The sequence below is a fragment of the Anser anser genome (assembly GCF_964211835.1).
Source record: "Anser anser genome assembly, chromosome: Z".
Lineage (NCBI taxonomy): Eukaryota > Metazoa > Chordata > Aves > Anseriformes > Anatidae > Anser > Anser anser.
This window is the reverse complement of record NC_139723.1, coordinates 36,274,733-36,393,762: the sequence shown is the minus strand read 5'-3', so window position 1 is coordinate 36,393,762 and position 119,030 is coordinate 36,274,733. Positions and strand designations below refer to the sequence as shown.

At 40.8% G+C, this 119,030-nt stretch overlaps 2 protein-coding genes across 4 annotated transcripts; one reads left to right on the top strand and one right to left on the bottom strand.

Moving 5' to 3' along the window:
• Positions 1 to 46,326: 46,326 nt before the first annotated feature.
• MARCHF3 (membrane associated ring-CH-type finger 3) lies at positions 46,327 to 66,388 on the top strand. Of its 3 annotated transcripts, XM_083816529.1 has the most exons (5): positions 46,327 to 47,046; positions 47,741 to 47,948; positions 60,975 to 61,184; positions 64,488 to 64,551; positions 65,932 to 66,388. In XM_083816529.1, the coding sequence occupies exons 1-4, from the start codon at positions 46,892 to 46,894 to the stop codon at positions 64,503 to 64,505; spliced, it is 591 nt and encodes a 196-aa protein (XP_083672655.1). In that variant the 5' UTR covers positions 46,327 to 46,891; the 3' UTR covers positions 64,506 to 64,551; positions 65,932 to 66,388. The 3 variants fall into 3 exon arrangements, with proteins under 3 accessions (XP_083672655.1, XP_083672654.1, XP_083672653.1); XM_083816528.1 differs by lacking the exon at positions 64,488 to 64,551 and having other exon boundaries at positions 47,744 to 47,948; XM_083816527.1 differs by lacking the exon at positions 64,488 to 64,551.
• An 11,108-nt stretch (positions 66,389 to 77,496) lies between these two features.
• Positions 77,497 to 104,840, bottom strand: LMNB1 (lamin B1). The gene is made up of 11 exons (XM_083816525.1): positions 104,391 to 104,840; positions 93,888 to 94,044; positions 92,576 to 92,701; positions 91,373 to 91,543; positions 89,881 to 90,006; positions 86,409 to 86,629; positions 85,251 to 85,476; positions 80,136 to 80,240; positions 79,565 to 79,684; positions 78,745 to 78,855; positions 77,497 to 78,429 (listed from the first exon to the last, which is right to left on the bottom strand). The coding sequence occupies exons 1-11, from the start codon at positions 104,741 to 104,743 to the stop codon at positions 78,388 to 78,390; spliced, it is 1,758 nt and encodes a 585-aa protein (XP_083672651.1). The 5' UTR covers positions 104,744 to 104,840; the 3' UTR covers positions 77,497 to 78,387.
• Between the last annotated feature and the right edge of the window lie 14,190 nt (positions 104,841 to 119,030).

Below are 119,030 nucleotides of genomic sequence, written 5' to 3'. Positions count from 1 at the left end.
AGACATCCCAAATTAAACAGGAAGGATGAGGGGGATACCTAGAAAATACTTTATAGCCAAACATTTTGTAGGCAGTATGGGCTGACAAAGAAAGCAAGGCATACTTGAAAAAAAGGTGATGGCAAAAGTGTCTACAATTTGTTAGACCTTATATTCATTATCTCCATATGTAGATGTTATGAATAAACCTGGTCCTGATAGCTGCCACGTGGTAATGTATGTGAATACTGGTAAGTCTTTTGACTCATTTGTAATCTTCTGCAGTTTTTTAGTAAAATCATATTCAGGCCTTAACACTGAAGCTATCAGCATAACAAGGTATCTGTAATAATTTTAATAATATCTCCATTCATTTTAACAAGGTAAAACTGTTTTTGTTTTTATTTTGAGAATGGAAATTATTCCTTTGGAAACATTGTTCTTCCAGGCACACAAACTTAGTTTTTTACCCATTTGTTCCATGATAACTAGCAGACCGAGTCCAGATTTTGAGCCTGAGAATAGCCACACATTTTTCTACATCTTGACGAGTATTTTTACTTCTCCCCAGGTTCTTGAGTGTGTTGCCAACAATGACTGTGTGCGTTTCTTATCATGTCTGTCGGAGTAGTTTAGGTAACATCCTCTTCTTCATTAAAATCATAATTCTGGGAACACTGAACATGAGAGGAAAACTTACACTTGATTATCTTAACTACACATACTTTGTGTTCTGCATAAGGAAAACTTCTAGCTTTTCATGATTTATGTTATATCCAACTATCATATCAAAAACAGTTTAACCAAGGGTATTAGAAATTGGTTTAATTTGTATAGCCATCATTAAATATATGTTATGTAAGCAGCTTTAAAATGTGTTTTCCTATTGAGAAAAGACAGACAGTGGAACACAGCTAAGAAAAAAATAAAAAAACTGAAGATAACTTCAGCCTCCACACGCAAGTCTGCATTTTCATATCTGGTAAGTTGTCCCTGTAAAGTTTAATGGGAAATTGTTTTCACTCCACAGGCTGCGTGGGTGGGAAGCAGCATGGGATTATAGAAAATGTGTAGCAGAAGCAGTTGCAATTAGAAAGACTCCATAATGGTTACACATACATATGTGAAATGCTTCTGAGTATCAGTGACTCTCTGCTAAATCCAGAGCTGGGCATGTGTTTTCCTGTGTGTGAGCTCTGTGCTTTGAAAGCTCTTCTATGATTCACCAGAGCAGCTGCTTTATGGCTGAAGTTACCATAGGGTTTTTGAAATACTGTTAAATAGGTAAATTGCAAGCTGCTTCCATCTGTTTTGAAGATTTCAGAGCGTGGAGTTTTGGGAATGCATTTGTTCACGAATAGCAATGACTTGCAAAGCATGGTATTGTTGTTCATTCATAGTGAAGTAGCCTTTTTTTCAACTGTCTTAAGGTCTGAGGATGAAAGCTAGCAACAAACCAAACTTCTGAGTAAGCTTTGGCAGATAAATAATCCATCTAATTTAACGAGTCTTCAGAAAGGTAACTTATATTCACCCAGGTATTTAAAACAAGGGAATGGAGATTTCTAAACTACAGTTCTTCAAATATATCTGATTAAAAGTATTAGCATTTAATGGAGTCTTTTAATCTAGGTGATTAATTAAAATTAGTTTTTAATCTTTTCATCTTGTTTTTCAGGATTGCATCTAGTCCTTTTCTTTGTAACTATATCCCTTTGGATTGAATTTTGTTGTCTATATTTCCATTGTCTTTGTGAGGAAATTTGCTTTTGTGCAGCCTTGGCTAATGTAAACCCAAGGAGCAATTTCAGTACAGTTTTGAACATTGTGCCCATAATGCTTTTTAATCAAAAACACATGAAAATTGCAATTCTGCTATCTCCGTGAGGATAATATTAGTAGAGTTTCATCTTCTTCACACTGTGCTTACTTGAGACATAGCTTTGTGTTAAAAGCTCTTGTGGAGGCATTCTATAAAATTGAATGGAGATTAAAGCTAATTGGTTTCTATATAAATCATGCAAGAAATATGAATAATAAGTTGAAGTAAATGTCTTTTTGGTAAGTTTTTTTTTTTTTTCCTGCTATTGAAAAACTTTGTCAAAGAGGTGTTTTCCTCTCATAAGACTTAAAGCCAAAGATCAGGCATTGTGTGTTTAAAAAGAAAGCTCTGAAAACAGCCGAAATAAAAAGTGATGTAATTATTAAGAATTATTTATATCTCCAAAGTTTCAATAATTCAGAAGCAACATTCAAGAGCACTTCAATTATCTCAGATGAAAATTTTGTGGACATTAGTTATACTATGTTTCTGGCCAAGAAGTAGAGAGATGTAAAATACAGTTTTCAAATTTCAGATCTGAGCTTTAAGCTTTGAAAATCCCATGTAAAAATCGAACAAGGAGGTTACTAAGTAGTGTAACATGAGACAGGAAATGTCACAGCTCTTATAAGCCAAACCAGTGCATCTTGCCACTCTGTGCTATTGTCCGTTGTGCATATCTGAAAGGCTGCATGAGCTAAGTTTCTCAACGTAACAGCTTTATGAAGAACTTCTATTTTGTCATTCCCCATTGCCTACAGACTACACAGTTCCATAGTGAGAAAAGGTGTCTAGACTTGTTCACTGCAGACCAACTCCCTACTGCAGCAGTATTGGGTATATGCATTAAGCATAGGTGTGAAAAAACAATACTGTAAAAAAAATTATTAAAAATATATCCCTGAATGAAGGAATGGCAGGCCTAAGAAAAAGCAGAGGACTTCATCACTCAAAATTTTAGTTTCTGCTCTGGTGTTGGGTAGTTCCTTTCATCTCTGCCTCTGCTTACTTGTGAAATAGCTGAGCGTTAGTATTCCTATCTGAGAACACATTCAGGAAGGATTAGTTAATGCATGGAAGTCAACACATTATTGAAATGCACAGCATTGCCTGACATAATTCTCTGCCCCTGCTTAAATTTAATCTATCGATTAATATTGATTAAATAAGTAAGGAATATGCTATCAAGAGAAAAAATACTTGCATCTTTTATGTAAATCCCAGGTTGCTTGGCATACTGTGTTACTTAGCTGTTAGTCTTCTATTGCCCATTCCAAATACATAGCTCATGTATTTAATTTGAACGTGTTAGCTACAAATAATTTGTCAGCATTTTATTTGCTCAGTGTTTAATCAGAGAATCCCATGACTGTTCAGCCTTAAGATGTATGAATCTCTTGAATAAAAAGCTTGCTAAAAAAATACTTTCTGTGTGGAATTTCCATAATGTATTGCAAATTGACCTGTGAGCCAGAACAAAAAGAGGCAAAAGACACATTTTTACAAATTCATGTAATCCTCAAGCCTGTATAGGTAGGGACAAAAATTAAAAACAAACAAACAAACAAACAAACAAACAAAAACAGTTTATATTTGAAAACTTTAATTCTTACAAACTTATAAATAAAAATAAATGAGCTTAATATTAACTTAAGCAACATCTTAGAGCAGAACAGAAAGCTTTTCTACATCCAGTTTGCTTAAGAGCTACTATATTTGCTGGTGCCAGACTGAATCCTAGATTTGGGTACTGACAAAAACCATCCCCTCATGCTAGATTAAGTGGTTGAATACATGCCCAAAAAGCCTGGGGTTATTTGGATGAGTAGATAGAGTCGTGCAGTGATGATTGAATTTGAATCTGTTATGAGAGCAAGTATTCATTCACTCACAGAAAGTCCAGAACGGAAATAACCTAAGCTTATAAATACAGGGTACACTGCACAGATGGTTGCTGCAACAATTTGCAGAAACTTCTAGGCTCATATTTTGAGGGGCAGTTCTATTGATTAAACTCTTCTAACTCTAGAAAACAGGATTCAAATTAGTCTCTCACATCCTTTTGAAAGAAACATTCAGGGGACATTTCAGGGAAGCTTACCAGGGAAAGTGACCCTTCAGTTAATCCATAATCTTTGTCATGTCTATAGGTGTGACCTGGAATTCCCTCCCTCCCCAAGCAATGTAATTGTTTTAGGACTGTTAAATGGTTTTGGTAGTCACTGTACAGCAGTGGGATTTTGCTATGTATTTGCATTAATCTGGCATTACCTGTATTTGTATTAATCTGGAATTACCTTTCTTCATAGTAGCCCATATGATGCTTTCTTATGCATGTGTTTTGGGATTGTGGCTGAAACAGCCTGGCTATTACTGAACAGTGCCCACACAGTCTTGAGGCTTTCTCTCTTTTTTCTTTTTTCCCCCCCATTCTGACCCCTCAGTGAGGAGGCTGTTGGGGGGATGGCTGACCTGAGCTGGTCAAGGGTTTTTTCCATGGCATATACCATCATGCCCAGCAATAAAACTGGGGTAGAGGATGGGGTGAGGGTGTATTCTTCTAAGGTGGCCACTGCTGGGCATCGGTCTGCCTGTGGGAAGTGGTGAATGATAGCTGCCTTTGCACTGGTTCTGGTTTTCCCCTTTTCTTAATTTGTTAAACTATCTTTATCTTGATCCAGATGCTTTCTTGCTTTTGTTCTTCCTGGTCTCTTTGCTGTCCTGCTGTTTATAGTTGGGTTGGGGATCAAGCGAGCCGTATGCCCCAGTGCCTGGCTGCTGGCCAAGGTGATTCCACTGCAGCGTTGTACAGAGGAACTGGAGAATGGCAGCCTTGGTTTGGTCACCCAGAAAGACGCCACTCTCTCTGATTGCATTTTTTCCTAACAGGAGAGAAGGTGGTGTGGGTGATCATTTAGTCTGGGTAAGGTAGAAGGCTCTTCATTCTTCCTTTGAGTGCAGAGATGTAAGTCATTAGTTTGGGGGGATAGGAAGTGCATTGGGTTTCTTTGAGCCCTGTGCTGCGATCCAGTGCAACCTTGGATCTTGCTAGACTCAGCATCACCTGGGTGTGAAACAAACTTTGTTGTCCTTTAGTCAAAGTGCTGCCAGAAAACACAAGCTACTTCTGTCCTGTTTCTGTTCTGTAAAGTGATGTAAATGGATGACAAATAATGTATGTGTTAATTTGAATGGTATTCTACATAGTGTACGTATGTGTTTCCTAATGAAGAATAACTAAGTTATCCCTTTGGTGTGTACCACAGTGACACTTATTATTTACAAAGAATGCAGCAATTTGGAGTAACTGTGGTTATATAATCAATTCATGTTTTGATTCCCGTCAAACAAACACCAGAGCCTTAACTCATGTACTTAATAAGAGGCTGCAATGAAAGAGTGACTAATGTGATCTGTCTTACTGAGAAATCTATCTGACCAGGGAGATGTCCAACTGACATCTCTTTAATCTACATCAATGGCTTCATTTTTTTCCCACTTTTTCAGTGGGAAATTTGACTGAGTGTCTTCTGGCCAGTTCTGTTTTCTTTTGTGCTCCCGTATGGAACAGTCTTCATGGCATTGTTCTCAGGAGGTTCTTGTTTTCCCTGTCCCAGACCCTTCTGGAAGACAAACACCACAATGTCTGTAAGAAAACTTACTGGCTGTTAATGACACAGGAAGGAAAATTGAAAGTAGTTTATATATTCCACTTGGAAGAGCTATCCTTGACCATTTGTGCAGTAGTTCTCAACATCAACTGTATATCTTTAGAGCTGGCACTCCACTGTAATTAAGCAACAGGTCTCTGCCATAAATAATCACTGCAGCAATATAAGAGGTGAATTAACTAGATGTGAGCACCTTTTACATAAGTAAATTTTCTTGTTCTCCTCCAGCTAGTCTCTTGTTTTTTTGTATGTGGATTATAAATGCTTTAGGACAAGGAGTTCACCTATTTTTACTGTTTCAAAAGTACTTCATACATTAGCACAACCAATAACAAATAAAAAGCAAATCATCTTTGATTGTAATGCCACTGTTAATACAGAAAAAGTAGATGTGGCATTCTACAGGAGTTCTGTTGTAATTTTGCATGTGATGTACTTGTTATCTCAAGCTGCCAGGTTCTGGAAAGTCAAAACAAAACCAGAGCTAATCAAGGCTGAAAGTTTGCACATGCACTGTTACTCATTACACTGTCAGTTAATAAACTCCTTCAAACCAACTGAGTATTTTGAGACCTTGACTTCATATGTTACCAGGAGGAATGTCAAAGCTAACAAAGGAAGATGGGCAGTTCTGCAAATGGTAGTTTCCTCTTTCTGTCTAGAAATTTGAAAAGTTGCTGAGGAAAAGGTGAAGTAAAGCAGGATGTGGTTTGGCAAGAGGGAGCTCATATTAATGCTTACCTCCTACCCTAGGTGCCTAATGTTTTGGATAGTATACTGTGCTATCATTTAACCTGGAAAAGGGATGACTGAATTCCCTCTGGACTGCCGATTGTTGCCTTTAATATTCAGAACGTTTAAGCAGCAACATGTAACTACAGAAACATTGCATTTCTGAGAAATACAACTTCCAAGGCTGTTCTCTTAGCTTCCCTGCAGCCTGTGTTTAGTGGTTGCACTGGAAAAGGCTAAGAGTAGCTAAAGTTTCACTGAGGGAGTTTATAGCCTGATGTTGTCTATAGTGGATTGGTTGTAATATGTATGTTCTCTGTTATATACATATTCTGTAGAATAAATTTATATAGTGATCTGTAACCAAGTGAATGTAGTTTTTCTTTTCCCTTTCCCCTTTCTCTTTTTTTCCCTTTCCCCTTTTCTCTTTTGCCCTTTCCCCTTTCCATTCCCCTTTTCCCTTTTCTCTTTTTCCTTTTTCCTTCTCTTCTCCCTTCTCCCTTCCCTGTTCTCCCTCTTCCCTTCTTTTCTCTTTTATTCCTTGCTCACTATAATGAAAAAATGAAATGATTATCCATTTCCCTTCCTTTCTATAGTTACTGGTAGACCTAAAAATAGCTTTGGCCTGATGCTGTTTGTCACTAGGTTAGTTTTAGAAAGGAAATCCTTTGGGACAAAACGTTAGTACTGGTCTTAGGATTCAATGTATTTCTCAGTGGCAGACGTAATGGTAAAGAATACTTGCAAGATTCTTTGACTTGAACCATCAATCCTGGGCAATTTTAGAGCTGGGCCTTTAAAGAGAATGTTATCAAAGTGTCATCAAAGAGGGACCAGGGGTCTTCTGGGCATTTGTAAATAAGACAGTTCTATTTCAGCCACACAGTTGACAGTTTAGCAACAATTAAAAAATCTATGAGAACCTCAGCAACAAGCCCTCAACCTCAGCGTTCTTGCACCTGTGCAAAAAAAATGGTTTGTGGCCAGAGAGGCAGATACATAGGATTTACTGTCATAGCAGCTGCAAATTACAATACAAATGGTCCAATATGTTCTGCCTCATTAAATGAGCAGTTTGGTAAGTTATGTGATCCAGATGGTCTATTAAGCAACAACTGTAACTCCTCCCCTTTCATGTCTGTTCATTTTTGTGCTTCCTGCTGGAGCAGCCATCAGAGAGCCTAGCACTAGAGGCAGTGCGGGCTTTTGAAAGGGGATAGGAAATCATGATCAGAAAAGACTCTCAGAAAGCTGTTAATTAGTATAAGAAGAGATCCTGTGAACAAAAGCATACTGTTCTTTTAGGAGATATTAAATTCTGATTCTCTCTGATCTTACCATCAATTTATCATGGCTTTATAGATAAATGTGGGAAACAGCAGAAAGTAAGCATTTCTGCCCTGAACAGTGGCATATGAATATTGCCAGCCCCCTGTCCTTTCCTCTTCATGTGACAAAGAAAATTGCGGGGACCGAATGTGAGCCCTTGCAAATTTCTTTCCAATATGCAAAGCAAAATGCTGGGTATTGTTCCTTTCCTAGCCTCTTTCAGTTCTGAAACTAAAGCTTCCAGGTGAAAAAATAAGGCTTCAGATATCAGACACGTGGCTTCATCCCAAAACGAAGTGGAGGAAGCAGGTAAGAGCAGGATGGCATGGAGACTGGTGTTTAACCTTAGCAGCAGTGGACATGAACTCTGCACAGTGAAATTCCAAATGGAAAGGAAGGCCTTATCTAGAGATAGTTTGGATGTGATCTTGTAACACTTGTTTTACTGTGGATCTCTGTGCAAGTCAGATCCACTCTTTCCAAGAAGCACTTCATGCATTATTACATTTGGCAATGTAGAAGAGATGTGGATGAGCACTTAAACCTGCTGCTTGCTTTGATACTTGCTAGGAAAGAGACATTTGGAATTCTAGTAATTTGTCTACCTTCATGTTTCTTAATGCAGGTATATATTTAAGGTACCAGATACTTTCTCTTTTGACTTTTCTCCTCACGTGTCCTTCCTTCTCTCTTAAACTGATATTTTTGTAAATATTAACACTGTGTTCTCTGACTTAAACAAAGTTTATGCTTTCTCACTTGCTTCTTGATTCAGCAAAGACATGGAGATAAAGCTGCCTGAAATGCACTGGAAGTATTTGAGATTTCTGGGGCTTGATGACAAAATCTTAGTTCTGATTTTTTTGCATGCTGCTTTTAGGCACTTTTTGCTGTTTCCTCTCACTGCATGAAGCTTTTATTTGAGGTTCTCAGTGCCTTTCACTGTGTAGCACTGGTGTTTTACAGTCAATTCACTGAACAGTTTTTGATATCTTTTGTGACATCTTTGCCATATGGGCATAGATGATTGATCATCAGCAGTCAACCTCCCTGCTATTTTGCCAAGGAGAACAGCTGAGATTAAAATACAGCCTTGTCCTGAAGGGTACGTGATCGTGCAAGATTTGGGCAGTGCTGTGCTAGCACTGGGTTATGATGCTTGGACATATGTAGTGCAGGACACATGTATAGTAAGTACGTGGTGCTCTGAAGTGCAGCCAGCACAACTGGTGACAAATTGTCCTTGCAATTTGACAGAGCCCTGCAACTATGTAATCTGATTTATTTTTAAACTTCAGTTGTACCAAGTATTGCTGCTGTGGTAGCGTAGCCCATGGAGAGAGCAAGTGCAGTCCAGCAGTGAACACAGGAAACTTGGCAGCCAGGACTCCCTGTTCCTGCCCCTGCCATTCAGTCTTTGGGCACATAGGAGGAAGCTAGGCAGTATTTTTTTCCACCTGCTTTATTATTTGTAAAAGAAAAATGATTGCCTTGAAATGATTATTTGAGTAATATATTAGAAATTACATCCTTTCTTGTAAAGGAATGGTCAATTTTCATGCTATGTATAATATCAGTAAACTAAGCAATGTTGTTTCTGTCATGGGTGGGCTTGAGTGTCAGCATCCTTCTGAAGTCATACCAGGTATGCTAATTTCCTTCAGATAGCGTGCATGGCACATCTGGTTGCCAGTGATCACCAATCACTAGATTTTCCTTGATGACAGCCAAAGGAAATGATCATTCAACTTTCCTCTAGCTTTACATTTAGTTTCCTTTGCTGATACAGTTGTGCAGTTTGTTCCTCTACAACAGTGCTCTGCTGCATCAGTCTTCTTCCTAAAATTATTGTGATCAAAGCTTCATTTTAGAAACGAATTTGAAAGGATCATTATCAATGATAGCATAATAGTACTTGATTTTCTGAACTTCATCAGGTCTCAGTTTATTCTTATAGTCATATAAATGTATTCTTTTCTCTAGAAAAAATATGTTTTTACTTTTTCCCCAGATCTGGTTTGGTTTTGGTGTGTTATTGTTGGTTAACTACCTTTTTGTTGTCTTCCTTTTCATTTATCTGCCTTGCTTTGTGACCTGCTTCCTCTCCTGCTTTCCTTTATCTTCCTCTTCTCTCCTGTCCTTGCTGGTCTCCTCATTCCCATCCCTCAGGGCTTCTCAGCATCAGATGCTACCAGCATCTCTCACTTCTGACTCCAGTAATTCATGTTGGCTAGGCGAGCACTAGAGGGAAAGGCTGCCTGCAGAGACTTCACACTGCATTTTTCATGCTGACAAAGAGGTTCTTCAGATGAACATGGCACTCACCCATAAAATCAACTGCTTATACCATAAATAACAGGAGATAGCGATGTGGTCTTAATGTCTCAAACTTTCACAGGCAGAGCTCTTCAGCAATATATAAAGGCTGTTCCAATTACACCCAGAAAAATAAATAAAAGTAAATTGAAAGAGCTCACCATTTATCTCTCTTGTTTAGCTGAAAAGCAACAGAAGGTCTCTGCAAGTTGAGGCAAATCTGTCAATGATTATCCACGCAAGGTAGGTTTGGTCTGCTCCTTGAAGAACTAAAGATGCTTACAGAAGGTATTGATGTGTTTCTTGGGTTCAATGCACACACTCTGCAAGAACAGGCTGGCAAGATGGCAACCAGTTCTGGAACATCGCAAGACTGATGAGTAAACCTTTTCCTGTAGAATATGGAAGAACCTCATCCTGTTACAAACACCGCAGTAAAAAGAATTTATTTCATTACCCAGCTTAAAAAAAAAAATCTCTATAGCTGTCTGCTTCTGATAAAATCCAGTTGTGGATCTGTGTACCTTTCCAGAGTGAGGAGTAGAAACATGAACATGATGTCTTTTATGTTCCAGTGTGTTCGTGGATCCAGGCAGTCCTCTGTACAGAACTCACTACTATGTAGTGACATACTGCACAGTGGCACCAGGCGAAACTGTGCCATCACAGGACAGGGATTTGGTCAGCTAGAGGGGAAGCCCTCAAACAAACATAAGTTCTCTTGGCAGTCCTTCTTCTGTAAAGAGGGTTGTGCACCTGGGCAACTGCTTGACACGCTAGGTCTGCCCTGACCTCCTGGTAGACTCCAGAACTACAGTTAGATATGTGGGACTTTTTACTTGAAGGAAGGAACACTGCAGGTAAGAAGTAATAACACTCTTCTCTAAGGCTGTCATGAACAGACATTAAATCCTTATATGCAATAGTTAGGCTTTTGTTTCTAAATTGTAGGTTTGATTATTTCCTCTCAGCACATGTGTAAGGTGAGTTCAAGATGGACATGTTATTGAATTCATTATCCCATTGGAGCAAGTACAGGGAAAGATTGTGGCATAAAAGCAATATCTGACATGTTTTTGGGGCTCAGTATTTTCTTACTGCATTTTGAATATAAATAGATATAAAATGATTTTCAAGTAATTATCTGCTTACCAAATCTCATCTCCATATGTCTCTCCTCTTACCTTGTATTGACATCATGATGCATATATCGGTACAGAGGACACAAGCTCCAGAGGACAGCTACAGAGGACACAAGCTCTCCTGCTCCATCAGGTACAAGCCAAAGTATTTTGGGTACTACTGTACCCTGATCCAGCTTGGCCAATGGTCACTCAACACAAATTGCTGAAGCATATGACTGACTGCCTACAGGGAGATAGGAATTCTATTTGGAAGGGGCTTTGAGTTGTTTACAGAACAATAATAACATTCATAAATCCTAGGTTTTAGAATTGTAATTATAAGACATAAGCAATAGGATGTATGGGATGATGCTTGGTTACATCTGATTATGGACCTCTGACTGGACGTTTGTAGTAGATCTATAAAGAGCCAAAGGTGGATAAATTAGCCTTGCACCATATGTGGAAGTAAAAATAATTGCATGCTTGTATTGACTGTCCTGGCTTGGTAGCAGGAAAAAAACCATTTCCTTACATTGTAGGTGCTGGATGCAGAACCAGAATTCCTCTTTAATACTTAGCAAACATTTTTTCTAGAACTGTTCGTGTTTTCATGGGAAGTTAAATACACGGCTTCTCTGTATTCCACATAGCATGAATAAAACACCACTGGCAGAAGTTATAAATCAATTTGAGATGGTAGTTAGTACATGGAGAAACCTAAGGAGAGTTATGCTAGCTTAGCGTATTAAGCATGCACACTGCTAGACACATTTGTCACTCTGGGGAATGTACTTAACAAGGAATGTAAGACAGCACTAATGAATATGGGGGAAAGAAGCAATAATGGAAAAAGCTGTCAGCTGTTAATTTTTGTTATTTAAGGTAGACAATTTTATACCGTATTAAAGATTTTTAAAGTGTTATGCAGTAATATAGGGATATTTAAAATTGTATGTGAGGATCCTGTGCTGTTGATGTGAGCATTTTCTAGCCAAAATAATTTTCATCTTCCCTTGTGTGTTACATTTTATGGCTTGGTTCACTTTATTGGTGCTACTGGCAGCTCTCCAAACCCTGTGCTCCATCCAAAAGAAGCAGCCAAAATGAAGCTGTGCCAAACCACAACTATTGCAGTGTTGGTTTGTTCAGTTTTTTTGCAGGTATGATTTACAGTATTTAGCAGGCAGTCATTTCCTGATATTCACAGCAGCAGCAGATCTTCAGTATATATGCTGACATAAAAATGAAAGAAAAAGAAAATGGAAAGGTCCCAAAGCAAAGTCTTGAACCTTAATGTCACCTGTATCTTAGATAATGTCTGAACCTGGATCTACCCCATGACTGTGGGTGTTTTCTACTTTTGTGAAGGAAGTAAACAGATTTTTGAACTTCTGCTTGACTTGCTTTTTTCAGAAATCTCATTTTCTTTGTCTTTGGTAAGACGGTCTCACTTGTAACCTAGAAAAAAAAGATATCACTACCTTAAGCAATATCTTGTTCTTCCACATCTCCATCACACTGCTACTGTCAAAAAATCAGTGAGATAGGAATGTGGATCAATGGTGGCATATTGTAAATGTCTTTTTTAATATGTTTATTTTCAAAAATAGCTTTGAAGAAAATCATGACAGTTTTTGTCAGAGTTTGAGAAAATCACAATGTGTGTTTACATTTTAGCATTTAGCATTTGTGGATTATTTTATTTATATGATGTTTTCTGATCTAAGTTAAGAAAGGAAGTAAACGTGCTAAAAACAGATACATTAAATTGAGGAAAGTACCTCCAAATAGAGGTATGAGACTTAATTCACAGACTGCCTGCATCTTCACAATCATTCTGACAAGCGCTAAATGGCAGTATGTTACACCTACTTCTCACATAAGTAATTACGCAGAGAAGTATCACTGGTGGCTCTAGTCCAGTGTTTATATATAAAGTAGCAACAGGGATATGAATAATTTAACAAAACACCTTTAAGCAGTGTGATTTTTTTTTCTTTTTGAACACTACTCAAAATTGAAATTGTAAATGCTTTCTCTCGTGTTTTGAGATTAAATATCTAGGTATATTAATACCTCTTTTGTTTATTGTTCCCATTGTGCTTTTTATTTTTAGTTTAAGCATATAACCTTAGATAAAGAATGAAATCAGTAGTCAATATCAACAGTGGTCCATGCTTCATCTTTTTATGCCTTTTATTAAATAGTTTATCTTAAATCTGGAAGCAGTGTGATATGGCTACATCTTGGTACCAGACTGTAGGTGAAGTGAACCAGACTGTAGAATCAGCAGCTTGATTTCTGGCAAGTTTCTAGATCCCTACTAGCAGCTGTGGCCTGAGAAAGGACATTTTTTTCGTGTTTTACCAGACTTATCGTGGGTTATAACCAGCCCAAGCAAGCAGTGTGAGTGAGACAGCCCAGACCAGAATTTAGAGCTCTCCCTCTCCCTCTCCCTCTCCCTCTCCCTCTCCCTCTCCCTCTCCCTCTCCCTCTCCCTCTCCCTCTCCCTCTCCCTCTCCCTCTCCCTCTCCCTCTCCCTCTCCCTCTCCCTCTCCCTCTCCCTCTCATTTTTACTGAGGTGTCACTGAAATATTTATCAGCTGGAGTAAGAGTTTGGTAAGCCTCTGCTTACAAGGAAGAGAGTCTTTCACACAGTCCTCTGTGCACTTTATTTCCTTTTAGAAGCTATTTAGATTTAAGAAGTCCAAACTACTGTTTAACATCCTTTCCCCTCTTATTTGTTTGGGTTTGTTTACAAAAACATTATAGTCAAGGTAATTTTTTTAGTTCTGTGAGGATTCCTGATTCAGAAGCAGAGAAGTCAAATGTCTAATATTTCTAAAAGCAGTGATAAAAAACTGTAATGGTGATGAAGCTGTTTTTTTTTTCTACATGAAGAGAGACACTGAGGGCATCAACACATTGCCCTGTCATTTATGCATCTTTTTTATGGGCTCAAATCCATGCCATCAGCCTTGCATGTCAGCCCTAAGTCTGGGTAATTTCTGTCTTGCCTTTAGTCTGTTTTCTGTGGAAACACTAATGTTTTTCGTTAAAGTAGCAAGGGGCAGAATTTTTCAATTGTGTTAAAAGTCTCCTGACTTTCACATTTAGCTTCTGAAGAAGACAAGTGCTTGTGTGGGAGGGAGGGAGGGAGGGAGGGAGGGAGGGAGGGAGGGAGGGAGGGATGGAGGGAGATAACTAACTTTTTGACATAGATTTATCATAATTCTTCCTCAGTCTGCAAAGACTGCTTTTCCTGTGTGATGAGATCAAGGAATTACACCTTTCCAAGTCCAGCTCACACCTTCCCTGTGTCTATGTAAGGTACTAAAGCAATAAAGACTTTCTGGAGTTTTTAGAAACATGACGGCAGCTTCTAGCCTGAGGAGAGGTCAGTCATTCTCCTGCCTGTCCCTCCAGCTCATTGTGTCCTCCTCTAACACCACCAGTGTGAAGCTGCCATTAAGCTGAAGTTAAGTCAGAAGAAAATGCAAGTTTCTGGTTGTTTCTGGTCATTCACAAGGAATAATGGTTAAAAGCAGCCTAGGAGAAAGCATCATGGTGAAGATCTGTCCTCCCTCTGGCCGCCAGAAAATTAAAAAATTAAAATGAAAATTAAAAAAATAAAATAGCATGAAGGTTAACAAGCTGTTCGTATGGAAAAAAAATGTCTTTGGCCACGAGTAGTTACAACTTACTGCCCTGTAAGAGTGTTTGTTGTTAGGTGACAAGTGACTTAACAAATTGATTTCTTCTGGCCAAATTCCCATCATTCCCACCACCATACATCACCTCCTGAGTGTGTAAATTTATGAAAGTGATTAAAATCAGGCTGTTAACAGCTGAAGTTATCTGTACATCCTAGTGCTACACCATGGTCACAAGACATGAGACTCAGCACAGATTCATTCCTATGCTGGAAAATACACTTCTGAGGTTGGCCTCCAAGTCACAGAGCTGTCTGTGCTTTATATATATTGCCACCACATACGCTGGCTTAATGACTAGATTATATGGACAATAGAAAATGAGGCAGTAAATAAAGTCTTAATACATAAAGTAATTTTCTGCTGTTACTTATCTAGTACTGAAAGCTATGTTGACATTTATGTACAGTGGATAGGCTCTGTACAGTAGGGGACAAGTCTCTCCATTTGTTGGAATGCATCTTCTACGGCATTAGTTAAAAGAAGAAAGGTTTTGCAATCTTTTTGAAAAAAGAAATGTTACACAACTTTAAACATTGCACCTCTTTTAGAAGTCAGTAACTTTTAGCTGTCATGCAGCCATCTGTGTGTTATATTCACTGTGTTCAGCTCTGGGGCCCTCAGCACAAGAAGGACATGAATGTTTTAGAACGAGTCCAGAGGAGGCCACAGAGATGATGAATGGTCTGGAGCACCCTTCCTACAAAGACAGGCTGAGGGAGTTGGGGTTGTTCAGGCTGGAGAAGAGAAGGCTCCAGGCAGACCTTATAGCAGTCTTCCAGTGCCTAAAGGGGGCCTACAGAAAAGCTGGGGAGGGACTCTTTGTCAGGGGGTATAGGGATAGGACAAGGGGTAATGGCTTAAATCTAAAAGAGGAGAGATTTAGATTAGATAAGAGGAAGAAATTCTTTAAATTAAGGGTGGTGAGACACTGGCACAGGTCACCCAGAGAAGCTGTGGATACCCCATCCCTGGAGGTACTCAACACCAGGCTGGATGGGGCTTTGAGCAACCTGGTCTGGTGGCAGGTGTCCCTGCCCATGGCAGAGGGGGTTGGAATTAGACAGTCTTTCAGCTCCCTTTCAATCCAAACCATTCTGTGATTCTATGACACCGTGATATACATGGTCCTTCGCATGACGGATCACCTTGATTGTTATTGGCTACATGGTCAGCTGTAATAATGGGCTCCAAAATACACTGCGAAGCTTTGGGGTAAATTATGGACAGGGAAGAGATGTTGTGAAGAGGCCAAGAGCAAGTGGGGACAGCTTGTTCAAACTGGCTAACATGGCTCATTCTGTCAGGATGTTATAACATACATAGCTCTGCTGTAATACTAGGGTATGGTACAAATGTGTGAAGTATATGGCGGTGGGTGGGGGCCCTTTCTTCATTTTCCTGTTTCTCGGTAGGAAGGAAAATAACAAACCATTATAGGTGATACTGTAAGAGATCATAGAATCATTAAAGTTAGAAAAGACCTCCAAGATCATCTGGTTCAACCATCCCATAATGTACTTCCTCTCTAAGACAAAATACGTTGCTTTCATCTTTCTGCCTTTTCATAGTACTATCTCTGGCTATGCAGTTTTTTTAATGGACATAACACGTTAACCGTTTCAGCTAAAGAAACACTGTGGTATTGATGACTGACAAGGAGATGGGTCTTGGCACACACAAGAATCATAGAATCATAGAATGGCTTGGGTTGGAAGGGACCTTAAAGATCACCTAGTTCCACCCCCCGGCCATAGGCAGGGATGCCACCCACTAGATCAGGTTGGCCAAGGCCCCATCCAGCCTGGCCTTGAACACCTCCAGGGATGGGGCATCCACAGCTTCTCTGGGCAGCCTGTGCCAGTGCCTTGCTACCCTTACAGTGAAAAATTTCTTTACAGTGTCTAATCTAAATCTATCCTCTTTTAGTTTAAGACAATTCCCCTTGTCCTATCATTTTTAACCTGAGTAAAAAGTCCTTCCCCATCTTTTTTTATAAGACTCCTTTAGTACTGAAAGGCCACAATGAAGTCTTCCCCAAGCCTTTTCTTCTTCAGGCTGAACATCCCCAGCTTTCTCAGCCTTTCTTCATAGGAGAGTTGCTCCAGCCCTCTGTTCATCCTCATGGCCCTCCTCTGGACTTGCTCTATCAGATCCACATTTTTCTTTTGCTGGGGGCCCCAGACCTGAACACAGCACTCCAGGTGGAGCCTTACAACGGCAGAGCAGATGGGGACAATCACCTCCCTTGACGCGCTGGTCACACCTATTTTGATGTAGCCCAGGACGCAGTTGGCCTTCTGGGCTGCAAGCACACACTGCTGGCTCATGTCATCAGAACCCCCAAGTCCTTCTCTGCAGGGCTGCTCTCAGTGAGTTCTTCTCCCAGTCTGTACACCTGTCTGGGATTGCCATGATCCACATGCAGCACCTTGCACATGGCTGTGTTGAACCTCGTTAGGTTTAGGCTGGCCCATTTCTCCAGCCTGTCCAGGTCTCTTTGGATTGCATCTCTTCTTTCTTTGGTATCAACCGCACCTCTCAGCTTGGTGTCATTTGTAAACTTGCTGAGGGACAAGAAGAGCCTTAAGAACGTAGGGGTAGGCAGCTTTAAATGCTCAGGTGACTGTGGCTCTACTAAAAAGGTGAAAAGCCTGTAAAGATGGAAAAAGATAATACAAATTTTAAGTGTTTAATCAAATAGGACAAGGTTGCAGCTAACTTCTTTTCCCTTTACTATATATATGGGCACAGCACAGAGATCTTCAGTTAATCTTTTTTTTTTTTTTTTTTTTTTTAATACTAGCACAAGAAACATCTCCAAAGTAAAAAAAGTTCTCCCACCTGGAAGAAGGTACTTCTTGGTTTCATCAGTACTGTCTTTTCTGAGGCACCTTATAACCAAACTCACCAAGCTGTTAGTTAAAACATCTGTGAGCTAGAGGTGATAGAAAACTTTCTGAGTTATTCAGAAGGGTGATACAATTCACAGTGAATTCATTTTTCTCCATTTGAAAACTCTTATGGGAGTTTACATGCTTTACAGTCTGTAGGCACAATTAGTCATTGCAGATGATTCACAGGTACATATTCCTAAGATTTTAAGGTACTTAATTTATAAAGCACCATAGAGAATGTTCAAAAAAAAAAAAAAAAACAAAAGGACAGTTATCAGGGAAGCATATATTTGTTTTTGAACTGCTAACATCCAAAGATACCCAATGAGCAGTAGCACAGGAATTGTTAAGTTTGGTTTAGAGGAAAAGAAGGAAAATATATCCAGGCTGATGTCTGCTTGATTTTGTTTTGCATACATTGCTTTTCAGATACAAAGTATAGTACTGTGGTTTTGAGAACAACGTATTTCAATTTGCTGTATTTGTTCTTTTAAAAATTCAGTATGTGAAAGAAAATGCGTGATACACAGTCTACCAAGATATCTGGGAGAGAACAGGAGCTCATTCTGAGAGTGCTCTTTGTTTTCAGGCAAGCAAAACTTTGAAATCTCCAGGCACAGTTTTCATGCTAGGACTGTTGAAATTCTGTTGAAGTAAATGCAGTGCTTTTTTTTTTTTTTTTTTTCTTAAGACAGAAATCACAATTATCAATAACTGAAGTATTTGAAAAGTCAAAGTTGAAGATGAAACAGAGAAATAATAATGATGTATAAAACTAAGCAAATCTATGTATAAATCATCTAATTATTGTCTGTTTTACTAAAGGCTCCATTACAGAGCATCTGCTTATGCAGTATGTATAACTGTGAAATTAACATTTCTTAGATGCTCAAAATTTGGGAAGGTAGGTAGAGAAAGAAACTCATTATGCTTATCTATTTACTTCAGAGTCTCTGCAAAATTGTATGTGTTTTCCTTTTTATTCTGTTTAATAGGAGCGGGAACATTTTAACAGTATGTGTTAATGAAAGGCTTAAACTAACTTCACCAGATGAACCTCCAGTTTTGAGGTGTCCTTTGTCATCTGGTGCTTGGTAACCACCTCATCTGCCCTGAGTTACAAAGATCTCCTGCTCTGGTACCTTTCTTAAGTCAATGTGAAACAACTTGAGAAGGCATGAATCTGAAGTATCAGACAAATGAGAATATTAGATCCTCTCCCAGTAGGAAATAGTACCTGAAAGTAGGGGAGGATCTGTTTTATTTATATTTTTTTTACAGTGAGCATTCACCTGTGTGGGGGAACTCTCTATTTGACCCTATAATAACCTTGCAAAAACAATATTTTGGCACACACAAGAACAGAACTATGTGAAGGAGGCTTTGTGCAATGTTAGTACAGGCATATGGCTGTATACTCATGAGCAGATGCACAGACACAAATTCAGTGTTTGTTTGGGCTTGTTGGAAGGGTTTACTGGGCACACTGTCCTGTTTTTTCTTGAACAGGTAAATGTTGTACTACTGACCTGCTTACAGATTTGTGAAACTGTTTGTAATTCAGTAAGTGGAAGAAGAAGCACCCAAAATGCAGCCCTAGTCCAGATGTGCTTCTAAAGTAAAGCAACCATGTTTGGCTAAGAAGATCTCCCTGTAGGTTTGTGGAAGTGCTGAACAAATCTTCTTTTGACTTTACCACTGTGGCTTCAGAAAAGTCACTTATCATGGACGGGCTTAAGCAAATGGGTTACAAGTACTTGGTGCTTTCTTTTGTGTCACACAACTGAGTGCACTTCGGCAGAACTGACTTGGGATATCTCAGAAAAGCAGAATGCATTCATAAAGGGAGATGTTGATAAATTGGTCATCTCTGGCCTTTTCAACAAGCAATGGTTAAGAAACAAAACAGTTCATAGTTTGCCAATGCTAATCTGGAACTGCATCAGAATTTGTAAACAAAATCCAGTTGCCAGGGAAGAATGGGACTCAGTAGGTCAGGCTGATGGTTGGACTTGATGATCCTGAAGGCCTTGTCCAATCTAGATGATTCTGTGATTCTGATTCTAATTTGTATGCCACCTTTTCCTGTATTCAAATTTTAATAGAAAAAGAGTAGTGAGCTGATCAAAAAATCTGTCTCCACAGCTTCTTGTTTAGCTACTCACTTTAAGAGTGCTAGGGCAATGCATCACATAGAAATCTGTTCTTCCATCTGCTGATCTAATGATACGTTAAGACATAACAAAACATTCATTCCCAAAACCTTGAAATTTTATTCCCTGTATTACTGACATTATAATCCATTTCCTTCATACATTCAGAGTGCTCTGCAACTTTGTAAAATAACTGTAAGACTGTGATGTTTCTCTTTTTTTATTTTATTTTTTCCTCTTTCAGTGTCTTCCTTTCCTTTTCCTTTTTTTCCTTTTTTTCCTTTTTTTCCTTTTTTTTCCTTTTTTTCCTTTTTTTCCTTTTTTTCCTTTTTTTCCTTTTTTACCTTTTTTCCTTTTTTTCCTTTTCCTTTTCCTTTTCCTTTTCCTTTTCCTTTTCCTTTTCCTTTTCCTTTTCCTTTTCCTTTTCCTTTTCCTTTTCCTTTTCCTTTTCCTTTTCCTTTTCCTTTTCCTTTTCCTTTTCCTTTTCCTTTTCCTTTTCCTTCCTTCCAGCATTGTAGAGCAAAGGTTGTGGAATTGGTGCTCACAGAATGGAGGTTTACGTACATGCAAAAGGTTGCGTCATAAGGCCTTGCCATGGGGAAGAAATTATTTTTCCCCAGTTATGTACATGAATGCCAAAACTTTCTATTAATATTCTTTTGGATCCAAGCGATCCAGTCCTCATTTAAAAGTTTCAAGAAATGGAGGCAAATAAAATCCCATGATAATAACCCACTGGTAGTCAGTGTTCCTTCTTTGAAAGGCCTCTTATAAAGAGCTGCCAATACATCTTGCCATGTGCTTATTTGAACTGCTTAAGAGCCCTGAAATGCAAGTATATCTCTGTAAGCATTGCTGGTCCCTCCACATTTTAGCCTTTCTGCAGCAAACTTTCTTTTCCCCCAGCAAAGACTTAACCCAACCCAAGTAAGACCTAGGGTCAGAAGAGAGTCTCACTGCAGAGAAGTTCTTCACCTACTGCTGTAATAACACAATTCATCTTTTCCTCACCACTTTTGTTTTTTGAAAACATCTAGCCAAGCCCAATCAGAGGTACCTCAATGAGTAATCAGATCTTTGCCATATGTCCTCAGGGACATCATGCCTCTGTAAAGGTTGCTCTGACTCCATCGAGAGCTGGATCTGCTTATTCTGTCCCAAGCAGAGACAATGTCTGCTGAGAGGTTGAAGACGACTTTGCATAAAAAGTGGATGCTTTCATTTTAAGCTCACACAAATGCAAGGTGTTTTTTGGTGTTTAAGATCTTTTAAAAAGCAAGTGCACTGTCTTCTGAGGGCAGCATACTGCCAGAAACACTGAGGAACAATACTGGCTCACTGACATTTTTCTGTCTTGGGTTTAAGTGCCTAATCTTGAAATGGGAATTTTGGATACTTATGAATTGAACAGCTAAGACAATGTCATAGACATACTTTCTATGTAATAAATATCAGCTCTATCAGTCTTAGAAATATTATGATTAATTAACACCAACATTTTTAGAACATGTGCTGTTCTTTATTTTTGTGAGTGCACAACTCAAGCAGTGATACATTTCTTTTCACTAGCAAATGTAGAAATATCGGTATGGTAAATGCCAACTTGAAGGTTGAACCAGATTATCTTGGAAGTCTTTTCCAACCTTAATGATTCCATGATTCTTGACTGGCAGGTGACTGACTTTTGAACAACATTACATTCCTACCTTTCCAGGTGTTTTTTAATTACTTAATTAATCAGATGCATTTGCAGCCTCTGCTTCTAGCTCACCTTCCCCATTGTATGCAAATACTGTTGAAATGACTGCAGAGCAAAAGGAACAAAAAGCCGAATTTGACAATTTTTTCTGTAAGATTAGTAGCTAAATTGTTGTTGTTGCAAATCTCTGAACTGAGGAAGATCTGCAGCAACTAATCTGTACTTTGGATGTAGCGTAATATTAATTTTGGCATTCTTTAACCCCACTTAAACTGTGGAAAAAACTGTTCAATCTGACTTACAACTGACATAAGCCATTTCTGGCTGATTTGGAATTTCTAAAGCTTGAGGCAATTATAGTAAAGCTAAGCACCAAATATTTGTTGACACAAAATAACTGAATGCCAAGTGAAGAATCAGATATATCATGATATTAATTTTGCCAACTGACACAAAGGAACAACATTTAAATTTTGTACATTCTATTTTTTTAGTATTATCATGATTTCTAATGATCAATTTTGTAAAATGGGTTTCCAAGCCTGTTCTGCAAGTATCCAAAATAACTGATTTTGCTGATGTGGCCTTACTAGGAAACTGTAAGGTGATGGTGACCCATGTAATGGGACCTTGCTTAACAGCAAGGAAATCTTGTCCCTGTGGTGGTTCTTGGCTAACCTCTCCCTAAAGTCAGTAGATCCAGAGTTCAGTGTTAGGTTCCCAATCAGAGCTGGTGTTTTCTACATATTCCAAGAGAAGGGAACTTAATGGTATAAGATCATGAGATTATTAACTAATGAGAGTTTTAGGAAAAAGAGGTGTTGCGTAGGAAAAGCCACTGAAAATTAGGTACCATCTCAGTAGTCAGATAAAGAGGAAGGATGGGGGACTGATGACTTTCAATCGGGATACAGCTTCATTTCATATGCGACAGTGCCATGTGGTTATGTGAAAACTGAAATGGTGCAGCATAGTGAAACCTTTCTTCATTTATTGCTGGAGAACATAGAAGTTGTATATCAATGAGTGTCACATCAAAGATCCCTGAATACCACTCTGGGTCCCACGTTCTTAGTCTGAAGTGAAAGCAGAGTCCAGTCCATCACCTTAATTAGAGGGCTGCAAACAAACAGCAAACAGTGACAGCAAACATGTTTGCTAGGAGAGTTATCGTTTCAGAAGTGCATGATGGCAGACATGCCAAAGAATAATGGATGGGCCTAGTGTATTAGTGTATTAATGTATTAGTGTTCCTTAAATTAGGAAAGCGAATGGTCAGCAGCTTACTGTCTTGGTGTCTACACCACATCCCTGCAGGGAAGAACAAGCCCAAGTGTTACTGGAAGTAAATGGAAAGGTTCTGGTGAAATACCTAGACTTTATATGCTGGGTCAGTCACCAGGAAAGGAAGGGGTTTTTTTTTAGTTCCTTTCTTCTGCCTACATTGCCTCAATGGAATTGCGCCTGACTGACCTCTCCTGCTGAGCACGCCTCGCTGTCTGCAGCTATGGTTTGTTCCTGCCACATACTTTTTTTTTTTTTTTTTTTTTACCAGTCTGGAGTTCTAAAAAAGCTGGCATTGTTTTCAGGTGTTATTTGCCTCATGATGTTCTTGGGCCACTCCAACACTATGTCACAGGACCAAGATGCTGGGGGCTCCGCACAATTCCAATGAACTTTGGAAACAAACATAGCCATTGTTCTGCATTACTTTTTGTTGTATGGTGCCTAGGGATGCAATTATTTAAAAACTTAAAGTCTGAAATTAAAAATAGAATTCTTTTTGTTAACTTCATCTGTTGTGGAAAATAAGTAAATACTCACATATGCAATCAGGTCAAATACTGTTCTCAGAAAAATACATACATCTGTTTTTTAAAGAAGTAGATAAAATAAATAAAAGCCTTATGCTTAGCAAAAGGACAAAAACACTGGCTTACACTAGACACAGGTTTAACAATGAAGTTCTGTTTGATACAACACTAAGACTGGTCTACCACAAAATCATACCAAGCATTTAGGGTGAAAGAGATCAGTGATCGTGCACAACATGCAGCCAATGCCCAGAGCCAAAGCTCAGAGCCAAAGCTCAGATTACTTCCAGTACTCTCTAACAAACACAAAACTTCTCATGTGGAATACTGAAAGGTTCCCAAAATGTTCAGAGGAAGTAGATTGCTAAAAATATTAATATTGCTAAAAATATGTAATACTTCTTAACAAGTAAAGCACTAAGATACAACATAAGATACAACAAAGCTGTATGTGCTAAGTTATAGTCCAAGTTAAAGTAGCTATTTTATCTTCTTTTTACGTATGCAGAAATGTATCCAAACATCAAATGCTTTATGCTTTCATAAAACCTCAAATATAGAGATTCCAGGAAGGTCTTCTAAAATGGGAGTGAATTAGTAACTCGATACAGCACTCAACATCTCCAGCTCTCTAGATTAACCCGAGTTTTTCAGGAAAGCCTGTCTTCAAAAAAAGTAGCACGAATACAGGCATTACTTTAGCATGACAGAAGGTTCTAGTTTTGTGTCATGTTTTTGTTTGTTTGTTTGTTTATTTTTCAATCAAACTGGAAGTGTTTCTAAAAAGTACTGAAAATGAAGCATAAAACTCAGTTTGGCTTGAGAAAATTATCTTTCTTTCTATACTACTCTTTTAATTTAAATAAAATGTCAATTTCCACCAATCAGTACATTATGGAAACAAATGTTCCTGTGTTGTAAAAACAGATACAGATTGTCTGTGTGCAGATCCTGTTAGCTATACTGAAGTCCTGTCTGAAGGTCATTGCACACAACAGCAATGTAAGCATGGGATAATGTGCACAAGCAACTTGGACAAAGTGAAGTGATTCCCAAACTCACTCATTAAATGGGTAAAAGTCTATCAGATTAGACCCAAACATTAGGTTTTATGTAAGGCAGACAATCTTTTTCTCTGTAAATACTTCTCCAAGACTATGTGGCAGTGAAGCTACTTTACCGGTGTCTGAAATGCCCTCTCAGGCTTACTCAGAAGCAAGATCTTTCATAGCACCATCATTAGAAGAAATGCAATATAGAGAATAAGTTTCATGGATCTGGGATTCATTCTTTACAATAATTAAAAGCTCACTGAACTGAGGGATTGGTTATCAGTAATGTCTGTTCTTTGTGGAAGAATGTTGGTAATAAAATTTCTATTCAGTTTTCTTTAATAGAGTTGTGACTTTTTTTTTGTAAGTAGAACTCAGGAAATAAACAATCTTATTAACATAACCTGTGCTAATTTGTTGGTTGTCATTGCAACACTGCTCTGCCAAGGACAAAATAGTAGAAAATAACTTAGGATAGTACAGTCTGTAAATTACTTTTACCTGAAGAGTTAGTGTATTCCTATTCTGAACAGACCCTGGAAAAGTGAACATGAATTAGCTGACTGGGGGACATTTGTTTTAAAGAAAAACTTAACGAGAGAGAGAAAATAATGAGAACAGAAATATCATCTGGTTTTAATTATTGAACAGTATTTAGTAGTGATTAATCATTGCTGGTACTGCTGAAGCAGAAGCAAGAAGAAATTTTCAGTCCAACATTTTGTAAAAAAATCTCAAAACACTTAAGTCAGATCTTGGCTTCTTTTTACTCAATTTTTACTTATCAACATTGCTAGGGAACTTAGAAACTCAACGACTTGTGCACAAAAGAAATTAGCTGTGGTATTATCCTGTCATTACGTATTATCCTCATCCATAACTTTTCACTCTCATATTTGTTTTTCAGAATAATGCTCTGAATGATTTATGTAATGATCTTTCTGGTTATGGCATACTCACATGCTATTTCCCAGAGCTCATGCAACAAATACCGCTGTTGCTGTGGAATTGCCAGCTACTTAATGCTCTATTTATGTCTGCTGCAGACAGAATGACTGTTAAAACCTACAAACCACTTTCAGGATAATCATGTGAAGACTGTCTTATTTTTTTCTGGGTTCATGTACTTGGAGTAAGCTATGGAAGATAAGTAAGAACCTTCTTTAAAAAATACATATATCTTTTTTAAGATTGCATGAATCTGATTTGATTTGCTACACAAAATTGCTGAGTTTTAGGAAACCAATATCCTTGTCCGGCCAAGATGGCTACAGGTAGAAAGGCACAGAGCCTTGTATAGAGCTCTCAGGAGCTCTTTTACTTTTACTTAATTTTACCAAATACTTTTTTTTGTTGGCTGTTCTGTGGGAGATGTAGAGATATGTCATGGCCTGGGGCAGTCTGTATGAGACCGAAGATTGCCAGAAGGTACAAAAACAGTCAGAGACATGAAATAAATCTGTGGGTCATGCAGGTTGCCAGAGTACTTGAAAAAGATGTTGCATAAATGTTGAGTATATTTTTAGGAGGAATAGCTTAAAGTAGAAGCTGTACTTTCCTTTCTGGAGGGAGGTGGTAGTGGTGATGGCAGCTGGTGTCAATCTGCCCAGCTTTCAAGCTCATGACCTGAGAAAAAGCCATGCACAGATCCCCTTTGAGAGCAGGGGAAGAGCTCCATTAGATTCAGTTGATGATTGTTTTTTTCAGTGTTCTGTTATATTTTTATCAGTGTACCTGAGCCTAGCAGCAGCTGTGGTAAAACCACTTGGCACATATTAAGAAGTTAACACATAAAAATTGTAAATGTGGTGTCTGCATAGAAGTACCTATGGTGAAAAATTAAGCAAGAGTGACTGCTTTCTGGCTTAACTCTGACAATCATGATAAATACACAACCTCTGCAGAAGGTGAGCCAAAGGATACAGGTAACTGGCACAAAACCTTTATTGACTGCAATATTTATTAGGATATGACAGTAAACACAAATGAATCAACACTGTTATGAAGCTGTTACAGCCCAGGCAGTCTGAAGTATTTTAGTTTTGTTACTCTATAAAAAGCTAGTACAGAAAAAGGCATACCATATTCCAGCCCTGTAAGGGGATTTCATTCTACTTTTTAACCTCATCCAACAATCAGGATGTAGCACCACGTAGTGACAGATGGTTTTCATTGCGGATATCTTTATCATTCCTTTCACTTCCAACAGAAGTGCCTCTGGAGGAGAAACCAAAGAGCTAATTCTGTTGGTACTGGGGAACAAAACATCTCCTTGGACAGTGGGGTAGAAACTTCTGGGGAGAACAGCTCCTAGGGATAAAGTCTGAGGATAGTAAAGAGTGTTATGCAGCTACAGAGACGAAGGCAATTCTCCTTTCCATGCTTTTTGTTGTTGTTGTTGTTGTTTTTTAACTTAGATATCCAACCAGCATCTTACAGTGGAATTCTTACAGGCTAGTGTGTGATTCAGAGAGTTACCACCTAGTGAAGGGTTTTTAATTTTGCACTCAATAATGGTGACTGTTTCTTGAGACAGTCAGTGCGTGGTGCCTATCTGTGGCTTGGTGTTCCTCTTTGGAGATGAGGCAAACGTCTTTAATTCTTCCATTAAGCCACCACGAATGCAGTAAAGGGAAAGGAAATAATCCAAGATGCTTGGATTGCAGTTGAAGTGCAAGAGACCTTCCTCTTTTGTCATCAGACCTGAGCTGTGGTGTCCTAGTTCTCAGTACAGTTGACCAGTGCTTCATCTCAGGAAAGATAGCAGTGTGAGGTGAGTACAGAGCTGCACTAGTCTGCAGTCTCCACACAGTACTTCCTATCAGTGCAAGAGATACAGAGGAATGTTTTCATCACCTTGGCATTATTTTGAGGCTTTTTTAATTTTTGTTTTGTTTTGTTTTGTTTTCCTCTTTTTCTTATGCAAAGAAAATATGCCTTGGCTGAAGATGAGTAATCTTGATAACTTAAATCGAGGATCTGATCCACCGTTCACTAGCATTTGCAAAATTCTTTGAAAATGGAAACTGCAGTGCAAATACTCTTTGTTCCTGCTCTTCCGTCACACTCCAATAGCAACTCTGATCGAATGGTGGAGATTTAATTGGTGGAGTTTAGTAGTTAAGTTTTGCCAGGGTTGGAGTGAAGAAAGAACTCGGTATGTGGTTTTCACATCAGTGTACTCGAGAACAATCTTTTTCCTCACCAGCCAGATGCTTTATAAACCTCACTGGACTGAAGACTGAAAGATTTGTCTTGTCCTAAGTAGGTTACATTTTAGGCAATTGGTTTTCTGAGGGTTTAAAAAATGAAATCATAACACGGACACAAGGTCAGTGTTAGTTTTTTGCTTCTCTGCTCTAGGCTGTCCATGAGAAGCATCAAATGCTTTTATTTATAAAATGTTTAGAAATAAAGAGCTGCAGCAGTTCATGTTTGTAGCTAGAGTAAGTAAATATACAGGGCTTGCTTAAGCTTCTCAGTGTTGACACAGTCATAATCACATGGAGGACAACATTACAGCCTCATCCTTTGGGCTGCTTGAACCATTAAATTCATCTTTAAGGCCTGATTCTCTCTGAGCTCAGGTCTCTGTGAAACTGAGTAAAATAACTTCTGCAGATGTTGTTGGAGACCTTGCCAACTAGTACAGAAATCCTCAGACTTTACTCAAGTTGAGATAAGCAGGGGCTGAAGCAGCTGCTGGTGCCAATGCTCAGCTGATGGAGGCCATCCCGAGTGAGGCCTCCACTTGGGTGGTGGAGGTCATAGAAATTCAGGGAACAGATGCTGCTGAGCATGGCCATGGGCAGATGAAACGGGAAGCTTTCTGGGAGGATATCTCTCTGGATGCTTCATGAAGAGCCATGTTAGACCTTGATTTGAACCCAGACCTCTGCACAGGCTGCCGTCCTGAGCTGAGGAGTCAGCTCAGAGCCTGGCACAGTCAGAGAAATGTGCTCTAGGACAGACTAGTGCCCCTCACCTAGCGTATTTATGGTGTTCACTTTTTAAGCATGCATAAGGAATATCAGTTTTTATTATTACAGCTTAAATCACATCTGAGGGAGACTGGTGCAGCAAGGGGAGAAGAATTACTTAGTGTGAATGGGAGTATCACTAAGACAGATAATAAATTTTGTCTTCTAAACTCATGAAGATGATCAAATTTTAAGAAGTTGGAAACTGAATCCTATTTCTTCCTTCTGCCCCTCCAGCTAAATGGAAAGACACTTTTTCATGACTGCTGGAGTTGTAGTTTCTCTGACTTACTGCATGGGCCTCTTCCAAGGCAGACAGGAAGATGAATGCAGTAGCTAATCTTCCTATTCCTACTTTTGTCCTCCTTGTGCCTGCAACCTTGCAATTCATGCAGCTCAATTGCAGCATGAAAGGAGAGCTTCTCTTACAGAAGCTTATTGTAAATTTAGGCTGTGCTAAAACCTGAGAGATCAAAGTATTTTCAATAACATAGGAGGAACTGATCCATAATATAGCCCTTAAAGCTAACTTGGAAGTTATAAGCTGACTTCATTGCATGGGGAGCGGTCAGTCAGTCACTCATTGTGACTGTAGGGTTGTGTTGCAAAGGTATGATAATACTGCTTTTAAGGACACATTCTAGGCTGGAAGTAATTGTTAGCTGCAAGGTTAGCGTGGGCTTTCAGGCATGACCTACAATACAAACTTAATGCCTAACTGCTGTGTGGCTGCCTGATGTTTCAGTGCTACCCATGTGAACAGCCAGCATTTTATGTGAACCACAAAAAGTGCAGCAGGGGAGAAGAAATGGAAGTACTTCATTTAACATTACCATTGTAATCATGCTTTGCTACCACTGAGGTTTAGAAATCAACAGGCAACACTCACAATCCTTTGAGATATTTTGTGCATATGCATGTTTCCCACGCACACAGCATGGGAAACTAGCAGGAGGAGTTGGAAACCATGGTGCAATTAGACAAATATGACCTGATTGCTTTCCCAGAAACATGGTGGGACGGATCTCATAACTGGAACACAGAAATAGAAGGCTACAAGCTCTTCAGAAGAGATAGGCAGGGAAAGAGGGGTGGGGGTGTTGCTCTCTATGTTAGGGAAGGGATTGTTTGAGAAGAGAAGCCTCTGAGAAACAGGACAGGCTGAGAGCTTGTTGGTGAAAGTTAAGGACCACACCAATAAAGGATACCTTGTGGTCAGGGCTTATTACAGGACACCTGATGATGGGGAGCCTGTGGATGAGGCCTTCTTGCTTCAACTACAAGAAATGTCATGCTTGCACGCTCTCATCCTGATGGGGGACTTCAACCACCCGGATGTCTGCTGGGAAAACTACACAGCAGGCTGTGACAAATCCAGAATATTCCTGGAGTGCATTGAGGATAATTTGCTGGTCCACGTAATACCAGAGGACAAACATTACTGGATCTGCTGCTTACTAATGCAGACAAACTCGTTAAAGATATTAAGACTGGAGGCAGTCTGGGTTGCAGTGACCAAGCCCTGGCTGAGTTTCTGATCTTGAGGAATATGGGCCTGGCAAAGAGAAAAATCAGGACCCTGAAATTCTGAAGACCAAAATTCAAGCTATTTAAAGACCTAGTAGATGGATCCAGAGATCCCCTGGAACACTGTCCTTAGAGATAAAGGAGCTGAACAGAGCTGAAAGCTCATTAAGGATGTTTTTCTTGGAGCACAAGAACTCTCCACTCTCCTGTGTAAGAAAGCAAGCAGGGAGGGCAGAAAACTGGGATGGCTGAGCAAAGACCTGCTGGTCAAACTGAAGCACAAGAAGGAAATGCACAAACAGTGGAAGCAGGAACATGTGACCTGCGAAGAGCACAGGGATGCTGTCCAGATGTACAGGGATGAGATCAGGAAAGCCAAGGCACAGATGGAACTGAGTTTGGTAAGGGGTGCAAAGAGTAACAAGAAGAGATTCTATAGGTGCATTGAAGGAGAGTGTACCTCCTCTGATAAACAAGAAGGGAGAACTGGTAATGACAGACATGGAGAAGGCTGAGGTACTCAGCAACTTCTTTGCTTCAGTCTACACAGCCAGTCAGTCTTCCCACATCCCTCATTTCCCTGAAACTGTAGATGGGGACTGGGGGAGCAAAGTCTCTCCCACTGTAAGTGAAGAGCGAGTTTGAGACCACCTGATGGAATAGAACAGTACAAGTCTATGGGGCCTGATGACATGCATCCCAGGGTCCTGAGGGAGCTGGCTGATATAGTTGCCAAGCCTTTCTCCATCCTATTTGAAAAGTCTAGGCAGTGAGGCGAAGTCCCCAGTGACTGGAAAAAGAGAAACATCATTCCCATTTCAAAAAGGGTAGAAAGGAGGACCTGGGGAACTACAGAACGGTGAGCCTCACCTCTGCACCTGGGAATATTATGAAGCAGATCCTCCTGGAAGCAACATCAAGGCACATGCAGGACAAGGAGGTGATCCAAGACAGCAGCATGGCTTCATCAAGGGCAAATCATGCCTGACCAATTTGGTAGCCTGCTATGATGGAGTGACTGCATCAGTCAACAAAGGAAGACAAACTGATGACATCTACCTGGACTTCTGTAAGGTCTTCAACACGGTCCCACATGACATCCTGATGTCTGAATTGGAAAGATGTGGATTAGAAGGGTGGAGCATTCGGTGGATAAGGAATTGGCTTGAAGGTCACACCCAGAGAGAGGTGGTCAATGGCTTTATGTCCAGGTGGATGCTGGTGATGAGTGGTGTCCCTCGGGGGTCTGTCTTGAGCCTGGTGCTCTTTACTGTCTTTATCAACACCACAGACAATGGATCAATTACACCCTCAGCATGTTTGCAGACAATACCAAGCTGAGTGGTATGGTTGATATCAAAGAAGGAAGGGATGCCATCCAAAGGGACCTGGACAGGCTGGAGAAATGGGCCTACCTGAACCTCATGAGGTTCAACATGGGCATATGCAAGGTGCTGCACTTTGATCATGGCAATCCCAGACACGAGTATGGACTGGGAGAAGAACTCACTGAGATCAGCCCTGCAGAGAAGGACTTTGGGGTTCTGGTGGATAAAAGGCTCAACATGAGCCAGTAGTGTGTGCTTGCAGCCCAGAAGGCCAACTGCATCCTGGGCTGCATCAAAAGAGATGTGACCAGCAGGTGGAGGGATATGATTGTCCCCCTCTACTCTGCCCTTGTGAGGCCCCACCTAGAGTGGATGTCCAGGTCTGAGGCCCCCAGTAGCAGAAGGTTGTGGGTCTGTTAGAATGGGTCCAGAGGAGGGCCACAAAGTTGATCAGAGGGCTGCAGCACCTCTCCTATGAAGAAAGGCTGAGAGAGCTGGGGATGTGCAGACTAAAGAAGAGAAGTCTCGTGGGAGACCTCATTGCAGCTTTTCAGTCCTTAAAGGAATTCTATAAAAAAGATGGAGAACATCATTTATTATTATTTTTTTTCCTCAGGCAGACAGGACAAGAGAGAATGACAGGACTAGGGGGAATGGTTTTAAACTAAAAGAGGAGAGATTTGGATTAGAGTTTAGGAGGAAATTCTTCACTCAGAGGGTGGTGAGGCACTCAAACAGTTTGTCCAGAGAAGCTGTGGATGCCCCATCCCTGGAATTGTCCAATACCAGGTTGGATGAGGCCCTGGGCAACCTGATCTAGTGTGAGGTGTCCCTGCCCATTGCAGGGGGTTTGAAACCGGGTGAGCTTTAAGATCCCTTCCAACCCAAGCTGTTCTATGTTTCTATGGTTCCATGTTGCTCTTGCTTGCTTTCACTGTCTCGCTCACTTTTTCATAGTCTCACTCATTTATACAGGTTTCAGACAGTATTTGATCCACTTAGTTTCATTTGAAAGCTTCTCTTAAATAAATCAAAAAGGAATAATGAAAAATTACAAACCTGACTGACTATTGCACAAGTTTTGCCAGAGGGATTCATATTTTTTGTATGTCTTTGTTAAAAAGAGATGATGCAAAGACATCTTCATACAAGCTCCTATGAGTAGTGGCTGGCGGACTGCCACCATTTGCTTGTTCACAGTTGTTTAGGAACAGAGCGTGTTCAGAATCATAAGAAGGTACGTCTTCTCCCAGAAGTCTCAAATGGCAATGAGTCAGGTACTGCCTTGCACTAGCATAAAAAATTAAACAGGTGAAATTTGCCACCATCTGGGCTCCCTCACTTCTTCCTGCACTGGCCTGTTGCCATTACTTACCTTCTCTGGCCACTAGGCTCCCGTGGTTTGCCTTTGGATGATATACCTGAGCTCTGGTGGGTGCCGTGCTTGTTAAGTGTTAGGGGACTGAAAAAGGTAATTTTATTCCTCTGTTTTGCTTTTTTGGCTCTGCCTGACAGTTATGAGCTGATGGATATATGCAATGAGACAGATAATCTGTATTTAGGTTCCGGGAACACTTGTCACAAATACCTATCCATAATTAGTCCGTCCACTGACTGTATCGGCAGCCAGGAATGTAACGTGCGTGAAGCAGGTACTGGCTGTCAAAAAGGGCTGATCTCACAAACATTATATGCACATATGTTTAATTAATGTAAGGATGGGACTGTTTGACTTTGGAGAAGAGCTGCAATGAGGAGGGGTCTGAACAAGTCTTTGGCTTACTTTCAACTAATTTTTGTCACTCTTTTTAATCAGTTTTCTTTATTAGGGTTACAGATAAATTGTAAGCCTGGAGGGTATTACAGAGACAAGTATGTCAACAAGTGTGTCAGATCATTAAGATGAATTTTCTTGAACGATGTGATACCAGGAATTTATTCTGCCTCCACAGCTGTGGTAAGAGATAAACTGGGAGCTAGGAAGGAAGGAGAGTTGTTGGAGGATATAAGCTTTCTAACAAAAACACTGGGGATGCTTATGTTGGAAGATTGAACACATGTAATGATAAGTATGACTAACTGAGAACAATGCCCAGGTGGCATGGGAAATGTAATTAACCTTTGGCAATGCAACAGTCTCAGAAAGATGAGACAAAAATCCACCGAGATGCATTAGAATAGTAAGATGTTCATATATATACAGTGATCAGTTTCCCTATGTCAGTATCAGTGTTATTATAAAATATGTATGGAGACTATATCAAGACCCAGAAGCAATCACTTTAAAATGCAGTAGCCAAAGACAAGAGAGGTAAAAGTGATGGAGATAGCCAACAGATAACGATTTGGCTTACGGTTACCAAACTTGCAGTGTAAAAAATGATCCTTCTGGCAACAGAGAAAAACTAGGAGACATGGTACTTAACGAGGAAATTTGCTTCAGTGCTTCCCCCTAACAAGGTGTACTTTCTTCCTGACCTGACAGGCTGATAAACCTCAGGATGCCATTAAATTGATAATGAAGTACTAAGCTAAAAATAGTCTTTTTTTTTTTTCCTGCATGCCAGAACCAGCTGAATCGTCTGTGTAATCAATTTACTCATGAGTTTGAGACATCTCTGTATGGAAGCCTCCTGGGACAAGAAGTGTCATCTTCTTTCTGTAGCTCAGAGCAGATTTCAGTGTGCATCATCTACTAAATAAGCAGAAAGAATTGGAAACTAGTCACTTGATCCTGTTTGTTTGCTATGTGTTTGGATTATTATGAATGTGCTTTAAAAGCTTAAGCCTGAGCATAAGTTTAACCAAGGAAAATGCCCTTCTTGGAAAATGTTGTATGCTTGTTTATTTTTTTAAATGCTGTCCAGTTGTATACAGCCCGTCTGAGGCCAGATCTTCAAACTACACATTTCATGGGCTATGTAACTAGAAATGGGTTTCCATTAAGAGACGCAACAAGAGTACCTCAGAGGCTCACTAGGGCTATAATTTAGGACTTTTAAGGTTTCCATTTTTAGGTTTCATTGGTAATTGTCTCTAACTACACTCAACTTAACCGTTGTATGTAACCATGGGGACATAGGCATCACAGAAGAAGATACCACAGTTTTAATGTGGCAAGACTGGCTGAAAATAAGTTGTTGTCTAGAGAAAGTGGAGGGGACAAGGATACACAAAATCCTGCTTTGTGGAACATGGAAGTTAATTAACAGATTATGGAAATCCTGCATCCCAAACCTCCACCAGGGTGTTTCTCCTTACCTTCCTCAATGACAAGCAACAACAGGAGGGTAGTACTTTCCTGCTCAGGAGCTACACAGGAACATTTTTAATTACTTGTGGTTGATAGTTTTTTTGTTTGTTTGTTTTGTTTTGTTTTTAGAATGGATAATGCTTTGTGTATTGAAGTAGGTTAGCATAAAGCATTGCTGAAGTCAGATAATTTATTTTACTTCTAGCTGTTTATAACCTTTCCATAAACCCCAGGCAGTGAGGCAAAACTTCAAGCTCTTTAGTTATTTTGCCCTTTGGCAGTGATTAACTTTTCTTCATGCAGGCTGACCTGCAAAAGAACCAACATGCTTTGCCATGTTCCAGCCGTCTATGCTTCCATGCTTTCTGTGCCATCAGTGATGTTTACTATATGCAGAATGGTACATGTGCATACTTTTTGATGAGACATAAGTGAATCTGTATTAAGATAATGCTTTAAAAGTTTAGCTGAAGGAATTTCATAATGATCATATCCTCAGATCTAATGGGATTTGGCCTTTTAATGGGATTTGTCCTTTTAATGGAATTTGGCCAGAGTCCCTTCATTATACCTACACATGTAGAAGGAACTCCAAACCAGAGTATGTTGGAGAAGTATGGCCCACTTGTTTCTAATACTATTCTCTGTCCCCACATGTATTAGGCTTGACAGGCACACTTCAGGTTCAAGAAAAGGAAGCTTATCTTTCAAGTGATAAATAAACGTCTTCTCAGAAAGAGCAGTCAGGCACTGGAACAGGTTGCCCAGGGAAGCGGTGGAGTCACCGTCCCTGGGGGTGTTCAACGAAAGGTTGGACGTGGTGCTTAGGGACATGGTTTAGTCGGTAACATTGGTGGTAGGGTGATGGTTGGACAAGATGATCTTGAAGTCTTTTCAAACCCTAATGATTCTATGATTCTATGATTCTAAGATTCTATTCCTGTGAAATATGAACATACTTCTATTTTAAGAGCTATTGGACAGACATTCAGAATGGAGAACTAAATATTTCTTATTTTGTTTTTTAGAATTGCCTGTGATGAAAGTAAAGGTAGTCTTCTCAAGGGCTTGCTACTGTTGGATGCAGTTTCCTAGATTAGCAAGTCTTCTCTTCAAACTCCTGCATTTGTAACCATTAGATGAAGATCACAGCTTAAGTCATCTTAGTGATAGGGAGCCAGAATCTGACTTCAATGGCTATCTAGGAACTTAACCAGTTAAAAGAGCTATATAATGTTATAAATCAGGAAACCATAGTGCATATATAGTCTTCTAAAGAAATAGATGGCAATGGTGCAACTTAGACAGCAGTTATCAGACTGCCAAGAAGCTCTAGCAACACTAGTACAAGCTGAGGTGCAATCATCAAGCTGTTTCTCTGTCACAGTCCTGTACCAAGTTTATAATAGTCACACACGAAAATATGCATCTCAAGGTTGATTTCAATGTAGAAGTCAAAATCACACAGAGATCAAAATCCCAATTGACACCAGTACATGCCCCACACTTGTATTGTTTTTATTTCTCATAATACTAGGGCTAATATCTAACTTTTAAGTTCTGTTATTATTTTTGCATGTTGGTATTTCTCTTGGTTTTGGATAAGGAGAATAATGTTGCCCGGTTAAATTGTACCTGCTTTGTTTCAATTAAATTCTGTCCTGTGGTTTTCATGCACTACTGTGGTATCTTAGTAATTTGCTTGAAAGTTATTGAATAGAAATTGGATTTTATTTGCTTATTTACACCAATTATTTTTCATTCCCAGGTCTATATGTCAGGCCTGATTTATTTGAGCAATATCAAGTTAGTTTAACAGTCACTGAAAACGTTACTGGTGTGCTTGTTGCCGTAAAAGCAATGGGACTGGCCAGTCACTTCAGCATTTGGTTTTACTCAGCACTAAAACATATACTTGTAAAACTAGTTAGTGTAGGAAAGGATTACTTTTTAAATTTTCTTGCAGTATTCCTACATGCTTGTCGCATCTGAAATGATCTCTAGAGTGCAATTCACATAGTTTGATGAAAGACTTTACCCCCAGAATTCAAGTTCAGAGGGAAATCTTCATGTAAACATACTAGGAGACCACTGAGCCTACATTTTATTCCTGCTGAGAAGAATAAACTCTTCTTGTTCTCATATTAGTGTATCTTCCTCTGTGGATAAAAATGCAGTGGGAACATTTTTAGCTGCTTTTGTCTGGAGGGTAAGAATAGGAAAGGGAAAAGGAAAAGAGCTGAATTTTGAGTCACTTTTTAAAAAATGTGTTTTTTTAAAACAATATTTTTGGAAGACTAATTCCCTCCAGTAAGCATCAAAAGCTCGGCTACTGCCAATTAAAACACTACAAGATAAAATAATAAGTTTTTAGTGAAGGAGAAGGGCTTGTTAGATTGCATCTTGAGAAACACATGGGGTGATCACAGTCTTCGAATACGAGAAAGCATGAATTTTGCATATAAATATGATTGTCTGGAGTGTGCTTGGCAAGCACCACAAGCAAGATAAGTTTCATGGATTTACAAAGTGTCATCAGTTGGTTCATCACTGAATAAAATATTGGAAGTCTTGAATACACCCCAAGTAGTTTTCAGTCTCACTGTAGTACTGACAAACACAACATATAGGGCAGAAGAGGTGGAAGCTGTCTCTTCCTTCAGCTCAAGTATCCATGGTACTTAATGCACATAAGCTTCATTAGCAGTACCAGATGATGGTTTTACTAATGCAGGTATCTTGCATAGAACACTACTGAAAGGCTTTACATGATAAGATTTTTTTGGATGCATTGGATGGGCAAGAAAGAAGTGCTCAATACAGGAAATAAATGTTAAAATTAAACATTTATGTAGATGAAGTCTGGGGAAAAAAATGAATATATAGATAATTGAATGATTTCAAGTCAAATTACAGTGCAACAAAATAGTATTCAATGTAAGATCATCTTTATTTCAAAACTAAAGTCTTAAAGAGAAGTCATATTCATTGAGCTTCTAATGAAGTCTTTGTTAGCAAGTGGAAGACTGACACAGTATCACTGAAGTCTAGCATTAAAATGTAAAGCTATTAAAAAGAGAAATATTCTAATTTTCTAGATTTTTTTACTTGGAAGTATTTGCAAAACATGTTTTTTAATTTTCATATGTTCAAATTTTTCCATCAGTGGTCAGGACTCTAAAAGCAATATTTTTAATGAGTTCATATTTGAATACAATCATGATTGCAAGAGCTGGAGTTTGACAAATCAAATATGCTCAAAATGGGCACATAATTGAGTTAACAACAACAATGAACAAAAGAATTAACAGCTAAGCAATCTGTAGAAATTCTATGACGGCATTGCTCCAAGTATTCTCCTTTAATAATTAAAAACACTTTGCGTTTTGGTCTCCATTTCTGGCTGTAATATTCCTGAAGTTTTCAAATACCCAACTCCTTTGCTAACCAGTGCTGCCCATGTTCTCCATCCTGCACGCTATTGCATGGAGCATCAACAGCTCAGGAGTTATGCTGAATAGACCACTGTAAGCCATATGAAAAACAGGTTTCAGACTGCTCCAGTTTGCCAGAACATTCATTTACACAAGCTTCACACAAACAGAAATTTGTTACTAAAACCTGGGCATGAAGTTAAGCAATATGTACATCATTTGCAGCTTACACAAGTCATTTTTAGCACAATCTCACCCGGTCAGGGGAAATCAGTTGAGCTCAGCTGCTGTTTACCTGTGTGAGTGGAGAATGAAGTGTGGTTAGGAAGTTAATATGTGGGACAGGGCTGTAGGTGTATGATGTTAGCAGCCCTCCTTTCAGCCTTGTGGTGGAAATGGTGAGAGCTATTTTTGAAAGTTTCCTCGGGAAAAAACAGACTTGGTCACACATTAAGGTTTAATTTTGACCATTTTCCCTTAATATTCAGCTTGCAGATGATGAACAGGAGCTATGAGTCCAACGTAAAGCTCGGCGAGGTCAGCAGTAACTTTTTCATCAAGTGGAACCACATTTTGATGAGGTCTGATATGACTTGTTCTCTTCCAGACTGTGTATTTAACAAGGAGACTTTGGTCTCACAGTCTCACTGCAAGGCTGAAAAACAGCTAGCTTTAAATCTCTGGGCATAGTATGTGCAATCTGTGTACATTTTTCAACTGTCCCAAAGTGTGCAGATGTAGTATTTTTTCCACTTGACCTGAAAACATGAACATGATGTATGCTGTGTAGAGGGAGCACCCTGCACTCTTGGATTATCCTTTTTCCTGGTAAAAGGAGCACCAGAAAAGAAGTATCTGTAGAGGAGAATCCAGACAGAGTCTGGAGAATCTGGCTGATCCAATTAAAACTGCTGCTGTCGTAAGTTACAATAGATAAGCTTTCTGATGAAATGTTAGGTACTTGCAGAGAGAGGGATAATTGAACATTTCACAGTTCCTGTGTTAAAGGAAGTGCAGTGTTAGTAATATATATTGCACAAAAAAAGATTGCTGATCTTCATAACCAAGTATTTACTGAGTCATTTTTAAAGAGGAATTCTGACTTTAAAGGACTGACATGGGATGCTTTGTACTTTGGCCTTTGTTGTTGACAAATGAAATGTCCTGGTGCAGGCCTCACCTTGCAGGTTTTAGGCCAAGAGGTAAACATGCATTTCTGGTGTTAGGTTTCTAAATCTGCTTTTCACAGCTGTACGAAGTAACCTAATTTAGGAAAATGAAAGAGAATCTAGTATATACTTTGAAGTGGAAAAATGAACTTTCAGACCTCTAACTTGTGAGCTTTCGGTGTATAACTATGTACTAATTCTGTTGATGAATTTTGGTGCTTCTGTTTGCACTCTTGTCCTCCTTCCCAGACAAATTGGGCACGGTGCATAGGCATGCATATCACCCAGCTTTCAGGAGATGGTACATATCCCACTACAGGGAACCGAGCTCTTTGGAAAACCTTTGACCAAAAGAATGTGTGTTAGCAAATGGCGTCTGGGCTTGACCCCACATCCCCTGGCCATGTGGGCTGGGAAACCTGTAAGAGTGCTGCAGGGAGTGCCATGTAGGCAGAGGACAGCCTGCAGCAGGGCTCCTGCATGTGGCTGGTGCGTGCCGTTGGCAAGTGCCCATTAAGTGGGTGGTTTTGGAGTCTGGCTCGCAACAGCCACTTGTTGCCAGGAATTTACAAATGCAAAATGCATATACAGAAAGACTAGTTTATTTCCTGGATTGTGCTTAGTAAAAGTGCAATTAGGCACATTAGGTTGTTCCATTCATGCCTATGTTCTACCAGTCTCTGCAAACACAGGGAGCCCATTCAAGCAAAGAACAGCTGTAGAAACACGGGTTTTCTGCAACCCACGTTGCTTCGGGGAGCCTGGAAGCAGCTTGCTCAGCTTGGGAAGTGCAAGTCTGTGGCTGGAAAATCTTCTCGCAGCACCTAGCAGTTACACTGAATCACAGTTTCCTCTTGTTTGTCTAGTAATTCAAAATGTCTTCTAGGAAAAATAAGACAGGCAGGTCTTGCATTCCAACTGGTATAAGGAAAGACATCACTAGAAAAGGCTAGTGGAAAAGAAAATTTGCATCTTTCTCTATACTTTGAAAGAAGGTATCATTGTTATTTCCGAATCAGTTGTAAACTATGCTTTCCTTTTTTTTTTTTTTAATTGTTATTAATGTAAGATTAAAATGCCACTAAAATGATTACTTCTGTCGTATATTATCATGCTTTCTTAAACTCTTCAGCTAGCAAATTTTATGAGATTTCCTGCGCTTGCGACATCCTCCATTTTGACAGCTAGCGAGAAAAGAAAAATTGAAACAAAAGACTTCAGTTAGCAACTGTACAGACATATAAAACAATTCATTAAGTTCCACGGTGCCCAAAATGTAGTCCGTTGCTCTCATGAAAAGTGGTCCAATGTTCAGTACATAACAAAAAAAATAATTGATTTATGGGCGGGCAATGATTTTTACAGAAGACTCTTAAGGACTATTCATGCTGAATTGCTTTGTGCCACTGCCTGAGACTACCACGCAGTTCTTTGATGTGCATGTTTATAGAATTGCACTCTACATGCAGCCTACTGCATGGCTGTTTTTAAGAGGCCCCGGAGCCCTGTGCCATCAGACCAACTGAGCAGAAAATGTTATCTACGGCACAAAGAATTAGTAAACTGTGTGCAGAAACAGCCAACCTGAAATTTTCTAGTATCAGTGAAATTCAGTATTGCACTGCTTACTATTTGTTGGCATGCTTTAAAGTGAAATCTTGCAAGGAGCGTAGAGTTTACCATTCTCTTCGACTGGTAAACAAGTATTGCACCTTCCTCTTGCAACGCTCTCAGTTGTCTCTCATAGCTCATTGTATTTTTTTTTGTTATTGCAATTGTTACAAAATGAATGCCGTTGGGAGGCTGTAATTATTGTTCTTCAACATCATTTCACTGTCATTGTGTCCCAGAACTGCTGTGTGCAGTAATGCACTCCCAGCCATCCACAGTGATAGCTGGAGTCCAGCGAGTGTTTTGCACCACTGCAGTGAAAAGTTTAGATGAGTGTCCTCCCCTCCCCTAAGCAACATGACTGTCAGTTGTAGGAGTTGCTTCATCATCTCAAGCTGTAGAAATAACTTTTAACTCTTAGTTAAGAGTCTTGTATGCAACTTCTGTGTGACTCAGATGTTTTTGATGAAAATTCCTGTACTTTGTTTTGTTTTGATTATTATTTCATAACAAACATGGTAAAGTGTACCAGTTGTAATGATACTTGCATCTACTGAGGCTATAGGGCAGCAGGCCTTTCCCGTTACACATCCTGGTCTTGGTAGTGGTGTAGACTTAGTTACTTGGAAAAACAACCCTGGTACACACAGGATCACTCAGCAGGGCTGGAACCGAGTCCAGAAGCAAAAAGCAATAATAGCTGATGGGCTGGGATCTTGGGGAGGTGAAGAGAGAGGAGGCATGGCCAAAGGCACACCACAGAGGACGGGAGGGGCTGGTTGGGAGCCCGGGCTGTGTGAGCCCTTCTGGCATATCCCATGGCATGAGGTTCTCAAGTCTTCTGTTCCTAAACTGATGATTGCCTGCTGAAAGAATTACAGATATACCCATGTGTTGGATGACAGCATCTCGGGCTATGAGTGGTACTCAGTTTGTTTCTTTTCTCACTAAACCTCAGTGGGGTTGAAACCAGGAGGGGATCCATGCAACTCTATATGGTGGAGTTTGGAGGGAAGAGCCAAGGTACACATAAAACAATTCTAACCATGAATGCCTTGGAAATGGTGTACAATACTCCCTAATAAGACTGTCAGAGTTATTAAAGTCAGAGTTTCAGGCACCTCAGCATGTCCTGCAATTTTAGAATCTTTCTGGCCATGCCACCTTCATGGTACCCCGGTATTATTTCTTAATAGGTAAAAAAAAATAAGTATAAAATAATAAAATTAAAATTAAAACAATAAAATAAAAAAATAAGTTTCACAGTATTCTGAGGATGAGAATTCTGTTTCTTCTATGTTTTTTTCCAGTGGGAAGGTGAATCCGAGAAACAAATCAACACATCTGGGCTCTCAGAGCAAGTCAACTACTCACTACAAAGCCTAGTTTAATCTCTGGAGCATCTTAACATAGCTGCAGTGGGATGGAGCTTAATCACAACTAGCTTAACTTGTTGAAGTATTTAGCTTTTCAGAGATTTGCCAGCCAGTCTTGACTTCTATCTTGCTGTAGTTAAACCGTAACAGTAGTTTAATTAAAACAGAGGTTTTTTGTGCAGTGCTGGTTGATCTCTACAGGGATCATGCAAAATAAGGATAACTTGAAGAGGTATATGTCCTTTTCTGAGAAACTATATATGCACATATACACAAAAGAAAAGGGGGCGGGGGGGGGGGGGAATGGGGGAGAGAACTGTCTTAAGAAGCAGGATAGCATAAAAATTTTGCCTAAACTTCAGTGAGGGAAAGATGAGCCCTTATTCTTCATTTCAAAAGCAAAGTGATGTATATATTGTAATACTTGATTGATAAGTTTGAAGTCAGTGGAGAACAATATTGGCACACACCATCTAATAACTACATCACAATCAGCCTTTGAAACAATGCTTTATATCAGATTGCAACTATTTTCACTCCTAAGTAATTAATAGGACTGCTAGGAGAAATAAAGGCAGATGTTTCTCCAAAAACTGCAGCTTTTTTCCAGATTGCAATATGGTGCTGAATTGCATCTTTCGTTGAAGTCTGGTAACCTGTCCTGAAACCAGGATCTTCCTGTGAGCACAGGTCACTGTTCTCCCAGTACCAACCTCCTCTGGCACTCAGATCAGTGATCTGTGCAAAGTGCATAGGTTTGTGCCCGCAGAATTGGTCAGGCAAATAGAGGCGTGATCCTGTACCCGTGTAGGAGATATAGCCCCACCAAGTCACACAAAGTCAACATGTGCCTTGGTTTCACTCCTGGCCTTTAGCACAGTTAGTTTGCCATTTCCCCTTGATACTGGATTGTGATTTTAATAGTGAACACTGGGGTGCGGATAGAGTAGAAAGGGAAATGTTCCTCTGGCATGTGAAAGTGCATAGATAGGAAACAGAAATACATCCCCAAAAGCTATTTAAAAAAAAATAAAAATAAAAAATAAAGGCTGTGATTGTTTTAATAATGCAGTATTTCTTGGGAAAATTTCTCCAGATAAGAAAGCAGTGTTTTTTCACACTTGTTTTTAACTTTCAAAACTGATTGATGCACACTTAGGTTGCATGTCTTTAAACTAACCGGGTGACTCATGGGAACACAGAACAAGAAAGGTGAATGGATTTCCAAGTTTGGAGCTGTATGACTAGGAGAGATGCATTATGTGTTATTCTTAGTAAAGGTGCTGCAGAAAGGAAAAGCAAGCAATTCACTCAAGAGCTCTGTGTGAATATTTGTTTAACTTTTGCATCCTATTGCTTGAAGTGCAGTACCTTTTTGCCTCATGCAAATCAAAACCACTTATGGTTTCAGCAGAAAATCTCCACCGCCTAAAGAAATCTATTATGATAATTTAACTCATCAGCATGATAATGCTTAAAGAAATGAGGTCAGTTCGCTCACAGTAGGCTAAAGTGCAGCAAGGATTACAGTTGTAGGTGTTTATTGTAAGTGCAGATGTTTTCTTTTTTAAATTCCTTTCCAGAGTAGCAATGCTGGTTTTGAACATTTTGTATTTGAGCGTAATTCAAAAGCAGTAGCAGTGCCTCACTCACTGACATTTGTTGAGTCTCACAGTTTCTTGTGATACAGAAGTCATAAATCTCTTTAAAAGGATGTGAAAGAAGATGTGCTGGAAATACATTACAGCATATAAAGAAACAGTTGCTGAGCTCAGTGGGGGCGTACTAGTTGCAATAATCAGCAGGTGACAAAGCCCAGAAGTAGCTTGCCTGGGAAACAAAGACTGCAAGTGTTTGCTGGCATTTGCTAGTGGGGCTGAGCCTCTTCTCCAGCATATTTGCATTTCTTCACACAATGTCAAGAAGAAAAATAGGAAATGTCCCAGGTATCTCATAATAAGTACTGCAACCCTCGAGAGAAGGAGTTTGGAATGATTTTTATAAAAGCGGGGGGGGGGGGTGGGCGCAAGGGTGGGAAAGGCAGAATGGGGCAAGAGAGAAAGATGTTGACCTGTCTTTAGCACTGGGGCTGGCTCCCAGCAGATCAGGAGAGAAGAGACTCTAAGGAATCATGAACACCTGCTGGAATTGCATCCTATAAATTATTCCGTGGAGAGGGATGTAGGTTGCACTTGTGTCTTCTACCCAGCTCCACCATGACCTCAGGTAATTTGCTTGGGCATACTGCATCTCAGTTCCCTGCTTCACAGTGATGGTTAGGTTTAATTTACTGACTGTATGTATACTGCCTGCAGAGTCTGGGGGGGACGGGGGCAGGTTTTTTTTTTTTTGTGTGTGTGTGTGTGTTGTGGTTTTTTATTTTTTTTATTTTTTAATTTTTTTTAGGAAATAGCATAAACAACTGCAAACTACTGCAACCATTTGCATGTGTAACCATGTAAATTAAATAAGGGAGTGGACTTGTTATTTTGAGACTTGCACTTTTCACATCTGCAAACCAGAGCACTGAATATAAAAGTAGCAGGAACATATGTGAAACTTTCAGTGTTTGCTGATGTTTAGTCCATAAGCAGTGGACTTATGGAACAAAGTGGATGGAATAAATCACAGCTAGGATATTTCAGTCAGTGACTAGTAGAGTGCTTTTCCATTATGTCCTTCCATCAGGAAAACATCCACTGATTTTTTTCAGACCAGAAATTTGAAATTTCTGAGGACATAGAACAGCTTCAAGAATTAACAGCTTTTTTTTTTTTTTTTTTTCCTGCTAAACTTCACACTTATGGTACAAACAAAATGCATGCAGTATTTTTACTAACACATATATATAAATTTATGTATATATATAACACATTAAAAAAATAATTCAGTCTGAACTCAGCACTTCTCAATTTGTGATCATTAAGAAACCCTGAAAATGAGATTTTTGTATAGCTGATCAAAGTGATAGCACAATAAGATGAAGAGAAGAAGCACACTGTGAACTGTATGTACGTTTCTCAGTGATGGCTGGAAGAGAGTGCTGGAGTGGGAGGGCCATTCTAAAAGACAGCTAGACTTTGCCACCTCCCATCACAAGATCTCATGTCCTGGAGGTGAGAAGGGGAAATTAGAAACTGTCAGTGAAGGCAAAGCAGAAAAACTAGAACAGGGAAAAGATCTGGGCTAAATATTGCAGTCGTAAGGTAGTCTTAAAATAGATTTTGGATAGACAAGAGATGTGCAAGAGGAGTGGGTGCAGCAACACATTTCTTCAAACATGCATCCATCACGCTAGATCCAACCACTCTTCTCTGAATTTTCTGGCTTCTGAAATAACGTTTGATATTCTGGCTCCCACCATTTAACATTGCATTCTTCTGAAATGAGGAAAAAAATGTATAGACTCTAACTTTCTTGTAAAGAATGTTATCTGGAAAGGGGTCATATGTATTTGTTCTACCAAAGTGGGATATCAATGCAGTACTGTACCCAGAAATTTGAATTAACATCATTGCTGCAACATGGCGACATTACATGTGCTCCAAAGCTCTGCATTTAGCTGCATCATCTGATGCTTCAGCAAATGCCCTTGAACTCATCAAGGGGCTGATGCATGTGTTTGTAAAGGCTCGCATGGTCACTTTACACGCAATGGTAAACCCGCTGTTACACTTAATGAGGTCAGTGAAGCATCCAGAAAAGACATAGAAAGGTGTAGCATGGGTCTGTAAGCATGGTGATGCCTGAGCTTTTTAGGCTTAATGAAGCAGCTACTCAGCTGCTGAATATTCTTGTTGAACAGTCTCAGCAAGGATTTTAAAATGAAAACGTTGCTGATATTCATGTCCCTCTGTGCTCCTTGGAGAGTCCATGGCTCTTATGAAGTCTGCATCTTTTATGGTTTAATGGTTTTGAAATCAGCCATTTGCCTCATTTTCATTTTAAATGAGGGCCAGAGTCTGATTTCCTTCCTTCCCTGTTCTCTCAACATTACATGCACCGTAAGACGGCTCATCAGCCTCCAGTTTGCTCTCTGGGGTATTCATGGTCCGAAAACAGCCAGAGCAACGCCACAAAATGAACACATTCCCAGGCCTTTTCCTATTTTAGACACCTTTTAAGAATCCGAGTCCCCACGTGAAATCGTACAAGTGGTCCAGCGTCCCCATCACAGCCTCGCGGGGCTCCAAAGTCTCACCGACACCCACTCAGCATCCTCCAGGGCAGCGCCACTTGCTCGCATTGCGAGATTTCTATTAAACACCTCTGTTTAGAGAGGGCGCTCTGTTTAGGTTTTGAAGACGTTTCTTCCTATGGTGGTCTTCCTGGTGCTGTGGTCTCCCAGGCTTTCGGGGGAAGCGGGGGGGGGAGGGTGTGTTAAGCGCGGTGCAGACAGAAACACGCCTGCCGTGGGTACGTGAGCATCGCAGTGGCAGTGCACAGCACTCACGCGTGACCGCGGCCACGCGTTCCCCTCGGGCAGGGTTTATCCGTGCTGTGCGGGGGTTTGCGGGCTGGGAAGGGGGCCCGGGGGCACGCAGCCTGTTGCTCCCGGTGCCGCAGCTGGTGCCCCCGAAGAGCACCGCAGGCGAGCGGAGATTTCCACCTCAGCTCCCTCCCGGCACAAGTTGTGTCCGCACGCAGGCTGGTAGGAGGCGGCTCTGCGTGACACGAGCCTGCTCCGGGCTCCCTCCCGAGCCGAGCCCCCGCCGCCCGGCTCCGTCCGTGTGCGGGCAGCGCATGGGGGGTCCCGGAGCCCCCCGGCGGCGCTCGGGGAGGGGTCGGCGGGCGGGGGCAGCCCGGCCTCCCCGCTGCCTTCTGGCGCCGGGGGCCCTCGGGGCGAAGCGGAGCCGAGCCCCCGCCCGCTGCCCCCGCCCGCCGCCCCCCTCCGCGGGCGGGGGCCGCCATGACGAGCAGCAGCGGCAGCCGCCCGCCCGCCGCCCCCCCGCCGAGCCCCGCCGAGCCCCGCGGCGGCGGCCCCCCGCGGCATGTCATGCAGGTGTCGGCCAAGGACGGGCAGCTGCTGCTCTCCTCCGCCGTGCGGAGCCTCGCCGCGAACAGGTAAGGGGGGCGCAAAGCGGGGGGACGTGCGGGGGTCGGTAGCGGGTGCGCGGCCCCGGCCCCATGGGCGACGAGCGGGGTCGCTGATGGAGCCGGCAGCAACTTTTCGACCCCCCCCTCCCAACCTTCGTGCGCGCCCCCGGGGCGCGGCTCCGCGCCGCCCCCCTCTTTCCCCCCCGGCAGCCGTCGGGGGCTGTCCCGCAGAGGGGTGCGAGGCTGTCCCCGCGCTGCTCGGGGGGTCGCAGGGCGCCGTGCCGCCCGCCCCGGCCCCCCAGGCCCTCGGTGCTGGCCGCTTGTGGTGCCTGGGGTCGGCTGGCTCTGAGGAGGTGTTGCGGATCATCGCCAGCCCGTGGAACTTACCTGATGGGTTTGGGGATTTCCTGAAGCTCCTCTGCTGTTGCAAGGAGGTGAGAAATGCGGCGCTACAGAGGCACCCTGCACTCACCTGCCCTCTTCTGCATTTTTTTTTCCTTTTTTCCTCCTCCACGTTTTTAGCCCCACCGAGGAGGTGCTTTAAACGAGCTTATCAAAGTGCCTTCGGTCTCTAGCCTAGCAGCCTGCTGTGCTGGCTACAGAGCACAGCACACATGCCACAGAAGTTTCCTGCCTTGTGAGTTAGTGACGCACGCAGGAAGAGGGACACTCCAGATCACGGCCCTGCGTGCTGACCGGCGGCTTCTCCCTTCTCCTCCAGCAGCCCCTTCAATGACCGGCCAATGTGCAGGATCTGCCACGAGGGCAGCAGCCAGGAAGACCTGCTCTCCCCCTGCGAGTGCACGGGGACCCTGGGGACTATCCACCGCAGCTGCCTGGAGCACTGGCTGTCGTCCTCAAACACCAGCTACTGTGAGCTCTGCCACTTCAGGTTTGCAGTGGAGCGCAAACCCAGGCCGCTGGTAGAGGTCAGTACTCGGGGCACGTCCCCCAGAGCTCAGTGAGTGAGCCCTGTCCGCTTTTACGTAGGCATCACGAAGCCTCCGCCGAAACAAGGGCAAGCTGTCAGTTTGGGGCTTTGCAAGGCAGCAGTGGGAGCTCAAGGAAAGGGCAGGAACAGCAAAACCCGTGTTTCCAACAAAATCGAAACAAGCGAAAAGAACGGGAATGATGTTTTTGCTTCACTGTAAACAGAAGCAGAGGTCTGGGGAGCAGTGTGCAGGGGATACGTAGTGCACCAGGAGCTCAATAGAGGATGGAGGAGAGGTGTGTCACTACAAAGCAGTAGTTACTGCTCGACAACATCATTATTCAGAACATTTAATATAGGCCAGGAACTATTTTTTGTTTTATTTTGTTTGCTTTTGAGAGAGGGAAAACAAACCAAAGAGCCTTATAAACCTAGCCTCTGTGTCAAGCCCACAAGAAGGAATTGGTTTTGCTCAGTGTCTGGCATCTCCAGCCGCTCTTGAATGACCTTTTGGCCTCCTCTTGCCTGTGTACCAGACCAGACAGTGAATTGGGCAATTGTTTCTCCCTTATGAATTAAAATTCAGTTATGGGCCAACTATAGATGCTTTAGTGGCTGCATGAAATTTGCCAGCTTTTTTTTTGTACCCCCAGGGAAAAAAAAAAAAAAAAAAAGAAGAAAAAAAAAAGAAATAGAAGCCAAGATCATTATCTTTACACTGTTAATGATCTTTCTCCTTTATTTTGCTTTGGGGGGGGAAAAAAAAAGGTAAAATTTATGGTTTGTGTTGGAATTAAAAGTGAATTGCAAAGAGTAACATTTTTCAGAAGTAATGAGAAGCATCTTGCTGTAGCAGTTAGTGATGCAGGTGCTCACATGCTAAGCGTGTCCTCCTTCATTGTTACTGTAACCTGTAGCAGAGCTGTTGAAGGAGACACGCTATTAAAAATAAGGGAGAGAGGGCGTCGTGTTTCGCCCTCACTCATGGGTCAGAGGATACAGGATAATACCAACTGCAAAACAAACAACGCTGAGACAGTGCAGAGCGGTTTGATTTTGGAGTCCGCCTTCTTTAGGCTATGCCCTCACAAGGGCTGCTTGAGAGGCTTCCTCTGCACAAATGGGGTGTGACATTTCTCTGGGCTAATGGGGACTGAAGATGTTGAAGGCAAAAGCCAACCCTGCCCAGGCTGGGGGAGTCCGGTCGCTTGATTGCTCCCTGCTGAAGGGAGCCTCTCTTTTGCCAAAAGAGCAATAATATTATAATCTGATATAATGTACATTCTATATTGTATATTATATACATTATATGATCTATATATTATGTGTATATACATATAATAGCAATAACTAAAACCTGCCTTTTGTTTCTCAGCTGAGGATAAACGAGAAGCAGGTGCAGAAACAATTCTGAAACATGGTACTCATTGTTAATTGATGTTTTTCTCTTTACTACCTAATCCTTTCTTGCTTCTCAGCTACCACATCCACAGTATTTTAACACAGTCGATAACAATTACGTGCTGTTGCAGAAAAGCTTGTAATATGACAGCAACTCACTCTTTTAAAGTCCTTTGCAGTCTTGTAGAAGGAGTACTTTTTTGATTTAGAAGGGAATCGGATTTATACTTTTAAAGCTGAGAGCAGCAGAGATAAGGAGTAATGGGACAAATCTAAGCAGAAAGACATCAGCCAAACTTTTTGATTTCTTTTGCTATAATTTAGATTTGTACTTAAAGTTTGTACTAATTTAATGCACAGTGCTTTGAAATCCCAAAACCTCCCCATGCAAACAGTTACAGCAGATCTGGAAGTTCCCAAAGCACAAGTAAACCAGATGCAAGTTGCCAGATTCTGTCATTGCCTGTGCCCTAAGAGCACTGTCCTGTCTATCTCCCTGTATCACCTGGGGTAGCGAGGCATGGAGGGAGGATTATCAGATGCAGCAGGACAAATTTTCACAAAAACCTGCTGTAATGTTTGGACTAGAGACAAGCCAGAGTGACCACCTGCTTCTAACTCCATCAAGTGCCGATAAAGGGTTGTGTTTGTCTGAGGGGATGACAAATCAGGCAAGTATCATCAGCTCCCTAGAGCTGTTCCCCTCCTGCGAGGTGCTGGCACAGCTGACAGTGTGAGGCAATACCAGAGTCAAAGTTCTCTTCACTTAGTAAGATAACTAGTTCTCCAAATGTTCCTCTCAACTAGATAATGGAAATGGTAAATGGTCCTTTCAGTGGAGGTGAAAGATGAGTTTACCAATGCATTTTGGGAGGTCAAGAGGGGCTATTATACTCATAAAGCCATTTGTAGAGCGTAGCCAATACATGCTTATCCAGTAATTCCTCAGCAGGTCATATGTCATGCGGAGACTGTATCCCATCCATTGGTCAGCGACAAGTAGTATAAAAATGCTTGAAGCAATCTATCATCATATTTGTGTTTTCTGCTAGAGATTTAGAGTTTTTCCATCAGGAAAAAAAAAAAAATACTTCTGCCTGTTCAGAGAAATACTACTCACTTTCTTAAATGGGGAAAACAAAACAAAACAAAAACAAACAAACAAACAAAACAACAACAACAACAAACGCTATTATTTCTCCTTACCCCTTTAATTGGCTTGATCACTATCTCCTATGGGGCTTAGCCATGAGTGTGAAGGAAATCTCAGTGGAACCAAATTGAGTTACTTTACTGGCTTTATCCAGAAATGTCATATCTGACAGGCATTCATGCTGTTAGCACCCAAGAGATGCTGCATCAGTAGTGGGCTTGAAATGAAGTGAGCAGTAAGTGGCAGGGCTGCTTGTTCAGCCATATTCCTCCCTCCCCTGTGTACATTATTATGGAAACAGCAGAGGATTTCTTGCTGCGCTTAATGACTTGGTCAGAGCAGGTTAGTGAACCCATTCCATTTCTCCCTCACCCATGCTGTCAATTTGTCATTAGTTCATTATGAAACGAGAGCAAGTACTCCATGAAAATTTATTGCAAGATGGCTTTTTACCTTCTTTTAAGCAATTGCCCGGGTTCACTCTAAGGGTGTGGGCCCATGTGCTCAAACTGGAGATCTTTAGCTGAGATAGAGGGGAGAGATCTCTACAACTGTATCCTGCCTCCTGCACACTTCATGCACAGGATGCACAAATGCAGGGATCCAGCTTTGCTTTCTCTCCTCAGCTTACATTGTGGGCAGCAGCCTGTTTTGTTGTTGTTATTGCTGTTGTTTTTTTCCTGGTTTTTTGTTACAAACAAAAGCAGAGGTAAAATAGCTTTGATTTTGACCTTCATTTCCTCTTTTATCTCTTGTATCTTTTCTCCACCATGAGCTTCTTTTTGGTCAACTAAGTTTCAAACTATGTACTTCTCCTTGGTGACATTCCTTTGTCTGTGACATATGGCATGCTTCTGTTGTCTGGGGGTGAAACATCTCCCCATAGGTGTGCTATCTGCTGAAGCCCACAGCCTGCACCAGACAGGCAGGAACCAGCGTCAGGCTGATCCATCCAACCTTCTCATTGTGAAGTTTCATGCATTCCTTGACCTCTTCTTATTTTAACCCAGATTCTTTTTGCCAGAAGAAACGTGTTTCTGAACAACGGATTTAGTTTTATGGTGTGGATTGGCTGCACCTATAGCATCCAAGGACAGCAATTTGTTCCTTGCCACCCATCTTTTGTGCCCCAAGTCATTGTGTCATGATTCTGGGTAGTAGCATGTGCAAGCTATGGTCCTTTGTCTTTCTCTGATGCTGGGACAAATGGACTAAAACAGGAGGAAAACAAATGAATTTGTTTTTATACCTCTTTGCCATCCTCTTGTTTTTGTCTTTTACCCCCTGCTGCATTGGGTGGAAGCGCTCTGTGTATTGGTCTTCACCAAGTGAAAGAAGCACACACCAGGGAAATGCACACATTTCATCTCCTCTGCAGGTGTTTGTCAAAGGTTGGTCAGCCTGAAGGAGTTCTTGGTACAATGTTAAAATGTTAAGTTCTTCGTACATTGGAGAACTTGGTACATTGTTAAAATGGACGAAGTAGGAGATGGAGTTTGATAGAAAAAGCGCTTTTTCAGGCTAAAGGTCACTGGGTTATTTTGTTCATTTCCCTTCTGGAGAGGGCACCCAGCAAGCTCTGGCATTGAGAAAACTGAAATAACCTCAATTACCTCAAGCAGAGGTAATCTGCTGTAGCACAAACTTTCCATAGCCTCTTTGGAGCTGCCATTTAGTCATGTTTTTGCTAGACTACTTGCTGCTGTTCAGGCACTTGGCAAGCATCAATTTAGCAAGTCTAGGCATTTCTCTTGATTTCAGAGCTCCTCTTTTAGATTGTTTGTAGTCATCCACTGCACTACAGTCTATTTGCCCGTAATCCAACATATGTTGTCAATTTACACGTTTCCAGTACGTGCACATTCTCCTCAGTCCCTTGTGATACTGCAAAATTCAATTCAAAATGTACGGCTTGTTACCGGAAAGATCTGATCCCACCTATTCTACCACATACTAGATGTGCAGCACCTCTGCCTCTGCAGTCTGCTGGAAACAAGAGGTCTACGGCATGTCAGCTTGCGCACATGAAAGTCTTATGTTGGGCATATGCCTGGGGATGATGAATCTCGGAACAATAAGCAGCTACTGCTGAGTAGCCCTACTTTTCCCCAGTGTCCTTGTCTCCTCAGTGACAGTGGGAACCTAGCACATTTGTCACAGAGCACCTAGGATAAAGTAGCTGAAACCCCAGATGCTGGAGGAAAGAAGTCTGATACTGGGATTGATATGGATAGACCTGATATTCCTTGTGACACACCTAGAAGGGTCTCAAAACAAACACATTGAAATCAAATTACAGCAGTTTCAGTTGGTGATTTTATAAACCTTTCACTTTTACATTATTCTTTCAATAAGGCCAATCCATTTGGTATCTATTGGTTCTTCGTTTCTTTTTTCCTTTTTTTTTTTTTTCCAAACAAACAAGAGAACAAAAAGCATTTCATTAACAACACAAAACTCTTCAGCAAAACAGCATGAAAGAATGAATAGTCAGGATAAACATCACAATAAAGAGTAGAAATTAACTACAGTTTTTTCCCTAATCTATTTCTGCCTTTGGAGCTCATACTAGAAAAGAAAAAGAAAGAGGGGAAGTGGTTAAGAAGAGCTTGCATTATAATTTAAAACTTCCAGGAGCTGTACGCTGAAATCTGAATTTACTTTTCGTGCAAGGCTCTGAGTCATGCTCTTTTTGTCTGTTGGGTTTCTTTTCACTTACTTTTCCCTCCACTACTCAGTGAAGCACGTCGTTAACAATCGATTACATTAAATAATGATGAAGACACACCAGATTTGCTGCATGTAGTTTGTAGAAGGGTTGCTCTCAAAGCCAGAAGGAAAATGGTAACTTGGCGTAGTCACCAGCAGGGATGTCTTCCATAAATCTCAGAGCACAGAGGAGCTGTGGCTGTCTGTGCAGCATGTTCATGCCAGGAGCAGATAGGTGCATCACCTGCTTCTGAAAGTAATAGAGGATGCACTCGGGATCGCTGGAGCACATTGCAAAGATGGCAATGGAGTACAGAAGCACTGGCGACAGGGAAAGTGCCCATGAGCAACTAAAAAAAAAAAAAATGTTGGAAAGAGAGGCTAGCCAGAAAAAAAAAAAAAAAAAAGAAAAAAAAATTACACCAACTTAAACAAATGGGCACTGGGACAGCACTAGCACTTTGGAAAAGAGAGTCCGTGAAGATCCAGAGGGTGTTGCAAGGGACTCTCTAACTGACTAGCATACATACATATATACATCTTGCCTCTTGTCTTGACCCAAAAAGGGCAAACTGGTGGAGATGCTTTTGTACCTTCTAGTCCTCAGCTGCAAAAAGAACCCCTTGAGATCCAAGTCACATGGGAAGAATTTGAAGCAGCCTTGCAGATTTCTAGCAGAAATGTGTTTACATGTTACAAAAAGAAATAACAGTTAACCCAATGACACACACAATTTTTAAAAGCTGAGCTGTTCAAGAGTGACTTTTTGCACCTAGAATACCCTTCTGTATTCATTCCTAGTGGGGAAAAGTCCAAGGACCAAAACAAGCTGCAGAAAGCTTCATAAAGTCCTATAAAGAGAAGCAAAGTAGTTATTTTATGTTCTTTACAGAAAAGTTTGGCAACAGTGCTTCACTTTTCCCAAGCACAAATCTTTCTCATAGTTCTGGGAGCAAGAATGCAAACAAAAGCAACTCTCCTGCCAAACACAAAAGAAAACAAAACCCAAATCTTGAGGAAGAAAAGCAAAAATTATTTACCAGCAAGCAGATTGTGGGTCACATCTGTAACTGCTCTTTGCTAAATTTAAAGGACCAGTGATCAAGGGTTGAGGAAAGTTCCTAGGAGAAAGTAAATGAACAATCAGAGAGGAAATAGCTGCCGTGGAAAAGGCCAATCACTGTTCTTTCAGGACTAGTTAAAATGAGGGAAGATACTGTGATTTTTTAAAGGTAGAGCTCTTTGTGTTTCGGATTATGGTATTGGTGACTTCTCTGTGGACATTGTGATTCTCTAATGCAGTTCTAGGCTGCGGGGCTATCATCTCTGTCCTGCAGGTAGCATTTCCTACCACCAGGAGCCAGCCAAGAGGTTGCTTCTTCTAGTGAAAAAATTGCTAAGATGAAAAATTTCAGTGTGTCTGACTTTTGGGAGGGCTAACAAGCTTTTATTGGATCATTAGTTTCCGTATATTTGACCTTGTAGATCAAGGTATTTGTAGTGTATTGAACTTTGTGTTGCAGATAGCAAATCTGCCTTGCTTTGTATTTAAAATGCAAAAACGTGATTTTTGTTGATTGATTTTTCTTGAATGCATACATTTTTTTGGCTAATTGGGAAGGCATTCATCCAAAAATAGATAGGTGGCTTTGCAAAACGTACAGATAAAAGGAAATAACTACTTCTCCCAGAGTTCCACAAAACCTTTTTTCTTGACGTATCTTGAAAACTTTTACCTGTTAGAAGTATCACCTGAAATATAAACTAGAAGTGGGTAACTGGAAAACTGACCAGCAGTAAGCCAGACTAATATTAAAGGATTCAATATCATTTAATTGGACCTGCAAGAAGTTTCATAGATTTTTTTGCAACACAGCAAGCTCTGTTGTTTGTTTTAACTATCATATAGTTACTAATCATGTTTTTAGATATTAACGTTGTATAATCCAGAAACTGAACACCACGTTTACCAGCCACTGCCAGCTCCACAGCTTGGTGGAGCGCTGTGTATCAAACATCTGCTTTTCAGCTTGCAGGCTACCCGAGGTCTAGGTGGCAGAATCTGTTGTAGTGTGATAGCAACAACCTGCAGTACACTGCTTGCTTACTTTCAGCCTAGTGTTGGTTCTCATTTGCACTGTGGCATATTGTTTTTTTCAAAACAGCAACAGCAAAAAAAATGTATCCTAGACCATCTTTATAATAAACACTCTACTCTCTCCACTTAAAAAACATGCAAGTGAAATTATTTTGGTATTTCACATAGTAGCTTTGGCTTTTTTGGACATCAACAATGAAAATACTCCCTGGAACTTTATTTAAAATGAGGGTTAAGTGCAGACTCAGTTATGAACAGGCCATAGCACTAGCATAGCAAAGATAACAGAGCTCAGATCTTTAGTTTCTAACTGTCAGAAAGCTAGAAAATCTAGACTCTGGGACTAAAGGATCATTTCCGTCAGTTATCACCACGACTTTTCCAAAGGCAGCTCACTGACGACAATAATGCTGTGCTAGTAACTGAATATCTGATCTGAGCAGGAAAACTCAAAACTGAAATTTAAGTTTTGTTTTGTTTTGTTTTTTTCCAATGAAAAAATAGCAGTCATATATTTGCTTTCCTTGGCAAAACATTAACCTAGAAAAGTTCTGAGTTAACCAAAGTGTTTCATTGCACTGGAAATGAACATACGTACCATTCTGTTCTGAGAGACTTTATTTTGAGTTACGTTCCAGTAAGCTTAGTTTCAAAACATTTCAAAAAAAAAAAAAACTTAGAATTTTTCAAGTAAATATTTGAACAAAACTACCGGTTCAGGTGTAATTATTATGTGGTTTTTTTTTGGTCAATAAGCGGTCCTCTTGGTCTGTTAAAACATCTTTCATCCAAAAGAAACGCTCTCAAAAAAACAGGCAATATCAGCCTTTCTTGGCTTAAAGCCTAAAGGAAAATGCTCTTATTGGTCATTGCAGGAATAAAACCAGAAATGACAATGATTACTGGCAGTTTTGCTTGTTTACAGGCTGCTTTTGTCGAGATTCACTGCAGGGCTATCAGCATGAAAAGAATGAAATGAAGTGACATGTTTGATGTGTAATAAGCTATTTTTAGTTCAAAGGGAAACACATTTAGGGAAGACAATTCCTTCCTGTCTCCTCCCCCTGCTTCGTCTGTGGTAACAATTTAAATACCTTTAACTAAAAAGCAGTGTGATGGATTTTCTTCATATTCTGCAGAATCTCCTTTGTTGCTGGTATAATTCAAGCAGTATTTATGTAAAATCAATTTTCCAAACAGAACGTATTGAACTAAAAAGGGCTTCTCAGTAGAAACTGATTGTAGCCTTAGGATCTGATCCAGAAAACACTGTGCACGTACTTCGCTTAGTTTTTGTGAGTCATTTAATTGAAGTTAGATCTATGAAGTGAGCGCTTCTAGAATTTGGCCTTTGGCAGTGGTGAAATAGCTCAGACTTCTGGAGGTGTTTTGGAGCAGCTTCCTGCTGGCAACTCATTTTCGTTAGGTTGATAAATTCCCAGCCAGAGCCTCTCGAAGGTGTCTGGTCCTCAGTTGCTGCTTGTTCTGATTATTTCCTTCTTTGAATGGAAGACTTCACTTTTCTGTCACATCACACACATGCCTCGGCTTGTCTCACATCTCAGATAAGCATTTCTCTGGTTTGTTATGTTTGCTTAGACATGATGAAATAAACCAGTTAAAAAGAAACTGAGCGCATTTGCTCATCTCAGGGGCCTGAAGTTTCAATTTGTTTGACAATGTCGAGTAAACATCTCAGTATATTCATGTTGAAAGGGGTTTGGGGACAGATCTGGCTTTGTGTGAAGTTTTAAATATCAGGTGAAATTTTGGAAGCCAGTAATTGGCACACAGACCGAAAGTCTTCCAGGGACTGCTGACAATCCATATAAAGTTCCCCAGAGCTGTAGCTGCCATTCAATTGGAAGAAGCACAGAGACTGATGAAGTTCAGGAGCTCTGTTTTATCTTTCTGGAGTAGGTAATCATTTAAATTCAACACTGCTTTGCGATGTAACTGCAACAGATCCTTCTAAGTGTACTACGCATGTCAGAGTGTGAGATGAAGGTGCCTTGGATGTGCTAGTGGTGTTTCCTATTCCAAATGCCGTACATCGAGCATCCTTTTCAAAAGTTCTTTCATTAACTGTGGAGTTTTAGCCTATACCACTCTTAGAGAGGCTCTTCCAGAACTGGATCCTCTGAAGGCTGGGAATTTTTTTCCGACTCTTACCCTAAATTTATTTATGGCCAATTGTTAGTCATTTGTTCTTAAGCCAGCATTGTCTATTAGCTTAAGTAGCACTTCTCCTTCACTGATGTCCCCCATCTGTTCTCCCATTTTCTGGCTGTCCCCAAGGTGCACTTACAGAGCATGATCTTGCTGGGGTAAACGAGTCAAACTTTTAAAGTCAGCTCTTGCAGAATGGGCTCTCGGTTTTCTTGGTGCCCCTTCTCTGTACCAGCTGAAGTGATTCTTTCTTGAACACAGGAGACCATCACCAGTGCATCTCGGAGGAGCTTCCTTGCTACTTCCTCATAGCAAGGAGCTGCATGGCTGAAGCTGTGGCCTTGCCCAGGCTATTTGCTGCTGCTCCCATACAGGAATTGCCCTTTCCCCAGCGTTGGGACAAACGATCTTGGGTCATTTCAACAAAACCTCCCCATAGTTCTCTGCCTGTGTATCTGGAACAGTAATCGATGTTCACTTTAAGATGGCACTTACCAAAAAAATGCCTTGCCAGCTAGGCCAGTATCTTGTTTCAAATGTGACCCTTTTTATGAGCTGTCTTGCTTTTCAGAAATGGAAATTATTGCTCGTGGTCTCAATTTATTGCAGAATTAATTGAGTACATTGACACGTTTTAATATAATACATTTCAGAGTACCACAGTGCGGGTCTGACAGTGGCATCCGGCCTTACATCTTATTCTTTGCCAGTGCGGTAGTCCCTCCTGTACTGCCATGCTAATTAATCAGCTCAGCACTTTGCTGGAATCATTGTCTGAGTTTCAGTTTCACAAAAGGATTTGCTGACTTGGCTTCTTAGCTATAAAGTAACTTGACAGTGCACATTTCCAAAACAAAAGACTGAAACCTAGAATCTAAACAGGAGCATATTTAGAAACATGTGTATGCTACTTCAGGAGAAAAATACATGCTGTGACTGAAATCCATATACCCATTGAAGTTACTTATTCATTGCTTTTGACTTCCATTTCAGAAATAGCTAGTGAAATTACACCAGCTTTTAAGGTTAGACTGTAAAAATTTCATTTTATTTTTTAATTTATTATTTAATACTACTTTTGTCTGTCCTGGCCTCATCTAATATCTGAATTGCTTAGGTTTAATTCTTTGTTCATGTGGGTCAGACAAGAGAGAAACAGCGCCTGGAGACATCAGCCTGTGAAGCATGCTCAGGCTGCTTTTTATCTGCTCAAGCTTTTGATCACAGTAATCGGAACACCATAAAATACCGTCTCAATCCCAGTGCCTTCTACTGTATCTTGTGAAAGTCATGGAGTGGGAGATGACAACAACGCCCTCGTGCATTATTCCTTGTGTGTACTTGTTCTTGGGTGTCTCTCAGGTGCAGCATTTCTTTTCTAGCTGAGCCACCTGGATACCTCAGGGCACAGACTGTGGTGGTCCAAGGGTGTCACCTGCGCTAAAAGGGCTCAGGGATGTTGCCCTGTCTTCTTCGCCACCCAGCTGCCAGGACGCACGGTGCTGAGCTGTGGAGCTCCTGGCTTTTTAAGGCTTGCCTTGGGAAAGCAGTGAACACCTGCAGTTCCCACTGAGGTGAAGGAGAAGTGCAGGTGCTCAGCAGTTCTCTGGCAGGTCATCTTTTAAACAAATATGTTTTGAAAACCCTTTTGGCAGTCGCCTTTAAAAGCAGAATCCCCACTGCCAGGCACTTTCAGTTCCTCTCATTTTCCTGGTGGTTTCTCATTACGGGGATTCATGGAAATTGAACAAGGTGAAGGTTGCAATCAGTCATGTCTAGAAGCATCCAAATATAACCTGGAACAGTGAAGCATACGCCCCTGGGAGTGTTTTTCAGTAAATGAAATGAAGACTCTGAGGAAAGTGGCTGCGAGCCTTTCACACGTGACTTTACGGTATTCTCTGTAAATTTACAGTAAAATGACAACCTGTTCGAGTGTAAAGCTAAGTCTCCTCACTTTGTGCAAGCCCTGCTGAGGCAAGCTCTGCTTGCAAGACCTTTGCCCTCTGTCCCATCCTCCTGGGGTGGGAGCATGTGAGCGGACGGATGGGCACTCTGCTGCTGGTTGGCATCAGCCCTTGCTCCTGGCATTTGGGTGTTCTTGTTCATCTTCGGGTTTAGACTCTGCTTGGAAGGGAAGGATCATCGTTCAGCCTCCCTCTTTAAATAGCGTCTTCCCTTGCACCTTCTTGCAGAAGCTTATAGTCATACAAAGTAGTTACAAGGCACTTCACACTTTGTTAGGATTTTAAAAGGCAACTCAAGAAAAAAAATAGTTACTGTTTTTTTTTTTTAATTTATTTTTATGTTCTCCTGAATTCCTGAGTCATACTTGAAATGGATGTAGGCCACTGTGTTACTGTGTTGCAGTGAAACCTCACAAATTTTGTGAAGTAGTCACTGTGTATTTCCATCTGAGAGACGGTGAGGCCAAGACAAACTTGTCTGGTGATTTGGGCCTATCCTGATAGTGCTGGGCTAGAGCCAGTGGCTTCCTGCTCCTGGTTGCAACTGATTTCCTGACAGTGGTTTTACCCCGTATTAAGATGGAGAGAGAAGTGCTGCGTTTGTTTTCCTGGAGCAGGCAAAGCAGGAGAAGATGAAGCGGAGTTTGAAAAGAACAGGTGGGATGCCTAGGTGAGCATCCTTGCTGCAGCCAACGTGGCTTTTCTGTTGCACTGACAGCAGAGAACGGGAGCACTGCTGGCAGGAGTGTGACGATCTGCCCAAATCCTTCACCTTTCCACAGCAAAAAGTTGCATGGCTTGGTAGTCATCCTGTTTAAAGATTGACTTAAGTGATGAGGTTTTTATATTAAAAGAGCTTGGTGTGCTGTTGTAGGCTGAACTTCCTTCACCTCTGTGACCTGAAATCCTGTTTATAGAAACAGGGGCATGCAGGATTGATAGCTGTTCAATCAGCCTTCACTCCAGCAGTTGACTTTCAGGCACTCTGTTCTGCAAGATTAATGTCCTCTTAGTAAAAGTAACCTTGTGTGAATCCAGCTCTGCTTGCATGCAGATACCTGAAAGCAAGTTAATAATGGCTTTGCCGATATTATGAGCAGAATTAAAATAAATAAATATAATCTTAAAGTAGGATACAAACCACTAACAAACAGTGTCTGTGCTCTGGAGTTGTCAGAAGAGCGTGTGATTCTTTCTGCGTTGAGAAGGGAGTTTCTGAAACATTTCAGCAGCCAAATGCCATGGGCAGCATTTTGCCAGCACATTTCGGTGAAACGTGTCCCCTTCTCAAGTCAGCTTTTCTACAGCTGCACAAATGATGCTGTGGGTACGTATGGCTGGAGGTGTGCCTCAGCAAGAGGGATAACTTCAGGTGGGAGCTCTCTAGGGACAGCCAAGGCTGTCCCGCGTGCGGTCTCTGTTTGCCCTTCCCGAAGGGGCAGGCCCGCGTTTCACAAGCAAGCAGCTCATCTCAGGTCCCACGTGCTCCCCTTGCTGACACTTGTTTTGTCTGCGTTTTGCCTGCAGTGGCTGAGGAACCCAGGCCCCCAGCATGAGAAACGGACTCTCTTTGGAGACATGGTGTGCTTCTTGTTCATAACGCCGCTGGCAACCATCTCTGGCTGGCTGTGTCTACGAGGAGCTGTGGACCACCTGCACTTTAGTAGTAGGCTAGAAGCTGTTGGCCTCATTGCACTCACTGTCGCACTCTTCACTATTTACCTCTTTTGGACCCTAGTAAGTATCGGTTTCATATTCAACTCACAGGAGTGAGGGAAAGAGTAAATCAGAAAATTAATTGCACCTCTGCCACAGAGTGCTGCAGAGTGGGTGGACTATTGTATGAAGTGTCACTTACGCTTAGTGCTGGTATAAATATACAACTACAAGAAATCATGTGGTTACATAGCTGTTAAGTTCTGTGGAAAGCTAGAAAGATGCTGTGCATTTCAGATCAGTAATTCCCAAATCCCAGACACTGGAGAGGATAGCAAGATGGAGAGAGGAAGAGTTGTGCAAGTCTAGGTACCAGGTGGTTTCCCACAAAGCTGGCACACCTAAGAATTTTCCATGCTGCTCTTTGTACAATCCCTTATCACTACACTTACATGTTTGTAGGAGACCCTAGCCCCCGAGTGGTTACATCATTAGCACACTGCTGACACCACAGAGTTATTCTGCGCATCCTCAGAGAGGAAGGGTCCCTTGCTGGGGTGGGGTCTCCCAGCCTAGGGGCATGATTTTTACTGTATAAGGAGGATAGTTCACAGATAGTTCACATCACCATACTCATAATCTTTGTTTTTCACTCAACTGTGATGCTGTGATAGAACTATTCATGTTACATTGATTCAAGGGCATACATCAGGATGTTTCCCCCAAGAATGTCAACAGAACGGTCTTCCTGATGAGCAGTTCCTCTGTTAATCATCCTTTAGACATCTCCAAGGCCTGGGTCATCTTGCCCTTTCCTCCAAGTACATTTTTTATCTCTTTCACACAAAAGAGAATTAACTATGCATTGGTATCAATAGTTTGAATCAGTTTGAATTGTTTGAATAGTTTGAATAGTTTGAATTGGTATCAATAAGTTTGAAAAAGAGAAGGAAGAAACAAATAAAAATCCCCCCCCCCAATAACTAACGAGGAGCTCCAAGAAGGCTATGAAAGGTAACAGCTCTTTCACTTCGTTCAGAACAGTAAAACCTCAGCTCATCCACAGAGGACTTCAGGCTAATTTTAACACAGTAGTAGGGAAATCTCAGAGTTTTGCCTCAGCCTCCTGCAGTTTCACTTTTCTTTGCTTCTGCTTCCTTTCCCCATAAAGCAGCAGCTCTGCCCTTTGACAGGAAGGCAGCTACTCCAGCAGCGACGGGGCGCTTAGGTTTCCTGCCACACTGTGTGTAGACATTTCCTTCGGGTTGTCAAGCAAAGGTTGCTCAAATTGCCTTAGCACTTGACTGCCTTAGAAATCCAAAATCTGCCCAGGTTTGTTTTTTTTTTTTTTTTTTAATATATATATAATATAAATCACAAACATCAGAATGGTTTTAAGTTGGAAATGGCAGTTTGGCTGATTTGCTTGGTTAAATTACTTGTGACATGTGGACATATCCAGCCTTGCTCATTAATACTTCTGGGGCATCTCAGCTGTAATCACCATCAGCATTTATTGCTATTGCACTGGTAGTGGTAAAAATGACCTCTATTCACTTTATAACTTCCCCCCTTCAGAAGTTTAGCGAGAAATCTGCATGCCCTTTATTAACCTTAAGGTTATTTGGCACTTGGAGAATTGTTGATAGCAAGCTTGATATAAATGCATATCTCGGTTGGTTTAATTGAAATACAGTATCTTTAATGCCCACTGAGTTGTGTAAGATGTTCTGTTGTAACCTGCCATTCAGCCCAGCAGGAGGCGGATGGGCTAATGAGGCACTCTGTCCATCAGGCAAGAGCAAGGCAGGAGGCCTTTCAGGACACAGTAAACGCCCTGTTCAGCCTCGAGTTAATCCAGTGGGTAGAGCAGAGGGAGACGTGGTGGGAAGGATGCTCGGGCTCTGTTCACAGTACAGAAGGTGCCCTCATTTCTCTCCCAGCATTAGCACGGGATGAAAGAGTTTAGCCGAGGTTTATGTACATCTGTAAAGTAAGCCAACGGGCTCAGCTGCCAGCGCATTCTCACATGCTTCATCAGAAGGCAGGGCTATAAAGGCAAGGTAGAGGTTTAATACAACTACTTTACAAACAGCACTGAGCACTCTACACACGGGCGGTGTGCTCAGCAGCCTGGGATGCACCAGTCACACAGGAAAGCCCCAGCCTGCGTGTACAGGGAAGCACCACACTGCCTTCACTCTGAAGGAAAGGGTTGACCTGCCAGCAGAAGTGCTAACCCCATCGAGCGCTTCAGCAGCACCCTCCCTATTTTTTATTTTTTTTTATTCCCTACTTTTCAAGGCCTAGCAGATGGGTGAATCCTGTACTTCTTGCTTAGTTAAGGCTGTACAGGGAATATATTGAGTACTGTTGGGTAAATTACACACAACGTGTGATATAATGCTCCTCTAGGACCTGGGAAAATTAAGAAAACTACAGCTTCATTTTAATTCCAATAAATCAGTTTATTTTCTCTGGAGGCAAAAGCTGGCATATAGATTATTTGCACACCGCAGTAGCCCAGTGAAAATGGGAGAGATGCTGTTTTTAGCATCCAAGAAGCTATTTTATCCCTTCCCCTAAAACAGCCAAGTTCTCCATAAAAATACTGTTACTTTTCCAACATGTTTGATCACTGTAACTGATCTACCACCACATATATATATAGCCTGCTATGCCCAAGATGAAAGCTTCAGACAAAACGGAGATTTCTATTTAAGAATTCAGGGCCACATTCTGCTTTCTCACACCTAGGTAATCTTGATTTCTATAAGATCGATAGGGATTGGGGTGCAATAGGATTTGGCCGTGCAGCTTCCAGTAGAACATAACCGTTGGTTAAAAACAAAGGCTAGCCTAAATGAATCCAAATTAGAAAGACAGATATCTCCCCTTGCTATCCTATTGAAAAGGTGAACAAAGAACTTCAGCGTGGCAAGGACCAGTGTGAAAACAGGCTTTTGTTCAGTATCTCGAGTTTCCCATCCAGTGCAAGTGTTTAGGATGAGAAACGCTGGCTCTCCATGAAATTGAGTAGCTGACATCACTTGGAAACTGCCTTCAGGCAAGAACCCATTGTAAACAAGCTGTCAAACTTAACTGGGATATCCTCTAAAAATGCCTTAAACAAACAAACAATTAAAGCTTGGATTAACAATGTAGCTGTTTCTCAAAGACTCTGATGTGATGCTACTGGATAACCCATCCTAAACTCCAACTTGCTCCTCTGAAGCTGTCACAGCACTTTGCATGGCATTCATCTTTGCAGTTTTTTTCTTTTTTCTTTTCTTTTCTTTTTTTTTTTTTTTTAAAGTATCACATGAATTCTGCTGATACTGCAGCTCTTTTTTTAAAAGAGATTTCTCATGTCCTTACACATAGGATGTTCCACAGAAATGAAGATGCAGGCTGCTTTACCTTCAGGGGGAGCAGAGGAGATCAAAAGGTGGGGAATGTATTCATCTGTTGGAAGAGCTGTCTTTGGGCAACTGCTATTGAACAAAAGCTCTGTGGGTTTCCCTTGTTAACAGCAGACAACTGGATAAAGATATAATAAAAAAAACAATTTTATTTTTTTTTTCTGTCCCTAGTAGGATTTTATAGAATGGTAAATCATTTATTTAGCTAAAAGCACCCCTTTGCACTAAGAAAGGATTTTGAAGAGTACATTCATAGGCATGTTGGTGCCTAACACAAAAATACCAGGCTTTGCAGTCACTCCACACCTCACTGGCACTGCCGCAGGGGGTAGGGAACCGAGCAGCACAGCCCCTTTGACAGAGACACTGGTTGGAAGCAAACTCTTTGCTGCAAACAGCAGTTCCTTCCATCTGCCTGTGCAAACCAAGCATGTTACCTCCAGATACAGCATCTGCATGGCACCTTCTACCCTCTGAATAGCAGCGACCCACAGAAGTGGCACAGGTGCATAAAAATTAATGACAAATAACAGGCTGCGCATGAAAACAGAATAGCTAACAAGACAAGGTTCCTTCTGCGCTCACTGCTTAGTTCTCTCCTGCCCACAGCTCAGTAACGTTGTAATTGTCATTTGGCATGTTTCACCCAAAAGGTACCAAGCCTGCTAACAGCTTTTAATAAAGCTGTGAATGTACAGCATCTTACACAGACTTAACTCACTGCAATTGATTGTCACTAAAATAAGCAGTAAACTATTTTTGAAAAAATTACCGGGCCAAGCTATCTTGCATATATCCATAGCAGTCATTTCTCTTCCACTGTTAGCAGAACCACATTGAGGCTTAGCTGATTAAATTAACTCAGAAGACAACCTCGTTTGAGACACTAATTCTAAGACAGTGAGAAGATGGCTTACTCCTCGCTGTGTCTGAGCAACCCTGAGCTCGATGCATACAGCAATAAAGCCATTACAAGGTAGAACATATGACCCTGCCAGTGTATGCACACCTTAGCTACCTGCAAGTCTTCACCATCCAGCCAGCTCCATTTCTTGTCAGTTTAAAAACTCAAACCCAAATTCATCTGGTTGTAAATGGCTACCCGTAATTCTAGTTCTTGGGAAATACTGGCAGGATGTCCAATTTTTAATTTTATAAAAAGGGAATGGGCGGTGGGCAATAGCAGAAGGTAGGGCACAAGCTGCTTTTCTCTTCCGCCGTGGATATGTGGGGAACCTGCCATCTGTATGTTAGGTCTGATCTTTGCCAACTACTTTTTTGCTCAGTTTTATTCCACCCAATATATGCATTTTGTCCCACTTGAAGGTTTCCCTCCTGCAACCCTAATTGATTCCACAGAGGAGTGAAGTGATTCTAAGTGCACTGCACCTCTTTTCTCTCTGCAGGTATCATTTAGATATCATTGCAGATTATACAACGAATGGCGTCGGACCAATCAGCGGGTGATACTCCTAATCCCGAAGTCTGCCAATGTTCCCTCCAACCAGCAGTCCCTGCTGGGCCTGCCATCAGTCAAAAGGAACTCAAAGGAGACAATCGTCTGATCTGGGGATTTCTGCACTGGGTCTGTGCACTAAAAATATTTTCCTCAAACTCATTGGGCTCAGACATTGTCCAGAACCCACTAGTGTGCTGTTCTGATTTACAAACTCTTCGCAGAGGAAGAAATCACTGTCTGAATTCAAATCATGGATGCTGCAATCATATGATATTTGCTAAGCTGCCAAACATGTTTATTTAGCAGATACTATATGGAAGCTCGTGTTAATACTTGCATCAACAAGTGATGCAAACTTTTCTATTGTTTAAAAATATTAAACTATGATAATTAACAATGCAAAACAGGTGTAGAGAGTGCTTTGTTTTTATTGTTTCTGTTCCTATAGTTCTATGTCCTCAGGTAGATGGGTAGTAACCAGTGCTGTACTTTATTTTTCTGAATCACATCAACAATATTGCAATTGGATTTTTTTTCCCCAACTGATTTTATTTGAAGGATTTTATACTAGCACTTTGGATTGTTAAAATACTTTTTTTGTGTGTGATGACTTCTACAAATTGGCATATTATTTAAACACTATGAAGTGATTGGAAGATGATCTTCTGTTTCTTGTTTGACGGAGAAGTTTTGATAGGAAAATTCTTCATGAATAAATTTGGAATATGTGAAAGAAAGAAGTGACACAAATCGCAATAATCTTCTTACTTGAAAGTATTCTATTAAGTAACACTCAGGGAACAAAAAAATTGCACTTTTTCCACTCAGAAGCAACAAATCACGCATCATATTGTGCACTGAAGTTCTGCTGGTGTGAATTTACTTTGCGTTTACACCAAGTTGAATTTAACCCTAATTGTATAAAGTAATTTTGAAAGGCAAATTCTGCACGCATAATGAATGAGATCATTAGACACATTTTAGGGAGCAAGAACTTGTCTTGCATAATTATTAACAATCCTTTAAAGCTGCAGAATTTTCAGCTTGACAGGTAGATTTAGCGGTGTATGTAAACCCTGGCCTCTCTTTGTAGCACTGAGACTAGGGCTTTTTTTAAAAAAATGTAAAACACAGCCTACAGTGGTGACTGAACTGAATTTGGAATCTAAATACTAGACTTTTTTCCTGGATGGCATTATCTATTTCATCTTTGGTTTTTGCCCAAATCGTTTAAGAATTCTTTACTCTTAAAAGAGACATAACATTTATGTGGAGAGATATACATTTTTTTTTTACAAAACTATGTCATTAACAAATTCTACTAGAATTAGCAATTGATACATAGCTTATTTGAATGTGTTTTTATGTGTTTGTTTGGTTTAGAAGTGTCTGTAGATGGTAATGCCACTATGTGCATTATTTTCCAAACTCTGCAGCAACTAATAATAAAAGGAACAGACAGCAAGAAGGATAATGATTTACATAATCTGGACAGATCAAGGTAATATGGGTATTCACCCACAGAACTTATTTAATGATCTGTTTTAGGGGAGAGAAAGTTTCGTACACCAAGACAAATCTGTTAACATGACTGAAGCTAGAATTGTCCAAATAATAGCATAAAGAAGCTATTTAGCAATATTTGCAACTTTCATAGGGGTAAAGGAATCAACCATCTAGGTGATACTGTAACAACAGTTTTATTCAGACATAAAACTGCAGTTTCACAGCAAGAAACAATCAACTTGTGTCTAAAAAAGTCATGAACCTACAGGTCTGTAATCATTAGTCTGACGGTAAGGTCAGGAGTCGGTCATATGTTTGGTATCAGACACCTGCTTCTCTTCCAGAATAAAACAGGGAAAAATTCACAAAATTCTGAGGAAACGTGTATCAAACTGTGATTGCCTAATGTGTTTACTGCTTTGTTACCATCTTTTCAGAGTAACTCTGGACAGAAGACTGAAAACGCACATAAGCAGAGTGTTTCAGGTTAAAAGGAAACCTGCTGGCCATAGGCAGAGAAATACAGGAAGCCTAGCTGGGTCACGACACTGCCACACTAGGACTACCAAGATTTTAATGCCTACACATTTTCTGTATGTAAGATTTCTTCAAAATTCAGTTGCTACTTCTGCTTCTTTGGGAGATATCCCAAAAAGTTGCCCCATGAAAGAAATGTGAAGTCAGAGGTATTCTTATTTTATAAAACAAAAAAATGGGATGATACAGAATTCCCAAAGTAACAAGGAAAATGATAATTCAAATCAAGCTGCAAATCATCTGCACACAGATTAACATAATGACTTCAACCAGCTGGTCTGTGTTAGTTCAAGTTTCATTTCTGGTTTCAAGACAAGTCATTTAGGCAGAAGGCAGCAACCTGAAGCAACCAAAGAGAAAGTACAGTCTAGTTTAGCAATGTATTTACATTGCTACTCTAGGTTCTGTGCCACACAAGCAAGCACAGCAGAACTGACTGGTGAAGTGACTAGCAATGGTCTCCCAGACATTTTATTGAGGAAAAACAAATAAAAGACAATTAAAAGAATAACAATAACAAGAACGACGATGACACAGAAAAGACCCAGTCACACACCTACCCTTTCGCACTAAACTCATCAGAGGAAAAAAAAAAAGCAAAAAAAAAAAAGCACATTTGATGTTCCTCTTTTTATTTATTTATTTTTTTTCCCTGAAACACAAAAGATAGGTGACGTTAATCTCTTATTCCCACTTCTGTTCTTAAGTAAAGACTTGTAGACAGAAGGCTTCTTCTGACAAGTACTGCATTTTCTGCTATTAGCTGAGGCCATTGTTGCCACACCAGTTTTGAAATTGTAATCAAAATTCAGACTTGGATCATTACAGCAGCTTTTCTACAACAGCAGCAATATTGTTATAGAGAAGAAAATGCTTAAGAGCCAAAATTAATAGCAAGACGTAGCTACAGCTAGCAAAGCTTCTGGCAGTTCAATGATGTCTTTGTTATGCTATCTTTAAAAAGAATTTCCAGTTAAGCAAAAATAGAAGTTAACTAATGAAAGGTTAGAAGATTTTTTTTTTTTTAATAGTGTCATTCAATTTCCTTCTAAGCAACATTATGCTTTCTTCTCATGCAGCTGGCCTTGTATTTACATTCCTTTTCCATGTGAGAAATGACAGGCAACAGTATCCAAATCAGTATTATGAGATGAAAGTGATAAAATTCAACTTAAGTCATCCAAAAAAAAAAACAACTCTAAAGCTCAGACATAATTGTGTTTTGTTTCTTCTTTTCACTTCCTGTTTGCTGATGATAGAAAACTCCATCTAAAGTATTTAGAGTTAAGCTCAGTCCACTACAATTCAGAATAAATGATGACTGCAATGCAAGACGAAAATGTTGTTTCCCTTCTACTTAACCCTTTCCCTGCAGGCCTAGTCTATCACAAATATAAACAAACAGACATACAAAATAAGACAAAATTAAAGAGAGATTAAGCAGTAGTGTTTGATAAAATAACGATGCTGCAAAGGTAAGACATGCAACAGCAGGCAGCCCTGTGACTCCTTGCTTATACTGAGGAGACTAAAACAGAGGTGCAGTATAAATCACCTTAGGAAGAAGGAGGGAGTACATTGAATTGGTAAAAGAGATTGATATGTATGTATAAACATACAATTCATATAAATGAAGTTTGAGAAATACCACAGCCTTCTCCTCAACCGGAAGGAAGTCACACTGTGAGTAGGATTAATGATCCCTCAGGTTCTTTACTCCATTCTATATAGTTGTGTCAGACTGAGACTTCAAACTCATTTACATTTTATTTATTAAAAAGAGCTTGCACCATTTTCACAGTAGGAAGTCATGAAGGGCAATTTGATAACTTCGCACATAATGGGCATCAGAGCCAGTACACATAACTGGCGTTTGATGCCAAAGAGGTATCACAGAGCTCATCAGAAAAAGATATGAAGAGTCACAAGGAGGACCACTTATGCACTGAGAGCTAAAAGAGCTTTACTCTGTCAAATGAAGGTAAGATTGAAAATTAACTGCTAACAATTAAGCTTTTCATCTGACATCGTTTATGAGACCAAGCTCCATTGAAAACACAGCTGCTTAATTAAACAAGAATTTTCTTTGCAACTAGAAGGAGTTGAGGGAACTGACTGATATAGTTGCCAAGCCTTTCTCCATCCTATTTGAAAAGTCTGGGCAGTGAGGTGAAGTCCCCAGTGACTGGAAAAAGAGAAACATCATTCCCATTTTAAAAAGGGTAGAAAGGAAGAACTGGGGAACTACAGACCAGTGAGCCTCACCTCTGTACCAGGCAAGATCAAGGAAAAGATCCTCCTGGAAGCAATGTCCAGGCCCATGCAGGACAACAAGGTGATCCGAGACTGCCAGCATGGCTTCACCAAGGGCAAATAGCCTGCTATGATGGAGTGACTGCATCAGTCAACAAGGAAAGACAAACTGATGACATCTACCTGGACTTCTGTAAGGTCTTCAACACGGTCCCACATGACATCCTGATGTCTGAATTGGAAAGATGCGGATTAGAAGGGTGGAGCATTCAGTGGATAAGGAATTGGCTTGAAGAATACACCCAGAGAGTGGTGGTCAATGGCTCTATGCCCAGGGGAAGCCTGGTGATGAGTGGTGTCCCTCGGGGGTCTGTCTTGGGCCCAGTGCTTCTTACTGTTGATAAATCAACACCACAGACAATGGGATCAATTGTACCCTCAGCACGTTTGCAGATGACACCAAGCTGAGTGGTGCAGTTGGTACCAAAAAAGGAAGGGATGCCATCCAAAGGGATCTGGACAGGCTGGGGAAGTGGGGCTGTATGAACCTCATGAGGTTCAATAAGGCCATGTGCAAGGTGCTGCACCTGGGCACAAGCAATTCCAGACAGGAGCACAGACTGGGAGAACTCATCGAGAGTAGCCCTGCAGAGAAGGACTTGGGGGTTCTGGTGGAAGAAAAACTTGACAGGAGCCAGCAGTGTGTGCTTGCAGCCCAGAAGGCCAACTGCATCCCGGGATGTATCAAGAGAGGTGTGACCAGCAGGTGGTGGGAGGGGATTGTCCCCTTCTGCTCTGCCCTCATGAGGCCCCACGTAGAGGGCTGTGTCCAGGTCTGGGACCCCCGGCACAGGAAGGTTGTGGGTCTGTTAGAATGGGCTCAGAGGAGGGCCACAAAGTTGATCAGAGGGCTGGAGCACCTCTCCTATGAAGAAAGGCTGAGAGACCTGGGGATGTGCAGACTAAAGAAGAGAAGTCTCGTGGGAGACCTCATTGCAGCTTTTCAGTCCTTAAAGGGCACATAAAAAAGATGGAGAATGACTTTTTGCTCAGGTAGACAATGACAGGACAAGAGGGAATGATTTTAAACTAAAAGAGGGAAGATTTAGATTAGATGTTAGGAGGAAATTCTTCACTGTAAGGGTGATGAGGCCGTGGAATAGGTTGCCCAGAGAAGCTGTGGATGACCCATCCCTGGAGGTGTTGGACAAGGCCCTGCCAACCAGCATGGCATTCCTGCTCATGGCAGGGGATTTGGAACGAGGTGATCTTTATCTTTAAGGTCCCCTCCAACCCAAGCCATTCTGTGACAAACGTCAGAATTAAGTACTACCTATTTACGGCCTAATGGTGATTTGGGGCATTCAAAGTAATTCTAAAGCTCTTAGACAAACCAATATACGCAACAGAGGCCCCCACTTTTATAAACACCTAGTAGGCCTGTAAAACCAAGTCTACATTATAGATATGTAGTATGCCAATTCATTATTGTTATTCTCTCTCTATGTATATATATTATTTCTTTCCCACACGTAGCAGTAGGGGAATTAGCTTTTTCAAAATCAAGGGCTACATCCCAACAGCTGCCAAGTCTGTTAGCACTTGTGACTGCTTTTAGTTCTCATCAAATTTTTACTGACTGCCTCTTACACCTCACAGTGGCAATGCTACAGAGCTTTTTTCCCTGCCTTTGATGTCACAAAGTTATAGAACTGATTACAACTTTTCCCTCAACTGTATCCTAAGTGTACAAGATAGTTTCACAGCAGAATTTAAGTATACATAGTGTTGATACACTCTCTACCAAACCCCATTACAAAGAGCAAAACACACCACCTTCTGGGAAAAAAAGATACTGCAGTTGCACAGAAAACTGATGTAACTTTTTTTTTTCAGGCTTAAAGAGAAAGTCAAGACTTTATTGGCAATAATCTTTCCTGTTCATAAATGCAACAGTGAAATTAGCTTGAAAACTCACATCCAAAATTTAATTGGTAACTAAATGAAAATAACCTACCATACAATCAGTCTAAGCTGGAATGTACCCTTATTGATACCACTAAACGTAAGTTTTCTTTCTCGAGTTAAACTTACAGGGAACAAGTTCTGTATTTATGCAAACCCATACAAGGAAACCGGAGAGAAGCAGCAAAGAACTCAGAACAGTAACTATACACTAAGCAAAACCAGAGGTAAGTAGTAGCTAACTTTTGCTGTAATCCTGGGATGTATCTAGTTGAATATTACAAATTAAATGTCCCAATGTTTCCTTGATATTATCTGTCATAAAAAGGGAAAGCCTAAATAAGCATTGGAATCCCTTGTATACAGCCTGTTCCCTTTATAAAATCATCAGTTAGTACTAGCTGTTCTACTTCAGATAAGAGTTTTGTAAGTTTTTATTCCCATCAACAACTTACCTTTTTTGCCTGGAGAAAAGTACTCATAGTTGATTGTTGTAGCCTTTACTTCAAGAGAAAGTCATGTTTTCCATAAGAACCCCTTTTTCACTCCGGAAACACTCAAATTAGCATCAAAACAATACACTAGTTAAGACAGTTATATTTCTCTGTGAGATAACAACAGCATTAAAAATGCCTCTTTTACAAAGGTAGACAAATGAAACATTACCTTCTATTGAACAGAGTGCAGTCATATATGTTTACACAGCTATTAATTTTTCTTTTTGTATTTTACTGTGTGTTTGGACAAACATTTTGTTGGAGCATAGAACCATAGAACTATCAAGGACAAGGGGGAATGGTTTTAAACTAAACCTCGACAGGACAAGAGGGTATGGTTTTAAACTAAAAGAGGGGGGATTTAGATTAGAGGTTAGGAGGAAATTCTCCACTCAGAAGGTGGTGAGGCACTGGAACAGGTTGCCCGGAGAGGTTGCGGATGCCCCATCCCTGGAGGTGTTCAAGAGGAGGTTAGACGAGACCCTGGGCAACCTGATCTAGTGGGTGGCATCCCTGCCCATGGCAGTGGCGTTGGAACTAGATGGTCTTTGAAGTCTCTTCCAACCCAAGCCGCTCTATGATTCTATGATCTTGGTTGGAAAAGACTTTAGAGATCGTCAAGTCCAACCATCAGCCTGACCTAGTGAGTCTCATCACCAAACCACGTCCCTTAGTGCCACAACCACGTCTCTTAAATACCTCCAGGGATGGGGACTTCACCACTTCCGTGGGTAGACCATTCCAATGCTTGACCACCCTCACTCTCCATGAAGAGCTTTCTAATACCCAATCTAAAGCTCCCCTGGTGCAACTTGAGACCATTTCCTCATCCTATCACATAGAGCAGGGATAAAGAAATCAGGTAAGATACAAAACAACTTGTAGCATACAGCTACAGTTGATTACACTGGGGTTTAGTAATGAACTTGCTTACTATAAACAAATAAAGCCATCTAAAATTGTGCTGCTTTTGCTAAGACCAGTCTGAAACTCAAACATCTATAGAAATAGAAACAAATGACAGGAATGAACACCTTGCCTCAGGAATGCTCACTGTTGTGTTGGTTTCACCTAGCAAGGTTTTGGTAGCTGGGGAGTTGCAGGGGTGGCCTCTATGAGCAGAGCCAGCTCCAGACAGCTCCAAAAGGGACCTGCTGCTGGCCAAAGCCGAGCCAGGGAGCGATGCTGGGTGGGCCTCTGGGAAAGCAGATTTAAGAAAAAAAAAAAATTTAAAGATTTAAAAAAAAAAAAAAACTGCTGTGCAGCAGCAGCTGGGAGAGCAAGGAGTAAGAACCATCCCTGCAGCCCCCCAGGTGAGTGCAGCAGCAGTTCCCCTGCGGCCTGTGGAGAGGCCCCTGGTGGAGCAGGCTGTGCCCCTGCAGCCCATGGGTCCCACACGGAGCAGATCTCCACGCTGCAGCCCCCCCGTGGAGGAGCCCCCGCTGGAGCAGGTGGATGTGGCCTGGAGGAGGCTGCGGCCCATGGAGAGCCCCCGCAAGAGCAGGCCCTGGGCCGGAGCTGCAGCCCGTGGAGAGGAGCCCATGCAGGAGCAGGGGGTCTGGGGGGAGCTGCCGCCCACCCGTGGGGGACCCGTGCTGGAGCAGTTTGCTCCTGGGGGATGGATGGACCCCGTGGTACGGAGCCGTGTGGGAGCAGGTCTTGAAGAGCTACTGCCTGCGGGCAGCCCCCGTAGGCTCAGTTCGGGAAGGACGGCATCCCGTGGGAGGGACCCCACGGGGAGCAGGGGCAGAGAGGGACCGTGAGGGAGCGGCGGAGATGAAGCGTCAGGGACTGACCTCAGCCCCTATTCCCCGTTCCCCTGTGCTGCTTGGGGGGAAGAGGTGGGAGAGGGTGGATGGAGGGAAGGTGTTTGCAGTTTGCTTTGAGTTTCTCAGTTCTCTAACTTGTTAGTAATAGGTAATATATTTCATTAATCTCCCTATACTGAGTCTGTTTTGCCCATGACCATAATAATTGAGTGATCTCCCTGTCCTTGTCTCAACCCTTGAGATCTTTTAATCAGATTTTCTCCCCCTTTCCCTTTGAGAAGGCGGAGTGAGAGAGCAGTTGTGGTGGAGCTCAGCTGCCCAGCTGGGTAAAACCACCACAATCATACAACACTAGTGCTGTAAAAATGAAACTACTTGTTTCTTAAAATCTTCTTTTTCTGGTTTTCACAGGAATTAATGCATTTTAGCAGATAGATTTCTAGCAAAGTTTTTCTAGTTGTATGCAGCAAATCCCTACCAGCTTTTATGTGCCAGGAAGATACAGTAAGTATGTCCTGTAAACTATAACTGATCAGTATCACATCTTGATATTTTGTATCTGTTATTAACTCTAGAAGAAACAATGTACATAAAAATATTCTTTAAGTAATGCTATAGAAGTAGTAATGAAGATGTCTATACAGCTAACTAGGACATTGCTTACTTTCTAAAGGTCATAAGCTAGCTAATGAGCCAGAGAATCATAGAATATCCCGAGTTGGAAGGGACCCATAAGGATCATCGAGTGCAACTTCTGGCACCACACGGGTCTAGCCAAAAATTCAGATCATGTGACTAAGCGTACAGTCCAAACGCTTCTTAAACTCTGACAGGCTTGGTGCCGTGACTGCGTCCCGGGGGAGCCTGTTCCAGTGCATGACAACCCTCTTGGTGAAGAACGTCTTCCTGATGTCCAGCCTGAACCTCCCCTGTCGCAGCTTGACACCATTCCCTTGGGTCTTATCACTGGTGATTAAGGAGAATAGACTGGTGCCGGCCCCTCCACTCCCCCTCATGAGGAACCTGTAGACTGCGATGAGGTCTCCCCTTGGCCTCCTCTTCTCCAGGCTGAACAGGCCAAAGGACCTCAGCCACTCCTCGTACATCTTCCCCTTTAGGCCCTTCACCATCTTAGTAGCCCTCCTCTGGACACTCTCCAACAGTTTTACATCTTTTTTGCACTGTGGTGCCCAGAACTGCATACAGTACTCGAGGTGAGGCCGCACCAGCGCAGAGTAGAGCAGGAAGCACAAAGAACACAAATACAGTTTAGACAACAGCTAATAAAGCTATCATAAATAAATATGTAACAAAATAATAGAGCTAATAAGCTAATTTATGCTACCTTTACCAAATCTGTCAGTCTGCCTTCTCTCACCTGGGCTGGTGTAGATTATGGCAGTAACTACAATAGTCCAGGTAGCGTATTTTAACACAGTTCCAAACTAACATGAAAACTCTTGTTCCTAAGTGGGGCGGATGGGAATTAGTATTGACATAAAATCATATTTGCATTTACTACACATGCAGTACACCTCTTTCAAGCTTGTTCTTGTTTTTTCAGTACAGTAATTAAAGGTCCACCTAACTTCAGAGTGGGAAAGGTGGGGAGGAGGTGGGAGAACTTGTTCTGTCCAGTAAAGCAGAAACATTCTAAAGTTAACATGGTACTTTGCAGGACAGTGTAGGAAATTTTGCTGTGTCCCCCTCCCCTCCCACCAAAAAAAAAAAGAGTATGTATTTCAATAACAAGATCTCCATCTGGTGGTAGGAAGTTTCATTCTAAAAGTTAACAATACACAGCAGAAAGGTCATTTACATTTCCTAACATGCTTTATGCTAGGTAATGTACTAAGTACTTCTGGAAGTAAAACCATCTTTCTAAAAACCAGCATTTCTCCCACTGCCATCTATCACAAGAGTGCTGATTTACCTGAATATTGTAAAGACTCATCTAAAAGCTCTTTATACAAACGCCTCAAGTAGCAGCTCCTAGGTACATGCCCAGGTAAGAGTTACAGCACTGTTCAACATTCTGTGGTGATGAAAGACAGACTCTGTAAAAAGCTAGAGCCAAAAACATTTATAGTGGCTGGTTCCTAGCATCAAATAAGATGGCAACCAATGGCTACATGCAAAATAATCTCTCTTATCAGTGGTGAAGAGCAGTAACAAACCTATGTAACTGACCCAGTTAAGTCTTTTCTGTAATCTACTGCTGCTAGACTTTACTATTACTTTTGAAAATGACATCCGAGGATTAGAATAAAGTTTCCCACAACTTAAGTGTTTATAGGAGCAATGCCCAGAGATACCCAAGACTAACGAACAGAAAGCCATTATTTCTAGAAATCAAATTTAGATGTATTCAGAATATTACAGGATATGAAAAATGATACTGAAAATATATGAAAATGTTTATACTATGTAAGAACATTTACATGTGAATAGGAAATTAAATCAACTTTTACTTTGAGGCTTAATGAAGTTGTTTAAGCCACCTTTACTGTCAAAACAAGCAGTCTCACTCCATACTGCACTACAGTCTCCATCCATATAACCCTTGTCCACCTTCATGTACTTGTACTGCCACAAATTTGAAATGCCATTATGTAGTTCACCAGAATAGGAAATGGATCTAACATGAAAGACGTTAAAAAAAATGTCTCAAGTCTGTCACAGAACTAACGATAGAAAAAAAACTCCAATGACAACGATTCTAGTCATGTTTTTAAAAATACTTCCAGATTAAGATGAAGATAACTGCATAAACAGTTATGCAGTCTGAATAAAGCTCTGAAGAATTCATTTTCCAAATGTCAAGTTATATTACCCATTATTTTAAAAGAAATCTTTACAAGTGCCACTATTCCATTCACATGGAAGTTTTTCCAGCTTCAAAGCTTATCAATTCTAAATATTCAGCAATCATTCAACTTTAGCTCAGTTCTATCACAAAACAAATTCCAAAAGCTTTATCAGAAGTGTCTATACAGAGATACTTTTTATTCAAAGCTTTCAGACATCAAATGAATGCAAAAAGGACAAAAACTTTCCACAATGACAAAATTACAATTGTTTTCCATACAAACGTAGACTACATCTCTAAAAGATTTGGTTTTGTTCCTAAAAACTGTAAACAAGCAAGGCATTCCATATTAAAACATACTTTTGTTAAAAAAATCACGTAAGCAAATTTAAGCTGGTTACACTATCTTAACAACACAACTAATGCATGTAACATGTATCCCCTTTCAGAATAAGAAATCTAAGCAAAGAGTACCAATAGGAAGTTGTACTGCATCCTTCATCAGCTGAGTGCTCACATGATCATCTGGGCTATGCTTTCTTTAAAATTTCTTTTAAAAAAAAACAAGCAACAACAAAAAAAAAGCTGTTCTTTTCTATAAGAAAGTTTCATAACCTTGATTGTGCTGTAGAAAAAGTCCAAGTCTTCAGTAAAAAAAGAGTTCATAGTATTGAAAATGCCTTTCCCTTCCCCAACAGCACCTAAATATAAAGAGGTCAACAGTACATGGCTAGAGGTGTATAGTCTAAGATCAATCCCCAATAAGCAGTGGTGTATTACCCTTCCAGCAAGGTTTCTATTACAAAAAACCTGGCATATAAAACTGGGTAAGAGTTTCATTTTTCAAACAGTACATTGTTCAGAATCAACAACTCACATCCTGCAAGAAAGTTACAGATAGTTTCTTTTACAAAACTTCCTTTTCAGTGACAAAGGAAATTAAGGCCATCACTCTCAGATTAAAAATTCACATAAAGGAAATACAAAAATATGTTGTGCTTCTGAGAAGGTTCTGTTCTGTAGACAAGAATTACCATTATTTGAGGAACCTGGCTGGCCGGAGGAGTTTACATGACCACACAGCTTCTGTTAGATGCCCTTGGGCCTCCCTGTTGTGAAGTCAGGTTTGAAAAAAAAAATCCATTAGTAAAAGGATTAGCAACTCAAAAAAATATACTGAATATTTTTAATATATGAAATTACTAGCCTAGTATGGTCTAGCCAAGAGTCAGAATGCCATAAAGCTGTAATACAACCTCTTACATTACGTTAAAATTAACAAAATTTTAAAAAATAACAAAATTTAAATTTAAAAATTTAACAAAAGAACACCCACCACACAAACATAACTTCAAAAATCCATTCCTTATATATCTGATTTTTACTGTCTAAATAACCTCTGTAGGACAACAGTTAACACATACCTGCTGGTGGAAAAGGTCTTCTTCCTCAACAATTACTTCTTCTTCACCTTCATCCTCCTCTTCCCCCTCATGTATAGTTGTTTTAAAGACAGTGCTTCTCTGAGCAACCTCCTGCAACAGAGTTACATTTTAAAGACTTGACTCCTCTAAAGATCTGATGCCAATCTACTTGTATTTTGAGAAATGGGAGTGCCATCTGGTTGGAAAGCTACTTGTACAGTTTGTCTATGCAGGGCAGTACATAAAGAGCACATAAACAGCATTCCTAGCACTTCGATTTTAAATCTCTGAAACATTAAAAAGTCTTTCTACCAAGACACGTGTCAAGTTTTTCCAAAATTTGTTACAAAAAATATATTGTAATTTACTTCAACTGCTACATGTCATAGTGACTTATCTACCCAAAATTAAAACTTTAATCTTACCAACTCCCCATGAACAGTTTTAATGAAAATCAAACTAAAAAAAGGAGAAAAGCTTACCTCGAAAATCTTTTACCTCAGAATACATTTTAAGGCACTGCCTAATTCTTGGCATCTGGGCAACACCTGAACAAGTCATTCTACTACTCCATACAGGGAGAGGGCAGGGAGAAAATAAAAGAATCCACAAGCTTCCAAACATCACATTCCTATACTGCAATTAAGTTTAAGACAGGTACAGTTTGCTGGGTTGAAAAGCAGCAGCAGAAAATCTTACTAGACACTCATGCGCACTAAAGTGCAAAGTTCTTACAATGGTTCTACCTTCATCTTTATAGGGGTAGATGCTGAGATGGCTAAACAGTCAAAGAAGTTTAAACGTATCTGAGGTACTTTACCTCTCCCTGAGAATTTTTCAGTACAACTTTCACGTCTTCACCAGTGCCCCAAGAACTCTGGTTCTTCCAGATGAGGTCAGTAGGTGGGCTAGCAGTTACTCCAGCATTTGCAGCCCAAATCTGTTAAAGGTGACAAATGAACATTACTTGCTAGTCTTATATAATACATTTCCATGCTATTGAGTTAATGAATTCCATTTAGGTGACACCAATGAATCTCCTCCAGTTAAAAAAAATACAAGTCTCTGCCTAGCCACTTCCAAAGATTATTTTTTTTTACTGTAAAATATATTTTTAATACAGACTTTTGAATACGTAAATGCATTTATTTATGGTCAGAATTATTGTTCCATAAAGAAAGCAAATTTCTGAAAAATGTAGTTCTCTTCACCAAGGAGTTATTTTTCCCAACAATTGATATAATGAATGCCAAATATAAATGGAAGTGATTGTTTTCTGAACATGTGTATGGTAAGAGCAAAGCTAAAGCCTTCATACTGATATATATACTGATACACGCAAACTGGCCTAAAGCCTGTTTCAGATGAACAGCTGAAGCTCAACAACTTACTGTAACAGTTTGTCCTGCCTTCAGTACATATCTTGAGGTATATCTGTAACTAGCAGATGTGTCTCCTATTTTTCTGATCATCTCCCAACCTCCCATAGGTTGATCCTAACAAAAAGAAGAAAAAACGTTTTCATCAGCAGTCATTCTATTACACATGTTGGGTATGCTACATATAAAGACACAATGCATGTGGCACAAGTCATAGTAAAAAATTAAAGCACCAATCACCGGGAAGGGCCCTACTCTCTAATAACTCAGGGCCAAGGTTGTGCTTGTGTTTCAACAGAAGCCAGTCCTACATGGGTGTCAGCACGATGGGTCCGTCCGGCCATCTCATCATCTGCCTTAACATGATCACAGCACTCTCCTCCATGGTTTGGATTCCAGCTCAAACAAAAAACAATGTATGGGAGGGTCCCGCTGACATGCAGGACCCACAAACAAGGACTCCAGGAGTTGGAAGGGCAGCCAGAGCCACCCCCCGGCTGGGCAGCACTCAGTGCCTGCCTCTCCCAGGGATGTGGTTACAAAGTTTGTTAAAGATAGAATTAGTATGCCTGGTAGTTTTTCCCTCTGTGTTTTAATTTGTGTTAATCGTGCTTTCTTAATTTGTGTTAAACAAACTTTTTTATGTTAATAAAGAAGAGGGAGATGTGGGAATGTGGCCATGGGGGTTGACAAGCCTCCTGGTTGGTGATAACATCGGACTCTTAACGATGAGTTTTGAGCAAACCGCTCAAAGAAGCTCATACTGAAAGTCGCTGGAAAGAAGCGCACCCGAGCTGGGAAGAAGCTCATACTGAGAGTTGCTGGAAATAGGCACACCGGAGCTGGAAGGAAGCTCAAGCTGAGAGAAGCGGACCTGCGTACACAACTGCCCCTCACTGGCTGAAGGTAAGCAGTTGCACGCTATGGGGAATCATACGTCCTTAGAAACAAAACATGTTCTGGCAACCTTCCAGCTTATTCCCTTTATTACGAATCAGACAGTTTACGATCCTGAAACATGGGACCAAATTGAGTTCAAGGTGTGAGACTCTGCTACTAAAAACGACAAGGTTGCGGTGGGATTCCTCAGCACCTGGCGAGCCTCTCTGAGGCCTTAAAGAGCCATGTGCGACCACAATCAGAAACGTGTGGTTTGCCAGATAGTGAGGGAGCTGCGGGCTCATTTACTGATCCGCCTGCTGTGACATTGGCCCCCCCGCCGCTACAGCCTTCGCAGGCCTTTGCTGTTACGCCCCCTGGTGACCTGGACGTGACTTTTGATCCTATAGGCCCTGAAAAGGAGCCGGATCTGTTTCCCTTCGATCCGGGAGGAATAGGATACACAGGGCCCGAAGGCCGAGTTGCTTAACAACTTAAAGCGAGACATATTGTTCCCACATCTAGTCCTGGACTCTCCGGTGTTTGTAATCAAGAAAATGAGTGGAAAATGGAGACTGTTATATGATCTGAGAAAAAATTAATTAAGTCACGGAAGATACGGGAGCACTTCAACCAGGATTGCCATCTCCAACTATGCTCCCCCAGTCATGGACATTAATAGTAATAGACTTAAAGGATTGTTTGTTAAACACTTGCTAGAATTCGGAAAACTTTGCTATGTTTATGTTTCAGTTGATACCTTTTCTGATTGTATTTTTGCATCTGCTCATGCAGGAGAAAAGGCAAAGGATGTGTGTAAACATCTTCTGTCAGCTTTTGCGAAATTAGGAGTTCCAAAGATGATAAAAACAGATAATGGCCCAGGATATGGGGCCCATACAACCCACTTTGTTTTCAACAGTAGGGTATTCAACATCTGACAGGTATGCCTCATTCTCCCCCTGGGTCAAGCAATTATTGAACCCTTGGGAACCTATATGGTGCCCTAAAAGCTATGCTTCTAAAACAAAAAAGGGGGAGTAGGGGCATGACCCCCAGGAAAAGATAGCTAAAAGTATGCTATGTTCTTAAATTTTTAAATCGATGGGTAGAGGAAGGTCCTTGCATCTGTCCATGCAGGAGAAAAGGCAATGAACAGATCTGGGACACAGATCTGGTAGAAACTCAGTTAAAGAAAGGGCACAAGTCATGGTAAAAAATTAAAGCACCAATCACTGGGAAGGGCACTTTAATAACTTGGGGCCGAGGTTGTGCTTGTGTGTTAACAGGAGCCGGTCCTACATGGGTGTCAGCACGATGGGTCCGTCCGGCCATCTCATCATCTGCCTTAACATGATCACAGCACTCTCCTCCATGGTTTGGATTCCAGCTCAAACAAAACACAGTGTATGGGAGGGTCCCGCTGACATGCAGGACCCACAAACAAGGACTCCAGGAGTTGGAAGGGCAGCCAGAGCCCCCCCCCAGCTGGGCAGCACTCAGTGCCTGCCTCTCCCAGGGATGTGGTTACAAAGTTTGTTAAAAATAGAATTAGTATGCCTGGTAGTTTTTCCCTCTGTGTTTTAATTTGTGTTAATCGCGCTTTTTTACGTTAATAAAGAAGGGGGAGACGTGGGAGCGTGGCTACGGGGGTCAACAAGCCCCATGGCTGGTGATAACATCGGACTCTTAACGAGGAGGCCATCAGGAATGTAAAGAGGGAACACAGAAGGGTGATTCAGGAGACACCTTGCCGTCCCGGGTTGCTTGTTCTCCAGCCGTTAAGGCAGGGTAGTTGCTGAGTGTCTGCTGTTGCCGGGGAAAGTTGTGGACCAATGAAGAGTTAGTGGAAAAGTACTGCTGTGGGGCAAATGGTATACGAAGGGAGCCTGTCCTCAATAAGGAAGATGAAGTTATGCCCTCAGTAAGAGAGAGGGAGCTGAAGTTGTCATCGAAGCAGTAGTGGTTACTGACCCTAAAAGAACCCTGGTGTCCGTGTGGTCATTACACCACAAATGAATATATAGAATTTTCAGTGAAAACATTTACTGCTGATTTACCTTCAGCATGTAAATAGCTACAGTTTCAGTCAAATTGATCTTACCTCTTATTTCAAGAGAAAGCTCAATACATCCTGCATTTTAATTCTGATGTTACTTTTTTTTAATTAATGTTTATCGTTTGCATCTTTTTTTTTTAACAGCTTGGTCTAAATAAATACTACAGAAATCTTACAAATACATAGTATGTTTTTGGAAGCACAATTTTAAGACAAGAAAATAATACGAGAAGATTTTCTGGAAAATAAATCATCCCTTTTGGTCTTCTTAAAAGATGTTTCTAAATATGCACACCTCTCACTATGTAATCGTTTTGTTAGACCTCCATTATTTTTTCCTTTCAATTATTTTTTGCCTACCAACTACATGATAAGCATATGGCCAATCTAATAGGAAAACATATACAGGTCATCAATGCGGGATGACAATTTCAAAACAGGTATAGATTTCTTAAATTCTCCCCCCTCCCAACCAACAGACACCTTCCAAATATTAAACGATGGAATCTGGAAAGTTAATAATTTAAAAATAAAGAATCTTATTTACCTTAACGGCTGCTGACATTCAGTTGGTCATTGCAATAAAAATATATAAAATCCTCTTTAAATGAGTATAGTATATTTTCTATCTATTTAGATACATACATTGCTCTGTCCAACACTTCTGAGCATCTCCAAGTACAACTTATAACACTGCTACAGACTATTGCTATACTGCTGCCAAAGTACAAAAACCATGAATCAGCTGTTGCTACTTATAACTGAACCAATGGTCCACTCATGGAGCAATGAATGTGTAGTTAGATGTGGCCCACAATAGGAGGGAAATCCATGTGTTACACACAGGCATTGGGGGATTACTAAAAAACTCAGAAAGGGAAAAAATAACAGGTCCTGATTCATTAGAAGCAAGCTAAATTCAGGTAAATTAAAGACATCTAGACAACTGTCTTGGTCTAGACAGCTAAATGTTAAGGCTTTGTCCATTGAGTAAATAAGGATAGGCACACCCAGCCTGTAAGTCTTATCCCAGACAGGTAATTAAGATTAATTCATGTATTGACACCTGGGGGAGTGTATCTTCATTTATTAGAGGGAAAACTTAGATGCTGGGAACCAGATTAATCTTTGCCATTTAAAACATCAAGATAAGCTCCCTTTTGGTAAAGCTAAAGGATCTGACTACATTAGACAAAGCCTATGTAACACTGAAAACAAAGAACAGTTATCAATTCTGAACAAAGTTTAGGTGCAGGCAGCACATGAGAAAACATGAATTACTTAGACCTTTTCTGAAACTGAGGTTACAAGAAACCAGGTCCCATAATTCTGGCACACTACTGAAGCAATGTTCATTTTTTTTCTTCTCCCAAACTAAGGGAGGAAAAGAACCTCCCTCTGTCCAAAGGGATACCAAAGGTTTTCCAATACTCCAGTGTCCAGCCCTATCCTGTGATGATTTGTAGAATTTATCTGTGTCTTGGGAGGAAGCAAATTATTGAATGTAACAGTTAACATCCTTTGGATCAAAACATGAGTAACAAAACACTTCCTTCAATGAAATACCCTTTGATAAATAGATACAGTCTTGCTTCTCCAACTGATACGAACGTCAAACTACTCAGAGAAAAATAATCTGAAAGCTTTGGCACAGGCATTGAGGGCTCCTACTTCTAGAAACTGTGGATGCAACCAAGAAGGAAGGAAAACTATGACTCAAAGAAGCTATATGCAAATAGAAGGGACACTGACAATTACATTTAGACCTTAATTTTCTATCAGTATGTATTTCTTCTGGGACTTTTTAAAGCAGAGACAAACTTCAAAAGAGACTTCTGAGATACGAAACGGTGCAAGCAGACATTAGGCTGTCAGTGACAATGTTAACTGTGAAGCCAGATCACACTTGGCAAGGTAAACTCTGACGAGTAATACATCACTCAGGTGGGTGGGATACCTAGGGATAAAATAGTTGCCAAGAAAATTAAATCATAAAAACCAACCATCATCAACCCAGAATACTGTACTAGAGCTCATTTTGTGATACACTAACTTCTTCATGACATCTTTTATTGAGCCCAATTTAGCTCCAGAATTAACATGAAGCCTGGGATCTGACCACTGCGGAGGATGCCTTCCACCGCTAGTTGTCAGCCTACTGTAAAGTCATGTCATGGGCATTTTCTAACCTGTTCAGAGGTGTTCTTCAAGCGGATGAATTTTCCATCAACATCTATCTCCTCAATAGAGACATTTCCAGTGGCAGAAGCTGAGTGGGAGATGCTGACACTACTGCTGGCTTCAGATTCCTCCACATCAATCCTCTTCCTCTTTCCTCTGGTTGTACGTACACTACGGCTTGATGAAGCCCGTGAAACTGTCACTCGAGAAGACGGACTTGGAGAAAGTTTGAGCCTAAATCAAAGGACACAAGACACACACAAACCACACTTGTTTTTACTTTTTTTTTTAACCTTGAATTATATAACATTTTTTCCTATCCCCTCCTCTTCCCAAAGATTTATATAGATAAAGGTAAAGGAATACTATAAACAAACAACATTACATCAAAAATTGAAGCTGTAGGTATTTTAACAAATTAAATAAAATGTTGTTGAATGGGTGATTAATGCTTCGGGAACATGGAATACTAAAGGACTATGTTAACATTATAAAGTATCTTTATGCCTTTGCTATTGACTGCATTCCTGGGTATCTGGAACAAGTGAAAAAAAGAAAAACTACCACCACCACAAAAAAACAAAAACAGTCTTACAGGGGCTTATGCTTTTGTATGAAATTTATGCAAAAAGCCAATGGCACAACTCTTTGTATTTTATCCCTATACTTGAGAGGTATCAGCCCAGATGAGTGATATGTCAGTCAAAAACACTGAAATATCAAACAATTTCAAATGACAACTGTGGCGTACCAAGCAAAATAATGCTCAATATTGCTGAAGCCTGGGATCACATGTGAAAACCATACCTATTTGATAAGCTGAGTAATCACAATAGCTATTACTGTATTAAAACTATTCTAGCAACATCTCACATGTGGCTCACAATTAAATAACCCTGTAATTACCCCTGAAAAACAGTATTAGTAGTGGAGCCAAATAGACCCACAAATGACAATTCCCTATTTCCTCAGGGACAACTCTCGATAGTAGAATGATCTCTGTTCCCTGGGAGAACTGTTGGTCTGATACTCAAACAGGTTGCTCTCACAAAGACTTAAGCGTGTATCAGACACTTCATGAATGCATTCCCAGAACTGCCTCTTAAAAGAATTAGGCAAGTGAAGCATATAGAGACACCAACATCTGTTGCCATGTTCTTTCATACCTCTCTTCTTCACCTTCCAGCAGTTTCCGGTACGCATTAATTTCCATATCAAGTGCCAGTTTAACATCCAGAAGTTGTTCGTAGTCATTCAACTGCTGCTGCATCTGATTTCTTATCTCTGCCATTTCCCTCTCTCTCTCAGATAGTATTTTGCGGCAGTTTTCCCGTTCCTTGACCAAGGTGTCCTCAAGCTCTTGTACTCTATCTTGCCATACTCTAGACTAGAAAGCAGTGAAAAGACATCAAAACATCAGTGGTCTAAAGGAAAGCTCAAATCTCCAAACATTCTGCTTTTCAGGTAACCTCAAACTCAAAAAAAAAATAGGTTAAGCATTTTCCCTCCCTTTCAGAATTCAAACTCACTCATATTCTTCCTCCCGTTCTCCACATTTTCTTCTAAAAATATAACACCTTAAGTTCCAGTGAAGTTTGCAACCTACTCTGGAAGAGAGCTACCTACTTAATTTCTCTGAAATCTGAAAGTGTTACCCACAGCTGAATTTACTCAGTTGAGAAAAACTGATCTAAAGAGTCAGACTGCATAAGACATGCTGGGCAGGACAACACAGAATGAAAATGCAGCTCAGTTAACTTCAGATCCTGTGATAAGTAAGTGTTCTTTCAGATGTCTCTTCCTTGCTTCAGCCTACTGCTTCCAATTCCAAATTCTATCAGAAAGTTTCTCTAAAGGAATAGGGTTTGTTCTATGAGAATGAGTGAATGAGAAAACTTGTCTGCCTACTTGCTGAAGTTAGTGGTAATTGATCCACAAGGAAAGAGAATGTTACATACTTGAAAAAAAAATACATCAAGCAAATAAAATTTATTATTGTACACACAGAACAGAATGCTTATCAAAGAATAACTCAATAATGACATCTTTAAGATTTACTTTCCCCAACCATGTTTTCTCTGTTTGATAGTCTCTGAAAATCTTTTAAAAGACAGACATAGAAACCAATCACAGAATCGTCTAGGTTGGAAGAGACCTCCAAGATCACCCAGTCCAACCTCTGACCTAACACTAACAAGTCCTCCACTAAACCTTATCACTAAGCTCAACATCTAAATGTCTCTTAAAGACCTCCAGGGATGGTGACTCAACCACTTCCCTGGGCAGCCTATTCCAATGCCTAACAACCCTTTCGGTAAAGAAGTTCTTCCTAACGTCCAACCTAAACCTCCCCTGGTGCAACTTTAGCCCATTCCCCCTCGTCCTGTCACCAGGCACGTGGGAGAATAGACCAACCCCTTCCTCTCTACAGCCTCCTTCAAGGTACCTGTAGAGAGCGATAAGGTTGCCCCTGAGCCTCCTCTTCGCCAGGCTGAACAAGCCCAGCTCCCTCAGCCGCTCCTCGTAAGGCTTGTTCTCCAGACCCCTCACCAGCCTTATCACCCTTCTCTGGACTCTCTCAAGCACCTCCATTTCCTTCTTGTAGTGAGGGGCCCAAAACTGAACACGGTACTCAAGGTGCGGCCTCACCAGAGCCAAGTACAGGTGGATAATCACTTCCCTAGCCCTGCTGGCCACACTGCTTCTTATGCAAGCCAGGATGCTGCTGGCCTTCTTGGCCACCTGAGCACACTGCTGGCTCATATTCAGCCGACTATCAACCAGTACTCCCAGGTCCTTCTCTGCCAGGCAGCTTTCTAACCACTCATCTCCAAGCCTGTAGCTCTGCTTGGGGTTGTTATGCCCCAGGTGCAGGACCCGGCACTTGGCCTTGTTGAACTTCATGCAGTTGACCTCAGCCCATCGGTCCAGCCTATCCAGATCCTCCTGCAGAGCCTTCCTACCCTCGAGCAGATTGACACATGCACCTAACTTGGTGTCGTCTGCAAACATACTGAGGGTGCAGTCAATCCCATCATCCAGATCATCAATAAAGATACTGAAGAGGACTGGCCCCAGCACTGCTGATCGCCTGCTTGCCCTGCAAGTGCCGCGTGATGACACTCAAGGTAATCTGCTCCGTGAGCTTCCCTGGCACTGAGGTCAAACTAACAGGCCTATAGTTCCCCAGGTCTACCCTCTGACCCTTCTTGTAGATGGGCGTCACATTTGCTAGCCGCCAGTCGACTGGGACCTCCCCTGATAGCCAGGACTGCCGATAAATAATGGAAAGCGGCTTGGCCAGCTCCTCCGCCAGTTCTCTCAGTACCCTCGCGTGGATCCCATCCGGCCCCATCGACTTGTGTACATCCAAGTGCTGTAGCAGGTCGCCAACCATTTGCTCGTGGATAGTGAGGGCCACATCCTGCTCCCCATCCCCTTCCACCAGCTCAGGGTACTAGGTATCCAGAGAACAACTGGTCTTACCACTAAAGACTGAGGCAAAGAAGGCATTAAGCACCTCAGCTTTTTCCTCATCTCTTGTCACTAAGTTTCCCCCTACATCCAGTAAAGGATGGAGATTCTCCTTAGTCCTCCTTTTGGTGTTGATGTATTTGTAAAAACATTTTTTGTTATCTTTAACAGCAGAAGCCAGATTGAGCTCCAGATGAGCTCTGGGGCTTCTAATTTTTTCCCTGCACAGCCTTGCAACAGCCTTATAGTCCTCGTGAATGGCCCGTCCTCTTTTCCAAAGATTATAAACCCTCTTTTTCCTCCTAAAAACCCTCTTTTTAATTCTAATGCCCCAGAATCACCTTGCCTGGTGTTACGTAGCCAAGTCTGCTATGCATGCATGCTGCTCAGGAAGTCATCATAGTTCAGAGACAATGAAAACAGGCAGTCTACGAGGCTGATGCAGAGGACCAATGTAATTAGTTACCAATCTTAAGACTCGATATTGAGTTTATGAAAATGAGTCCAGTGTCACATAGAAGACCCTAGTGGAAACAGCTGCAGTGTTCAATGCTAGTAATCCAAAATACAATCAGTGATAAGAGTTTTCTTCCAAGAGAAGAAAGCTAGCTGAAATCAGTGCTAGCAAACTGAAAAGAAACTTGTACTTGTTAACACCACTGGCACTACAAAAAGCACAGCAGCAAAATCTTTTTTAGGTGGACAGGTACAGTCAAACTTGCAGAGGGCGATTTTGTTAGTTTTGAAATTCCCAGCAAATAACCCTGCAAATTCAGAAGCAAGTTCTCTGAACCTAGCTGCCACTTAATGTAAGCAACAGAACATTGGTATTTAACTAAGAAAGAAGGAAAAAAAATCCCCTCAGAAACACATTGACTGAGCCACCAGAAGAAACACAATGGTATGTAAAGGCAGGAGTAAGAGCTAGGTAGACAGAAGTCTCAATCCACTTCTTGTACAACTTCACACACACTGATTACATCACCTGATCTTTTCCAGAGACAAACTTGTCTACATAATAGGAAAACTGGTAGTGTTTGTACCCTTAAAGACAAATCCAAGTCGTGAAGTTGAACATAATTACAAGTTAAGGGAAAGAAGTTTTTTTATATTAAAGATCAAGAACTAATTAGCAGGACTGAAGAGTCACAAATAGCTTGTTACCTCTTTCTGAAGACTGTTGAGGAGGGAAGAGAGCGTTTCAATTCGTATGCGACTTTCATCAAGCTCTTCTCTGACTGAGTTGGCTGTACAATTGCTCATCTCAGAGGACAGTTTAGCATTGTCAAGCTGCAGTAGATCAAGTTAAGACATTTAAAAGAAAAATTATTCACCAAACAAAAACACACGCTACACTAAGCTGCAAAGTTCCTCTCTGCAGCTCTAACACAATGAAACATCTCTCTTTAAGGGTGAAACATGGCAATTCAATTACCATTTCATATTGCTCTATCTGAAATCAGAATCCTCTGAACATTTATACTAGGATAAATAAATACCCATTAATAAATACCCATTAGTAACATCTTCAATGGAAACTTTGAAAGTCGGACTGCTAAGTTCTGTTTTCATGCTGGTCAGTACTTATCTATTTAAATACTTTCTTAAGTATGCTTAAATAGAAGCTAAACTAAAATTGCTAGTTCTCTACAAAAAACTAGCAAACTGATGCTAATTATCAGCCAAGTTAAGCACATTGGGAACATGCCTTCAGATTTCAGTGCCAGTGCCACTGCTTCTTCATTTTAATCACTTCTTCACACAAATATTTTTATGTATTTAAGCTAGCTACAACATCCTGCTGATCACCACCTCATCTACTTGAGCAGCACCACAGACTCAGCATTGAACTTGTAGATCAAATGGTATGATTTCTTTCTAATTAAGATAAATCTGAAAGCACAGAAGCAGTACACCTGAGAAAAAGGAACAAAAACCACTCAATTATGAAAGGTTTTTCATATTAGAAAACAGGAAAAGATTTTTTTGCTAGATCTTATTTTAAATTACCTCCTTTGTCTAGTTTTCTCAAGTCAGATTGAAGCCCTGAGGATAGGCAACGGCATACTGTCACCCCACCTTGTTTTTAAAAACACTAACTGCAACAAGCAGCCACAGAAACCGGGTTCAGTTGAGACATCAGGATCCCTCCTTACAGAAATGCTGAATCATTTAGAGGAAGGAAATTATGAAGTATAACTGATTTCAGTTTGAATATGCTTTCACTCTTCTATAGAAGTAGAAACCATTGGGTGTGGTAAAGTTTTCACACAAGAATTCTTATATAGGGTCTGAGGACTCAGGATGCTGTCTTCTCAGAAAGCTATTTTATGAAATAAGCTCTATACAAAACACAGGACACCTTACTGATCAAGATTGTTACAATATAGTTATAATGAACACATTAACTTCCTTGAATTTGTAGCAATCCCAGTACAAATCTTCTTCCACACAGTTCAGTCACTCTGTGCTTTCTACACTTACATTGTTGTGCTGCTTGAGTTTTAAATCTGCTTCTAAAATAAGACCTGAAAATTTACCTTCAAAAAACACTGTGATTTTAAACCAAGCTTCAGAATTAAACCCTTTGAAATGCAAGTAATTATGTTAGGATACTTCCATTTACCAAAGCAAAAATAAAGAATATCAGACTCACTTTGGCACGGTAAGTCTGTTCAAGCTCTTCTTTGTACAGCTTCACTTGTGCATCATGCTGCTCTCTTATTTCCTGAAGTGCTTGGGTCAGTTTATGTTCATACTCAATTTGGCGACCAGAGTCAACCTCAACTAAGCGAGTTTCATGTTTCCGTCTTGTCTCATTGATTTCCTAAAACCAGAAAAATAAAATAGCCATTCAATAAGTGAGGCAAAACAAACTACAGAAGACTACCTACTGAGTAGCTAACAATACATTTTTTAGCTAGTCTTGTGGGTCTTCATTAGAGTAGTTTAACACCGTTTCTACTGCAGGTTTCTCACAGGGCCACTTTCCTGTCTGACCAGCATCCTGTCTGACCAGCAAAGCACCTTATTTTGCAATTGAAAACACTTAGGATACCATCAGCATGTGAAGTCACATTTCCCTCTGAGAGCTGCCTACATTTTCAACAAATATACCTCAATATGATTAGATTTTAGAAATAACCCCCAATTCTTATCTATCTTTCATGCTTGATCAAAATCAAAGTACTATGAAATTAAACAGTCACTTTCACTATCAACATTTTCCCGTTTATTTGTATGCTTGATCTTGGTGGCTAAAAAAAAAAAAAAGAGGATTCTAAACACTAAGCTGAAAACAGAACTAGCAGGAAATGCGCACGTGGAATGAAATACAGTAGGGTTAGGTTATTTTTGTTACATTAGCTTTTCTCCTGAAAACCTTGAAGCACTAACAAGTGGAAGGAAGTGTGGCAAGAGGAGTTCTAAAAGACATACCCAGCAACTGTTTATACTCTTCAAAAGTATCCTATCAGAAAGTTCTGAAATTTAAAAAAAGTTCATAGCATGTGTTTGAGTGTCACTCACCACTTCTCATAGAAGCACAATGTGAGAAATGATTAATCTACTTACTTACACTATGAAGAGATTGCACATTGCAATACCGTTGGCAGAATTTAAACACAAAACAACGTAACATGTGAAGCTATTTTACCATTTATAATAGCTCTGAGTTCACATTTTTCTATACTAAAAAGATGGAAATCTTCCAGCTAGAACAGAAATAAATCCTGCTCTGAGTGGGAGTTTAAAATAGATGGGGTCCATCACAACCCAAATTATTCTACTACTCCAGAATTACCCCCCAAGTTTCTTCTTTCCGTTATAAATACAAATATTTCACACTAAGGTAATTTACCTCCTCATACATATTTTTACGGAATTCCAAATCCTCAATGAGACTTTGACAACGATTTTCCAGATCCACCTTCAGTAAAGTTTCATCTGCAAGCTGTTTCTTGGCAGCAGCTAAAGAAGCTTCAAGCTTTAAGAAAGAAAAAATCTTTAGCACAACAAATAGAGCAAAACTCACATAACACAATAACCTCACCTACCTACATGTACAGTTAATTAGCTACATTTTAGGGTTCAACATGACAATCAAATCCAGTATTTGAAAGCACTCATGCATTTTTCCCCCCTTTGTGATTCCTTGCACAAGTGAATTCTAGATATTGCACATTGATAAATTGCATTTTAATAATAGTTATCAAATGTCCTTACAAACCTTCATTTTTTTCTGCTTAGCAAATACCAGTTTCCCGGTTTCAGATGTCTGCTAAACTCATTCTTATGAGGTAGTGTTGCTTAAAATTGCAAATCAGATGCTTCAAAGGGTCAACCAAACTAGCACACGAATTTCTTTGTTTTATCAGATGCCCAGGACCTAGACAGCCACAGGCAGAACCACATGGAGTGCACAGAGAATCACAAACTCAAAGGTAGGAGGCACGTTGAAGTATAAAACATACTGATACTTCTGCTTCCATGGAAAATGGACTCTATGTTCTTGGTACACGTGTCTTTCCCCATTATGAGGAACAACTACAGTGTCTTTTCTCCAGCACTCTCTCACTGCCTCACCAACTTTCCTATTGAACAACTATTCTTAACCTTTATATGGAATCTTGCTGCAATTTAAAACTGACACTTTTTGGTCTGCTTTTGACTTACAGAGACAACTGACTGCAGTAGTCTTGAAGATCAAGACTACAACCATGCCGTCCATGCAGTTTGTTGTCTACTGCAACTTCCAGATTCCTTTGGAAAACTGGCACTGAACTAGTTATTCATTGCCTATGTTTGTGAAGTCTGTCTCCTCCCCACAACCCGTTCTCCAGTTTGTCAAGTTTATTTTGAGCTCTTGATCTGTTTGTCAATATAAGTGTTATTCCTTTCTATTTCACAGAGTCTGCAGTTTTAAAAGCACTATTTCACCATTCATGCTGTTCATAAACCAAACCATACTGGACACAGACACTGAATTCCACCTGTCTCCAATTCTAATACATAACTTTCTTCTAGTTTTGACCATATGACAGATTTGTATTCATATTTTGGCTACAGAGTTGCATTTTACCACAATGACATGCTGTTTATACTATAGATGTATTATACACAAATCACCTCATCTACTGACAGAAGCTTAATAGTTAAATATGCCTGCTCACCTGTACAATTTGGTCTCTTAAATCGTCAAGTTCTCCTTCCAAACTTTTCTTATCACCAAGAGCTGTGGCTAGTGCAGCTTCCTTAGAATTGAGTGCTGCTTCAAACTCTCGAAGTTTGACTTGGGCTCCATTAAAATCAGACTCCTTTTTTGCATAGCTGGAATAAAGGAGAGAAAGATGTAAGAAAATGTAGAAATGCCCCAAAATAGGCTGGTGACTAATAAAACAAGGTCTAATCTGAACATCAAACTTCAGACACTTAAGACAAACACTGTCTTGGCTTAAATTAATTCAGTTTATTTAAACTCATCAGATCTGTTTTGTCATCCTGTCCCTGGGGGTGTTTAAGGAAAGGCTGAATGTTGTACTTAGGGACGTGGTTCAGTAGGCGATATTGGTGGTAGGGAGGCAGTTGGACCCGATGATCTTGGAGGTCTTTTCCAACCTTAATGATTCTGTGATTCTACATAGCAACAGCTGAATACTTTGCTTGAGCTGTAGAGACCTTATTATAGGGGAAACACAGCATGTCAAGGGATCTTAAAAGTAAGACATATATGGAACGGGGAAGAAACTGTGTCTGTTAAAGGTTTTTCCACTTTCTCTTTAGCAAGCCTCTGCAAAAATGCCCTGTCCACACCAGTTTTAATAAGTTCCTACCAGAAATAAGTTCCCACATCAAGAGGCCCTTTCCATAGGGTGGAAATAAATAATCTTTGTTGTCTTTTATCCAGGTAGGAATTTGTGGAAATACACTGTCTGGGCTGCAAATAGCCCTCTTCCAAGCAACAGACCAATTTCTCAATTAAAATCAATGTTCACTACGAAAAAGCTGTAAGTAGAAGTTGCAGCATAGTGAGCTGTTTTGCAACACATAATGGTAAAGTCCACAGATCAGAGGAAAGATACCCATGTCCCGTCTATACGATAGTCCATGCCATCAGTGAAACTGCACTGGTGATGAGGTACAGATGTCTTTTTCTTTAAGACAAAACACTCAGGGTTTCCAAATTACCATTCAAATTGGTTTTCAGGTCAATGCAAGTGGTCAAACAGTGTCTCATGGGGTTACTCTGTAGAAGGATGTACGCAAATAAAGCAATCAAATAAGTAGTAAAATAATTCTAAAATGTTTATTCTTTTCTCTCTGGGATATCCAGATTTTTCTACTGAAGGAAGTAGCATATATAAATGCTTATAATCAAACGAACATTTTACAGGAATGGATAGATTAGGACAACAGCTAGCAGGTTCCTGTCCAGTTTTCACACTCCTCTGAAAAGAAATTAGTATTCACAACACTACACTGAGGAGACTAAAAATAGGTGAGGATTCTTAAGAACTAGATTCAAAGGGTTAAAGCATTAGTACATCTACTACTTTTCAAATCAAGGCACAGAACATACAAGAAACAAAAGCAAAGCTTCTCATCAAAATGAGACCAGTCAAATAAATCAACCTACAATTTTAAAAATGAGAGACTTCTATATTTAAAATGAGGCTTTTCCAAAATAACATATAAGTCATGCAATTAATATCATGCTCAAGAGAAAAGTGTGCAAAAAGGCTTGCAAAAAAATCTTTACAAACGGAAGTAATTTGGGGATGATTTAGGCACTACAGCCACAAGATGGCAGGCTTTATGTAACAGACTTAGTACAAGCTAATCCCATCTCTGTTGGGTAACACAATACTCACTGCGGTCATACACAGCAAAAGCCGAGACACACAGGCTATTCTAAACTCCAACATATTTTCAAGCATTTATTGTCACTTCTGCTGCTCAGCACCACCCAGTACAACAATGCTATCTAGTTCCTCAATGGCACTTTACCCATCACTTCTTAGACCCACCAGTTCTTAACAGTTAGGTCCATAGGTCGGACCAGAGCACAGAATTTAGGTTTTGGCCATGTGGGCTCTTACTTACATCTCCATTACTCATTGGAGTAATGCCACCCTGTCATTCCTCTCCCCCCAGGCCTGCTAAGAACTTCAGCATTCAAGGATACTGTGTGGCAGAGGAGGAAAAACAGGGAAAGATGTCTTACTATGGTGTACGCCTACAGTAAAAATCTCTCAATCGTCTATTGGGATGGATGAGGGCCCACACCAGGTCCTCACTGTTTTATCACTGATGGATAACATTTATCCAAAAAATGCAGAAACTCTCACTCAACCTATCTCATAATGCTTCATGCTAAAGTCAAGCCTGTCAAGCTGGATCCTGAGACTAGAAGTCCTATATGAATAGACTGCTTTGAGAGCTGTAGTGTGGCCCTCTGAATTATTCTGGACTTCAAAATGGGAAGATTCTCTATACTCCTTAAATAAAGTAACTTTTTTTTTTTTAAAGTTTTTATTCTCCCCCAGTGCAAATACCTCTATCATTTACAAACTGGTAGGCAGCTGAGAACAGAGTTCTTGCAACTGAGACAGAGAAAGGTATGTGATGTGGACTAGCAACAACAATTATTAAAACCTAATACACTACCTGTACTACTAAGTTAAGCACTGCCAGTTACATCAAGCACGCCCCTTGCTTGTTTGTAACAAGACTGGCTGTGAAGCTATCCTATAATTTAATATGACTGAAGTCATACTCAGAAAGAAAGAAAAAAAGAATTAAAATTTAGTTATTAGTTATTAGTGTTATGAGCTAACTATGAGACAACTCATCTGAACACATTCTCAAGAAGAAAACAGAAACTGAAGCTCAACACTTCATTTGCTGAAAGCCAGATGAAATCTCAGCAACTCAGAAGTGTCATCCCAGCCCTAAAGAAATATGGGAAAGAAGGTCAACAAGATCAGAAAAACCTCTGAATTACGGAAACAAACATCAAATATATACAATACATACTTCACCCTTACACTCAGTAATTTTAACAGGAAGAGCTTTAGCTTTCTGTAGAGGAAAAAAAGCTAACTGTTGATATGCTGAAGCTGCATTTTGAAACAAACCAAACAAAAATGGAAAACAAAAAGAAAACCAAACACCTTGTTGCAGCGTTCAGAACTGTGCTCCTTCAAGTACTTCTGCTCTTGAAAGAAACAAAAGTGAAGAATTAATTGTTGGCTCGCCTCTTCTTCAAAGAAGAAACCTGCTTTTCTCTCTTTGTAGCACTTGGATCTTTTTATCCAAGGAATTGTGTGATTTATGTCAAAATAATGCAGAACTAAGATCTGACCTAAAACAAGACAGTTCCCCTTTATTTTCTCTGTACTTCAGGGAGAACTTGCACTTCAAATAACCTGTATCACTCAACTCACAGAGACTCTGCAGCATGCCTCTCAACTGATACTGCCAGCACTGCTCTCATTAACAGAGTTGCAAGACAACTCAATCTGTTTTCCCTAAGCAAGCTGACAGTAGCAAGCACGCCACAGTGCCACTCTCGAGAGTGCAAGCAACTCTGACGCTGGGGTACATCTGCCTACAACACCTTTACACAAGATAGTTTCTCACACCAGATGCAGCCTAGTCAATGAACAGAGTTCTAGATGGTTTGATTTGCCCACCGTTCCCACAAAATAGCTCGTAAAACAGAATAAATGAGCTCATACAACTCTAAGGTACTGTGGTTACCTGTGGCATCTGATTCAAGACTAATTCAAAGCTCTCAAAAATACAAATGCCATGGTGCTGTCACTGCTCTGGTGAGTTAACTAAACCACTCGGTTTGCAAACCAGTGAAATGGCCAAGACACTGAATAGCTCAGTGAAAGAGGAAGGCTTCCCTTTCATGCTCTTGCAATCACCCTTCCTCTTTCCTCATCTCTAAAGTTCACGGAACACCCTAGAACTTCTTGCAATCTCCTTGAATTTCCTACTAAGCTAGCAGAAAAGCCATCCTGCAAACAGATAAAAATAATTTTACACCGGTTTAGTAAGATGAATAGACCCCTGGGGTCAGATAAAACCACACACTTAATGACTGCTCCTTTCAGTCAGCAGCTAGATCTTAAGCTGAGCTTGGGTGCGATTTGAAGTTCCTTTGAAGCTGACCAAGTGCAAGACACCAAGCACCCTAGGGAAGATCCCTTCCAGTCTCCCAGCAACCCTCAATTCATTTCTGCCTGTATTTAGACAGCTAGATCACAAAAGCAAGCATTACCAGCAGTAACCTCAAAAAAATTTAGTTTTCAGCTAATTCAAGAAACAACTATACAAGTGTTGTAACTAATGATAACGCAGACCATGCTTACTTCTCTATAAAATTACATGTTATTGCACATTGTGTTCATTTTCCACCAATTGTGGAAAAACGTGAAAAACTAAAGAATAAATCTAGTCATTGACGGCTAGGTAAATAAAATATGAAGCATTCGTTTTCCATGTTTTGTTTTTTTTGTTTGTTTGTTTTTCCTTCTCCCCTAAAGGAGAAGAAACAATAAAGCTGTGTTTTGCAAGTATACAATTTACAAAAACGTAAGAGACATCTGTCTGAAAACATTAATGATTTTGTAAACATATCAACTTGACAATAAGAGTGATAGGACACGCTTGCCACTTCTGTAAGCTAATATATGTAACTTGGTTTCAGCTTTCTCATTTTATCCAGTTTATTTGACTGGAAATGGTGAGTGTTTAAGACTATTGCTGAATGCATATCCCCAGTCACTTACTGCTCAACCATGTCTCTTCTTGAAGAGCTCAGCTGACCACGTGAATCCAACTACTCTAACCACAAGTCTTGGCAGAGCCTTTATGCAAGTACTGCATGCATCAAGCCACTGCTCAAAATTCATTATTTTTACGGGATCTGAAAAAGAAGTGTAGAAGCGTATGCACACATGGTTTCATAAAATCGAATGAGTTTCTTTCTGTATTTGCCCAATCATGAGATAAGTTAGGATTCAACAACTGATGACCAGTTCACTGAACAGACCTGGGTCTGTTCAGCCTGGAGAAAAGAAGACTGAGAGGGGATCTTATCAATGTTTATACACACCTGAGGTGTGGGAGACAGAGGGATTTGGCCAACCTCTTTTCAGTGGTTTGTGGGGACAGGACAAGGGGCAATGGCCACAAGATGGAGCACAGGAAGTTCCGCACCAACATGAGAAAGAACTTCTTCACGGTGAGGGTGACGGAGCCCTGGGACAGGCTGCCCAGGGAGGTTGTGGAGTCTCCTTCTCTGGAGATATTCAAGGCCCGTCTGGACGCCTACCTGGGCAGCCTGCTCTAAGGAACCTGCTTTCGCAGGGGAGTTGGACCCGATGATCTCTCGAGGTCCCTTCCAACTCCTACAATTTTGTTATTCTGTGAATCCACAAGAGTGGTATGAAGCCATTTTAACCATGATTAAACATTCCAAATGAGCAGAGTATCTAGTCTTTTTTCTACAGCACTTCATGTTTATAAAAAAGAACATGTGATTAATACTAAATCCCCATATATTTTTTCTTTTTTCAATAATTGAGGGGGAGAAAGGCAGGAAGAAATCAACAATAGGTCTGCTGTTAGAAGGTACAGGCTCTCACAGGTGCACTAACTTTTGAAAACTGATTAACGTGACAAGGAAAATAATCTCCTCTGATTTAAAACACAGAACTCACTATCTGCAGCAAAATTAAACTGAGGTCCCACAGTTGTGCAGAACCCTTTGCCAGATTTATATATATATATATATCAGTCACAATCCTGTCCAAGTACACCTTAAAACATGAGTAAACAATTTGAAGTACTTCAAAATGCTGATTAGATTACAGCTCTAAGATGCAATTGCACCTTGAATTTTCAATAAAACCCCCACACTACAAGTAATCTGTTTTCTAAATGACAGTAGTACCCATAAAATTTCTGCAGAACATGCTTAGACAAGAGTTTGTTTAATAAAACCCTCTAGAAGGTAAAAAATAAAAAGTACCGAAACTTTTCAAATGAGCTGAAGAACAAACTGTTTATAGTTGTCTAAACAACTCTAAACTAGGGTAGCAAGATACAGCAGGAATTTGATGAAATAACGTTCTGCCATAATTTCACTGTCTTAGACAGCAGCAGTCGCAATTTCTGTACATGGCTGAAATTTATCACTAGAGCTTACTTTCCAGATCTACAGCTCTGACTTATCATTACATGTCCAGGTATCTGAGAACAAACCTTTAGCTCTCAGGTCCTACCCCACAGCAAGTCACAGGATGTCGTTACATCCTACCCTGCAGGGAAGACACACGCTTGGATCACTCAAGAAACATTCTTACATTTGACTTTAAGTTATTGTGCAACACGTTAATTACTCCCCTCTTTACCTCTCTGGGATGCTGTCTCTACGGGAGAGATCAGAACTGTGACAGGGTTCTGATTAAAGCCCGGCAGCTCCCAAGCCACTCATCTTTACCTTACCTCCCAACGCCACCCACCATAACAAAAATTGAAAAGTGTTAAATCAGCTGCACAAACTGTACCTCTAGCTCGTTGCAGCATACCACATGCGCACCACGGGAAACCCTTGAACAGCTGTTGCAACTTTGCCTGTGTTAACATTGCTCTTCTGAGCAGTTGCTCGGGGTACCAGCTGCACAGTGCTGCCTGCTGGCACAGCAATTATGACAGTAATAGTTAGGATGATACATAGTTATTACTGGTATTTATTAGGCTATTACTGCCTGATCCCATATTAGATATTCACTTCTGAATAAGGATGAAGAGGGCAGACTGAAGACACAACTCAAAAGAGATAGAGATAACCTCTTTAATATTAAAAATGCTTAAAACTAATTCCTTGCCACAACTACTTCACTAGATTTTTGCACTCTAGAACAACTGACAATCCATTGTACCCTTTACCAGTATCTTTGATACAGCAACACTGAGCCCCACAACTGAACTGTCCTCACGTATTTTAACATTACCAGGTGACACAGCTGTGTCAAACTTCACAGCGTGAACTGCTGTCAGGTTAATTGCTCAAGTTACATGAGGACTTTCTTCCACCAGTTTTGCTCTGCAGTTCTCCCTGGTTTGCAGCTGTTGCAAGCTATGAAAGCCTGACACGCTTCCACCCAAAAGCAGAAACTTCATCCAGTCAGAAGGGTGCTGGAATGATGGAGCCCCACGTTTCTGTCTGCCACTTCAGTGATCCTTAGATATTTCACATCAACGCTTCTTTCCCTACTTTGCCTGCATCGTCTGCTCATGTCTTTCCACCCACCCCAAATCTGCAGTAATCCAAAATCCCAGCCAAGGCTGTCCTGTGGTGGGAGGGTCGTTCTGAGTGAAATTAACAGCTTAAAGCTTGGTGCTAATTTCTGAGTTTCCCAATTCAGCTTACTGGGTAGCCACGCTAATACTTGTTTCAACAGGGGTGAAACAAAAAAGTGGGTGGCTACAGAAGCAAGAACAAGGATCCCACAGTTCCCAAAACTGTGGTTTTAATTAGCAATGAACTTATGTTGCTGAACTACAGATCACATTTCCTACAGCCCTTGAATCCAGAGATGTAGTAATCACAGTTGAGCATACTACTTAAAGGAAGGAAGGAAATGCAGGAATTTCTCTACAACAGCTATCACCAACAGGAAAGCATACAGTAAAGTCTTGCCTAATCAGGAAAAAAATGGAAATACTGTTAAATCAGTAACTTCTCCCAATTCTTTCACAAGTGAGGAACAGATTTCCCTTTTTTCCATCTAATGAGAACTATCCCGGAGTTTTGTACATCTAAGCTTAAGGATACGTGGATTTTTCCACAATACAGTCTTCAGATGTGAGATTTATTTCAGCTTATTTCCCCCCTTCTTGTTACGTCTGTTTTTGCTTTCAGAAAACAACTTATCCTCCCTCTTGTTTCCTCAGAACAGAGTAAGTTTATTTTCTTCACCTCATTTTTTTCCTGTTTCTTCAATATTTCAACTGTTAAGAGAAGCCTTCATATTCATTTAGTTACAGCAGTACCCACTGCATGGCAGGAACTCTGCAAGCAGAGCATGCGAAGACTCCAGCATATATAGCAGCATCAACTTTAGAAAAAATGCAGCTTTTCTTGCGGGACTAAAAATGAGAACAGAACGGAGTTCTGGTACTCAAGTTCATGAAATCACACCATATGTCTGAGACTGAAGTCAACTAACAGGAAATAAATAAGTGAATGAGCCTTGAAATGTAGAAGTGCTGCAGAACTTTGGAAGTGACCAGAAGATCCAGTTCGATGCACTCATTAGGCAGGAAGCCAAGGGACTGAAAGAGGATTGGAATAATAAAAAAGTGCAGCAGAAGAACTTTGTACTAACTAAAGAAAGCAGAGCTGTGCGTGTATCTGGAGAAACAATAACCACCTACAGAAATATTCAAATGGAGCACGATGGCCATGAAATCATTTTGCCCAAAGTCAGCCAACTAAATAGCCAGTCATCAGTGCTCTTTCCACAGTCCCAAGATGACTCAATAGAGGAATTCATTCTACCATTTATCTCCAGTGACTTTAAAGGAAACCAAATAACCAGCCACCACTAGTCTGACTCTCAGGATGTGGCTGCCAGGACACCCAAGCCAAGACAATGGTTTGCAGCTTGGCAGCAGACTCAGTCCCACACAGCCTGCCCCTCTCCCTCGCCCTCAGTAACAGCCTATATGCCAGCCCTGGTACTTTTCTATATCAGAAGTGAGCAACTTTCTGCATTCTTAATGATCTAAATTAATAAGTGAATAACCAAGATGAAGGACAGAATTATAGGAAGGTGGTAGGAAGATAGGGTACTGTTTCCTTCCACAGCAACACACCACACAGTGAGCTTATTTGTGTCCATCTACAACCTTACACAACCAAAAGTAGGTGAGATGAATCCCACTCCAATGACCAGGATGAGTATTTGCAAAGAAGGCCTAGATATTCTGCAAGAACTAGTATGGTTGATCTACCCAGTATTTAAGCCACAGCCAGCACATACACCACACTTCCACTTAGCTTTCTGAAAGAACAAAGAAATTTGTGTTAAGAGAATGTGAATTCTCACTACACTTTGCAAATGGAAATCTGTAGTCCTAAAGTACACCCATGCACATTTGTGCAAAGTATTTTAAGTGTGTTTTTGCCAGTTTTTAATACATTTAAACAGCTGTAATAAAGAAACCGTCAGGGACTTTTCTCCAAATACAGGAATTTTCCATATGGGAAGAAAAAAACTCACCTTTTCTTTGGAAAACTTTGGCAACAAAGTTACAGATTAGCCTAGGTATCTCCAAGATATGCATCTTAAAAATACCCAAAGATGACCTAAGAAACTACATGCCATAATAAGGTCTGCCAAACTACAAATAACCACAGACACATTTACATAGAATCTGGCAGTTTTATGCAGCAGTGAGTCTTCATCTCACTAAGCTACCGAGTAGCTCTAGCCCGGTACTAAAATCTCATTGTGCTTTGTGGTGCAACAAGACGATCTCAGACAGGTATTAATATCAGGGAATATTACACTCATCTTCATAAGAGGCCACAGCAGCAGCACAAGAACAATTTTTAGTCATCTTTTTGCATTGGTTATCAGTGCACAGGAAAATGAAAATGAGAACATGAAGAACCTTCACGCTCACGTTATTAAAATGTCTCAATTACAGCCACGGAAAGGGAAGAAGCAATAATGGCTTTTCCTATAGATTGTGTCTTCATCCTAAGCCTCCACCTATTCATCTGTCAGCTTCTGAGAAGAACATATCTTTCCCCATCAAGTCACAAAGAGATGGAAATTCCTGGCTAGTCTCTCAAGTCATTTTGATGCCCATCCGCAGCTGCACTTTGCTTTCCTTTCCACTGTCAATATCGTTTGTAATAGATGTCTTCCATGGGTTGACAAAGAGCAACCACAAGGACTTGCTGTTTATCAGCACACAATAAAGCATGCAAAGCAAGCCACGTTAGGAGTCCAGACAATGTAAGAAATATCTGCAGACACATGAAAACATCAGGGCAGTATCTTTTCCATTATCAAAATCAGAACCGAGACTGTATTTAACTGAAAATAAAAATTATCAGATTATACGAGAACAGAGCAGGATTAAAACCACGGTTCTTTGTTTTTCTTTCAAGATTAATCCATAGATAAGGTATGGCGTAGCAAGAGCGACATCAGGTGCACTTTGCTAGCCCAAATGGCGGGAAAAAACGCCCAAGCAGCATATTTTCTTTTGTTAACGGAGAACTACAGCAGGCGCAGAGCCGAGCCTCGAGTCACATAAAAACAAGCAGGGTGCACGGGGCTGTGGGCAACCTGGCGCGGTGGGAGGCGACCCTGCCCGTGGCAGCGGGGTTGAATTAAGATGGTTTTTGGAGGGATTGGGGGGGGGGGGGGGGGGTGCATAGCTACGATGCCTCGCCCCGCCTCGGGGCCGGGCCGCCGCTTCCCGCCGGGGCGGATCGGGGCGGCGCTGCTTCCTCCCGCCGCCCGCTCATTCATTCCCTGCCCGGACGGGCCCGGCGCCGGGGGGAGCCCTCCTCCGCCTCCCCCGGGAGGGGAAGGGAAGGGAAAGGAAGGGAAAGGAAGGGACCCCCCCCCCCTCACCTGCCCAGCAGCTGGTCGTTCTCGGCGCGGACCTTGCCGAGCTCGATCTGCAGCTTGGCCCGCTCCCGCGCCGTGTCGTCCAGCGCCTGCCGGGCGTCGGCCAGCTCGGCCTCGTAGAGCGCCTTGAGGCCGGTGACCTCGCGGCCGCGCACCTCCTCCCGCTCGGTGACCTGCAGCTGCAGGGCGCTGTTCTCCGTCTCCAGGCTGCGCACCTTGTCGATGTACACGGCCAGCCGGTCGTTCAGCTGCCGCAGCTCCTCCTTCTCCTGCAGACGGGAGATGCGCGTGGGGCTCAGCGGCGTGGCGGACGCGCTGCCCCGCGAGCGCGGGCCCAGCGGCGTGGCGGACGACATGGCGGCGGCAGGCGGCGGAGACACCCGGGCTGCAGCGGCGGGCTCGGCGCCGCGATGCAAAATGGCCGGCGCCCGCCCAGCCCCGCCGGCCCGCGCCCCCGACCCGCCGCCGCCGCCGCCCACGTGACCGGCCCGCGGCCAATGGCGCGCCGAGGCGGGCCGCGCGCCCGCCGCGCCAGGCGCGATTCAAAACCCGCCGCCGGCTGCAACTGTCAGACACCTCCCCGCCCCCCTCCCCCCCCCTTCCTGAGGGGACCGGCCCCATCGCCCTTTGTTACCCCCCCCCCCGGTTCCTCCCAACGCCTCCCTGGCGTTGTAGTAGTCGAAATGTAATTAATGTAATTATGCGGAGCCGGCTCGAGCCAGGTTTCGGTGGTGGCGTGTGGATGCGCCTGATCTGGTGCCAGTCTGGCTCCTGAAGGCGCGCTGCGAGTGAGGCGTCGTGTCCCTGACTGCAGGCTGAGCTCGCCTTCCTCAGGGCGAGGATCGGTCCCTCGGTGCCACAAAGTGCACGCAGCAGATGGAAGAGCCCAGTTCCACTCCGTGGACCTGCTGAAAGTCCGCTTTATGGCTTCAAATCAGCAGCATCCCTTCATGAGCACGGTTAACTAGGCTGTGCCTCCGTAAATCAGTTTACACCACGACAACTCAGCAAACAATTCAAAGGATTGCTTCAAAACCCTGTGGCTCTTCTCACACAAACTCCTGTAGGAAGGGCTTGTGAGCAGGAAAACACTAAGATTTTCTCCTGCTTGCTTTTCCTCACGTCATTTAACAAGGTTCTTTCTACAATGAGCCACAAACGGAGGCTAAAAACCTGGTAGTTTTCCACAGGACGTGATGTTGGCCCCATCTAAAGCTGGGGACCGCACGTCCATTCCCCAACATTCATTCCCAGCTCAGTTTGCTTTAGCAAATTAATTTTTGCAAATTTCAGCTATTAAGAGACATCCCCTCAAGGAAAAAAATATATTCCAGTCAGAGGGGCTTATATGACTACAGGTAATTTAGCCACAGTGGGGAGTCCCTGTTTTTTCCTACATGGTGCCTTTGTTGTTGACACAGATTGTTCTCTCTTCCTTTTCCTTCTGCCTGTTAACACAATCCTCTCTTTCCCAGCCCTTTGGAAAACAGCAAAGCTGGATAGAAAGAGTGAAAACAGATGGGAAAAAAAAAAAAAAAAGAGGAATTTCATCTCTGTAGCACCTGCTGCAACATAAAATTGTCAGTAAAGTAGGATTATGACCCAAGGTAGTTTTACACTGCAGCTGGCACTAGAGTGAAAGGATCTGTATTCACAGGCAGTACAAGAGACAAGTAAAATTTGGGATACTTTACTGGTGTACAAGCTGAGCCCTCTGCAGGTGTTTAGTGTTGGTTTTGGTTATGTCTGCTTCACGGATTTAACACAGCACTGTGTTTTAAATCACTGAGCTTTCATTCTGTTTTAGAGATGTATATTACAACTCTCCCCATATTTGATTTGCAGTTACTATGCTTGAAGTGAAGCATATTGTTATTACCAAAGGAGTTATGGGAAGTTTTTCATTTCATCTCCCAGATTAAAAGGACATATTTAAACACTTAAAGCTCCCTGTCATTTGCTTACACCTGAGATTTCTTCCTGGTATTTATGTGATTGAGTTCATCTTGTTCCACTAGGCTGAGACAGAAAATAAGAACAGAAAAGCGTGTAAACCGTGCCTCGGCTGATGTCAGACACTTTGCTTGTGAAACTGAATATCGACATTGTTCCCCTTTGCTCTTGGCAGCTTGGGCCTGATAGAAACCACGTATGTGGTATACTTCCTTTGTGTGGAGAAGCCGGTAAGTGCCATTATTAAATCAGCCAGAGGGGTCACTGCTCAGAGGCACAAGACAGCCAGAGAGGACTGAGCATTGACACTCCCATCCCTACAGACTGCTGCCCAAGGGAATCAGGAGTGTCTTCTCTACCTCAAAGCAAAGCAAAACAAAGGAATGCGTTGCTTACCCTTGTGGCTTACAACTCGACTCAAAATGATTTCAGCTTATTACTCTGATATGCTTTACAACTCTTAGAACTGATCTCTGAACAAGAACTTTCACACAGCTTTGAAATACCGCTACTGTCACAGTCTGATACATTTACAGCCAGCATAAATCGTATATATCAGGCATCTGTATATCTTACAGACACAACAGACTACACAGTATTGAGACCTCCCTCCCTCAAACAAGGAAAATATTTCATTGAGATAATATAGAATTTTTTCCTTTTATTTTAAAAGAAAAGTCTCAGCTTTCCCACACGCACCATTTAACAGCAAAGTTTTAATTTCTAAACTTTTTACATAAAAGTAATTTACATAAACAAAATTCTAGAATCTGGGGGAGTTTGTGGAAGATTAGCACAGATTCCATGATTCCCGGAAAATAAGCCATTTTTACCATTCCTGACACTGTATTGTTAAAATGCATATTTTTCAATATATATATAATCATTCGTATTTATTTACTTTTGAAGAGGGCAAGAATCATGGTGAATACATTCCATCAGTGTGTCAGTACTACAAGGGTAAATGTTACTTTAGGGAGTCAAATACCACTCTTCTAAGCAGGAAACTGATAGATGCTTGAAACTTTAGTCTGAGTATTTATCAGTGAAATATTGCCTATTTTTTTCCACTCAGGGAATGTCTGCTACAGGAGAGTCCATCTGAGTAAATGCTGCAGTCTGTGCTTCGAAGAAGTGAGCAAAACCAACAAAAATTGAATGCCAATATTTTACCTGTAACAAGTTACAGAAAAAAGCAGTTACAGTCCTGCTAGATGTAGCAGGGATCTAGAAGGGTTGTTCCTGTCAGCTACAGTCAGTATCAAGTAAGTGAAACTTTACTAAGCATTTTCACAACCTTGGAGCACAAAATAAACTTGTACTTGTATGCACAGCGTATCAGGACCTCATCCCAACTGCAATTAACTTTACAGTAAAGTGCTGAAAAAACTCCCTTTCAGCAGATTTGCTTTTTTTTTTTTTCCCCTGTTATCATATATATCATATACATCATATATATATCGTATACATCATAAATATTACAGTATTTAATTCTGGAAAGTCAACGAAAATGTTAATTCCTTTCATTATATAGTGCTGACTAGAGACCACTATTGGGGACACAGACACTCTGAAACAGAATCTTGCTTTATTTTCCCTTTGCAATGTTGTGGGGGTGAGGGGGGAGAGGAAGTGGCAAGCAGGGAATAGGTATGTCTACAGATGTTTAGAAAGACAGCAAAATCTGGAGACTCGTCACATCAGCAGATAGGATAATAGTAATACTCCTCCCTGTTTTTTTGGCTTTGATAATGCAAAAGTGATGCCAGTCAGATAACTGTAAGGTCTGCATGGTCCATGTGTTTCTAATTACTACTTTGTATTGTAATAACTCACGTACAACTACATTACTTTTAATAAGTTTCCTCATGTATAGCTAACTCAAAGCCTTGCCTAAGAAGTACTTTTAAATTATTAACTTTAAAATGTAGCTCATCAGGATTCAAACAGAGCTATCAACATTTCCTGGATAGATATGAAATGCAAAAAAAAAAAAAAAAAAAAAAAGTATATAAAGTAAAATAAAATAAAATAAAATAAAATAAAATAAAATAAAATAAAATAAAATAAAGGTTCTGGGATTTTTTAAGTTACTGTTTAAGGTACAAATATGTATTTTTTCATTTCTGCTGAAGCCACCACTTTGAAAGTTTTCTGAAGACTTTATTTTGTGTTCTGTGGGATATATATCCTCCAGGAGAAGCTGAAATAGCATGAATAGAGGTATTTGGGTTGCGGCCTTGCTGTATCTGCATGCTTATGGCACACTAAGATTGATGAAGGCAGGGGAGGAGAAGGGAATGTAGCCTGAAGCAGCGGTGCAGGAAAGACCGAAGCAAAAAGAATGTTGCAAGAATTGTAGCACTCCCCAGTATCCATTACTGAAACCACCACTGTTCATTTTTCTTTACTCAAGCAGATCCTAGAGTTTTCGAGGCAGAGAAAATCACACTGTGATGCATGTTTAGAGGAAGGAATGCACAGTGGTGGTTGATTTTGACTTAGATAATGTCCAGGGAATATTCTATACCCGCCGCCCCCCTCTGTATACAAGTACATGTAGGAGAGATGTAGTGATATTACTGTTAGTCCTTGCTAAAGCCACTTCCCACAGTGATTGCAAAACCCCAGAACAGAGAGAAAGAAACTACAGATGGTAAAAGAGAAGCAGGAACTGATGATATATAGCTCCACGTGAGCTATAAGCTCAGAGTTTTTTAGGGACAATTAAAAAACTTCTGTGCAAAACTAGAAACATCCCATTTCCACACAGGCAAACAGCTATAAGACAAATTACAGAGAAACTCCTTGCTTAATAATATACCAGTTAGCACAGGAGACTTATGCTTATACAGAAATAATAGTCTTCGGGAAGAACTTTTTGTTGAAAAATTAGAGAGGTATTAACCATTCTAATACATGAGAGCACTTTGCTGTAGCTGGTGACAGAACAACTCCAATTCACTTAGTAAGGACAATGGCTAAGAGAACACATTAATTATTGCCAACTTCTGTGACTTTGTCATCAGTTTTATAAAGCTGTTTATTTTTGTTTCAAAGACTAATTATGAATTCTACTGAATAATCACAACTCAAAGTTTTAGTTAAAATATTGTTGTCCCTTTAGTGGTAGAGGAAAAAAAATGTTGAAAGTGTGAGTTAGTGCAAAATTAAACATCTTAATTAAATAAAATTAAACACTTGCTTTAACTCTAAATTAGTACCTGAGAGGTGACAGTAGGCATAGTGAGTTTCCTGGTTTCTGTGCATTAATGTGGGCTCTCATGTGGTTGATCTGTTCCACATCTCCAAGCAAGTTTAGTACTGATTTTCAGAAAACTGGATTTTGGTAGCCTGTTGCTCATTCACACATGCAGCTCTCTCACCAGTCAGAGTTCATTTATTCAAGAGAATAAACACCTGGAAAAGCTATAGGAGAAATATCGAACTCTATTTAACACCATGAATCACAGTGCTCACCAGACTGGCTCCTCTCTGTACAGGCAGAGCATTAAAAAACAAAACAAAACAAAACCAAAACAAAAACAAAACAAACAACAACAAAAAAAAAACACAGTGCTAGGTCACAGAAAAACCACAACAAAACCCAAACACCACAACCCATGCACATTAATGATGGGATGGAACAAGAAGGGCAGCTCAGACTGGTGCACAGTATTAAGATTTTTTTGCTTCCATCAGAAACAGCTCCAGGCTCCACAACAGTAGTTAGGATAGTTACTGGGTTAGAGTGCTTTTAGAGAGCTTCATTGAAAATGCTGAAATCCCACAACATGGACTGAGCCTGTCTGCTCCTAAAGTAGTTGCTGTGCGTGACAATGCACAACATATAATAAACTTGCAGCAAATTTCAGGTGTTGACATGCCTTTATATTTAGTTTTATACCAATAGCTTCTTTTATGTGGCTGGGAAGATAAGGAGTGTCAGTATTTGTTCTAAGGGTGTTGCAGCCTCCATACAGGCATTGGAAATACCAGTTTTCACTTTATACATTTGAAGATTTAGAGGCATGTGAAAGCCTTATGCATTTTAAAAATAAATTAGAAGATTATAATTATGATTTTAAAGTTTGTTGTCTAGGTTGTAGAGATCTTCTTTAATAATGTTATTCATAAAGAAGTCTTACAAAAACTGTACTATATTTCAGAGTTAGGAACTGTGATTACCTCCAGATGTCAAGGGATTCTAATATGGAGCACTAGCACGAGGAAGATAGTGTAAATGTTAGGACAATTTCAAAGCAAATTAAGATTAGTCTGCTTCCTAAGCATTTTGCATTTTTCCAAAAGGGGAAAAAAACAAACAAGCAAACAACAACCCCATAACACCCTGATATTCCCTCAAAGTAAAACCAAATAGTAAATTCCTTCTTCCCCAGGACTCAAATCCGCTCCAGTTGAAGTCAGTATATTCAATAGCAGCAGGATCCAGCCAGCCAAAGGGATAACAAAAAGGTCACACTTGTACATCACAACATTATCTCCAATTTTTTTAGTATTTTCTTTATTAGTGTCTGTGTGGTTAGTGTGTTGATACAATCTCGATTTAATTACTCTTTAATTACTCATAGGTGGACTGCAATAGTGTTATAGTTAAAATATGGAAAAAATCACCATCTGTGTTTTTTTCTCTTACAAGGCTTGAAGAACGTAGGTTTGATGAGTCAGGGGTTTTGACCAACCATTAAGACATTGCATTAATCATAAATCCAATAAAATTAAATTATAGGACAGCAAGTCATAATACTAAAACTGTATTATACTCAGATAATCACGTTTAAAATCCACAAGAAAACATAATTTTCAATACTTCATCTTAAGTCCCGTATTTCTAACCTACATGGAAGTACAGAGATGTACTACATGTTTCTGATCTCATATTGAGGGAGGTAAATACAGCACACTGAGACACATAAACACATATCCTACAATGGCAATAGTACACTTCTGTCCATTATGACTTTTTGCACTGGTACAATTGCAGTTGGCAGAATCCCGAGTAAACATCATTTCTTAGCTGTGTAATATTCTCTGATAGAACACTCTCTCTGATGGAAACTCTCTTTATGTTTTTTATGACTTTTTGCTTCTGAAAAGAAAATTCAGAAAAGGGAGGCTTGCTCCAGACTCCTCAAGTTGATAGTAATAACCTGTTCCATTTTTAAGTGTTGCTTTACCTATATCTGTGGAATCATTTCCACTTTCTTGGAGGAGGAAAAAACTGCAATCTTCAAAACTGTCATAGTTTGTCTTTTCGCAGCCTGGATACTTGTAGTCTGAATGACAAGACAGAAGAGATTACGGATGCCAAGAACACCATACAACTACTCTTGTAGCCAATTCCAAAAAAAAATATTTTAAGAATGTCCTTGTTGTAACTAAGATAGGGTTAATTTCCTTCGTAGTAGCTGGTATGGTGCTGTGTTTTGGATTTAGGATGAAAATAATATTGATGATATACTGATGTTTTAGTTATTTCAGAGCAGTACTTGCACAGAAACAAAGATTTTTCAGCATCTCACACTGCCCTGCCAGCGAGGGGGGTGCACAAGGAGCCAGGAGGGGACACCACCAGGACAGATGGCCCGAACTGTGACCAGAGGAATATTCCATACCCTGTGGCACCATGGTATTGTGTATCATTTTTTGTTTCTTTGTCTGTTTGTTCGTTTGTTTGTTTGTTCTTCTCCTTTCTTGTTAAACTCTCCTTATCTAAACCCACAAGTTCTTGTACTTTTATTTTTTTTTTAAATAAAATTAAAATTCAGTTCTCTCCCTTATCCCACTGCTGGAGAGTGAACTAACAACTATGTGGTGCCCAGCTGCCTGCTGGATTAACCCACAACAGAGAGCAAAAGAAAAGATTCGCCAAAACACCAGTAGGAAGTTGCAACATGTTTTTGTCTACTAAGTTTTCAGTTCTGGAACTCTGTGAATAACATGCTGTAATTACAAGTGAGTATAGAATATTTTCAGCTCTGCAAATTAAATAGAAAGGATGCTGTAAGGCGTGATGGTGTATGACCTCTACATTTTCTTTCACTGTTGCCATATTTCATTCTGGCATTCTTCTTCCTACTTCCTGAAATCAATGCAGACACAAATATTCCTATATTTTACTATTTTATTATTCATTATTCTTTAGAAGTCAAATGCTGATTCTACTAAGCAGGTTCTGCCGGTTGGTACTTGAAGTACTGTTTAATTTCATGCTACTCATAGTTGTAATTAATAGGTAGAGCTATATTTTAATAAAAACCTCAAACTGCATGCAGATTCTAACCCTGTGGATAAAGGCCAGCAGAAAGAGTGATGCAGAAGACTTTATCTTGCTGCATGTAGAAATCTGAATGGTGAAGACAATGTGTGTACGTGAGCAGAGGACTTGGAATGCAGAAATTCTGTTACTGAAACACCAAAGTCAAACTCAGCAGTTTAGAAAATCCCTTAATTCTCACAGAGCTGTGGTTTCTATGTGGCACATTAGTTGTGTACCTCACTGGAGCACTAAGCCATTTGCAGTGGATTTTATTATCCATATGGAAGCAGAGGTAGGAGGCAATCTTCCCAGAAGCATGGAGCAGAGCCCACTTAGGCTCTGCCACTCTGAAATCATTACCGTGACCCAGTGCATTCTTGGTAGAAATTTCAGCAGTCATTGCTCCCCTGTGTACGTTCACCACTACATGCACACAAAGAGTCACACTGTAAAAAAATATCTTGCAATAAATAGCCTCTGTTACATATGAGGGCATTATCAATGTTTATTGGATGAGAAAGATGATATTGAGGTGTACATAGGTGATACAGCTTTCTGGTCAAGAATTCACTATGAAGTAACAAATATTTTGTGCACTGGAAGGATATAAAAGTAGATTTTTAATTAGGTGCAGAAATTACAAGCAGGTTCTTACCTTTTAAATTGTCAGCAATGTCGTTACAGACATTCTTTTTTTTTGCATGCTAGAAGAAAGTAAGAGGGTATAAGGAATGTCTTACCAGCCCTTTCTTCCTGATGAGACTTCCTAGAAAACCACACACTTTTTTCTCTGTACTGATATGTACAGGGTAAACTATTCATTAAGAAGGGCCCATACTAGGGTGCAGAGTTTTATTGTGCATATCCTCTGTACTTCAGTAAAAGTGACTTGACCCTGTCATTTTTATTAATAACTGACTTTTGTGGAACAACAGATGAGTGACACTCATAAAATAAAATAACAATTCTTGCTGTTTTCCTTTCATTCATAGAAACATAGAATCATTAAGGCTGGAAAAGGCCTCCAAGATCATCTGGTCCAACCATCACCCTACTACCAGTACCACCCACTAAACCATGTCCCTAAGCACCACGTCCAACCTTTCCTTGAACACCCCCAGGGACCCTGACTCCACCACCTCCCTGGACATCCTGTTCCAGTGCCTGACTGCTCTTTCTGAGAAGAAATGTCTCCTAATTTCCAACCTGAACCTCCCCTGGCACGACTTGAGGCCATCCCCTCCAGTCCTATCACTAGTTACCTGTGAGAAGAGGCCGACCACCAGTTCATTGACGTTCACACTACATGATGCAAGAATGTCTAAAGTAAACTGCAGAAAATCAAGTATTGCTTATTTCCATTTGGCTTCAGTGACTGAAATCATGCATTGCTTTTGCCTCTAGTGTGCAGGAAGCAAGTTCTATTAAAGTCAGCTCATTACCCCAGCATGAATGAGGGGTAAGACTAATAAAGATGAAGCAAACCGCAAATTAACAACACAAATCTGACCTGTCCGTGTGCACGTAGGCCCCTCTCTTGGGGACTACATCCTACCACAATGCCGAGCTCCCAGACTGAGCCCAGGCAGCTCGATGACACACAGCTGTGCTGGCTGAAGCCTAAGGTCAGATCCGAAGCTGCAAGCACTAAGGTTTATGCAGCTGTGCCTAAGGCCTGTAGGGCAACAGCTGTTAGCAATAAAGAGGAGTAGATGAGCATGATCGTCGATCACTCTCAACCTCTTCTGGATCAACTTGACATCACCATCTCAGGGGTGGCAATATCTAGGATGGGATGGGATGGGAATGCATCACCACGCAGTGCTGCTTCCAGGCGTGCTAGGACAGTCTCCCAGCACCCAGCGTGCCCCAGGAAGAGCTGCTGCCTCTCGGAAGTTCTGGTTTCTCCTGATGAGCATTGTGCTCTGAGTGGGATTTCCAAGGTTATGGGCCTCCCTTTTGTTCCCAGAAGAAGCCATCTACCACTCCCCTTAGTTGCTAAATTAACAAAGGACTGACCAAATATAGGATTTTTTGTTCTTTATAAGGTTTATTTATTTTTTTATTTTTTAACCACCAACAACTTTCAAGGAATGATATATCAAAAAAAGTATGCTTGTACATTCATGTTCCTGTATTTTACCTCTTATCAAATGAGGTAAAACTTATGAATACTTATGAATATCATGATCTGTGTGTGCCTCATGGGGAATTTCAATCTTAGTGATCCCAGATGTGTAGGCACCATTTGAATTAATTTCCCCAAATCAGTTTCATTTTTGCATGTACATGAGTCTCTGAGTCATATTCAAAAGCTGTTCACCTAACACTACAAAGCTCCCTGCTTACCCATTAGAAATTGCATTTAGAATTACATTACATTTAGACATTTCTCTAAGCAGGTTAGACAAGTAGGAAGTGTTTTTAAGTCATGCATTCCTAAGTTTCAGGTACTCTTCATTTTTCTTGGGCAATAATTTTATTTGGATCAGTGTAAAATTGTTTTACATTCATCATCGGCTGCCTGGCACATGAAGAATTTTTGGAATCCTAAAGCTTAGCTCCTCACGGTTTAAGAGATTTTTGTATTAATTCCAAATGGCCAAAGGGCCAAATTCCATCCAGAGATAAATGGCTGCTCATCCACACCAACTTTAATGGAATCTGCTCTGTTCAGCAGAGGACAAGATTTGATAAAAGGTTCTTACCTGATTCTGCACTCATTTGCAGAAGTAAACACTGCATACTTCTCTTGAAGCATTATTGAAACATTGCAAAGGGCTGACGAGTACTTCATAAGTATTGAGTTAACATTCTCTTACTGATAAAAAATATTTTAGAGTTAGAAAGAAATCTTGAATGAATAAAAGTTGCTATGTGTTGTAATAGCCTGTGAATGGGAAAGTAAACAGCTTTTTATAACAATGACTTAAAAAACAACAACAACAAACACAACAATGACTTACTTAAAAAACAACAACAACAAAAACACACACACAACCACCTTGCTTCCTGTTGGTTCTTATAAAGAAAGTAGTATAATGCCAATAACGTAGTTGCTAAGATATTGATATGCTGGCTGCAAAATAAAACTGATGCATTTCTGGAACTACATTTGCAAACTCTAAGAATCCCTTTCTCTTCCAACTTTCTTGAAGGTTCAAATAGTTGCTCATAGGTTCAAAAAGTTCAAAGACGTCTGAGTAATTCTTTCAGGCATTGAGCCAATAATTGCTTCAACATCTTGAAGAAATTATCTAGTTCTGAAAACATGCATACAACTAGACAATGGTTAACCCACAAGATAACCTCTCCAGAGATCTGGGCTAGAGTCCTAAAAAGCAAAATATATTGCTTTCTACCCTGTTTTTCTTTTCAGAATCTAGCTTTCTTTTTGTGACTCTGATTTCCACTAAACATGCTGTTGCAAAACATCACCTGTTCTTCTGTATGACGATATCTAATAACATTATGGAAGAGAAATATAGTGCGTAGAAACAACCAGGAGGAAATAAAGAAGTCTTTTTTAAAAATTATTTTTAATTTTGTGTGTAGAACAAAATTCATGTTTCACTTTGAATCAACTACCAAGCCTCACAATACCCTAAATACAAGATAACTTAAAAATATAATAAATTCTTAGCTCTTTTTTTTTTTTTAATATTTATTTACTTACTTTTAATTTTATCTTGAAAGCACCTTCTTCATTCTTTATGACAGAAAACTTGGTATTCTTCCACCTCCCCTGGTAACTCTTGTGTAACTAACTGGCTAAGCACAAAGGTTGAAAAAATTCACAAAACATCAAAAATTTACAGTGAAAAAAAAGGGGGGGGGGTGTCAATGTAAAGGAAGTGTTCATAAGCGTGGGACATAGACTTAACTGAGGTCCTTTATAAAGGGAAAAAGGAAAATATCCTGAGACATTGTTAGGTAGGAACATGACATGCAATCCAACTGTACCTTTAAAAACAATGAACACAGACTGTCATTTTAATCTTTACTCAGAAGAATTCCAGCCAGCTCTGTGATGTTTTGTACTGTTCTTCTGTCTTCAAATCTCTCTGACTTTCAAGAGACTGTAGCATACTACACAGTTTAAGAAACTATGCCTGCTTTCCAAGACACAAAACATCGTTGCACAGTTACACACTGGAGAGAATAAAAAAAGAAGAAAGGAAAAAGTGCTAGTTTGAGCAGTTTGCTCCTGGGGGATGGATGGACCCCGTGGTACGGAGCCGTGTGGGAGCAGTTCCTGAAGAGCTGCTGCCTGTGGGCAGCCCCCGCAGGCTCGGTTCGGGAAGGACGGCATCCCGTGGGAGCATTAGGGACTGACTGCATCCCCCATTCTCTCACACCACTCAGGAGGAGGTGGAAGAGGGTGGATAGGGAGAAGGTGTTTTTAGTTTTCGTTCTGACTCCTTTGTCCTGTTAGTAGCAGACAATAAATTATATTAATCTCCCTACGCTAAGCCTGTTTTTCCCTTGACAGTAATTGTTAAGTGATCTCCCTGTCCTTATCTCAACCCTTGAGCTCCTTCCATTGTATTTCCCCCCCACCTTCCTCTGAGTTGTGGTTAGCTGGCCAGCAGTGTGAAACCACCACAAGATGGTAAAACTTCTTTTAAAGAACTGGCTTGGAAGCACAAATTAATACTGATACGTTATCTTTTAAAATTATCATTATTTTAAATAAATAGAATTACTGTTGGTCTCTGACATACACATACAACCCACATGAACTTTTCCCCGTGGCCAGCACTTTTTGAGAAAACGCTGTTCCTGCGTTTTGGCTTTGCTAGGAAATGTTGGGGCAAGTGCGACACTCAGAGGAGGAAAGAGATCATGCACTTTTTGTTAACATTTTTTTTGTTACCTTTGGCTATTTTTTTTCATTTTCCACTTGATGCTGAGTCAAAGGCACGGTGAGCGCACTTGTTTGGTCTTCAGTGAGCCCCCAGTGCAACTTTAAAACAGGGCTTACTGAGTTTGGCTCTGGGTCCTGCTGTAAACACATCCTTAGCAGGTTTTAGACAATAGAATGTTGTTTCCTCAATTGCTCTTCCTCTGGGGAAGCTTAGCCACAGACTAGATGCAGATTTCCTCCTAGATGTTTCTCAGTCTTGATTCAGTATGTTTTCCGGCACCTGGGGAGAATTTCCTTCCATGAACCAACTGCTCACTTTGGTCTCTCTCCCAGCTCTTCCTGAAAGCTCTGGAGTTGCTGAAACAAACTCCTTCCTGTATTTCCTGTATGTATATTGAAAACAAATGAAACAAACAAACAAACAAACAAAAACAACAAACCAGTTTCTTCCAGGCTTCCTGAATGACCTCTCTCAGCCTTCAAGCACTGCAGCTTAGCTCCTAGTCCTGTGACCCTTAACATTTTTCCTTTTGACCATTAAGCGTGAGTAAACTCATTCCCCAGTGAGGCTGAGCGCCACCTCTGTCAAGGTCCAACTCTTCTTTTGAAACACTCTACAATAAACAGAGTAGAAACAACTGCCTTGACTGCTTTGAAGCATTTAAAGATGTCCCAGGGTCTGTTTTCTGTAGCTGAAGTCTGATCACCTCGGGAGACAACTGGAGCAAACATGGGTTGGGCCTGTGTTGGAAAGAGGGATGACGGACAGTTGCAGAGATGCACGAGTAGCACGCTTGTGGAGACAGACATAAATGTGAAGCAATGCAGGAACAGCTGGGCAACTGGAACAGGAACAAACAAGTGAAATTTTCTTACATATTGCTCTTGACCATCCCTCCCACCCCTGTTACATACACAGCAGTGAACATCTTTTCTCAGGCCCACTGTACCTGCTCCCTTGTAAACTGTGGTTTGCAGGCTCTGGATAGGTTAAAGGTTTTTGAAAGGGGTTCATTAAATCATCTTGCATGTTGTTCTCAATTAAAAGGTTAATAATATTGCATGTTGAGCTGTCAACATATAACCACATTCTCTTGAACTGAAAGGTCAAGACATACAAATCTACTTTTAGTTATTTTAAGTGTTTCTAAAACAGCTGTTATCATTTCTGAATACTTGGCAGTATTGAAATTGCATGTAATTATGTCTTTAGGGAAGAATCTTCTGCTATTGCCTTTTTAAACTCATTTCCTTGTAAAAATAAATTATTTAAAATCTTTTTATTCCTCAACTCAAGTAATTCTGCAGAGACGATTTGGCAGTATTATTAGATTCAGCTCACAGCCAGGAGGTTCAAGTTTCCCCAGAGAGATCTGGCAACTACAGAAAGGATAAAGTATTTTTCTTTCCCCCTTTTTTCAAAGGCTAATTTGAGGAGCCTCTTGATGTCACTCTCAGAAATTTCTTGGATGATGATCTTGTAGATATCGGCAGAGTCATATACCAATTACATGAACATCCTCTTTCGTATCTGCTATGATCT

Excerpts from the sequence above, each read along its gene's own strand:
- LMNB1 (XM_083816525.1), bottom strand. The coding sequence starts at position 104,743 with ATGTCGTCCGCCACGCCGCTGGGCCCGCGCTCGCGGGGCAGCGCGTCC. Across the intron at positions 85,477-86,408 it reads CTGGAAGGTGAAGAAGAGAG|GCTCAAACTTTCTCCAAGTC; the intron begins GTATGAAAGAAC and ends CCTTTGATTTAG. Across the intron at positions 78,856-79,564 it reads TGAAAAATTCTCAGGGAGAG|GAGGTTGCTCAGAGAAGCAC; the intron begins GTAAAGTACCTC and ends ACTCTGTTGCAG.
- MARCHF3 (XM_083816527.1), top strand. The coding sequence starts at position 46,892 with ATGACGAGCAGCAGCGGCAGCCGCCCGCCCGCCGCCCCCCCGCCGAGC. Across the intron at positions 47,949-60,974 it reads AACCCAGGCCGCTGGTAGAG|TGGCTGAGGAACCCAGGCCC; the intron begins GTCAGTACTCGG and ends TTTTGCCTGCAG. Across the intron at positions 61,185-65,931 it reads TTTACCTCTTTTGGACCCTA|GTATCATTTAGATATCATTG; the intron begins GTAAGTATCGGT and ends TTCTCTCTGCAG.